The sequence below is a fragment of the Tasmannia lanceolata genome, unplaced genomic scaffold (assembly GCF_043159265.1).
Source record: "Tasmannia lanceolata isolate RefF3 unplaced genomic scaffold, GAP_Taslan_0.1 ptg000044l, whole genome shotgun sequence".
Lineage (NCBI taxonomy): Eukaryota > Viridiplantae > Streptophyta > Magnoliopsida > Canellales > Winteraceae > Tasmannia > Tasmannia lanceolata.
This window is the reverse complement of record NW_027518721.1, coordinates 15,116,880-15,230,896: the sequence shown is the minus strand read 5'-3', so window position 1 is coordinate 15,230,896 and position 114,017 is coordinate 15,116,880. Positions and strand designations below refer to the sequence as shown.

The window sequence follows — 114,017 nt, the reverse complement described above, 5'->3', positions numbered from 1 at the left end:
GAGTCCCACATCAGCGGGTTCCGCACAAGCGGGTCCCACATCAGCGGGCCCTACACAAGCGGGTCCCACATCAGCGGGTCCCACACAAACGGGTCCCACATCAGCGGGTCCCACACTAGCAGGTCCCACACTAGCAGGTCCCACACCAGCGGGTCCCACACAAACGGGTCCCACACTAGCAGGTCCCACACTAGCAGGTCCCACACCAGCGGGTACAAATTCTCCCTAGTTTAGATTTTTCTGAATAATCCTTCTCAACATTTAGCGGGAAAATGCGAAACACGACGGAAATGACCAAAAATATTTAGAAATGTAACAAACGGATGCGGGAAAGAAAGACATTGGAAAACCGACGGAAAACAAACCCTAATTTCTTTATCGATTAAGGTAGAGCAAAATGGGGTGTCTACAGATGCCCCTCTTTGGTAGAGATGACGTAGTCATCGAATACCAAAGTCAAAATGACAGAGCCATTTTGCGTAGCTTTAATCGACAAAAGACTCTACACAAAACGGAACTTAGACGCAAACATTTACTACCTAATGCAAGACCTTAAATGAAATCCTAGAATTAGAACATAATAAGAAATCCTGATGCGGTGCCGTTCACAAACGGGCAACGAGAGAATGAGATACCAGTTTCGAATGGATTCCGAAGAGAAAGAACAAAGATCGTTCTCAAGCGGTTTTTAAAAGAAAATAAGACATCTTTCACAAGCGGGCTCAAGGAGGATAAGAGACCATTCACAAATGGACTCAGAAAATGAGGTACCGTTTACAAACGGGCTCAAAGAGAACACGGGACCATTCACAAATGGACTCGAGAAACGAGGCACCGTTCACAAACGGGCTCAAGGAGAACATGAGACCATTCACAAATGGACTCAGAAAATGAGGTACCGTTCACAAACGGGCTTAAGGAGAGGACGAGACCATTCACAAATGGACTCGAGAAACGAGGCACTGTTCACAAACGTGCTCAAGGAGAACATGAGACCATTCACAAATAGACTCCGAAAATGAGGTACCGTTCACAAACGGGCTCAAAGAGAAGACGAGACCATTCACAAATGGACTCGAGAAACGAGGCACCGTTCACAAACGGGTTTAAGGAGAAGACGAGACCATTCACAAATGGACTCGAGAAACGAGGCACCGTTCACAAACGGGCTCAAGGAGAATAAGAGACCATTCACAAATGGACTCAGAAAATGAGGTACCGTTCACAAACGGGCTCAAGGAGAAGACGAGACCATTCACAAATGGACTCGAGAAACGAGGCACCGTTCACAAACGGGCTTAAGGAGAAGACGAGACCATTCACAAATGGACTCGAGAAACGAGGCACCGTTCACAAACGGGCTCAAGGAGAACATGAGACCATTCATAAATGGACTCGAGAAATGAGGCACCGTTCACAAACGGGCTCAAAGAAACAAGATAGCTTCAACAACGAAGAATTTAGAGATTTTTCATAAACTTGAATTTGATGTAGGATTGGATTTGATGAATTTTTGATTTTTCAGAAATAAGGCACCGTCCACAAACGGGCTCAAGGAGGACATGAGATCATTCACAAATGGACTCAGAAAAATGAGACACCGTTCACAAACGGGTTCAAGGAGAAGACGGGACCATTCACAAATGGACTCGAGAAACGAGGCACCGTTCACAAACGGGCTCAAAGAAACAAGATAGCTTTGATTGATGAATTCAACAATGAAGAATTTAGGGTTTTTTCATGAACTTGAATTTGACATAGGATTGGATTTGATGAATTTTTGATTTTTCAGAAATAAGGCACCGTCCACAAACGGGCTCAAGGAGGACATGAGACCATAAATGGACTCAGAAAAATGAGACACCGTTCACAAACGGGTTCAAGGAGAAGATGAGATCATTTAGAAATGGACTCGAGAAAAGAGGCACCGTTCACAAACAGGCTCAAAGAAACAAGATAGCTTTGATTGATGAATTCAACAACGAAGAATTTAGAGATTTTTCATGAACTTGAATTTGACATAGGATTGGATTTGATGAATTTTTGATTTTTTGAACTTAATGAAATCGGGGATGTTACAGATCGTGCTTGACAAAGATATCGGAAACTAGGACTTTGACGAATGATGAAACGGCAAACCGTGACGAATGATGAAACGGCAAACCGAAGAACCATTACTAACAAGAATGGATTAGAAACACTTTTATTAAACTTCAACAAGATTTTTCTCAAAGAGACTGCTGGTCTTGTCTTTGGGGATTTGGATAACTGAAACCTTGAACAAGACACTTAAAATTGGTAATCTAGAACAACGGCTCTCTTGGATATAATCATGGAAAAGTGGGACTTGCCTCTTGATAGGTGTTTAGATAAACATTTCTTGACCAGGATAGTATTTAACTAACTGGAAGGAAATTCTGAATTTTAACGGTTCATCTTTCTGAGAAATTGGCTCGACCATCATTGCATCTGAGGCTCTTCCAAGCTTAAGATGCCTTCCTGGGGTATGATCTTTTTACGGAAGCTGGGCTTTCTGATGTTTCTACTTCTGAATTCTTCTGGGTTGATCATCTTTGAAATATAGCTGTTTGACTAGATTCTCGAACTTTTTCAGGTACAATCGCAGGGAGCTGACGAGGCCGGGCCTCCTTCACCGAGACAGTTGCATCATTTGGACATATGGATGACGATTGACTCTTTTTAAATAGAAAACTTAGATAAAAGGCACTACTCAAAGGATTGAGGAGCTCTAAAGGAGTGAACATAGAATAACAACGATTGATTAACTACACTGACAGACACAGTAATGCTTCTGACTTAGTTAACGTTTTATTTGGTAAGTCTATCCTTTCAAGGAATATTTTTTTCAATTGGTAAACACTGGACTTTTTCCTTAAAACAGTAATGCCTCAATGATTTAATTACAACTCCTAGGATTGCTTAGCTCCAATGCCCCCAGTTTTGAGGATGTCACTTGAATTTGTTTGAACTTCAATTGATCTTCAGTCCTGATACCGGCTGTAACCTTCTTATAAATTTGCTTGAACTTCAGTTGATCTTCAGTCTTGATACTGGCTGTAGCCTTCTTATAATGATTCTCTTACCGTGACCAAGTCACCTCTTCAGGGTTTTTAACTTGGCGGACCGTGGTAGCCTTAACTTTTGCCTGAACCGTCTTTCTAGGTTTTCGATTCAGCAGGCTATCCCCTTAGCTTTTGCCTAAGCCGCCCGTTCGGGTTTTCAACTTAACAGGGGAATGATCTTAAATTTTGCCTAAACCGCCCTTTCAGGTTTTCAGTCTAGCAGATCTTCAAACTCCATTTTTTTTATTCATCATCATTTTTTTTTTTTTTTCGGGACCTAGATCATTAGTTCTGAACACCGGAAGGACTTTATAGGTAGGATAGGGCTTTTCAAAGAATGGCTTAAGGTTCAACAAAGATTTCGACCGAACCTGTGAATAGGTTGCCTACATATCCCAAGGTAGGAATCAGGTCGTGTATAGTTCAGGGCGAATGCCCCTAGTTTGAAGATAAATTGTTCGAAAGTTTATTGATTTTTCTTTTTTTTTCTTCTTTCTGGAATAATTGACTTCTCTTCTTTAGGAACTTGTCCCCTTTTTTTTTCTGAAAGGATTGAATTTCTTTTTTTTTTTTTGGATTGATTGAATTGCTTTTCTTTTTTGAATTGACCGAACTCAGTTTAACCGAGCTGCCTACGTACCCCAGTGTAGGGATCAGGTCTCACGTAGTTCGGGGCGAATGCCCCTAGTTTGATGGGTTTTCAAGAAAATTTCATTTAGGCTCGAAGGGTTTGCAAACCAGTATTCTTTTGACGTTGGGTTCTGATTTTGGGATTTATTCGGCCAAAGGAGGCCTTCCGATGTTCAGATTGGGAGTCGATCTAGTTTACTAGAGTCCCTCTGGTACTGATTATTTATTTTTTTATTTTCTTTTTCTTTTTTTTACGGAGTTTGACGGCATTTCCAGGTAAGAGATAATATATCTTCTTCTTTCAAGATTCTAATACGCGCCTTCGACTTTCATAGAGCAAAACTTGTTCTTCGACATCCTCCATCTATGGATTTGTAACTCTTGATATCTGATGATCACTTTTCAATGCTTGCTCTTGAACTTCTTATCTCGAATTTGATGGCTTCATGTTATGAATTTGAGAACCAAGGTCATCGATTGGAAATATGAAAGTTGTTTCCACTCCATGCCCCTTGCATAGCATATGATATTCACTTCATTCTTTCTTGAACCTTCTATCTGGGTCTTTCTCTTGGCATTAATGGTAACGCTTACCGGACCATCTTTTTATCCTCAAAATGGGTTTACCAATTCTTCACACTCTTCAGAGGGTAATGTATTTTCAATCGGCATTTACTGGATCAAGGTTTCAGTGCCAGTGTTTACCACTTTAATTTCATCTTTGAAAGGCTGAGATTGGCGCTCCTCCTCTTGTTCAAGTAATCGTTGTGACTCAAGTGGAGTTTCGTCAATTTTGTCCTCATTTGAGGAGGGAGTCTTATTTTAAGATCAGAAGCACACTTAAGAAATAGACACAAGTGAACTATTGGAACTGAAATTTTATTTAAAGAAAAAAATACTACATCTCACAACCTATCCTGAACATGTTCAGGATTCACAACTCTAAAAGAAAAGCAAAAGATAACTTGCCTGGACTAGGCATTAACCTTGAACTGTAGAACCGGACTCAACAATTGTACTGACCATGATGGCTGACTCAAAATAAAATAATAAACGACTAAAACTTTAACTGCCGCAACTGTCTAGCTTCGGAGGCTCGGCGAAAGCTGGCTCATAAATGGTACTTTCAACTTCTGATTCTTTTCATTGCAACCGGACCTGTGCCCCTTTGAACCTTCAGTTATTTAAGCATTGCGAACGGCTGGCGGCAGTATTGCATGATTTGATAATGGGTTATTGGTAGCAACGGGACTTGGCTCAAACACAAGGCTTTTATTGTCGAGCAACCTCTGGATTCTGAATTTTAGGGCAATGCAATTATCAGTGAGATGGCCAGAATTTCTATGGTATTCGCAGTGTTGATCTGTTCGCCAATTTGCTGGTAAAGGATTAGGAAGAGCCCTAATGTCGGGCAGGATTATGCGACCTGAGGCTAGACACTCCTTGAGTATCACAGATGGTGGAAGAGGGAGAGGGGTAAATTCTGTCTGGGCCTGTGGCCGAGGTGCGACAGCAGGTTGGGTATAATCCATCACCATGGGGTTCTGAGGTTTTGAAGGCTGAGGCTTGGAGCGGGAAAGGTTATTAATTTCAGCTGATGGAGGCTTCCTGAATTCTTTGGTATTCGGGTTACTTCGGTTGAACACACCTTGAGCCATAGCCTCCTCTATTTGGGTGCCTGCCACGATAAAGTGTTTGAAGTCCGGATAATACTGCAACGACATGTGATACTGGAGCTGGGGGGAAATATTTTTCATGATTATTTGGACCTGCTCTTCCTCAGAAGGGCGCTCCATCATCTGAGCTGCTATTCTCCTCCATCTTTTCACAAAGGTCAGAAAGGATTCCCTCAAGTCTTGCTTTGTCCTTTCCAAATCCTTTCTGGTGATTTCTGTCCCGTCATCATATTTGAATTGCCTGATGAACTGCTCGCCGATATCCTTCCATGTCCTGTAACGAGTCTTGTCCAAGACCATGAACCACCTCCTGGCAACCTTGGTTAGGGAAACCGGGAACAATTGAGCCATTTGCTCAGAAGATAAGCCTTGAGGCTGACACATGATGGTGAACATTTGCAAATGTGTGATTGGACAACCCACACCATCATATTTATCAAAGTCCGGCATTTGAAAATTGGCTGGGAGACGGATTTCTGGGAACAGTGTGAGGTCACTTGGATTGAAACCACCCTGGTCCTGAAACTGAATGTCCTGAACCTTCCTGGTAAGACTTTCTAATTTCTCCATAACTACTTTATCAACCATGGACTGAGAAGGCCTGCTGCGATCTTCGTTGTACTGCTCTTTTTCAAAATCTTCTTCAGTTTTGTCAGGGATAGGAATGAACACTGGCTGGGCAGGTGCGGCTGAAGTAACTGTATGGTGCATGGACCCTTTATCTTTGGACAACGATGGCCCCAACTTTTCAGAAAGCTGGGCCTTGATAACTTGGTTCTCTTCTTTGAGTTCTTGAAGCTGCCGGAGAATCAAGGTGAGAGTATCGGTAATAGCAGCGGGTGGAAGACTACTGTTCTGGTTTTCTGCCATTGGGGAGGATGAGGATGGGAAAGAAGGAGATGCTGGGGTCCTCAGAGAAGGTGGCGGGGAGACAGATTTCCTCTGCAATCGAGAAGAGATCCGAACCCAAGGAATAGTAGGGTTAGCTATGGTGTTTAGTGCCCTGTCATGGAAATAGTGAACACGAGGTATATGAGCTTGACATTCATGGAGTGTTTCTTCTCAATGACTGAAAAATATTACACATTTAAGCAAGTAATTGGGACAATAGAATGAATCCAAATGATGAGGGGAATGCCCTTAGTTCAAGGATTATGAGAGTAAACTCTGAAGGATTTAGCAGAAATATTCTTGAAAAAGGTAGCCCCTAGAGGAGGAAGAGATCAAGGGTACAGGCAAGATTGGATCATCAAGATTGCACGATCAAATGATTGAGACACAATTTCCGCCAATGAAGACACAATCGAATCCCACAAGAGACGAATGATAGACACATGATCAAAATGTGAGATTGCATAGGATTACTTTCAACGGGTAGATCAAGAATAACTAATCCTATGAGATCTTTGGAAATGATGGGATTTATATCCTAACCCCAAAGGAAAAGTTTTTAGTCTTCGCACATTTTAACAGTGTTACCTGAAGGCATCAACCCTAATTCTAATCTAGCGGAGTGGAGAGAGGATCTCGACTCATGACTTTGTTTGTGTACCTAGGACCGATCGTAGCCATTGGAAGATGGACTACGGCCTAATCTAGACACAAATGGGTAAGATATCCTAAACTAGGCTCACACATGTGGTGCACATGTGTTCGTATACTGCATGCATGTGTGGGTTAATCTAGGGGTAAGGCCAAGAGTCCCCTTAGCGCGAATCCATGTTCGATATACTGTACCAGTGTCCGGCGTATCAGTACGTGAACAAGAGATCCGTTTACGCACCATAAAGGTACTAGGCTAAGGGTGGAATGCTTCTCTAGCACAGAGGCACCAGGTGATGAAATCCCAGTCAACCATGCTAGATAACACTCCGGGTTCCTAAAATAGGACGTGTGTGCATGTGAAATGCAAAGGTTTAGATGCAAGTGATGTAAGTGTGTGCAATAAGTTCGCGCAATCTATGATGCCTTCAGGTTTTGTTAAATTAAGTTCGAGTAAAATATGATGAGAAAATAAAACGAGACAAACTAATCTAACAAGTATAGAGTTTTTATGAGCCAGTTAAATTAAATTCAAATGAATTATCTTTTGAAATTTTAATGAAGTTAGGTGGTCCCCAGCAGAGTCGCCAGACTGTGGGACATGATCCCGCGAGAGGGGCGTGGGGCGCGAGCCGCCGCGCTCTCTCTCTTGGTCTCTCGTACCCACGCGATTGGCGTGTGCATTTTAATGTTGATTTGAATTAATCTTTCCTGTGAACTTGGGATCACTAAGGCAATCCGAATTCCACACGAAAGAGACTGACAGAGTCGCCACCTAGATGTGGGATCTAGGACCCGTAATTAACCAGAAATCTAGACTCGCTACCTGGTTACGAGAATGGAAGGTATGGGGAGTTATCCACCACATGCACCATTCCTGCCCGATAATCGGTCTTCGATTCCAAAAGCTAACTCTTTTAAATTTATTTTAAATGGCTCATTCAACTCTCTGTTAATGTGCTAACTACGGGACATGCATCCTATGATCTAATTTCAATGTGAATCCTAAATGTGTATCTTGATTTCTTTATTTGTCTGGATTCAATCTAAGTGACAGTTCTCCTAAAATTCTAATTTCATGGAAAATCCTAAGTGATTTGATTAAGCATTTACAAGAAAATTAATATACAAAACACCACAATTTGTTGTGGTGCCGACTCGCGGGTGGTATGCCATCAGACATCCAAGCTGCCTACGTACCCAAGCCTCACTGGGATCAGAGTCGACGTAGTTCGGTGCACCTAAGCTAAGCTACATATGCCTAACTCAACTAAGACACCGACCTAGACGGGATTGACTGTTTCAACAGTTTTAAGAGAAGTTGTTTAATTCAAGTTGAGGATTTTATTATCTTAGGATTTCATCGAAGATGCTATATGATTCTTATCTAAATGCAAGTTGTCCCTTAGACTAATGCAGGTTAGCCTACATCCTAGTCTACTAGGCATGTCTTAGGGAAAGATGAGGTGACTAGTGTAACTAGACCTATGGTACGGTTGCTATACATAGCAAGCGTCCGTGATGAGGCTGGACTCCTAACTCTAGGACTCCCTAAAACTTAGGACACGACACAACACTAGTGTTCCTAAATTGGGTTCTAATGGTTCTTAGATTGGAAACCATAATCCAATGGTTCCGGAAGACTCGAGACAAATCAATTCAAATTCTTGAAGTTAATTAATTTCAGATTTCATGGATTTTCGATTTATGGACACTTGAGGATTACCAATGGTTCTAGGGTTCACCAATTTCGGCCCAGAATAGCATCCAAGGAAGGGAATCGTGCGTTCTTTCCTTGCGCAATTTAATACTTAGGTTATAACATCTTATTGCCTGGCATATCTCAGGATTTCCGTGGACAGTAACCTCGGAGCCAACAACATGCTATAGCTTAAGTATTCAAATTGTCAAAGATCGGTTGCAATTGGGATACGATTATGGATGCACTGACCATTTTTCCAGGGAATTCTAATGATCCTAAGATTTCTGTTTCAATGGATTAAGGAGTTAATGTGTGACAGAGATTTAAGGTTCTTTAGAAATATTCAGATGATTTTCAATTAATTTCGGATTTTCAATGAATTTTATCAATTTTAAACATATGAGTGATTTTACAAGTGAAATTGTAGCAAACGAATTCGAAATGAGTTGAAATTTCTACAGCAGCAAGATATGATGAAATGTAGCTTACGGAAAGAGTTTTACAGATTTTTACATTAAGCTCATATTTAATTTCGATTTAACAATTGATTGACCAGATTGCACAAATAACACAGAAACCACTAGAAATATGAATCTAAATTCAATGAAATTTCTACATTAATAAGATATAAGTAAAAATAACATACTGAGAAATTTTCATGAATTTTGGAAACCATTTACTATCAGTTTCAGATTTTTTAATTTTCAGACCAGATTATGAATTAACCCTACATCCCATATGAAAACAGATCCAAATCACTTGAAACTTTTACAGTAACTAGAAATGTGAGATTAAAGACTACTGTAAAAATTTTAAGAATTTTAGTTGTGATCTGATGTCAGTAACAATTCCTCCAAAAGCTGGTAAATTTCAAAGAAAGCATAAAATAATATACCAAACAAATTCTCAAAATTCTCAAAATTTCATGGTAGAATGTACTGGTATCATATTAGTTTCCCACGAAATTTCATTAATTTTGGAATTCATTTAGTATATATTTTATTTTCGAAACACTCATGGAGATCATGATTTTGAGCATACAAATTTAATTTTCAACTAAATCCAATTAAATACTAAAAATCATGCAAATATACCAAATAATTCTAGAAAAATCTAAAAATTAAGTACCTACCTGTGATCGAAATCCTCGCCGAATCCGAGAGCCGAAAAATTCGAAAATCGCACCGCCGCTTGATCCGCTTCCGCTTTCTTTCTCTTTTTCTTTGTTTTATTTTCTTTTATATTTTTTTTATATATGGAACAAGGGAGAGAGATGGGGAGAAACAAATAAGGAGAGAAAGTAGATAATGATAGTGTGAGAGTGAGAGAGTGAGAGATATTGAGGGAGAGAAAGAGAAAACTATCCAAAAACAATGTGTTCTTTTTTTTTCTTCTCCTCTCATCACCTCTCTTTATATAGTGAAAAACTTAGTGGAGAGGTGGAAATAAACAATGAGAATGGTGGGTGTGGTGGAGAATAATGGAAATAAACAATGAGAATGGTGGGTGTGGTGGAGAATAATGGAATATATAATGGTAATGGTGGGAATTGTGGTGGGGAATAATGGAATATATAATGTGAATGGTGGGTGTGGTGGAGAATAATGGAAATAAACAATGGTAATTGTGGGAATGGTGGTGGGAATAATGGAATATATAATGGTAATGGTGGGAATGGTGGTGGGAATAATGGAATATATAATGGTAATGGTGGGAATGGTGGTGGGAATAATGGAATATATAATGGTAATGGTGGGAATGGTGGTGGGGATAATGGAATATATAATGGTAATGGTGGGAATGGTGGTGGGGATAATGGAATATATAATGGTAATGGTGGGAATGGTGGTGGGGATAATGGAATATATAATGGTAATGGAGATAATGGTGTTATTTTAAAGGGAAAAATGAAGTTAGTGGAAATGGTAGAGAAAGTTAAGTCATGCTAATGGTGAGTCCCACATCAGCGGGTTCCGCACAAGCGGGTCCCACATCAGCGGGCCCTACACAAGCGGGTCCCACATCAGCGGGTCCCACACAAACGGGTCCCACATCAGCGGGTCCCACACTAGCAGGTCCCACACTAGCAGGTCCCACACCAGCGGGTCCCACACAAACGGGTCCCACACTAGCAGGTCCCACACTAGCAGGTCCCACACCAGCGGGTACAAATTCTCCCTAGTTTAGATTTTTCTGAATAATCCTTCTCAACATTTAGCGGGAAAATGCGAAACACGACGGAAATGACCAAAAATATTTAGAAATGTAACAAACGGATGCGGGAAAGAAAGACATTGGAAAACCGACGGAAAACAAACCCTAATTTCTTTATCGATTAAGGTAGAGCAAAATGGGGTGTCTACAGGTTTAAACCCCTAATTTCTGACCAATCATTGGTTTAAACCCATAAATCTTGAATAATAAATGGTTTAAATCAATAATGGTTGACAAATCATTTGTTTAGACCCCTTCTATTTCGGAAAGCAGCCCCTAAGTTTTGAACAATAATGGTTTAAACCAATATTTGATATAAAGCATTGGTTCAAACCCCTAATTTCTGACCAATCATTGGTTTAAACCCCTAAATCTTGAATAATAAATGGTTTAAATCAATAATGGTTGACAAATCATTTGTTTAGACCCCTTCTATTTCGGAAATCAGCCCCTAAGTTTTGAACAATAATGGTTTAAACCAATATTTGATATAAAACATTGGTTTAAACCCCTAATTTCTGACCAATCATTGGTTTAAACCCCTAAATCTTGAATAATAAATGGTTTAAATCAATAATGGTTGGCAAATCATTTGTTTAGACCCCTTCTATTTCGCAAAGCAGCCCCTAAGTTTTGAACAATAATGGTTTAAACCAATATTTGATATAAAGCATTAGTTTAAACCCCTAATTTCTGACCACTCGTTGGTTTAAACCCCTAAATCTTGAATAATAAATGGTTTAAATCAATAATGGTTGGCAAATCATTTGTTTAGACCCCTTCTATTTCGGAAAGCAGCCCCTAACTTTTGAACAATAATGGTTTAAACCAATATTTGATATAAAGCATTGGTTTAAACCCCTAATTCTGACCAATCATTGGTTTAAACCCATAAATCTTGAATAATAAATGGTTTAAATCAATAATGGTTGACAAATCATTTGTTTAGACCCCTTCTATTTCGGAAAGCAGCCCCTAAGTTTTGAACAATAATGGTTTAAACCAATATTTGATATAAAGCATTGGTTTAAACCCCTAATTTCTGACCAATCATTGGTTTAAACCCCTAAATCTTGAATAATAAATGGTTTAAATCAATAATGGTTGACAAATCATTTGTTTAGACCCCTTCTATTTCGGAAATCAACCCCTAAGTTTTGAACAATAATGGTTTAAACCAATATTTGATATAAATCATTGGTTTAAACCCCTAATTTCTGACCAATCATTGATTTAAACCCCTAAATCTTGAATAATAAATGGTTTAAATCAATAATGGTTGGCAAATCATTTGTTTAGACCCCTTCTATTTCGGAAAGCAGCCCCTAAGTTTTGAACAATAATGGTTTAAACCAATATTTGATATAAAGCATTGGTTTAAACCCCTAATTTCTGACCAATCATTGGTTTAAACCCCTAAATCTTGAATAATAAATGGTTTAAATCAATAATGGTTGACAGATCATTTGTTTAGACCCCTTCTGTTTCGGAAAGCAGCCCCTAAGTTTTGAACAATAATGGTTTAAACCAATATTTGATATAAAGCATTGGTTTAAACCCCTAATTTCTGACCAATCATTGGTTTAAACCCCTAAATCTTGAATAATAAATGGTTTAAATCAATAATGGTTGGCAAATCATTTGTTTAGACCCCTTCTATTTCGGAAAGCAGGCCCTAAGTTTTGAACAATAATGGTTTAAACCAATATTTGATATAAAGCATTGGTTTAAACCCCTAATTTCTGACCACTCGTTGGTTTAAACCCCTAAATCTTGAATAATAAATGGTTTAAATCAATAATGGTTGGCAAATCATTTGTTTAGACCCCTTCTATTTCGGAAAGCAGCCCCTAACTTTTGAACAATAATGGTTTAAACCAATATTTGATATAAAGCATTGGTTTAAACCCCTAATTCTGACCCATCATTGGTTTAAACCCATAAATCTTGAATAATAAATGGTTTAAATCAATAATGGTTGACAAATCATTTGTTTAAACCCCTTCTATTTCGGAAAGCAGCCCCTAAGTTTTGAACAATAATGGTTTAAACCAATATTTGATATACAGCATTGGTTTAAACCCCTAATTTCTGACCAATCATTGGTTTAAACCCCTAAATCTTGAATAATAAATGGTTTAAATCAGTAATGGTTGACAAATCATTTGTTTAGACCCCTTCTATTTCGGAAATCAACCCCCAAGTTTTGAACAATAATGGTTTAAACCAATATTTGATATAAAGCATTGGTTTAAACCCCTAATTTCTGACCAATCATTGATTTAAACCCCTAAATCTTGAATAATAAATGGTTTAAATCAATAATGGTTGGCAAATCATTTGTTTAGACCCCTTCTATTTCGGAAAGCAGCCCCTAAGTTTTGAACAATAATGGTTTAAACCAATATTTGATATAAAGCATTGGTTTAAACCCCTAATTTCTGACCAATCATTGGTTTAAACCCCTAAATCTTGAATAATAAATGGTTTAAATCAATAATGGTTGACAAATCATTTGTTTAGACCCCTTCTATTTCGGAAAGCAGCCCCTAAGTTTTGAACAATAATGGTTTAAACCAATATTTGATATAAAGCATTGGTTTAAACCCCTAATTTCTGACCAATCATTGGTTTAAACCCCTAAATCTTGAATAATAAATGGTTTAAATCAATAATGGTTGACAAATCATTTGTTTAGACCCCTTCTATTTCGGAAATCAGCCCCTAAGTTTTGAACAATAATGGTTTAAACCAATATTTGATATAAAGCATTGGTTTAAACCCCTAATTTCTGACCAATCATTGATTTAAATCCCTAAATCTTAAATAATAAATGGTTTAAATCAATAATGGTTGACAAATCATTTGTTTAGACCCCTTCTATTTCGAAAAGCAGCCCCTAACTTTTGAACAATAATGGTTTAAACCAATATTTGATATAAAGCATTGGTTTAAACCCCTAATTCTTGAAAAATCAATAGTTTAAACCAATAATTGATCAGAAATCATTATTTTAAACCCGAAATATTTGAGAAATTACTTGGTTTAAATCAGTTGTTAACTTTCTTTCAGCACATTATGTTTGAACAGGAGGAAATCTGATTTACTGGATCTGATTCCATCTTTTCCCCCTAGTGATCATCTCATCAAACCATGGTAATGCCTCCGTTATTCTTTTAAGCCTTGTATTTTTTAAAATGTTGTATATATCTAATAATGGTTTGTTTTGCAGGCGTCTTATGCTACGTCGAGATGCTACCCCTCTAAGTTTGACGAATTCTTCAGGTCCCTTGACTTGAGGGAAGCACATACCGATATGCTAGAGCGCGGCCCATTTGGGGCCTTGCTTAATTTGGAAGGTCTGAAATTGCACAAGGCAATTTTGACCGTCCTCGTGCGATCTTGGATACCCAAGTCTAGGGCATTTCAAATAGGTGGCATATTACTCCCCTTTGAGGTAAGGGATTTAGCATTGGCATTGAGCCTAAGCTTGGTAGGAGATAGAATACGAATAGACTGGGATTCGACCGAGGAGGTCGAAGGTTGGAGGTTTTCCGGTGCTTGGGCGAGATTTGGTGAGATTGCAGATGTTATAAGGGCAGAGTCCAGATCAGATGAGATTGCATCGGTCCACGCAACAGTCAGACATGTGTTGCTGCTTCTGTGCTGCTGTGTGCTTTTTGCCCGAGCTGACCCTGTGGATCACAGGACAAAATCCTGCCTCTTCCCCTACTTAGGAGCAGAGACCGTGGGAAGAATTGCTTGGGCATACCCTGTGTACGACTTCCTGGTAGAGTCATTGGATTCATATTCGAAAAACGGAAAGACAGGATATATCACCGGATGCGCTATTGTGCTACAGGTGAAGAGTACATATATTATATACATGATTACTCTTTTGTAAGTTTCGTTTTTTGTTCTCTAAAGGCTGACTGTCTGTCTTCATTCCAGGTGTGGCTCTTTGAGCATACTACCTTGTGGGCACCTTCAGCTCCAGATGCACATCCACGCCTATTAAAGTGGATCATAGGGATCGATACACGGCGGACTGACCATGCAGCCTTTATCAGACAGATCCGTGATGGGAGGCTAAAGAAGACCCAGGTTAGACCTAGAGCTTCTGTACTCCCCTAGTACTCACTTCTTCTAACCGAGATTAACTATTTGATTTCAGGTTGTGAGGTGCCTACTACCTCTTCCTCGAGAAGAGGGCCTGCTATCTTTCACGGCAGATGAGGCTGATTCTGTGATGGGAGAGGTAACGAAAATGACTCTCTTTCTTGCATAGGGTCGTTATATTCAAGTTATCTAAATTTTTTCTATTGTTGATACATTTATAAGAAAGAAGCTTCTGCGACCACCCCAACAGTTGAGGAATGCCTCCAAGACATTCGGATTTTAGAGAAAGAAACGATAGCGTCTCTGAGTGATATGTTACGTAAGGTACTGAATTTTAAGTCTATATTCAATTACTATATAATACATTCTCTGAGTGATATGTTAATAATTTTCCATTTCCACTTTTCAGAGGAGCATACCTTTTAAGAGGAGGACAGGGAGAAAAAGAGATGTTGATAGGGAAGTGAAGGAAGACCATGTGTCTATAAGCAAGGCTGATTTTGATTTGTTAGTGGAGAGGGTTAGAGACCTTGAAAGGAGGTCAGTACGACATTAAAATGAAATAGCCGAGCTTAAGAGGATCATTGCCTCGGGTGGAATGGGGGCCGAATCGCAGGATGAAGGAAAGGGGGAGATGATGGGAGGGGATGACGGAGGGGTGGCCGAATCGCAGGATGAAGGAAAGGGGGAGATGATGGGAGGGGATGACGGAGGGGTGGTAGTCATCCCCAGCCACGATTCGTTGGAGGAGGAAATAAAACGGAATGTCATTTCCATCCCCGACAGTCCACTGAAACCTGTGGCAAAAGTGATTTGGAGTATTGAGAGAGGAGTGAGGCTGCGTTTGAGGAAAAGTAAACCCTCTAAACATACTACTTCGCCGTATACGGCTTTCGGGACTAAGAAGGTCAATGATAAAGCATTGCTGGTGGCAGACCCGCAATGCCATCGGTTGCTCCCAAAGCTTCTTGCGCTTCCCCCAAGGTAAATTGGATTGAAGCCCTTTTCCAATATAGTTATCTAGCCTTTGTAAATCCTAAACTATCAGGTGTTTTGCAGCGAACGAGTTATACAGGTCAACGGCGACTTCCTGTGTGCCGAGGACTTGGTTATCCTTAACAACCCCATTGAGTGGTTAAGTTCTCCGGTAAATAATTTGGTTATTTATGCTACAGCTGAATTCTTTCACCATCGATATTTGTTTCAAATCTCTATATATTATTTTACGTAGATTATGAATGTATACGCCGAATATCTAAACGTTCGGGACGAAAATAAAAGAAAGCCTGGAGAAAGAGCCTGTGTGGCCATTACTATCTTCCTCTATGTAAGAATAGATAGTTTTTCATTCCCAATCACAAGTTATTTTTTATAGGTGGTTGTTCACAAGGTTTGAATTTGTTTTCGTCACTCCATTAACTCCTCTTGTATTATGTTTTTAGGATTGTCTAACTAGCAAAGACTACACTAGCGGAGATAGTCTTATGAAGTATGTGAAACGATTAAACGACTACCCGCTGGATACCCTAAAAAGAGTCTTGTTCCCACTGCATGTCCCTAACCATTGGATTCTCCTGGTCCTCGATATGGTGGATGAGAAGTTCTATATCTTCAACTCCTTGCGAGAGCAGATCTACTATAGAGATGTTGTACCATTGGTGAGTTCGGGTCCCACTTTCCTTGGTTATATTTCAATGTATATAAAATCCTTAGCTTGTATGGATTGTTTTATAGATACGATACCTTGAACGGCTATACATAAGTATGTGGGACTTCAATGTAAGCAAGTTTAAAGTGGTGGAAGTCGAGAAGAGGCCCTTACAACTCAACAGGTAATAAAGTTCACTTAAAATCAGTTTGGAAGTTTAAATTTATTGTGGAAGAGCGTGGTCGATGATGTGTTGTTGTTTTGCAGCAATGATTGCGGGCTGTTTGTGCTTAAGGAGATGGACTGCCTCGCACGTGACGTTCCGCCTGAGTTCAGTCAGGCAGATATAGCGCTGATGAGACAACAATTGTTTGAGAATTTCTTAGAAGGCCGGTGTGGCACGGTTCTGAACTTGTAGGAGTTCATGAACAAGCAGGCTTGGCGAGGTTGAATTCCATTTGAAATGTAGGCTTGTAAGAAAAAATATCCTTGTAATGTTTATATGTGGGTAAAGGCTCGGAAGAATTCCGAATCGTTTTTTATATCAACATTGTATTTGGTTTGTCTTTTTCTACCAACCACCAGAAAATGCTGTTGTAAATAAGATAGGCATTACACGGATATGTAAGTGGTACACATTCCAACACGAAAACATCTCTGTTGTTCTATATGTGGATCTTATCAAATACATGGATGATGGTTTTTACTCTATAAATTTGTTTTAGATTTTGAGATCCAATGTAAGCCGAAAGTTGATTACTTCAGTCGGTAATAAATTTGTGACCAATAATCAGTTTTGAACCCAGAATTCCGTGGCAAAAAATCAGATGACAAATTGTGGGCAATAATCAGTGAGAAATTTGTGGAAACATTAAACAAGGAAAAAAAAAATTTGTGGGAACCTTACTGCGGAATTCCGCGATTACTTTCGGAATTCCGTATTACCCATATCCCAAACGTCGACATTCGAATTTCGTACTGCGGAAATCCGCGAATTTTCTCGGAATTCCGTCCGCGGAATTCCGAGTTTGTTACGCGGAATTCCGCAGTAACCGAAATGAAAAAAAAAATGTCTCGGAATTCCGAATGTATTGTTCGGAATTCCGAGAGTCGGCCCAGGCGTGCATAAAGAGTGGACCGACTCGTTTTTTCTCATTTTTTCTTTCTCCCTTCTTCTCCTCCATCTCAAAAACCTCCTTTGTTTTTTATTTTTTTGCCCCAAATCCACCATCCATACTCCCTCCATCCTCGATCCTCTTCTTTCTTACGAAACCCTACATTTCTCTCCTAAACCCTACTCACACCATTTTTCTTGAAACCCTTTCCTCTTTCTCTCATTTTTCCATCTTTTAGGTGTCCCTTCCTCTTCTTTTCCCCAATCTCTCCTCTCCATCCTACATGCAACCCGTTTTTCTTCCTTCTCCCCCCTTCTTTTGTCATATTCTTCCATTTAGGGCTTCAAATCCCTCTTTTTCTCTCTTTTCTTTCCTTCTCTTCAAACCCTAATTTTCCAACCATGCCTAGAATGAAAAATCCTAACTTTGGCCGTTCCTCCGGCGGCCGAGACGATGAAGGACCATCAAGAAAGAGAGCCAAGGCTAAAGCTCCGCTTCGGGAAACTGAGTTTATTTCCGATTCATACTTCTCCTCCGCCCAAGCCAAGAAGACATGGCCAAAACTGGCTAATCGGGGCATCCTCACCGGCCGATTCATTGAGCCCGACGTTCTCCACCATTTCGACCTTCAAGCGCGATTTGATGCCGTTGGGTGGACCCAATTTCTTCATCTCAACGAGCTTGTCTACCCTCGGTTAGTTCATCTTTTCTATACCAATCTCACTATCACTCCCTCTTACTTCCGAATTGAATCTCGTGTCAAGAACACCCCCATCAAACTCAATATTCATCAACTTGCTGAGATTCTCGCAATTAGTTCCGACGGCTTTGACCATTACTTTTGGCCAAGCAATGGGATCCATTCCCTCCCAGATCTTGATCACGACACTGTGTTTGGCCGAATTACGAAGCACTATCGGCCCAACATGCTTGTGCAAACTTCTCACCTCATACCCGTGGCCAAAATGCTTCATAACTTCATGTTCAACAACTTCACCCCACGCGGTGGCATGACCGATGCCATCCGACCCCTTGAGGCATACATCATATATTGCATCCTTGAGGGTCGCCGGCTTTGTCTACCATACATCATCTTTCGCTTCATGTTCCAGACTCTTTCTCGACACCGCGCTGTGGACCCCGATCCGGGAGAGAGGTGGGGGACGAGCCCCTAGCGGCCTCTTGGATCATCCACACGTGAAGGAGAGCTCTACCAAGGAACTCTCGAAACAAAACAAAACTCAGAGTCGCCATCCATGGTATACGGCCATGGATCCTAAAAAAATATGCTCTGTATACCATGGATAACCAGAAATGAATGGGTTCGTGCCTGATTACGAATGGAGAAGGTCCGAAGAGCGCCTCCAATTCGTCCGAGTGCAAGCACTTGGTCTCTTATGCCATTTATTATTAGATCCAAAGAATTTTGGGTAAAATCATATGAAATGGGAACAATCCTCATGAGTCGTCTACCTAAGCATGCATTTCCTGAGAATAGAAATAATAAGCATACAAAAGATAAATGAAAGAAGTGTGCCACCTAAACATAGCTAGGTTATGAGTGACATGCCTAATGGGTGTCTAAGTTCTAGTGGACATACACATGCAAGCTACAGCTAAAGGTATAGTATCAGTACAAGAAAGTAAGAAGACACATCAAAACATAAAACACAAATCAATCCTATATATGACAGGACAAGAAAAAATCCTAACTCTAATGCGACTTGACTCGGACCAAGATGGCCATCCATCCCAGCTGCTCTACGTAACCCGGCCTCGGGAAGAATCAGAGTCACCGTAGTTCGATGCCTTATTCTAAACTATGATGCCTAACCATCTAGAACCGCTATCCTAGACTCGATCCACTAGACTCGACTGATTTTTAAAGTTTTTTGCATGATTGCTTAAGTTCAGGTGAATTGTAATTTTTAGGACTCTCTATATGCCCTAACTAATGCAAGTTAGTTAGCCTTAAACTAATGCAGGTGGGCCCTACATCCTATGTGTAACTAAGCTGTGCAACCTAAGGAAAACCATGGGCTAACTATATGCTTCCTAGTCTAGCCATCGGTTCGACTAAATGTCTAACCGATCGACTTGAGGCCTCCTAACTCTAGGGACACTCACACGACAGGACACACCATATCAATACAAATCAAGACAGCCTCCTAACTCTAAAACACCCCAAATATAGGACAATCTCCTAACTCTAGGGGAAGATCTTTTGAAAAGGTTTTGAAGAAGTTTTTGTGTTTTTGGAAGGTTTGACAAATTTACTTTTAAAGGTTTGGCTGGACCTGGGATGTGGATCCCAAGCTGCACTACGTACCCCGTGGAAAGGGATCAAGCCAACGTAGTTCGGAACATATTCCGAGATAAAGACACTAAACAAGCAAATAAGTGTGATTCACAAACAAGTAAACTAGCGTGCTCACAAACAGGTACACCAGCGTGGTCACAAACAAGTAAACTAGCATGATCACAAACAAATGAAACATCAATCAGATGAAACATGTCTAAAGGGAATATCTGAAAGACTTGGAAAGTCTTCTAAAATGAAGAGAAATGGATGCTACAGGACTTAAACAATTTCTCCTAAAAGAGGGGCTTGGGATGACTCCTTCATCGCCCTTGCAATGAGAAGGGTTCTAATATCTAAAAGGCGTCTAAAAGACTAGGCAAGTGTAATATACAAAGGAGACAATAGGGAAATGTTACCAGTGAGGCTAAACAAACCTTCTAATAAGGTAAACTTCTAAAATGAGGCAAAACTTATTTCGTAAGGTAAAAACTATCTAAAAAGACAGAGCATGTATCTTAAAAGGGGAGGCTCCGGCTAGCGCCATCATAGCCTTTACAATGATTTTCTAAAATTTTAGAAACTTGCTTCTACTTAAACAACAAACCCTATTTGACTCAATCAATGAAATACAATCTAAGAGAAGGAAACTAATTAATCGAAGAACACAAATAAAAAGATAAGAACACACAAAATATGAAATTCAACCATAAACCTTCAACTTTGAGAATATGAGTATCATAATTGCAATTCCGAATCACAACAAATTTAATGATTTTAAGCTCATCCCTTTTGCGCAAAGTTAATGATTTTGAAATGGACATTTTAACTTTGGTATTAACAATGATATAAAATCAAGTATGAAAGAAGAGACAAAATAAACCAGAACCGGCCCTGTGGCACTCAGATTTGATTCCTCAAACAAAGAACTACTATGTTGATTTCTTAGTTTCATTCAGGAAGCAAAATTACTTTCAGATGGATAAGATCATAATCTTTACGAAAGGTAATTAAATTTCACAAGGCATATTTTGGGCAACAAAAGACATTCTCAAGGTGTATCTCCTACAAACATGTCATTGTGCATGGTGAGAATAATAGCATTAGCACCTTTGCTCTTGTAAGAAAACTGAAGAATATATTATTTCAAACGCATGTCAACTTCTATTCTAATCGATTGGAAATGAGACCATAAAAAAAATAAGATCACCTTTCTTTTCTTTCATTGTTCCATTTAAATTGTCAACAACTGTTCTCAAAGGATAGAAGCATCGAGAAGAATAAAAAACTACAAGGAGATAACCAACATATGTGAAATCAAGATCAAAACAAAATCCAGTGAGATCCAAATGATGGAAAACAAAAGTAAAAAACAAAAAAAACAAGAGTCCTACTAGCAATTCAAACATGTAAAGGAATTGAGACAAAATTGCAGAAAAGGAAGGATAATTTTACCTCTTAGCGCGTTCGTTTAAGATTAATTTTACCGGAATTTCTCGCCGATGTCGCGCAAGGTGACTGATCCAGAAATGAACTTTGTCTTCTTATTGGTGAGCCGGATCTTTTCCTCTCTCTGATTTTTTCTTTGCATCTCAAGATTGGATGTCCGATTGGGAGCCGGATCAAGTGATTGGAATAGTCAGATTCCAGCGAAATTTGCCGGAATCAATGGAGCGGAATTTGCAGAAATTGCCGAAATTCGCGATTCTTGCCTCAGATCTAAGATTTGGAAAGGAACGGAAATTGACCGGAATCCGATCAAAACCTAGCCGGAGAAGATGATCGGCATCTTGGAGTTAGGGTTTCGAAAATGATGAAACAACAGATCTGCTGCTTTTGAAATGCTAATCCTCTAAATCAAAGATGAAAATAAGAAGATAAAATGCTTCAGAGCTAAAATTTGTGAAACTCGGCTTAGGGTTTCAAGCAAAAACTAAAGCTTGATCTAATGGTTTCAAAGGCATGGCTGATGAGAAAGAGCTTATATAGAGAAAGAGGATGTAACTACAATGCTCGGATGAATAGATCTAGCAGAAACTTGAGCGGAATCCGGCGAGATCCGCCGGAGAAGAAGAAATTAGGGTTTGGGGATTGGATCGGATTTCTCTCTCTCTCTCTCTCTCTCTCTCTCTCTCAGATTTGTTTTTAACGAAAATGAACCCCCCCCCCCCGATGCCCTGTTTGATTAGGATCTTTATAGGTGAGGGGTGTGCTGATTTCAGCACCCCCATGCTTTGGTAATTACACCCCTCCCCAAATGTCTAATCGCATGTCATCTTATGGCTAGGGTGTTTGCTGATTTCAGCACACCCCATTTCCAATATTTGCACCCTTTTGTGCCTCCTTTGCTCTTTAGCTAACTGTGTGCAGGAATTGGTATAAGCACATATGCGATGAATATTTCACTCCCCTGATTTTTCAACGAGAGATTCTCCCCTCTTTTGTAGAATGCCCTCATCAGGCCATATAAAGGGAATGACATATTTAGCCCTCCTCTTTCTTCCCTAATCAGCCCATTGTATTGCATTGCACGGTTATTCCCTTACTCCATGGAGTGGGCTGGGGTGAAAATGAGGTGTAGACCCAAAAAAAAAAATGATATATATACCACCTCTTTTCTCTCTTGGAATAGCCCCCCTCTTAGTGTATTGATGGCTACTTTTTATAATACAGGGGGTGGCTCGGTTAGAAAATGGGAAATCAAAAAGGGCAATGACAAACTTGACCCTGTTTTGCTATGGACAGCCACCTCATTCCCTGATTCACCCCTCTCCTTTGCAAACAAATCAGCCCCTAAAAACAACAAATGACATATTCACTCCCTCCCCTTTTTACTGGACACCGTCCTCTATGTATTTTATGACCCTTTCATTGCTAAGAGTAGTCTGAGTAAGTAAATGAGTGAAGAAAAAGGAAATGATGTGCTTACCCCCATTTTCTTTGGATAGCCCTTTACATTAGTTCTCATGAATTTTAGGCCTTGAGATGATGTAGATCTCATTTGCCCGATGATGGAAGAAATTGATTGTCGATGAGGGTTTGGTGGGTATTAATAGAAGATGAAAATGGGCTTTGGAGTTGCTGTTGAGATGGGAGGTTGAGAATGCAACATGGGGTTGGGTCCACTGGTGGAATAAAAGGGGAACGTGGAAAATGGGGGTTGGATCTGAGTACCTTGGTGGATTGAATGGAGTTTCGCACAAACATAGCGAACTTGGGTCCGGTCAAAATGGGGTGTCTACACGCGCCTCACTGCCGTATGGCATGCTCCTTACCTGTGTATTTCGCCACTTCGGTATCACTCTGGAGAGTGAGGCAACCGACACTCCCACCGCTCCTTTTGATGATCGGACCTTCCGGCGCATGGCACTTGCGAATCAAGTTGTTGCCGTTGACCCTGATGAAGAAGTTGCCGTAGACCCTGATGAAGAAGTTGTCGTAGACCCTGATGAAGAAGAAGACGAGGACGCTCCGGACACTGAGGCCCCTACGGCGCCCTATGCCTCTTCGGATTTGTCTCAGGGTTTCGCAGCCATGCAGGAGGCCCTTGAGCGATCTATGACCACGCAGTTTGAGCGGCTGACTACCCATGTTGACACAGAGATGTCTACGCGTTTCCAATCGCTCTCGACTCACGTTGACGCCCAGTTCTCTACCCTTTATCAGTACCTCACCAGTGGTCCGTCGAGTAAGCACCCGGGCAGTTCCTCTTCTTATCCGCCACCACCTCCTCCAGAGCAGTAGATGGATGCAGTTATTTGCTGATGGCTCAATTTTTTTGGTCCAACTCCTTTGCTATATTCTGAGTCTCTTTCTGGATGTTTTGGGCTGTATTAGCTTTATATTTCTACAGCTGCTATATGATGGTTGGATATTTTTGGAGCTTTATATTTATATAGCTTTATACTTTTTGACAGTGAGTGTGCTTGATCAAGGATACCCATTTTAGGCAGAACAAAACTTGCCTTCATAATTGCCCCCATTTGCAAATGGCATGAAAGTAGCATCTAAAATGAAACCTGTGTTGCAAACTTCATTAATCAACCATTTTCTAGGTACAAATTGAAGGCTGTACATTATAGGGTATCAAACAGTAAAATTTCTCAAAAATAGACTACACATAATTCTAGGTCATTCCCATATAACTTCATAATCTTCAGATGAATCCAAACTTCTGAATTGCGCAGTGCTTCATTGGTCCTTAGACCAGAAGTTTTCGATAAAGCACTAGATGACGACCCTCAAAGCAGTTTCTATCAACGAAATCCAAGTCCCTTCAATTCAAATGATCCGAAAAATAGAACAAAAGAATCCTACTTAAAAGAACGGAGGCGGGCGGGATAGGACGGGCCTGCAATCAAATTTAGTAGAATAGTTTCAAGCTGGGGCACGGATTGTATTGAGGATCATAATATAAGAGTAAACAGAAGTTCAAAAATTACATACCGGTTTTTCATTGCTGCGGAGGGCCCGATTGGGACCACGTTTGGCTGAGGAGTTACGATGGGCGGATTCTTGCACGATCTCTTATTATGTCCAAGTTGACCGCAAGTACCGCACTTATGGTGCACTCCTCTTTGCATCCCTCTCTCCGTTCTCACTTTTTTCGGTCGGCCTGGCTGTCGTCTTGATTTTGGCGGCAATACCAACGGCAAAGGATGGGTACACTCCGGCCATTGCGATCGGTCTAACGTGGGATAAATTGCTCCATCGTAAGTCCTCCGATACGTATCGGCATGATACCATTCCCCGCAGTAACTGTATGGGTCTCGTTGGTCCAGTCCCATGGCTGCTATTGCATGGGAGCACGACATTCCCATCGTTTGAAACAAACGACACGTACATGTTTTCTTTTCTAAGTCCACCTCATCAACGTGGTACTTGGACTTCACTTCATATACGGTCCAACCACACTGGTGCGCCATATAAGCACCTGCTAGAATACATTGTTCGGACAACCAGTCTTCCGCGTTTGGGGTCAAACGAGTCGTCCACTTCGTACCTGCCTTCTGACGGTACTGAAAGAAGTCAGATAGTTTCCATCTTGTCTGTTGGACAATTGCTGCAATAGGCAGCTCCCTTGCGCCCTTTAAAAGTGCATTGAAGCTCTCAGCCGCGTTAGTTGTCAGCACGTTATATGTAGAACCTTCAAAATAAGAGCTGGCCCAATTTTGTTTAGGAATCTTCGATATCCATTTCTCTGCGCTTTTACTCATGGTTTTAATACTCTCCATCGCATCCTTAAAAGCACCCTCCCTTAGGGAATATGCAGCATTCATAAAAAGTTTCCGCAGATCTTCACTCTTAAATTTTCCATGGAAGTTGGCATTGAGGTGGTGGATGCAATAGAAATGGTACGACCCTGGGAGAGCTTCCGCTACGGCTCTAGGCAACCCCTTCATCCGGTTAGACCCAATCGTGATGACATCTCATCCTGCCGAAATGAAATTCTGACGGAACAAATGCAAAAACCATACCCAGCTTTCATACGTCTCGGCCTCAACTACTGCAAGTGCCAGCGGGAATAACCCATTGTTGCCATCTATCGCAGTTGCGGCTAGTAGAGTCCCCCTGTACTTCCCCCGCAGATGGGTCACATCAATTAGGGCGAGGGGCCTAACTGTTCGGTTGAACGCACTAATGCTAGGGCCAAATGACCAAAAGAAACGCCCAAATGTATCATCCCCTCTTGGCCGCAGCTCTCGAGTTCGGCACAACTGCACTACTGTGCCAGGATTCCTTCTTACCAACTCATCAGCATATGCAGGCAGGATGCGATATGACGCTTCGGCATTCCCACACATAATTTCCTGTATGATCATCTTTGCCATGTGGGCTTTTCGATACGACATTGTTATACTCCAGTGGGCCTTGATGTACCGTCTTATCATAGGAGCCCTAACATCTTCTGGGCTTTCGAATAAGGCTAGAGAGCACTCAGCAGCCCACTTTGCTGTGGCCATGGGATGATCGTTCCCTTTCATTGTGCTTGAGCATGTGTGCTGAGGGATAAATGTTTTTACCTTAACATAATATGGATAAGTGGTCCCTGTGATACGCCATGGGCATGTACGATCCTTGCATCTAACGCCGTACTTTGTGGGATTTGTCTCTTGTGGGACAAACACAAACCGATGCCGGATTGCGTACTCTGTGACTTTCTTCTGAAAGACTTTAAGATTTGGGAAGATTGCCCCAACCGTGAAATCCTCAGGTCCCACGATCACATTTACTTCATCACCCCCTACAACCATTTCATCCGCTTCTATCGGCTGCCTTATATTGGTATTTTCCAAAGCATCGCCTACATAATTACTAGGTTCATCCTCCTCCTCATGACCCAATTCATCATCGTCACCGAAGTCCTCTTCATCATAACGGAAGTCCTCTTCATCATAACCGAAGTCGTCTTCATCATAACCGAAGTCCTCTTCATCGTCGTCATTACTGCCATCGTTCGGTCGAACCAAATCAATAGCATGAATATCACCTCCAAAATCCCTACAGAAGTCCCAATCGTTTATGCCTGGTTGGCTTTTCTCAAAGTCGGTCTCAATCGCGTCGGTCTCATTCAAAGTGGGATCTTCAAAATCCTGATTCAAGTCCACTTCATACCTGCAGATCGGTAGCCAATTAAAGTTAAAGTAATTGATGATCCAATGAAAGGAATGAATATTAATCGCACCCAACGTTCAATACTATAATTTACTGATGTATGGTATGAATACCGCCAAGCGTTCTTTTCTCTTTTCGACCAACGGCCGTTACAATCGGTGATGCAGGAACCACGGGGACAGTACTAATATTCAGCCTCGAAGCCTCTGCAAATGAGGAAGGAATCGTAGGCTCCGGAGAATTGTTCCCTCCGAATCTGAACTCTTTAGTTACATATAGGCTCACAGTGTTAATGACCGTACTATCAAAGAGCATCATTACTAGATGAAGGTCGTTGTCATCTCGAATATCATATAAGATGATATGAGATGGGTCGAAAACATATCGACACTTTATAAATAGAGAAACGTCACTTCTATTGGTCCAATTTTCCTATGAATTAGATTATCAAAATCTCTATATTTTGCTCTCCGACCAACAATAAGAGGCAACATCTTGCCGCCCACGTATTCAAATGATAGCACATCCTTTAGAGTGCCGTCGATGTGTAAGACAAAAGAAGCCCTTCGTTCCTCTCTCCTGTAAAGATAAAATTAAACACTTATTAGAAGTTATTTAATGCAATTTAAATGTGCTAAAAATGGAAAGAGAGGAGAATGGAAAGGGAACTACATACCTTTCCATGGAAGGGAGGTTAGTATTGGTGCAATGCAATAGAATGGTACTTTGGAGTAAACCAGTCGAATGGTGGTTTATGCCCCTACAAAGGAAGCAATGGAATGGGGTGTAAACAAATAATGTGTGAGGAATTATTGATTTAAACCATTCATATTTGAAAAATGAGGGGTTTTCTCAACTGAGTTCTAAATTATTAGGCGTGTAAACCAATGATATCCCACACATTATTGGTTTAAACAATTGATTGTTCAAACTTTAGGGTTGTAAACCAATAATCTGTGAGAAATTATTGATTTAAACCATTGATATTTAAAAATTTAGAGGTTTTCTCAACTGAGTTATAAAATATTAATGGTTTAAACGAATGATATCTCACACATTATTGGTTTAAACAATTGATTGTTCAAACTTTAGGGTTGTAAACCAACAATCTGTGAGAAATTATTGATTTAAACCATTGATATTTGAAAATTTAGAGGTTTTCTCAAATGTGTTATAAAATATTAGTGGTTTAAACCAATGATATCTCACACATTATTGGTTTAAACAATTGATTGTTCAAACTTTAGGGTTGTAAACCATTGATATTTGAAAATTTAGAGGTTTTCTCAACTGTGTTATAAAATATTAGTGGTTTAAACCAATGATATCCCACACATTATTGGTTTAAACAATTGATTGTTCAAACTTTAGGGTTGTAAACCAATAATCTGTGAGAAATTATTGATTTAAACCATTGATATTTAAAAATTTAGAGGTTTTCTCAACTGAGTTATAAAATATTAATGGTTTAAACGAATGATATCTCACACATTATTGGTTTAAACAATTGATTGTTCAAACTTTAGGGTTGTAAACCAACAATCTGTGAGAAATTATTGATTTAAACCATTGATATTTGAAAATTTAGAGGTTTTCTCAACTGTGTTATAAAATATTAGTGGTTTAAACCAATGATATCTCACACATTATTGGTTTAAACAATTGATTGTTCAAACTTTAGGGTTGTAAACCATTGATATTTGAAAATTTAGAGGTTTTCTCAACTGTGTTATAAAATATTAGTTTTTTAAACCAATGATATCCCACACATTATTGGTTTAAACAATCGATTGTTCAAACTTTAGGGTTGTAAACCAATAATCTGTGAGAAATTATTGATTTAAACCATTGATATTTGAAAATTTAGAGGTTTTCTCAACTGAGTTATAAAATATTAATGGTTTAAACGAATGATATCTCACACATTATTGGTTTAAACAATTGATTGTTCAAACTTTAGGGTTGTAAACCAACAATCTGTGAGAAATTATTGATTTAAACCATTGATATTTGAAAATTTAGAGGTTTTCTCAACTGCGTTATAAAATATTAGTGGTTTAAACCAATGATATCTCATACATTATTGGTTTAAACAATTGATTGTTCAAACTTTAGGGTTGTAAACTATTGATATTTGAAAATTTAGAGGTTTTCTCAACTGTGTTATAAAATATTAGTGGTTTAAACCAATGATATCCCACACATTATTGGTTTAAACAATTGATTGTTCAAACTTTAGGGTTGTAAACCAATAATCTGTGAGAAATTATTGATTTAAACCATTGATATTTGAAAATTTAGAGGTTTTCTCAACTGAGTTATAAAATATTAATGGTTTAAACGAATGATATCTCACACATTATTGGTTTAAATAATTGATTGTTCAAATTTTAGGGTTGTAAACCAACAATCTGTGAGAAATTATTGATTTAAACCATTGATATTTGAAAATTTAGAGGTTTTCTCAACTGTGTTATAAAATATTAGTGGTTTAAACCAATGATATCTCACACATTATTTGTTTAAACAATTGATTGTTCAAACTTTAGGGTTGTAAACCATTGCTATTTGAAAATTTAGAGGTTTTCTCAACTGTGTTATAAAATATTAGTGGTTTAAACCAATGATATCCCACACATTATTGGTTTAAACAATTGATTGTTCAAACTTTAGGGTTGTAAACCAATAATCTGTGAGAAATTATTGATTTAAACCATTGATATTTAAAAATTTAGAGGTTTTCTCAACTGAGTTATAAAATATTAATGGTTTAAATGAATGATATCTCACACATTATTGGTTTAAACAATTGATTGTTCAAACTTTAGGGTTGTAAACCAACAATCTGTGAGAAATTATTGATTTAAACCATTGATATTTAAAAATTTAGAGGTTTTCTCAACTGTGTTATAAAATATTAGTGGTTTAAACCAATGATATCTCACACATTATTGGTTTAAACAATTGATTGTTCAAACTTTAGGGTTGTAAACCATTGATATTTGAAAATTTAGAGGTTTTCTCAACTGTGTTATAAAATATTAGTGGTTTAAACTAATGATATCCCACACATTATTGGTTTAAACAATTGATTGTTCAAACTTTAGGGTTGTAAACCATTGATATTTGAAAATTTAGAGGTTTTTTCAACTGTGTTATAAAATATTAGTGGTTTAAACTAATGATATCCCACACATTATTGGTTTAAACAATCGATTGTTCAAACTTTAGGGTTGTAAACCAATAATCTGTGAGAAATTATTGATTTAAACCATTGATATTTGAAAATTTAGAGGTTTTCTCAACTGAGTTATAAAATATTAATGGTTTAAACGAATGATATCTCACACATTATTGGTTTAAACAATTGATTGTTCAAACTTTAGGGTTGTAAACCAACAATCTGTGAGAAATTATTGATTTAAACCATTGATATTTGAAAATTTAGAGGTTTTCTCAACTGCGTTATAAAATATTAGTGGTTTAAACCAATGATATCTCATACATTATTGGTTTAAACAATTGATTGTTCAAACTTTAGGGTTGTAAACTATTGATATTTGAAAATTTAGAGGTTTTCTCAACTGTGTTATAAAATATTAGTGGTTTAAACCAATGATATCTCACACATTATTGGTTTAAACAATTGATTGTTCAAACTTTAGGGTTGTAAAGCAATAATCTCTGAGAAATTATTGATTTAAACCATTGAAATTTGAAAATTTAGAGGTTTTCTCAACTGTGTTATAAAATATTAGTGGTTTAAACCAATGATATCTCACACATTATTGGTTTAAACAATTGATTGTTCAAATAATCTGTGACAAATTATTTGAAAAATTAGCTGTTTTCTCAACTGAGTTATAAAATATTAGGTGTTTAAACCAATGATATCTCAACTTCTTACAAACTGTAGGTTTAAACCATTGATTTTGCAGAAATTACGAATTTTCTAATTGATTTTCTACAAATTTGTGGTTTAAACCATGCAGATTATGGGTTTCAAAATATACTTATAACAAACTATTGTTTTAAACCATCTCTTAAACCGTTGATCTTTGAAAAATGAGAAAATATATTAAGGGTTTTAAAAAACGATTTTTCACAAATATTGATTTAAACCATTTTTTCCAAAACTCTATTGGGTTTTAACCATTGATCTTTGACAAAAGTGAAGGAGAAAGTCACGGTGAGGCCATTTCAAAAAAAAAAAAAAATCCATCTCAAAAAAATAAACTCAGAGTGAGAGGGGTACCAACCTCTTTTGTGCCGGTGGCGGGGAGAGAGAGGACCGGCGAGAGAGGTAGAGAAGACCGCCGGAGAAGACCGCCGGAGAGGGAGAGAGAGAGAGAGAGGTGGGTGGGTAAAGTGCTTTGGTTTTTTGAAATTTTTATTTCCAACAGCTGAAAGTAATCATTATAGTTCTCAGTTGATTTGATAGGAGAGAGAGAGGGAGAGAGAGAGAGGGAGAGGGAGAGAGAAAAACGTATGTAAGGAAGGGTATTCTCGTCAAAGTCACTCTACTTTGGTCATTTACAACACTCCCCCCTTCACACGACTTTATCAAATGAAAGCCCTTTTTTGTTGTCATTTTCTCTATAATAAAAGGAGTAATGGAAGATAGACCTGGCAAACGGGCGGGCCGGGCCGGATTTGACCCGGCCCGTACGGGTCCGGGTCAAACGGGCCGGGTCAAAGTGACCCGGAAAATTCTACGGGTCATTGACATTGGACCCGCACCCGGCCCGTACGGGCCGGGCGCGGGTCGACCCGGATTGTTGACGTATTTTTTAAGAGTTTTTTATTTATTTAGGGATTTGCTAGCCACCTTCTCCTGGGCTATTTTTCGGCTTGTACCCTCTCCTTTGCTGCAAAGATTGGGTGAAGTACGGTCTGCGGCAAAGGTGGCTAGCATTACAGAGAATAAAGAGAAGTAATCATTACGGATTTTTAAAAGATTCTCAGAATTTTGTAAGTTTGAAATGAAAAATTACCGCAAAAAGGTCAGAAGTAAAATAATTACATATAAAATATGACAATTACCGAGAAAACTACGGAAAACAGTAAAACAATATGACAATTATAAGAAAAAAACAGTCTTTTGCACTTTTTTTACGGGCACCCGCGGGCACCCACGGGTCCACCCGACCCGGCCCACTTTTGACGGGCCGGGTGGACCCGCGGGTCAATTTCTAACGGGTCACCAATAGGTGACCCGGACCCGGAAATTTACGGGCGGGCCGGGTGGACCCGCGGGTCCGGGTCACTTTTGCCAGGTCTAATGGAAGAGAAGCTCTTGTAAATCCAGGGCCCACATTTGACCGAGACTCGATACCAGATTGGAAATTGAGAGCTCTACCTAACATATTATATTCAGGGTTGAGATTTTATATGATGTGACGTTAAGATAGTAATTTTCAAAAAGTATTGTGGGGCCCACTTTGTAGGATGATCCAAGCTGTTCATTTGTTGGTCCATAGCGTAAATAGTCTATACCCCATAAATCATCTCAATATATGTTTCCTCTACAAATCTGAGGGCCCAAATAATGCGGGCCCCACTTTGTTTTGGCTGTACGCTCATGCACCCTATAAAATTTCCTTATTTTCCACGTGGAAGGGTTAGTATCATCCTATGGAGAAGATTTTCTTAGCAAACCCTATCTAGGTCAGGGGCTCAGGGCCCAACAAATGAATGGTTTGGATCGCCCCAAATAATGTGGACCCCACTATTATTTTTGGCCGCACGGTCGTGCAACATATAATTTCTCCTTATTGACCATGTGGCCCATCAAGTGGACGGTTTGGATCAACCAATGGTTGTGTTCCATACAGTACTATTTCAAAAAATACCGGACTACACGGGCTTACACCTTAATAAAAACTCCACCTAGAAAAATAACATCCTCTTTGTGAGGACTGTGAGATCCCGTTCTGGTATTTTTTAGTTTGAAAGTTGAAACAGGGGTTTTGGTAGCTTTTTCCCTCCACTCTTCCCAATTTTGTGAGACTTTTTGTAAAAAGGAGTCTGGATCAGGTAACCATTTTCTCTTATCTTTCTACATCTTCTTTTCGTTAATTTTTTCCCCCTTTGAATCTTAGTGGTACCATTTGTTGTTTGCTTTGTGCAAAATTGAATCATTTTGGTTTAATATCTGTAAATCATTGGCAAAGATTGTGATTTTTTTGTTTTTTCTTTTGTTGGTTATGTTTGTTTGCCCTAACCTGTTTTTTTTTTTTTTTTTTTTTCTCTTATTTCTTGATCTTTATTCACTACCATGGTAGAAACGCTGAGTTTTATTTGTTGTCAGATCTGTGGATTATTAAACTGCCAGAGCAAAATCATGGGTAAAGATCCTGGATATTGAAATCTATGGTGCTTAGGGTTTGTTTGGATTGCAGGAGTTTTTTTGAAAAGTTTGGAAAGGAAACATATTTTAAAAATTTTCTACTTATCTATCACATTAAAATGGATAACTTGAACTAACCCTATTCAATTTTTAATTAGAGGGACCTTCAATTTAGGATGTTATCCCTCTAAATTAACAATAATTATATCATTTCCCTCTAGATCTTAGAAAGAAAAAGAGTTCCCATTTTTTTTCCTTCTTAAAAATTTTCTTGCAATCCAAAAGGGGTCTTAGCTGAGATTTCAATGCCCTGAGCTTTTCTACAATAAATTGTTACCCATAGTAGTTATGAAGTTTGGATTCAGCAAGGTAAATGGTTTGAAAAATTGGAGAAATGTTTGGGAAGAGTTCGGGAATTGGGCGTAAAAAATTGAGATTTTTTTCAATATCTTTTTAATTATTCGGTGAATATTGTAATTATGTCCATATATAAACTCGGGTGACCTTGCTCCCGTCTCTCCAAGTTTTCAAAGAAATGGTATCTCGGATGCCTGTCTGAAACTGAGAATTTTGAGTTTTGTCTGAGGTATTTGTCAAGAAATTATTCTTTTATCTTTTCAAAATTTTCATTCAAAAAATAACATTAGTTCAATGATATATCGGTCCAGATAATCTGATATCTTGAAATATTGCCCATTACATTTTTAAAAACTTGGAAATTTAGAAAAAATCATGAAAATATATCTAATATAGATGTATCCAAATTTGTAAAAAAATGGGGAGAAATGAGAATAATTACTCGAAAATCCTAAAATATGGGAATATTGGAATATTCAAAGTTCAAACCAAAATGTTACAAAACATTATGAAAAAAATATTTCGAATACATATATAAAAAGTACGTAGAAGAACTGAAAGTCAATGCAAATACTGGAAGATTCTAAAGTAATGAAAATAAGGGGAATCAGAAATATAAAAATTGTTACATAATAATGTGAAAAATGATTTTTGGAATGAATATATGAAAAATGTGTTGGGATAAATATATTGTAAATACCATTCAAAATAAAAATAAAAATATTGTAAATATGTGAAAAGGGGAATTGTGAATTTGAAAAATGCTAAAACAAGGGAGTTATGGGAAAGTTAAAATATTAGAATCTCTATGGGTTTATATTAAGCTCTTTAGGGTCTTTGGCTTAATACCAATATCGGAGCATTCATCTTCAACTCTTTACCGTCTTTAGCTCTGATACCAATTGTGTCAGAGATCCTTCTTAAACTCTTGCGTATACATCTTGCTTTGATACCAATTGTCACAAACCTTTTCTTTTTGCCCAAACAAACCCTTGCGACGCCCCAACATATGCATATGCTAAGGGCAACCTTCTCCATTGCAAAGCCCTTAAGGCCCTACACGCCCAACACCTCTTGATGCTTCTCTTGCGCTCACTATCTCCAAGCCTTTCTTCACGCTACTAAGCTTACGCTTGCTGTGCACAACTTTTTAAATCCACTCTCGTAATCAACCTCCATCACGATTTCATTGAACACAAGGTCCTCAAGCCACACGCAAAGTTCATCCAGTGCGATGCATGTCGATGCCACGCAGCAGCCCGCGAAGTCTCATGACCCGGTAGCTCAAGGCACATGCCTATGCTATGAACCAATCCACAGGACCGAAATCCCGCAAGGCAGCTACAACCTTTTGGAGGCAAGGCCAGGTCCAGCATGTTTCTATTGCAATCACAGCAATATCTCAACCAGGCAAATGTTGTGACCTGTCGCTATGTCTTGATCAATTTTGTTTATGGTTATCTACTGATGATGATGTTTGGAATATGTGTACAATTTAGTTTGATGTCATAGTAGTTCTCTCATCTGTTGGTTTTATGGCATTTAATATGTTTGCTTTGTTTTGGAATAAGTGTACAATTTAGTTTGATGTTACAGTAGTTTTTTTCATTTGTTAGTTTTGTGGCATTTAATATGTTTGCTTTGTTTTTTAAGTTTTTTTAGTTTCAGGCTATTGTGATTCATTAGTCTGTATGCTTCTACTCACTCTGCTTAGGTGTTTATATATCTGAAGCTCAATTTCTGTTTGCAGAGTAATTGCGCTAAAATGAAGTGTATCGCTATAACTGAAAATGGTTAATGAACTCAGTATGATGCCTTTTTTTTTTTGAATGGTATCAGTATGATGCCTTCCAATTGACTTTTTGTATGTACTCCTTAATATAAACATCCTTGGTTATTGCGTCTTTTAGGAGAGATGGGTCAATATCTTAATATCTTCACTGTTGTCAAAAGGCGATTCTGTTGAGGCCATGCCAGCCATAAAGGTAGGTGAAAATGGCTACCATTTTCGTTTACACATCTTTATATGTTCAAGGTGCAGAAAATCTAATGCGAACTGCAGTTCTTCTTTTCTCTACTGTTGAAAAATTTATTATCATGACTTTTTACATTAAAGGGTGGTCTGGGATATTATTTTGAAATAGTGGTCTGGGACAATTTTTTGAAATACTTTGAAAGAAGTCGATATTTACAAGTGCTTTTCCCAAGAGAAAAAAATTTAAATGTAGATTTCCTGGAGATATGACTCACCGTTGGATCTAATCAAGGACCTGCCAGGAAACATGTATGACTGTCAGTTTTGGTTTTGGAAGATTTGAAGGCTATTAATATTGCAAATTATATATGATCATAATGAATTTTCATTTATGATGCTATAGAATTACTTTTGTCAGGCTCTTTTGGAATCCTAGATTGTTGTGTTTAGAAGTGAGAATATTCTTCTTACTATTATTTGCAAGTTGGAGTGGGAATTTTGGTTGTTGCCTTTAATTTGTCTTTAAGATTCTGTCTTATGAGCCAAGAACCAGTTATTAATATTTGTAAGCTCTTGGTTCTGTTAAAATACTTCTCTTTTGCTGTGTTTGACATAAATCTATTTTCCATTGCAAATGATGCACGGTGATTTTGCAGAAATGACTTCTTTCCTGCTTGAACTGTCCATATCAGCTGCTGCTTTGTCTAAGGGACTATTTACTCGCTCATTTTTTTTACTTTTACTCACTTTTAGGAGCTTCTTTCTCTAATAGATAGATTCAAGGTGATCTGCATATGTACTCAGTTATTAATAAGGAACTATTAATAACTGAAACAGCCTCGGCGCAACGGTAAGGTTTCTCCATTGTGACCTGGTGGTCACGGGTTCGAGTCACGGAAACAGCCTCTCTGCAATGTGGGGTAAGGCTGCGTACATCTAGCCCTCCTCAGACCTTGCAATGGCGGGAGCCTCGTGCACTGGTCCGCCCCCCTTTTTTTATTAATAAGGATCTATCTGCGTATGTACTTAGTTAATAATAAGGAATTATTATGTATCTGGCCTCACTAAATAGCCTTTTTGTTCGCACATGAAGTTTGTACAGGTGGGGACCACTGTTCATTGATCCAAACAGTTCACATGGTGGTTGCATTGTGGATGAGCCATGCCTCGCCAAATCTTCCCATTTTCAACCCTTATTGTTTGATTGATGGTCTTCAAATGGATGATTGAAAAAGAATCCAGTAGCCACATTCAATGGGAATGCCCATTGTTGAAGTGATAGGATCATTTGATGGGGGGATATCTTTTGTGCATGGCTCATTCATGACAGAGTCCATTGGATGAACTGTTTTAGATCATTGAACGGTGTGTTCCCCCACCTGTATAAACCTGCTGCCCACACATAAATGTTGTTTTGTGTGGCCAAACACCATGTAATTCCTCATAGCTAATTTGATAACTAACAACTTATCAGCGGAGTGCAAACTCTGTCGTTCTTAATTCCTGTTCAGTGTATCTCAGAATTTGGTCCACAGTTGCAAAAACTTCTATTACGTTTTGAGATTTGCTAGGGACCATTGCAAAAGGCATTTTGCGGATTGCATGGGAGAGCAGCCACCTCAGATGAATTAAATGAATAAGACAAAATCTGAGCAGAGGTGGCTGCTCTCTCAAGCAATAGCAGCTCCACGAAATGCCTTCTGCGATATAGTCCCTAGCAAATCCCTTACGTTTTAGTTTTTATATTCTACATCTCCTAGGAGGAAAATGCCAAACTCTTATCTTGTACTTGTTTGTGGCGATTGTACTTCATAACCTTAAGGCTCAAGAGAATGGTGTCATCTTATATAATTACTATTGTTAGTGCTTACTATTCTTGTTATTTGAATGGACCTATATGACTTTTATTGTTATTTAATCCCTTTTCTGATTGGTAGAGGTTTGCCATTTTAAGGGATTTGTTTTTAGGCCTTTATATTTTCTGTAATATCTAATGTTATCTTGGGTTGTTTTTGCATTCTAAATACATTTTCCTTTTTCTTTGGTAATTCAGAATTCTGTGTGCAACAGTGCTGGAGATATAGTCAAGAAAATGTTACAGGATCTTGAGCTTTCGCATCCAGCGACACCTGCAGAATTTCAACTTCCAGACTGGCTGAAGAATGGGAAGCCAATACCCCACACCTTTATAAAGCGCAGTATCCATCTGAAGACTACTTGTGAAGTTCTTATTGTTTGTGAGATCGCTTTTGGTTGAAATTTATCTTCAGAAGTAGAAAAGTGTCTTTTTTTCAAAAGTAACGATAAATTTTATTGAAGTATCGTGGAAAAACATACAAGAAGGGACAAGTAGTCCCAGTATCACATGTCATCCAGATGATACCCATCGAAAATCCGATAAAGATGGCTCTAATTCAACTCGTTTACATAGAAAACCACAACGGATTCTCGGTCCTCACTCGACCTGGCCAATTCATCGGCCATGGTATTCGCCGTTCTCCTCATGTGAACAAATTGCGGACGGATATCTCTCACCAAGTCGCGGATTTCGTCGATCTTACTTGCTAGATGCCAGGGGACACAACATCTGTTTTTAGCCCAAGCTATAGTATTAGGCTATTAGCTGAATCTCCTTCAACAATAAGAGCACCCAAGTTGTTACTCACATACCATTTTAGCTCAAAGAGGAGTGCTGACACCTCTGCTTCATTCGCATCACATACACCAGTAGGGCCTGAGTAGGTCATGATAGTGTTGCCGTTGTGGTCCCTTATAACTCCTCCAATCCCAGAAGTAGAAAAGTATCTTCATGAGTGTCACTACCATGTCCCCCCCCTCCCCCCCTTTTTTTTCCCCGTATAATAGCTTTTCTAAACCACCTTTCAAGTTTAAGTCCTATTTTTCCTTGAACATTGATGCATACTTGTAATACTCCTTTTTTTTCTTCATCTCTCTCTCTCTCTATATATATATATGTGTGTGTGTGTGTGTGGGTGGGGGGGGGGGGGGGGGGGGGCTGAAAATGAATGAATGTGAACCCTTGAAGCCAAAACAAAGAGGGAGAAGGAAATAGAGAATCATGATCTAGAAAGGAGATCAAGACCAAGAAAAAAAGTGAAAGATGGTGATAGAAAGGAGAGCGGTTTATAAACCCAGCCGGGAAGGGTGAGAAAAGTGATGGAAGAAAGGAGAAGGAGAAGATAGAGAAAGAGAAAAAAGATGATTTCGGGGATAGAAATCTGATCAATATGAAGCATTATACTTCAAAAGGAATTACATCTACCCGGAAGGGAGGGAGGGAGAGAAACTTTTTTCATTCCATTCCATAACATTCAAGAAAAGTGCCGTGAGGCTACATATATAAGAAAATAAAGAGAACTAGAAAGTTCTAAAACGCAAACAAAAACCTAATACTTTGTACTAAAATACCCTCTAATGATTTAAAGACTTAAAATTTTCGTAATACATATATGGCCCCTATTTAAAACAGTCATAACTCAAAAACATAGGTGATTTTGATGGGAAAAAACCATCATACCCTTCCTATAACTTAAAGCACTTAAAAACACCTAAACCACACATAAAAATTAGAATATGGGTCCAAAGATGGTCCCCATCATACTCCCCCTCTTGAAAAGATTCGACAATGTCGAATATAGTTATTGGAATGGTCGATGGGAGTTCGTTGACATTGATCCTTTGCACTTTTAGAAATTTGGATGAAAACGTGGCTTGCTCTGCTTAAAAACTCCTCGAGTCAATCCTATCCACCTGAAGCTGACTTGATTCCACTTTGGCCGATCTCTCATCTGAGTCCGAGTTTCGCCCCAAAGAGTCAATAAAAAACTCCGATGACTTTCTTGTGTTAATGAAAAATTTACATTGTAAATCATTGAATCCCATCAGTAGACTTTTTTTCCAGAGTTGATCCAAGTCTGAGTTTCTAAACACTAGTGGGTTGTGATTGAACCATTCATCTTTAAAATAAAATTTTTGCCTGCTCTTTTTTTCCCCTTTAATCTGCTTACATATTGTTGACTATATGTGAATTAATGGTTTACTATTGGCAAAACCAAGCAATTTATCTGTGTACCAAGTCCGATTGTCAACTTTTTAAGACAAATGTACAGGCGGGCAGCCTTTTTTTCCTTATGCCTAATATATATGTATAGACGCTGATAACACACACTAATATGCTTGTGTGTGTCTATATATATTGAAATTATATGGTGGCAGGCCATGCAAGCACGTGCAGCCCCAAAAAACAGTGGGACCCACAATTTTTGGGTGATCCAAACCGGTCATTTGTTGGGCTCTGATGTAGATAGGGTGTGCCCAGAAAATCTTCTCCATAGGATGATCCTAACCCTCAGATTTGTAGAGGTTTCAAATGGATGCTCAGTACAAAACTTCCACGGATCGGAGGGTTAGGATCATCCTATGGAGAAGATTTTCTGGGCACACCCTATCTATATCAGGTCCCAACAAATGATCGGTTTGGATCACCCAAAAATGTGATGTGGGCCCCACTGTTTTTTAGGGCTGCACGTAATTTCTCTCTCTCTCTCTCTCTCTCTCTCTCTCTCACACACACACACACACACACACACACACACACACACACACACACACACACACATATATAAAGTCATTGATTTATGTTCCTCACAAGGATTCCTTTATGTTAATGAATTCTCCTATGGATTTGATGTTGGTAAATTAACTTTCGTTTGGTGTCAATAACTTTATTGATCTTGGTTCTTGGTCAAAATGATAACTTGATTCCTAGCTTTTGTCTACAACACTAGGATTGCTTTTGATCAATGAGTAATTTTGTTGATCTTGAGATCTTGACTCTTTGAAGATGTGTATCTCAATAAAAAATTTAAAAGGCGTATCGAAGATGATGGGATATTCTGCTCCTGCAATCCTTCACCTGGCTCATCAAGTGTTTGTGATAGAGATTGCCATTGTTGGTAAGTAGTGTCTCGGTCAAATAGGGATGCTCTCTTTCATTTTATCTTAAAGTTTATTGAATAATTGACAACTATTATCAGGAATTTAAGTTTATGTTATCCATTTTGTATTTGGGGATGCCCTATGCAATCATGGTTTACCTTGAAGGCTTTGTATGAAGGTCTTCTTATGTTTAGATGCTAAATTTTCTTTTGAAGTTCTGCACCGAGCATAAAAATTATGTACATTCTTAGAATAGGTCTCCCTTTTCCAGGATGCTATTATCTAGCTGCTCTGTAAGTTGTAAATGTGGGGATTCATGTCTAAACAAACCATTTCAACATCGCACAGTGAAGAAGATGAAACTAGTGAAGGTATGTTTCCAAGTAAATGATTCCAATCTCATGTTCTTCCTCATATTTGGGATTGAGAAATTCATTTGTATGTTTTTTGTAGCTATTATTTTTCTTTGAATCACTTGGAAGGTATTGCCCTTGGCTACTTTTGGCATAGGATTCCAATCTCATGTTCTTCCTCATGTTTGGGATTGAGAAATTCATTTGTATGTTTTTTGTAGCTATTATTTTTCTTTGAATCACTTGGAAGGTATTGCCTTTGGCTACATTTGGCATAGGCCTCTCTAGTGAGGTAGTAAACTATCACATTATGTTGTAAGATGAGATTTAGTGGTTTTTTTTTCAAAATGATTGTACTTTATACATGGAGTGAAATCTGGAGCTTCAAAATCCGCTGTTTTACTCTTCATATCATGCATATCTTTCTTTTTTTCTCTTTCTTAAAATCATTAAAGTTTTGGTATTGATAGAGATTTATTTTTAACAGTAGAATTTAAATAATTCATTAATGAAAATGGATGCATAGAGAAAGTCCCAACCTTAGTGTGCCTGCTTGTGCTACAAATTATTAGTCAGGCATATAGTTCCAGCTCGTAAGTCTATCAATAAATGGCAAAGTTCGATAATCTGAATTTTTTGAGTAGCAGACAAGAGAGTTAAAATTCAATGTAAAAGTCACAATCTTGATCAATCTCTTGGAGTTTAGTAATAAGCCTAAAGTAGTGGATAGATCTTCAAAAAAAAAAAAAACGGAAAAAAAAAGAAAAGAGCAACCGACAATTTGAGTCATAACATTGATGAAGCATTGCGGCTAAAGAATTTGATCCCCTGAGCGAAAAGCTTGGTTTGTTCGTTGTTCTTGAGACAAGCAAGTAGAACAGTATTTTGCTCAAATCATTTCAAAAATGGCATCCTCATAAAGCACCAGTACTAGTGTCACCTTTAATATTGCACTAAAATTGTAAGGTTATTGATGTACATAAAGATCATTGTATTTGATTTTCAGTAGAAAATAATATGTGGAGTTTTCCGTTAGCTTAATTGCACCAAGGAGCATGCTTTTAAATTATTTTTTAGCAGGGCGGGCCGGGGAGTGGGGTTGGGGGTGCGTATACTCCAATCTTTATATCTGATAGTGTTCTAGTGTCATTGGGGTAGAAGACAGTTTTGCTCCTCTGAAATACACATTTTAATAAAGTCCCCCATCTAGTCCGCAATGACAAGATCCATTCGTTGTCTATGACATTGCTACCCTTAAAATCTTTTCTTGTTTAGATAAGAATAGTTTTTTCTTGTTGATGACATCAATTTTGCAGGAGGAATGAAAGGGGGTTTATAGAACCAAATCAAGTGTGTAAATCTCAACTCTTTTTTTTTTTTGTACTTTGATTTATTTTGTTGATGTGCATGAGTGATTGTATATAATGGGGTCTATCATGTTTGATGGGTATACTTGAAATTTGTAGTCTTTTTCGGTTAATATATACAATTTATTAGAAGGCAAGGACTTGAGGTTTTAAATAAGAAACTCCACGACTGCTTTTCCCCTTGCATTCTTCTGCTTCTCTGTGTGTACTTATTTTCTCTTCATTAATTCTTTCCTCCTTAATCAACCATCAACATCAACTTGGTATCAAAGCAAGGTTTTGCTTTTATGTAATGGTTGTTAGGGCTTCCCGGGCAAATACAGGGCTGAACGGATAGGATCAACAGCCGTATGGAGCATTAAGGGAAGCCGATCATCAAGGTATGTATCGATAGGGTTTTTTAAGCTCTTTTATACTTTTTTTTTTTCAAAATTTCTTGCCTAGGTTTTGAGAGCCAATAGATGTATCTTCTCCAAAATCCAGAAAAAAAAACAGATTTGATTATTTTTGTTGGTTTTTATTGTTTGTTGGTATCTTTTGGGGGGTTTATGTATGGTACTTACACATAAAAAGTTTTATTCGGTACATTTTGTAAGAGCCAAAATCAAATCTGAATTAATTTCAAGAGGATTTGAGATTTTTTGGGTGAACTGAAATCTCTTCTTGTAGTCCCCCCTGTTTTACTAGGTTATATTTGTTTGTGTGATCAACCTGGTTCTTTTTGGTTTTGGGTGAGATTTGCCCTGTATTTATTCGTTATTCTGCAAAGGAAAATCGAATAGATTTGTTTGCGGATTGAGATTGTCTAGGTCAAAACTTTGAAGCTCTGACCAAGAATATTAAGGGTTTTAGATCTAGGTCCACAATGGCCAGTCATGGTGATAGTCCAAATATACAGATTACGATCGTAAAATTGGATGGGGGAACATTCCTGGTTTGGGCACAATTTTCAAATATGTATATTGATGGACATTGGTAGCTATGTTACATTACAGGTCGGGAAAAGGCACCAAAGATGGATGATCCCTTTTATTAGAAATTGGAGCAAGAGAATCTGATGGTTATGTTGTGGCTTTTTAGTTTGGTGCGGCCCCACTTCATCCAAAATTATATGTTTTTTGAGACAACAAAGCAGATTGGGATTGTGTGCATTAGACTATCCCCAGGTACAGAATGCAACCGAGTGTATCAGCTCTAGCAAGTGGTCGTATGCCTTAGATTTTTTTTTTGAATGATGAGGTGGTATGCCTTCGTTAGGGGGAGAAATACCTATCTTTTTACTACTCTACCCTTCGGGTTTGTGAGAGGAGCTATATCATCGGCAGGTAATCATGTGGAAGGATTTGGAAAATGCATAACAATATTGAAAGTTGATAGAGCAAAATTGAGTATTTGAGTTCCCCGCAGGATTGGATTAGGAGTATGGGATTACCGCACAAGTTTAATTATGTTTTTGCTCTTGTCCCGGATGAAGAAAGTCGCATAAATGCCATGCGACACACTCTGGATCACATGGCTATGGCGGTCTTGAGTGGGAATAACGGAACAACTACAAGATGTGACGAGTCTGATGATAAGGAGCAATTAGTGTGTGATCACTTTGGCAAGATTCGGCACACTAAAGAAACATTCCCGAAACTGGTCGGTAGGTTAGCAAGGTTCAACGATGGGAAAAAAACTAAATAGTACATATAAATGTTTTGACCTCCACTATTGCATCCTCACAATTGACTGGTGCACCTATTACTACAGCGGGTTCTTCAACCTCAGAGATGTTGACTGTAGCCTGGGAAGAGATGGAGAGCCTCCCCCGCTTGTTTTCTCAATTGGAAGATGGAGAGCCTCCCTCAGAGATGTCTTTTTACTGTTTTCACAACCAAGGACTAGTGGATCTGCAAACCATGCGAGTCTCTCCTTTCCCAGTCCTACTTGGATTATTGATTTAGTTGCATTTGATTATATGACCTAGGATTATTGATTTAGTTGCGTTGGATTACATCTAATCCTTTTCCTTCCTATTAGTTTTCCTTTGGTCTATATAAGGTGACTATATTTTTTGAATGCTAATTTTTTTAATATGCAAAAACCAAAGGGAATGAAGAGACCGAGAAAGTCTTAGAGTAGAAGAAAGCTACAACAAGAAAAAAGCAAACAAAATAGTTGAAAGCAAAATAAGAAAATTACAAACAGAAGGGAATGTCCTCTGGGAGGGGGAAAGTCAAAAACTAAAATCTCTTCTGGAGTGAGCAAGCCTTAAAGTTTTCCCTTTTATTTTCTTCTCCAATTTGCACTAGTAGGGATGATTGTCGTTCAACCTTGGTAAAATTCCCTCCAATGCGTGGCCAGGCTACATCGCATTCCTTCCTTTTCATTTTCTCTTTCTTTACATGTTTTAGACCAGTTTTGTAGTTGAATTGATCCTTTTTTTTTCCTATTGAGGGCGGTGGGTTGTAGATCTAGTAGGCATAAGTGTATATCTAAGGGTTTGGGATATGAATCTAATAGGTTGGGTGTGGATCTAAGGGTTTTAGGTTTGGATCTAATAGGCTTGGGTGTAGACCTATAGTTTTTGGGGTTAGATCTAGAGGTTGGGTTTGTAGATTTTAAGTGTGATGGGCTCACAAATGGGTGCAGAGAGTCTTGTGTTTAGCCCCACAAATGGCTGAAGGTAAGGATAATGAAATCCGCCTCAAAGTAGCTAGAGGCAAGGAAAAGAAAGAGGAAGAAGGTGGATCCAAGGGTTTTAGGTGTGGATCTAATAGGCTTTGGGTAGATCTATAGTTTTTGGGGTTAGATCTAGACGTGGGGTTTGTAAGATATAAGTGTGATGGGCTCACAAATGGGTGCAGAAGTCTTGTGTTTAGCCCCACAAATGACTGAAGGCAAGGAGGATGCGCTCCGCGACAAGGTAGCTAGAGGCAAATGGTATTGCATTCAGCCACAAAAGTGGATGAAGTATAGAGGGTGTGATCCGCCACGGTGGTTGGAGGCAACTGTTATTGCGTTCAACCACAAAGGTGGCTAAAGGCAAGGATGATGAAATCCACCCCAAAGTAGCTAGAGACAAGGAGAAGATAGAGGGAAAAAAAAGGAAAAAGAAGGTTCTTGCTTGGATTTTTTGTGAGCATCCAAAATCTTTATGTACTTGATCTCCCTTGCTTGAATACCATGACAAGATGTGGTCAATCAATTAATTTAAACAGTGAGTGGAGAATGGAGAAGAGGAGGCCTAGGCCTTACACACAAAATTGGAGAATGAGAGAACCAAGTCAAATCCACAATTTGTCTTTCCTCTATTATATAATATTCCCGCAGACAATTACAAATGTACCCCTATTGTATTGTGGATGAGTTGTGGAGTAAAAAGGTATATTCTTATTTCTTATTGTTAACTTACCAACTTCTCCAATAGCTTAAGCTGTTGGAGAAAGGCGTTATTTATCTTTTATACTTTAACACTCCCCAGCACGTGTGGCCCACTTGGCAAACACGTGGCACATGTGGTCCCACTTTGGGCCGACCATCACATGTGGATTTTTGCTATCCGGGAGGTTTGAACTCGAGACCTTTGGCTTTGTTACCATGTTAACTTACCAACTTCCCCAAAAGCTTAAGCTATTGGAGAAGTTGGTAAGTTAACACTTATTATACATTTAAGATGTGCTATATATCCTTAATTGTACAAGCGTTCCTTACATGTGACTTATATATACCCTATAATGCTGCATATAACTCGCTTATATTCCACAATAATAGTGGTGTAATGCATCCAAATAAGAGAGACTACCCTTGACAAAACAAAAGCATGCAGCTTCTATTTCACTCGAGCAATTATGGCAATTGGACTATCTACATTTGCCAAAGCAGTTGTTAGTGATACATGGTTCGAAGCTATGAGAGAATAGATGTATACCTCTTATAGGAATGACATATGGGAGATTATCGCCAGACTTTTAGACAAAAATATAGTGGGATGCAAGTGGGTGTGCAGAGTCTAAACTATGAGGAGATTTTGTCCAATAGTTGGTGCAACCTCAGTAAGGCTCATTTTATCTCTAGCTATTCATTAGCTGGACGCTACATCAAATGGATATTAAGAATGATATCTTACATGAGTACCTAAAATTATGATTTCTTACATGAGTACCTAAAATTGAAGTGGAAAACAAAGATAGTTATTTGTGCAAACTCAAGAAATCCATCTATTGGCTAAAACATGGTATGATAGGATTAATCAAGATCTTATAGCCACCGGTTCAAAATCAAGATCTTATAGCAAGAGGATATAAAATAAGTATGTCAGATACTCTTCATCATATACATCTTTGGTTTGACTCTAGCTTTGGTTTATGTAGATGATATTGTTGTTATTGGAAATGACAACTTTTTTATTCAAAATCTTAAAGATGGCTAGAATTTTTTTTACGTTGTGAGATAGATCCAACCTATGTTTTGAAATTCATAATCGAATCGTAAATCGTAATAGGGGTCAAATTGTAAATTGTAAGATTCATTCTAATCTATCTATCTATCTATCTATCTATCTATAATATATACTAAGCATGTTTCTTTCCATTATAATTTGCTTTTTTCCAAGAATTTTTTTATTGGAAAAGATTTTCTTTATGCCTCATGTTTTGTTTTGATAGGGTGGTGCCCAACATTTTATACCCAAGCACAGCATGAGTGGGGGCCACCATTTACACTTGATCAGTTGAGCCCACCATCTCTACCTAAACCCATGCATATGGTGGGGCCCACTTTTTCATGCTATGATTGGGTAGGGCCCAACATTTTATAACTATGCCTAACATGGTTGAAGTCTCCACCATTTTACACCTCATGTTTTGACATGGCGGGCCCATCATCTCCACCCAAACTCATGCATAGGGTGATATCCACCATTTTACACCTCATCTTTTGATGTGGTAGGCCCATTCATCTCCACCCAAACTCATGCATAGGGCCCACCATTTTACACCATGTTTTTGATGGAGTAGGGTCACCATCTCTACCCAAACCTATTCATATGGTGGGGCCCACCATTTTACACCGATGCATAGCATGGGCCCGGAACACCAATATATATATATATATATATATATATATATATATATATATATATATATATATATATATATATATATATATATATGAGAAAACGGTTCCTACACATATGTGTAGATAAGTTATCTACACACTAGCTTAAAATACAATGGGGGCCACATTATTTGGGTGATCCAAACCATTCATTTTTAAGGCCCTCACATAGATATGGTGTCCACAAAAAATCAGATCCATAGGATCATCCTAACCATTCGAACTGTGGAGGCAAAAAAGGGACTAATTTGTGAAGGTTTAAAGACATCAATTTTACCTCCACAAATCGTAGGGTTGGGATGATCCTATGGATCTGATTTTTTGTAAACACCCTATCTATGTGAGGGCCTTTAAAATGGATGGCTTGGATCACCCAAACAATGTGGGCCCCTACTGTATTTTAAGCTAGTGTGTAGAGAACTCTCTACACATATGTGTAAGAACCGTTTTCTCTCTCTCTCTCTCTCTCTCTCTCTATATATATATATATATATATATATATATATATATATGAGGAAACTGTTGGTGCGCTTAAGCTCACCAAGCTTATGGTGCGCTGAAGCGCCCAATCACATGGGTCCCACATTTTCTGTGGTGATCCAAACCATTCATTTGCAAGGTCCTATTGTAGATGGGGGGTGTACCAAAAATCAGCTCCATAGAATCATCCTAACCCATCCATTTTTGGAGAATCATCCTAACCCATCCACAAATCTGCCCAGTTTTGTCCTCCACAAATGGAGGGGTTAGGATGATCCTATGGAGCTGATTTTTGGTACACCCCCTATCTACGATAAGACCTTGCAAATGAATGGTTTGGATCACCACAGAAAATGTGAGACCCATGTGATTGGGCCCTAGCCCTCCAATCTATAGAGGTTTCCATAATATGTTGTTCCTCTTAAGGTGCCTGGAATTCGTAAATATTTTTAAAGGTTTGTAGAATTCGTAATATCCTCAAAAAATTACTAAGGAAAAACAGTTTTTTCGTGATTGTCATATTTCGATACCTCTTCTTTGTAGTTTTTTTCTGTAATTGTCATATACAGGTACCCGTTGTCCGTAATTTCCCTCCAAAACTATACTACGTAATGATTATTATTGCTAGCTCCTTTCTGTACTTATTATCAAGGTTTAAAATTTCGGTTTCGGTACCGGTTTCAGACCGTGAAATTTCGAAATTTCGGTCGAAATCTGGTACTTGACCCGAAACTAATATTTTATTCAATATTAAATTTCGGTGAAATATTAAATTAATATTAAAAAAACATTTTTTTGGGTCAAATTTCGGAAAAACCGAAATTTCGGCCCAAATAAATGACCGTTTCAGGTTTACTCGATTTCGGTGTCGGTCTCCACCGAAATCCGAAATTTTGGATTTCGGTCGAAATTTAAAACCAAGCTTATTATTGCTAGCCACCTTTCAAGAAATAGTATTTCCGTGCAGTTTTTCACCACGTCTAATAAGACAAATCTCTGAACACATACAATTGCAAAGGATGGGCGAGACGTAGCCTTTGGAGAAGGTGGCTAGCAAATCATGATTTGCTTTTTCAAATAATTCCAAAAAGGGGTAGGATTGAAATTATGGGGCTTTAATGGGTGCCTTTGTTAAAAAGCATAAAGCAGGGGGTAGGATTGAAAATATGTGGGTTGAATGGTTGCCTTTGTTAAAAAAAGTAAAAAAAAGTGATGTCTAATTCTCATAGAATTTTGGGAGAAATTCAAACAATTCTCTCATTTTCTCTTCTGCTATATATATATATATATATATATATATATATATATATATATATAGCTACACATACGTGTAGCTAACTTAGCTACACCGACGGCTTAAAATACAGTGGGCCCACATTGTTTGGGTGATCCGAACCATTCATTTGATAGGCCCTCACATTGATAGGGTGTGCTAAAAAAATCAGCTCCATTGGATAATCCCAACCCTTCAAACTGTGGAGGAAAAAATGGACAGATTTGTGAAGGTTTTTACACGTCCATTTTTGCCTCCACAAATCGTAGGGTTGGGATGATCCTATGGAGCTGATTTTTTGGGCACACCCTATCTATGTGAGGGCCCATCAAATGAATGGTTTGCATCACCCAAACAATGTGGGGCCCACTGTATTTTAAGCCGTCGGTGTAGCTACACTTTTCTCATATATATATATATATATATATATATATATATATATATATATATATATATAGAGAGAGAGAGAGAGAGAGAGAGAGAGAGAGAGAGAGAGAGAGAGAGAACTTATATGGTGCCCGGCCGTCAAAACCTAAAGGGCGGAGAGAGAGAGAACCATCTCTCCCTTGATTTTTAATCCAAGAGAAACCCCTTTTTTGACTTTTCCTTGGTTCAGTTCTCAAGGCAGCAGGTTTTGTCTATATGTGCCCTTTATGTTTTGACGGTCGGGCATCATATAAATTCTCATATATATATATATATATATATATATATATATATCAATAAAAAAATAAAAATAGTAATGATATACATATATATATATATATAAAATAAAAATTTATAAATAAATAAGAAAATCATAAAATAGTAAATTATTAATTTTTCATCCAAATTCATTGTGTTAAATTGGAACTACCATGATTAGTTATTCAATATCATAATACGAATTGTTTGCTAACAAACTTGCCACCTACTAATCATCTATTTCCCTTCCAAACCCATGCACATTGGATAATAATCTTACAAATAATAAAAGTCCCAAGATCATATCAATTTTTAAAGTATCAAACATCAAATGACAAATATCAATTATAAAAAAATGGTAAGTCGTCGATTTATTCCCTATTTTAGACGTATCCCTCATCGATGTACGCAATGCCCCAAGCTCATGCATAGTGCTTGACTGATTCATACTAGCTTGATTTGTTTGAACTCCTCCTTCTTTGTCTTCTATCTCACAAGGAGTTTTTTGAAGGCTTCTCTAATGTAGAAGGAAAATGGAGCCTTTCGAAAGAAAGTCCTATTTTCCTTTATCTAAAACTTAATTAGGATGAATCATATTATTGTAAGATTCAATCGAAAATCGCATGATTCATGCAAATTATGATTCAATCATGAGATTCAAATCGAAATCCATAAGATTTGATTTAAATTGTAAGATTTTCAAAACAATGGAAAGAGCTAAAGTTTTAATGCAAGTGGAATATGCCGCTGATCTCCTCAACAGATTTCACAAGATAAATTGTAAACCGGTTATCACCCCATCGATTCACAACAAGAAGTTCAGTGGCAAAGAAGGAATAAAGTTAAGAATCATTCCACTATCATCATATGGTTGAAGTGCTACAATACCTCACATTTATGAGACTTGATGTTACTTGTGCAATAAATTTTGGTTTTAAATTTTGGCCGAAATACCAAAATTTCAGAATTCGGCCGGAACTGAAATTTAAAACTGAAACCAAAATTTAAAATTTCGGACGAAATTATAAGATGTTTACCGAAATTTCCTCCTAAACAGAAATTGCCACTGAAATTTCCACCGAAATTTCATTTTTGGCTGAGGCCGAAACCGAAATTTCAAACCTTGACCGCATGGAGCATCTACGAGCAGCCAGGAGGATCATGGGGTGTGTCAGAGGTATTCTTGACCATGCATTGTTTTGTGGCACTGATCAGGATAAAGAGACCAATAGGACACCCAGATGCCAACTAGGCTGGTGACCAGATACAGGGAGGCCGTTGGCAAGGTTTTGTATCATGTTGAAAAACTGTTTGATTTCACGGAACAACAAAAAGCAAAGAAAAAATGCTAGATCTAGTGCTTAAGTAGACTACATATGACTTCTACTGGTGCATAAGTTGCTTGGGTACGGCATCATTTATAGAAGATTTTCATTGATTCTGCTTGTGACACTCTTTATTACGATAATCAGTTTGAATCAAATTACCTAATAACCCAGACTTTCATGCCGAGGCTAAACATATGGACATTGACTACCATTTTATTCGAGAGAAGTGAAATGTATATGAATGTGTTCAAATGTTTCGCTTCAGTGCCCTCAGTTATGGGTATTTGAGTCTTTTATCAGGTATATATAACATATTTTGGCCCTCATTTTGAAAGTTAATGAGAATTCATCACCATCTCTCGCCACTATTTTTCTCTCTTCTTTTTCCTCTTGAATGTTTGTATGATTTGATTAGTTTTTTACAAAAAACTCTAGTCTGGCTGTGTAGTAAAACATTGTGGCTGATCCTCATCCATTGTTTTGAATAAAAAATCAAGGGATTGACTGGACGTGTTTGAGATGCCTTAAACTGAAAGCCTATCAATGGCTAAAACAAGCACTGTGCAAGTGGCTTGACTTTTGAGAGTGTTCGTAAAGCGTATGGAAAATTAAGTTCGTAAATCATAGTTTTAAATTTCGTCAGAAATCCGAAATTCAGGCCTAAATATTTCGGTTTTGGTCCAAACCGACACCGAAAGTACATTGAATTGGTTTGTTACCGTATTTCGCTGAAATTTCGCTGAAATTTCGTCGGAAAATTCCGAAATTTTGTAAATCCACCAAAAATTTAAAAAATACCGAAATTTTATACCTGATTAGACATGTTTTCGGCCGAAATTTCCACCGAAACTGAAATATTTCGACTCGGTGGTGGCCGAAACTGACACCCAAACTGAAATTTAAATCCTTGGGTGGTATTCATCACTTTTGGCAAGACTTATGGTAAACAAAAATTCATGCTTTTCAAATAAGCGAGTCTATATACTTTTGTTTTTCTTTGTTTCTTGAGGATACCGATTAAGTGGCAGTTGCCATGAATGAATTTGCAAATCAAAGAAATGTATACACTAATTTTTATATAGTAGCACCTTGAAATTAAAGTGTTTTTTTTGTTTATTTGCTTTTCAGTTGGATAGGAATGAATCAATAGTCATAGCACAACTGTTCCACTAACTTGACAAGTTCTGAATGACTATCCATTAGTCGATGTCCACCTGGAATAACTATGAAATTTGAAGATGAGGTCGAGTTATTATAAGATGTAAGTCAAGGATAGAAACATGGTGGTTGATATCAATATTTTGAACTCTATTGTGATGGCTATAGATCAAATCTATCAACGTTTAAGAAGCATGTGAACTGTAATGTTGGCGTTATAAGGGGAAAATGAGTACTTCCTGAAAGCTCATAGCATATGCTCACACCCAAGATCAGACTACGGGCAATATCCAGTAAATACCATCCCTAGAAGGTTTCCCTCTACGTAAGGGCAAAAAATATTGTTTATGAGCACTCTGATATGTATTCTTTCCATCTTATTTGTATGTTTTTCTGATCACTTTTGCATGTATGACTGCCATTACATTAACTATAGAAATAGTACTCTTTTTTTAACTTTCTTGGTCTCTGTGCACTCATCTAGTTACCTAGGCTCCAAGGTGGCAAATCACTTGTAGTTTCTATGTTGATAATCAGTAGAACTCCTAGTCTTAAATAACAAGAGAAATTTGCAACATATAGCTTAGAGTCTGATACGTGGCTACTACAACTAGTGTTTAAAAACATGGACTTAAATGAGATCTTGGCCAAGGCAAAACCATGTGGACTCCAACTATCCAATGATTGGCATGCTCAATTATTCATTTACTCGGACAAATCAAAGGAGTTTTGATTGACTCACTAGGGCCAAATTTGGACTTGAGCCGAGTGAGAACTCGGACAAAGTAAAACCGAGTCGATTTGGGCGAGTTGATGATTGACTCACGGGGTTTTTAAATTGTGATTGCTACACTTCTGGCATTTCTTGAATCTAGATATTTGAACGGCTATGAATATTGAACAGAATGTAGCAGCAACGATATCTGAAGCTTGTCTGAAGGTCTGTGGTGATTTAACTCGATTATTTTTTGAAAGAATAAGGAAAAATCATATGTTTATTTTTAAAATGACTGGAAGAAGAACCAAAATTATGACCTAGTAAGTGGACAGGTAACTTTCAATGCACTTGTGGGGTGCAAATTTCATTCTAAAAGTCCTTCATATTTATTTTCTATATGTTCCTGGACTCTGTATATAAACCATATCTACCGAGAACTCCTTAGTTGGGTTGGAAGCTCGCTTCCCAAATTTATCTGAAGTGCGCTTCCATCACACTTCCTATTTAGGTTATTATCTTTTCCTAAAATAGTGTCTTAACCTTTTAGTAACTCCAAAGGAGTGTATTTAGAATTTAATTTGAAGTTTCAAATAAAAAATGGGTGATTATTTTTCTCAAAAACTTAACAAAACGAATGAAACTTCAACCTTGTAAATACCATTTCAAAAAAAGAAGAAGAAAAGAATCTCTAAAAATTGTAATTTAATCTGTCATGAAGTGTTCTTTAACTACAGTAGCCCTTCCTTCTCAACTTATATCCCTGTATATTTCTATGTGCGTCTCGTTTGCTTCGATTAACACTTCCTACACACTTCATGTTCGCTTCCCACGATGCTTTCCACATATTTCTTCTTTACTTTCTTCATTGCTTCCTAGTTGTTATCCGCATTTTCTCTTTTTGTGGACCCCATGCTTCCCTCTTCCGCTTTCCATATTGCTTTTCGCTTTCACTCCCCACTCTGGCACCAATTATATAAGCACATGATGGAGATTAGGATCAAATATGATTTACATCAAAACTTGTATTTTGTTAATTCATTCGTAGAATTGTTATCTTAACAATATACTACTATGATTTTAATTATAGTGGGTTGAGCTTCTCGCATTCACTTCCCACTCTGGCACCTATTATATAAAATATGAACATAATGATGGAGATTAGGATCAAAACTGATTTACATCAAAACTTGTATTTTGTTAATTCATTAGTAGAATTGTTATCATCACACTATACTATTAAAAGTTTTGAGAGCTAACAATTGCAGTGGTTTGAGCTTCTATCATTCTTGAGCTTCTGAAAAATCATTCCAATTTGTGTTGACCTGGAAAAAGATAATTGCTGATTTTCCATTCCTTCTATGTGCAAGAATATGAACATAATGATGGAGATTAGGATCAAAGATGATTTACATCAAAACTTGTATTTTTTAATTCATTAGTAGAATTGTTATCATCACGCTATACTATTAAAAGTTTTGAGAGCTAACAATTGCAGTGGTTTCAAATTTTATCATTCCTGAGCTTCTGAAAAATCATTCCAATTTGTGTTGATCTGGAAAAAGATAATTGCTGATTTTCCATTCCTTCTATGTGCAAGAATATGAACATAATCTGATTTACATCAAAACTTGTATTTTGTTAATTCATTAGTAGAATTGTTATCATCACAATATACTATTAACTATTAAAAGTTTTGAGAGCTAACAATTGCAGTGGTTTGAACTTTTATCATTCCTGAGCTTCTGAAAAATCATTCCAATTTGTGTTGACCTGGAAAAAGATAATTGCTGATTTTCCATTCCTTCTATGTGCAAGCAGGCAAATGCCAGCCTTAATACTGGAAAATTTTGATGATAAGAATCTATTGAATGCTTGATAAAGCTTGTCCAGCTGGCAATTGTCTCAGTTTTTATTTAACTATTACAATGAATGATAGAAAGTTGGTATTTGATTCTTAATCTTTTTTACAAATATTTTGAAACCTTTATATCGCTGTTGAAAGACCTCAAATTTGTCACGATATAGCTATTTGTTCCTTGGATCAGTCTTGTTGAGAAATACACTTTAATTCATCTGAATAGTAACTTATCATGGATGATGCTTTTTTTTTTGTAGCATTTCTCGATAAACGTAGACGTATGGTTTTAGTGATTTATTTTATAAAGGAGAGTATAAACCCAGGACCTCTGTTTGCCTTGGTTTCTAAAATAAAAATCGCCAATGCTTACAGGCCCAATTATTGGATTCATGTTCTATATTTGTATGTTTTTCTATAGCTTCTGTTTACATTATTTTGTTGAAACAGTTATGATGTTGCTTGTAGACAGAGAAATGTGGATTGGGGCTTGTGGCAGATGAAGATATAAAGCAAGGAGAGTTTGTAATAGAGTATGTTGGAGAAGGTGATTATGGTCAATTATTTACAAGTCTCCCACTAAAATTTAAGCAGCCTTCTGTGCGTGTGTGCGTTTATTTTATTTTTTTGGGGGGTGGGGGAATATGGAGTATATTTTGTTGATGATGTTTTTCCTCTTATTTCATCGCAGTTATTGATGATAAAACTTGTGAAGAAAGGCTTTGGGGAATGAAACGCCGTGGGGAAACAAATTTCTATTTATGTGAAATTAATCGTGATATGGTGATTGATGCCACATACAAGGGAAACAAGTCTAGATTCATAAATCATAGCTGTCAGCCAAATACAGAGATGCAAAAATGGTTCTCTACTTCCCTTATTCATGTTTTGTTATTCACGATGGCTATATTTATCTTATATACATTTGATGTTTTAGGAGAATTGATGGTGAAACCAGAATCGGCATATTTGCAACTCGCAACATAAAAAGGGGCGAGGATGTGACCTATGACTATCAGTATGTGCCCTCACAACACTTCGTGATCATGCATGCTTTCTTGAATGCACCTACACATTTTCATTGCATGCCGGCTTATATTGTAAGCATGGTTTTAAATTTCGGCTTCGGTTTTGGTCCTTACCGAAACTGTCGGCCGAAATGACCAAATTTCGGCTGAAATCAAAACCGAAATCCAAAATTTAGGAATTTGGTTGACCAAAATCTGTAAATTTTGGATTTCGTCCGAAATTTAAAACCATGATTGTAAGCATGCATGCTTGCAAATTGTTTTTATTCTTGGAGCTTTTCAATCTGTTGTGTTTGTCCTTCACAATTTCATTTTCCTAGATTATTTCTCTTTAATAATTCATCAGTTCTTTGGAATCTACAGGTATGTTCAATTTGGAGCAGATCAAGAGTGCCATTGTGGTGCTTTGGGATGCAGGCAAAAGCTGGGTACTAAGCCTGGTAAGCCAAAGTTGTCATCGTCAGATGAGGCACTAAAACTTGTTGCTTGCGAGGTGGCCGCCTCATCTCCTACCGTGAAAGCACTTCTATTTGGAAAAGATGTAGAAGTAAGTGGCTACTTGATATAGTACCAAGTTCAAACAGGAGATGTGTAATCATGATATACAGTTTTTCATTGATTGTCTAACTAGATGAAACTTATGTTTTTAAAGGATTTTCCAACTGGAGGATTGGATAGAGGTATCCTTTTTGTCTCTCATTTAATTCCATGGTTGTGTATTTTTAGATGATTGTGATCCCCTGTAAGAAAGATAAGTTTTGCAGTGAAAGAGATGTCTTTGTTTGAGGGTTCTGAATTCATTGGTTCATTATTCATTACTTTGAGTTACTTGTTTCATGATACTTAGGGAGTTCGCATTGTGGCTCGCCTTATCAAAGGAAAATGTGTTTTCGGAACTGTATTGGTGAGTTTGTTCGAGTAAGGTGTCCCCGTGAAAATAGGTATACCCGACATCTTTTGCTCCACACCACTCTTCTTTTTTATGTTATAATGAAATTTTCTTGCATTAAAATTTGACTCAGGTTTTTTTTTTTTTTTTTGAATGGCCAATTTTTTTTTACATTATTCTTTTTGTATTTCCTGAAGGAGAAAATTGAGTAGACTTGAATAGATATGTGACTTCTCCATGGCTATGTATAGTAAAGCTATAGCTTAGGACCATAGCTTTGCACTGCCTACTTAATATATTTTTTGCAGTCTCTGTCTGTGACTTACAGTCTTTACCAATGCAGACAAAACATCTCTCAGCAATGTCTGAAAATATTTGTAGGAACTTTACCATGGTGTTTTAGTGAGAAAAGTTCAAACATTTAGTTTCCAATGAGATGAACATGATCTAATACACTAATTGGTTCAGGATCCTATCTTTTCTCCATGATCATAATGATGTAAACCACCATAATCATGACTTATTAATTCCCAATACAATGAACTTGATTTTATGCATTAATGACGTAACCTGCATACCATATAAATGAAGAGAGTGACTAGGAAGACGATCACTGACGGGATCATCGGCAGCATGCATTTTTTTTGGTCCCATAGTGGGGCATGTTAGTGCAATCAATATCTTTGATCTTGTATAGAACAGCATTAGGCGAGCCACATGGTCTTGGTCTCATCCCAAACGGACATCTTCACACAGCAGAATTAAAAGGAATAGGTCTGATCTATGACTCCAAAGAAAGAGCAAGAGAGAGATCAAAATACACCAAAATGGTGCTCGTGGTCATATGGACAGTTTGGGGGAGAACCTCCACTTCTTTTTTCTTGATCTCCGATAATGCATCCCTCTTACTGTGGTAACTCCCTTTTTACTCAAGCAACCCTAAAATCATTCATAACCCTTGAAATAATCTAATCTCAACTCTAAAAGCCCCCCTTTAAGTGTAAACATTGTTGCAAAAGAGATTAGAGAGAAAGTGTGTGAGTTGGGTATCTCCCCCTCACCCTTTTATTAATATAATAAAAGCTGTACAATAACTACAATGACTAAAATGCCCATAGGCATATAGGCTTATTCTAACACTCCCCCTCAAGCTGGAATGTATAAATTATACAATCCTAGCTTGTTACATATGTCACTCAGTTTTGATTTATTTAATGGTTTGGTAAACATGTCAGCCAACTGTTCTGCAGAACGAGTAAATACAACGCGTATCTCCCCTTTCTGGATTCTCTGACGAATGAAATGACAGTCAACTTCAATATGCTTTGTTCTCTCATGAAAGACTGGATTCGTCGCAATATAGATAGCTGCTTTGTTGTCACAATACAACTGTGACGGCGAAGGAAACACAATACCAATCTCAGCTAGGAGTGATCTCAACCAAATAATCTCAGTCGTAGTATGCGCCATGGCTCTGTATTCTGCCTCTGCACTTGATTTTGCAATGACATCCTGCTTCTTACTTTTCCATGAAACTAGGTTACCTCCAACAAAGGTACAATACCCGGTAGTCGATCTCCTATCCGCAGGAGATCCAGCCCAATCAGCATCTGAGAACCCCTCAATTCGTGTATGACCATGTCTTTTGAATAATAATCCCTTTCCTGGTGCACCTTTCAGATATTTGAGTATTTGAACCACTGCATTCCAATGCGAAGTATGAGGAGAGGTCATGTACTAGCTAACCACCCCAACGGCATAGGATATATCAGGGCGAGTAACTGTAAGGTATATAAGTTTGCCCACAAGTCTTCTATACCTACCAGGATCCTTCAACAACTCACCCTCTTCTGGAACCAGCTTCACATTTGGATCCATGGGTGCGGCTAACAGGTTTCACAACAAGATTTCCTGTCTCTTCTAACAAATCTAGAACGTACTTCCTTTGTGATAGAGACTAGCCACTAGAAGAATATGCAACCTCTATCCCAAGAAAATATCTGAGACGTCCCAAGTCCTTTGTTGCGAACTCTTTTTGTAGGAAGGCTTTCAGTTTCCGAATTCCCCCTGAGTCACTCCCTGTAATAATGATGTCATCGACATATACAATTAACATAATGCATCATGCTGAGGACTGATGACTGAATATTGAGTGATCCACACCACACTGCTTGAGGCCAAACCTCATAACTGCCTCGCTAAATCTACCAAACCATGCACGCGGCGATTGCTTCAACCCATAAATTGCTTTTCTAAGGCGACAGACTGATGAGGACAACTCCCCCTGAGCAACATAACCTGGTGGTTGCTCCGTATACACCTCTTCAAGGAGGTCGCCATGCAGAAAAGCGTTTTTCACATCTAACTGGTGAAGATGCCATCCATTATTGACTGCAAGGGAGAGGAGAACCCGAACAGAAGGAATCTTCGCCACTGGGGAAAACGTCTCATGATAGTCGACACTGAATGTCTGAGTGTAGCCCTTGGCCACCAGACGAGCCTTTAGTCGATCAACGGTGCCATCAGGTAGATATTTAATGGAGAACACCCAACGACATCCTACAGGACGAGCACCAGCATGTAGAGAAACTAGATCCCATGTGTGTGATTAGAATGCAGAGCTCCCATTTCAAGATCCATTGCAGCTCGCCATCTTGGGTGATGAAGAGCGTCATCCAGAGACTGGGGTGACACAGCAGAAGACACAGACAAGACAAAGCTTTTGAAAGGAAGAGTTAGACGATCATAAGAGACAAAATTAGAAATGGGGTGAGCAGTAGAATGAGAACGAGTACGTGAAGCGATATGAGAGTTAGAAACAATTACAGGAGACGAAGGTACCTGATGAGAGGGTAAAGAGATCTCTGCCTGTGAAAACGATTTGTCGGTGTGAGGAAGTTGTGCCTGTTGTTGACGACGTTGATATTGGACTTTAGTAGGAGGACGATCCACCCTAGGAGCACACGAATCAACCTGTCAAGTGGGGCAAGCAGGAGGAGGTGCTAAGGAAGTCGGTGGAAGAGGGGGAAGAACAGGAAGAGAAATGGTCACATCAGGTTCCGTTCTGACGACATGAGGAACAGAGGTAGAGCCAAAGAATGATTCTGATTCAAAAAATATCACATCAGCTGATACATACCAACGGTGCAGACGCGGACTATAGCAACGATATCCTTTCTGGGTGTGAGAGTAACCCAGAAAAACACATCGTTCTGACCGAGGGTCAAGATTGTCGCGGCCAGGTCCCAAATGATGGACAAAACAAACGCAGCCAAAGACATGGGGCGTAAGAGGGAATGAATCCTAATGTGGATAAACGATGTGAAATGGAGAATCCCCATGAAGCACCGAAGATGGAAGACGATTGGAGAGGAAACAAGCAGTGGAAATGGCGTCAGACCAATAGGTTTTAGGAACATGCATCTGGAAGAGGAGAGTGCGAGCCACCTCAAGTAGATAGCGCAGTTTTCTTTCGGCGACACCATTTTGCTGCGAGGTGTATGCATAAGAGGATTGATGGATAATGCCATGAGAGGAGAGATAATCCTCAAAGCCACCACTTCCAGAAAAAAAAACTCACGTGCATTATCAGTACGCATGCATTTAAGACTGCAACTAAACTGGTTTTTTATTTCATTATGAAAATTTTGAAATGCAGAGATGACCTGGGAGTGGTCTTTCAATAGATACAGCCAAGTAATTCGAGAGTAATCATCAATAAAAACAGCAAAATACTGAAATCCATTATTCGACGCAACCGTAGAAGGTCCCCATACATCACCATGAACGAGCTGAAATAAACTATCTACTCTAGTGACAACTCGAGAAGGGAAAGACACTCTATGATGCTTCCCGAGTTCACAAGACTGACAATGAAATGGAGAGACAGAAGAGGGAACTAAGGATGTCGCCCGGAGGCGCTGAAGTAATGGGTGACCCAGTCGACAGTGCCACTGAAAGGCATCCACTGAACTGTGTAAAGCTGACGAAGAGGAGCTACAGTCAGGACAGTACATGCCATCCACCTCACGACCCGATCCAATCGTCCTCCTAGTCGGAAGATCCTGAAAAAGACAGTAAGATAGAAAGAATGAGATAGAGCAAGAAAGATTTTTCGTAATTTGGCTAACAGATAATAAACTAAAAGGAGATTTAGGTACACACAATACTGAAGATAGCGGAAGATTAGGTGAAGGACATGTGGTATCAATACCAGTGATAGGGGTAGTGGAACCATCAGCTAAAGTAATGGACTGAAAAGCAGATGGAAAAGTGCGAAAAGAAGAGAGCTGTGATGAGTTACCGGTCATATGGTTCGAGGCTCCTGAGTCAATGATCCAAGACCCAGAGCTAGAAAGTAATGTAGTATGTGAACTACGTGGCTGGGCAAAGCCCGTAGTGGCCTGGGAAGCACTCTGTCGAAGGCGCTGGAGCTCCTCATAGTCTGCCCGCGTAAAGGAGAATGAGTCATCAGCAGGTGGCAAGGCAGGGGCAGAGACGACTGAGTCAGATGGGACAGAATTGCTAAGGTGAGCTGATCGAGGCGGCCTGAGCTCGGGTTGCAATGTGTAACAAGTCTCAATGACATGGCCATCGCGCTGGCAGTGGGTGCAATAAGGACGGCCACACCCACTCCCAACACGACCACCACCACGGCCACTGCGTCCACGAGCTCGTGAAAAAGAACCACCACCCCTAGAAGGACGAGTACCACCACCACCATCATATGCTGCAAGAGTCGAACGGTCAGAAGTAGGGCGGGAGTCTCGCTAACGCACTGCTGAGCTTGGAAGTAAGTCTCGCGCAATGAAGGAATGCTACCAGAACCAAGAATCTGATGGCTCAGATGGGTAAACTCTGGGCCTAGGCTCTCAAGATAGTGCACCACTCGAATCTGTTCCCGTTGACGCCGGAGAACATTAATATCAGAAGTGAGTGGCAGAAAGACATCAAGCTGCTGACATAAAGAGATGAACTTCTCGTAATGAGTTTCAAGAGACAGGTCGTCACGACGGAGCTGTATCCACTCAGAGTAAGTGGAACATATACGAGTGATGTTCTCAACCCCAGAATACGTCACTGCAGTATGATCCCAGATCTCCTTCGCAGTCGGAAGAAGAATCAGAGTAGAATAAATATCAGGAGTCATACTCTGCCATAGAAGACCCCGTATCAATGCATCTTCCTGCTCCAGCGAGTATACGTAGGATCCTTAGGCGAAGGAGGATCCTCACGAAGGAAATGGACTTTGCCTCGCCCAAGTAGGTAAGTCTCAATCGCAACCTTCCACGGTAAATAGTTGGTTCCATCAAACTTGGCAATATTCAACTGTGGGTAAGAATTTTCCACAGGTGTCAAGTGAGAAGAAGAAGAAGAAGAAGAAGGGGCCGAGGTTGTGGTAGAGGCACTGACATCAGTGGTCATGCCAATGGAGGGATCAACAATGACGGGAGGATCCATAACGACAACGAATATAGACGAATAAAGAAACCACTACCAACGGCAACAGCAAATAGAAAGGAGAGAAAGATAGGCAGAACCAACTAATCAATAGAAAGAGTCATATGACGATGTCAAAGGTGCAGGACATGAGTATAGAGAAACCCATAAAGAATCAGGAAGATGCTGAAAGAGAAATGGAGAAGAGGATTAAAGAAGATCAGCACATTGAGCAAAGAAAAACAATGAAACGCAAGACCAGAAAATAGATTAGGGTGTAAAAGAGGGTTTTAGAGGGTATAATAGATTAGGGTTTAAAAGAGAGGAGAAGTAGCGGTACTGGAGCGATATTGTAGCAGTACTGTAGCGGATTAGGGTTAGGTTAGGGTTAGGGTTAGGTGAGAGAGAGGGAGAAGGGGAGGGTTTAGGGTTAGGGTTGATGGAGAAGATGGAGGGTAAAGGTTTCTCTAGAGATCAGAAACCCTAGGGCTCTGATACCATGTTGCAAAAGAGATTAGAGAGAAAGTGTGTGAGTTGGGTATCTCCCCCTCACCCTTTTATTAATATAATAAAAGCTGTACAATCACTGCAATGACTAAAATGCCCATAGGCATATAGGCTTATGGGTCGACTCCCTTTTTCCATAGTTTTAAGACTCCTCTGTGTCTACATCTACTCCCTTGGGTCGACTCCCTTTTACCTTGGTCGCGTTGCGCGTTGCGCGTTTTGTCCTATAGAGTCAATAAAAACTCTTTGACTCTCCCGAATTATGAATGCGTCAACCGAGTACTCAACCGCGTCGTGCCGAGTTGTCTAGGATTTTCTTCGGTCCATGTTCCGAGCCGCATTCACGTTTTTAAACACCGTAAAAGACTACTAAGTAATTATTTAATTTAAGTCCCAACCTCTTAAGTTATTAATAGACTAACATGAGTTATGTAAGCTATGGCTTAAGTTGATGGTCCCCACCATTTTATGTTACTTAAACTCTGCAAATGAAAATAAAACAGGGTTGCTAGTGCTTCTTTCTCGCGGTGATAAAGGTGCTCTTGGATCACATCCCATGTATAATAGAAAGAACTTAAAAGATCAATTGTTTATCATTTCTTGGCAGAACCGTAAACGAGGTTTGATGGATCAAAGCCTCAAAGGCCTAGGATCATCTGATCAAAGTGTTCTCAACTGCATTTGGCCGGACTTATGATTGCCGTTTGGATCAATGGATACAATTGTAGACGAGGCACAAGTTAGGCCCAATAAGTGTATGGTAGTAAGGAGCATAACAGCCCTTTTTTTAGCATTTTCCATAAACTATTTAATGATAAGAAAGTTTAGTTGAATAATAAGCTATTCAAATGCCGAGCATGTGAAAAGATCAACTTCATTGAGTCAAAGCAAAATATCTCCAGGGGTATATGGAAAAATATTTTGAGAGGATATGTTCAAAATTATAATATGCCATTAATTTTTAATTTACGATATATTTGAATTATGAAATGTTTGATAAATGGCAATATTATTTTTTTCTTTGGTGATTAACTTGTTTTATTTTATTTTATTTTTAAATTTTCTTTGCTATTTAGGCCCATGATTGGGCTTAGCAGGCACTGTGTTTTAAACGTCATGGGATATCTCACAAATGTCGTTTCTTTTGAGAGTTTCCATTGAGGTTCTACTAAATATCTTTCTGCATGGGATATCTCCCAAATATCTTTTGGCATTGATTTTCCATTGAGGTTTTACCAAATCCTCTGTGACACTAGAAATAACATCAATGAAAAATATCAGACAACATACCATGTTTGGATTACAGGAATCAGGAATCGGTATGGGCATCAAATTACATTCTCATACCAATTCCCTTGGTAAAGGGATTGACAATTCCGATTCTGATGTTTGGATGAGTTTTAAGAATCAGGGAATAATATTCACATCTGTCTCTCCTCTCCCAAACCCCCTTCTCTCTACCGAATGATTTTCGTATCTCTCATAAACCCCCTTCTCTCTACCGAATGATTTTCGTATCTCTCATAAACCACCTTAGCTGCTTTGCTGGGAATCGTTTTGGTGAATCAAAAATCCCGACATCCAAATCCTAACCCTAAGGAAGAGAATCAAATCCTAACCCTATCTACAATATCTTGTAGTAGCGATTCAACCAAACCCTAGAAACACCAAGAGAAAGATCCTGCCAGAGCAAACCCTAATAAAAAAAATTCCTAAACGGAAAACAAATTGATAATTATAGATTCATGAAGAAAAATGAAAAAAATGGGTGTTTTGCTAAAACAGCCCTGAAAAGAAATTGGGTTTTTCATTTCTCCTTTCATCTCAGACTAAGAAACCGGATATCTTGCTGAAACAGCCCAGAAAAAAAACTGATGTTTCTTTTTTCTTTCTGTCTCAGCAGGCAACTGTATATTTTGATAAGGAGCTCTGTATTAGTGCTTTGGAGGGTGATCTTCAACAAGACTGTGATGGGTTAAAGGAAGAAGATGATGACAGAGAGAGGATAATAGATTTCCAGTGGCTGTTTTGGAAAGAGAGAGAGAAGGGGCCAGGGGGGGGGGGGGGGGAGGCATAGCTTCAGGGAAAAGGAAGAAGATGTTGAGAGGCATAGCTTTCGGGTGTCTGTTTGAGAGAGAGAGAGAGAGAGAGTACCACCTATTTGGGTGGGTATCGAAATTCCAACATTATTTCCGCCTGGTGTCCCATAGCCATTCCTAATTTCGTGCCAAACACGTGAATTAGCGTAGAAAGAATCAGACTCTGATTTTTATTCCCTAATCCGGCAATCCAAACTCGCCCTAAAGGATGTGCAGCGAATGATTGTATGCCTTTACGTAAGGCAACACACATATCATGATAACCGGAAAGCACAAGATCAATTGAAGGAACAATATTCAATGAAATACATGTAATTTGGATATGAGGTTGAGACATGATTATGTCCTTCGAGAGGTCCAATAGATTCTATATCTCTTCCTTGGTGAGTTAAACATAGACCTCCTTTATGGTTGTGTCTCCTCCTTTCTAAATTATGTAGGTAACGACTTAATAGGTGTAGGAAAAAACAATATACAAAAGGTAACACTATTCCACATCATCCTTTTCCATTCTTCCAACGTTCTCCGAAGGAGAGGGGGAAAGTTAGCGAAAAGCCAAGAGGAGAGAAATAAGGAACAAGGTTTTAAGTTTCGGTTTCGGCATGAGTTCCGGTCATTATTAGGGGTGCGACTCGGGGCGGGTTGGATCGGGTTGAGGCCAACCCTAACCCAACCCAAGATAGGATTCCCTCAACCCTAACCCCACCCTTGGGTTGAGCCATTTAACCTGAAATTCGGGTTTGGGTCGGGTTGAGTTGCCAAGGCCTCAACCCTTACCCAACCCTAAATTAAATCGGGTTGTCTTATCCATACTTGGGCCCAATCTAAGCCAAGGCCTCAACCCTTACCCAACCCGAAATTAAATGGGGTTGTCTTTTCCCTACTCGAACCCAACCTAACCCGAAGAAATGCCAACCCAACCGAGCCAAAGTCGGGTTCAGGTTGAGCCCGACCCCGGTTGCTCCCCTAGTCATGGTGGAAATGGAAACATGTAAGTTTCGGATAGAAATTTCAGTGGAAATTCTACAAAATCATGGAAACATGGAAATATATGCAAATGATGGGCGTTTAAGATGAAACTTCAGGAAATGATAGAATAAGCACAAATACATGCAAAAAAACAATTGCATAAGCAAAAAAAGTACCCATAATGGATTAACAACATCAAACACCTAGTGAACATGGGTTATCTCTTATGTCTGATAATTCAGTACATGCCACATTTCATATATAATTCATGTAGATATTTATTTATAATACATACGCCTCATTTTACATTTAATTTATATAAATTAGATTATGTAACATGTGCTAGTATAGTATATCACTAATACTCTTACGACTTTGGTTTCAATATGTGTTTCGGTTTCGATGCGTATTTTGGTGGGATGGAAACAAAAATATTTCGCTGTGTCGTGTTGGTTTCAATAGAAATTTAAAACCATGATAAGGACCATACTCAAGAAAGTTAGTGTCTGTTGAAACAAAATGATCATCAATCTTAGGATCAAACACCTTTAACCTTTTCTCAGACGTTGTTATCCAAAAAATACATATTTGCTTGCTTTCAACCTAGTCCATCGCTGTTTTTACGCAAAATATGGACAATAATAGACTATCAAAGTTTCTAGTAATAACATAGAAAGAGGGATGAGCTTTAGAATCTAAAATGGTGATTCAAAGTTGTGGGTTGAAGGCAATTCCTTCAACACTATTCGTTAGCTTTGGGGAGTCCTCGCCTCCTTGGAGATTTAGACACTTATTTTGAGAGATTTGTGTATTCATAGAGAAGGCAACACCAATTGATCAATTGGCCAAATTTTGTGTGTCATGCTCAAGATTGACTGGAGAGGCTGAAATGGGAAATGGATATATGGATTTGACATCATGATGAAATATCGTAGGAGAAGAAAAAACAAACTTGAAATAAAATAGGAGAAGAAAAGAAAAACTATGTTTTAGGATGAAACTGAGAGTAATTAGTCATACCACTAAAAAATTAATCATTTGAAAACTTATCTGTTATAGGAGCTACTCCTCAAGTTCAGGAGATCTCAAGCTGTGTTGAGGTTGATGAGGAATGTAGAGGATATGTTCTCAACATCTTTCTGAGTGTGCTCCGTATGTTCCCAAATTATGTTTTGGGAAAAAGGGACTAATTTGTCATAGCATTAAAAGATTAATCTTTCAAAGACATCTATTGTAGGAGCTTCTACCTCAAGTTTGGGAAATCTCAGTGTATGTTATTTGAAGGGGAATGTTTAGGATATGATCCCAATATCTTTCTGAGTGTGCTTGGTATGTTCATGTGTGTCTGGGTTTTATATTATTTTATTGTTTGTCTAGTCCCAAAACCGTCTTTTGTACCTAGTTATCAAAAGTTTTTTTTTTTTTTTGGGTGAATGGAAAACTAAACTTAATTAATTATCAAAAGTTTCCATCTACTCGTCGCAGCTGTATACTGCCCTAGTTAGTAAAATATTAGTCTATTTTATGCTTCAGCTACATGTTTTCATGCTCTTTACTATTTTGAAGATTTCAAAACTTAGTGTTGTTTCTGACATGCTTAGTGTTTATTTTATTGCTTTAAACCTCTGCTGAGCATATATATGAAATATTCCAGGTGGTATGCAGGATATATATCACATTTCAACAGAAGTTCCAGAAAACACACTGTATGTGGTAATTTTGTATTGGTCTTTGGGAGCTGTGAGATTTCTGTGAATAAACTCTCTGCTTGTGTTTTATGGTAGGTTATCTTTACGGATAGAAACAAAGCAATTATTGACATGTCAAAGGCAGCTTGGGAGTTTCTCTGACCTTGTGATGCTATCATAAGGTATGTCTTTATGAGCATTCTAGTTATGTTGCTTGTCTTTATCTTGTACATAATTAACTCACTTCTCTTTATTGGTTGGCGAACTGTTTGCAAATTTTTTGTAGATGTAACCATACTTCTTTGATATGTAATTTGTGGTATATTTTCATGGATTTTGGATTGATAGACATTCTAGATCTTTTCTTCTTTCTTTAATCCGTTTGGGATATTACGGTGTTTTAGCATTGTTTCAATCCACACATTTACATGGATTTTCTTCCAGTTTCTTATAATATCCAATAATTTGTATCCAGGCATGCGTTCTATGGTGCTATGGAATTCAGTAATGAAATTTTTTTATTGTTGAAGAGCGTCTTCTATAGTATCTCTTGATCCCAAGTTGTACATATATCTCAGTAATTATAAATGTTAGAACTTATAGGAGAAAAATGCTGGGAAGTTGTTCATAATTTTTTTTTTGGAATTTATCAACAAAAAGTTATTCAATATTTTAGTTATTTCAACAATTTTCAGAAAATGTTTTTAGGAAAACATTGTCACAACAAGATTTACATTAAATCTCTTCAAGATACCAAACATGTATAAATACAGGTTTAATGTAATCTTATATATATATATGAGGAAAGTTTTTCTAGTCGGCCGACTAGAGAACTTTCTCTAGTCCGCCGACCAAAAACACAGTGTGCCCATGTTGTTTGGATGATCCAAAGCATTCATTAGATGGGCCCTGGCATTGATAGGGTGTGCCCAAAAAATCAGCTCCATAGGATCATCCTTGCCCTTCGATTTGTGGAGGTTAAAATGGACGCTTATAAACTCCACAAATCTGTCCATTTAAACCTCCACAAATCAAAGGGTTAGGATGATCCTATGCAGCTGATCTTTTGGGTACACCCTATCTATGCTAGGGCCTATCAAATGAATGTTTTGGATTATCCATAGGATCATCCCAACCGTTCGAAATGTGGAGGTGGGTATATATTTGCCCCATTTTCACCTCCACAGTTCTAAGTGTTGGGATGATCCTATGGAAATTTTCACCTCCATAGTTCGAAGTGTTGGGATGATCCTATGGACCTGATTTTTTGGGCACACCCTATCTATGTCAGGGCCTATCAAATGAATGGTTTGGATCACCCAAAAAATGTGGGCCCACCGTGTTTCAAGCCGTCACCTCATATAAGCTTATATGAGGGGCCGCTCATACTCACTTTTCCTATATATATATATATATATATATATATATATGTATGAGGAAAATGATTGTGAGCTTGAAGCTCATATAGCTTATATGAGCTTGAGGGCCCAAACACATGGGTCCCACATTTTTTGTGGTGATCCAAACCATTCATTTGCAAGGCCCCATCATAGATAGAGTGTGTACCAAAAATCAGCTCCATTGGATCATCCTAACCCCTCCAAAAGCGGAGGGCAAAAAGGGGCAGATTTGTGGCAGACAGTGTCTGTCCATTTTGCCCTCAACTTTTGGATGGGTTAGGATGATCCTATGGAGCTGATTTTTTGTACACACTCTATCTATGCAAGGGCCTTTCAAATGAATGCTTTGGATCATCCTAACAATGTGGGCCCACATGTGTTTGGGCCCTCAAGCTCATATAAGCTATATGAGCTTCAAGCTCACAATCATTTTCCTCATATATATATATATATATATATATATATATATATATATATATGTGAGCTAGAGTGCAACAAACACATGGGTCCTACATTTTTTGGGGTGATCCGAAGAATTATTTGGCAGGCCTTTATATAGATAGGGTGTGTACCAAAAATCAGGTCCATAGGATCATCCTAACCACTCCAAAAGGAGAGGGCAAAAATGGGCAGATTTGTCGACAAACAGTGTCTGTCCATGATTCAATGGACCTGATTTTTGGTACACACCCTATCTATGATGGAGCCTTGCAAATGAATTGTTCGGATCACCACAAAAATTGTGAGACCCATGTGTTTGAGCACTCTCGCTCATATAAGCTTATATGAGCTCTAGCTCACGAACCGTTTTCCCACACACACACACACACACACACATATATATATATATATATATATATATATATATATATATATATATATAGAGAGAGAGAGAGAGAGAGAGAGAGAGAGAGGAAAGTGACCCTATGCGGCCGTGTGGATAGCTTCTCTACTCATCCCCGTAATATTAATGCAGGAGCAATATATATATATATATATATATATATATATATATATATATATATATATATATAGAGAGAGAGAGAGAGAGAGAGAGAGAGAGAGGAAAATGACCCAACGCGGCCGTGTAGATAGCTTCTCTACTCATCCCCGTAATATTAATGCAGGAGCAATATAGACCGTAGGATCGAGATGTTTTCCGTCGTTTGATCAGAAGGAAAGAAACTTCGAAAAAACCCATTTCTAAACCATCAACTGAAAACAAAGAGGCAAGACCCCTCTTGCGAAGAGCCCTCTCTACTCTCGACCTCTCTTCCTCACAAAAGAAGCTTCATCTTCTGGTTTTCGTACGCTTGCCAGGTAAGATTCTCGCTTCTCGTTTCATTTGCTCTTTTTTTTTTGTTGTGAAAACCAGTTGATTATGGTTCTATTCTACTGGTTCATTAGGGTTCGAACCAGTAGAATAGAACCCTAATTAAGTGGACAAAAACCTGATTTTTTTCTTCGGATTTTTTTGTTGTTGTGAAAACCAGATGATTAGGGTTCGAACCATCTTTAATTTTTTTTGGGTTGTGAAAACCAGATGGTTCGAATGCTAATAAACTGGACGAACCATCTTCTTTGTATTTAAACCCTAATAAACTGAATGAAAACCAGATTTTTTTCTTTGCATTTGTTTTTTTTTGTTGTGAAAACAAGATTATTAGGGTTCAAACCATCTCCTTCCTCTTTCATTTGTTTTTTTTGTGAAAACCAGATTATTAGGGTTCGGTTCGATTCAGTAGAATCAGATTATTAGGGTTCGAATCAGTTCATTAGGGTTATTTTTACTCTGATTTCTATGAAAAAAAAACCCTTTTCCAACTGCTTTATTAGTGTTTGATTCAAGTGGTTTATTAGGGTTCGATTATTTTACCTTGTTTCAATTGCTGTTGCTGTTGATTTCACTTTTGTTTCACTTCAGTTGCTGTTGATTTTTTTCTATTTATTGTTACCACAGTTTGCCTTTAGTATTTTTCTCTATGCATTTGAGTTAATTTATGATAGTGGTCCTGCATTTTGCCGCTTGTGAGTATGATATGATTACCTAACATCCCAATGGCCAATGTCCTTCTCAGGTGATGGATGATACTATATCAAATATTTGTGGGTTATCCATTGATGATGTTGATGCTAATAGGTTAGTCATCGATTATTATTGATGATACATTATCACAAGCTGCTGGTGGTTTAGTAAATGATGAAGTTGAGGGGAATGGATTTCTTTTGGTTGGTGAGGAGGAAAATCCTAATGAGGGTGCGTTGGTTTGTGTTGATAACGAAGAGGATTGCAGTGGTATTTTGAGGCTCCTACTAAGGATAACGGTAGGAGCAATGTAGCTCATAAACCGGTGGAAAAGCAGCAGCTTGATAGCGAGGCAGCTGCCTACGACTTTTACAATGGTCTACGACCTTTACAATGTATATGGTTTGCCTACAGGGATTGGAATAAGGAAATGCAGGACCAATAAGTAGAAGAAACAGGGAAAGTGATATTTAGGAGATTTGTTTGTGATAGAGGGGAGAGATATCCTAAAGATAAGAGACTGGAGGGTAGGGAAGGGGAAGTGAAAAAGGCGTCGCACTGTAAAAGAAGGGTGTAAAGCGAAGATGGATATTAAATTTAGAGATGGAAAGTGGAAAGTGAGCGCTTTTGTGGAAGATCATTGTCACGATCTCACCTCTCCACCTAAAAGACGCTTGCATCGCTAGCATAATAATTTCCATAAGAATGTCGCATGTAAGAATTTGGTAGACGTCCTCTGTAAAAGTGGATTGGGTCCTAGTGGAATTGCAAGGACAATATTAATACATCATGTGATGGATCAGGTAGTGTTGTCACAACTAATCAGGTAGTGACCCATTTGAGATCACAGAGGGCTAACAATATGGGATGAGAAACTGTCCAAGTAGCCTTAAAGTTTCAACAGAAACGATCAGAAGATCCAAACTTCCATTTTTCCATGGAGTTGGATATTGAGGGGAAATTAATATTCATGTTTTGGGCAGACTCAAGGGCGATGAATGCGTACCTCAAATTCAGTGATGTGATAGTGTTTGATGTCACGTATAAGACCAATCTGTATAGGATGTCATTTGCACCATTTACCGGTGTCAACCATGGCACACTGACAAGTAGCCTTTATACCTTCAGCTTCAGATTCTCCATATACCACCTTGCACCATTTCCACTTCTCTTCATTGCTCAATCCCACAAGGTGTTTAGACACGTTACCATTCTTATCCAACAACTCATCCCAACAGTCACTGCTATCCCCAAACTCTGCTTTGAATAATTTATACATAATACTCATATATATAACATTTTGCAGCTTGTGATTCCAAAGTGCTAGAAATCAATAAAGCACTTGTATTTTTAGCCTTGAAATCTGCTTGAGATTCTTTATCACGCCGATCATGAAGTGTGTTATCATATTGTTCAACAAACTCCTGTAAATTAGTGCCTTGGTTTACAAAACCATCAAAGAAAGCATTCATTCTTTCGCTCTGTGAACTTGATGTCATGCTTGCCATGAACGTGTCTGTAAAACAAGCAGGCAGCCAATGACTCCGTAGCTCCCACATTTTTCCTAACCAACTGTTTCAACAAATGGGTATTTCTCCACCAACTTCTGTCTCACTGTCTGCTATGTTTTTCCTGCAATACCAATGAGTGTAATCCTTAGCGAAATCGCTAGTGGAATCTCGCATGGTTGGAATATGCTCGGCTAGGTGCTTATTGATATGCCAAGAGAAACCGATGACGGGTGTTCGGAAAAACTGTTGTGATTGCATTTTGCATAGCACCGTCAATGTCTATTATTATACAACTAGGAGCCTTCCCTCGCATGCATTTTAGCCACTCCTTAAACAACCAAGTAAATGTCTCCTTCGTCTCGTCTGCAAGGAGGGAACAACCAAAAAGAGTAGATTGCCTGTGGTGGTTGACACCGGTAAATAGTGCAAATGGCATCCTATACCGATTGGTCTTGTACATGACATCAAATACTATCACATCACTGAATCTGAAGTACGCATTCCTCGCCCTTGAGTCTACCCAAAACATGGATCTCAAGTTCCCCTCAATATCCAACTTCATGGAAAAATGGAAGTTTGGATCTTCTGATAGTTTCTGTTGGAACTTTAGGGCTACTTGGACGGCTTATTGTACCATATTGTTAGCCTCCTGTGATCTCAAATGGGTCAATACCTGATTGGTTGTGACAACACTACCTGATCCATCACATGATTTATCGATTGTCCTTGCAATTCCACCAGGACCCAATCCACTTTTACAGAGGATGTCTATCAAATTCTTACATGCGGTATTCTTATGGAAATTATTATGCGAGCGAAGCAAGCGTCTTTTAAGTAGAGAGGTGAGATCATGACAATGATCATTCACAAAAGCACTCACGTCCCACTTTCTATCTCTCAATTTAATATCCGTCTTCGCTTTACACCCTTCTCTTACAGTGCGACGCCTTTTTCACTTCCCCTTCCCTACCCTTCAGTCTCTTATCTTTAGGATATCTCTCTCCTTCTCTATCACAAACAAATCTCCTAAATATCGTTTCCCCTGTTTTCTTCGACTTACTGGTCCTGCATTGATATTGTAAAAGTCGTAGGCAACCGCCTCGCTATCAAGCTGTTGTTTTTCCATCGGTTTATGAGCTACATAGCTCCTACCATTATCCTTAGTAGGTGTCTGTAAAATACCACTGCAATCATCTTCGTTATCAACACAAACCAACGCACCCTCATTAGGATTTTGCTCCTCACCAACCAAAAGCAATCCATTCCCCTCAATTTCATCATTTACTAAACCAACAGTAGCTTGTGATAACGTATCACCAACGATAATTAACCTATTAGCATCAACATCATCAATGGATAACCCACAAACATTTGACATACTATCTTCCATTACTTGAGAAGGACATTGGCCATTGGGATGTTATGTAATCATATACAATTAACAAGCAGCAAAATACAGGACCACTATCATAAATTAAGAACTCAAATGCATAGAAAAAATACAAATAGCAAACTGTGGTAATAATAAATAGAAAAAAATCAACAGGAATCAAAGTGAAATAAAAGTGTAATCAATAGCAACAGCAATTGAAACAAGGTAAAATAATCGAACCCTAATAAACAACTTGAATCAAACACTAATAAAGCAGTTGGAAAAGGGTTCTTTTCATAGAAATCAGAGCAAAAATAACCTTAATGAACTGGTTCGAACCCTGATAATCTGTTTCTACTTAATCGAACCCTAATAATCTGGTTTTCACAAACAAAAAAAACAAATGAAAGAGAAAGAAGATGGTCTAATAATCTGGTTTTAACAACAACAAAATTCAAATGCAAAGAAAAAAAATCTGGTTTTCGTCCAGTTTATTCAGGTTTAAATGCAAAGAAGATGGTTCATCCAGTTTATTAGGGTTCGAACCATTTGGTTTTCACAGCCCAAAGAAAAATTAAAGAAGATGGTCCGAACCCTTATCATTTGGTTTTCACAACAAAAAAAATAAAATGCAACAAGTTTTTGTCTAGTTCATTAGGGTTCTATTCTACTGGTTCGAACCCTAATGACCCAGTAGAATAGAACCCTAATCAACTGGTTTTCACAAAAAAGAAAAACCAAATGAAACGAGAAGCAAGAATCTTACCTGGTAAGCGTACGAAAACCAGAAGATGAAGCTTCTTTTGTGAGGAACAGAGGTCGAGAGTAGAGAGGGCTCTTTGCGAGAGAGAAGGTCTGCCTCTTTTTTTTCCAATCGATGGTTTAGAAATGGATTTTTTCAAAGTTTCTTTCCTTTTTGATCAAACGGCGGAAAACTCCTCCATCCTACGGTCTATTAGACTCTATTTTGCTGCTACAGTAATATTACGGGGAGGAGTTGAGAAGCTATCTACACAGCCGCGTACGGTCACTTTGCTATATATATATATATATATATATATATATATATATATATATATATATATATATATAGAGAGAGAGAGAGAGAGAGAGAGAAGGGTTTCTGCGCTCGAGCACAGAAGCAGGGGGGGGGGGTGATCCTAACCATTCATTTGGAAGGCCCCATCATGGATGGGGGCCTACCAAAAATCAACTCCATTGGATCACAATGGGTGTCCATTTGTGGGGCAAAAAATGGACAGATACTGTTTGTCCACAAATCTGTCCATTTTTTGCCCCACAAATGGACACCCTAAGGTGATCCAATGGAGCTGATTTTTGGTGGACACCCTACCCATGAAAAGGCCCTTCAAATGAATGCTTTGGATCCCACCCAAAATGTGGCCCCACCCTGTTTCTGTGCTCGAGCGCAGATAAGCTTATCTGCGCTCCAGCGTAAAAACCATTTCCTCACACACACACACACACATATATATATATATATATATATATATATATATATATATATATATATATATATATATAAAGAGAGAGAGAGAGAGAGAGAGAGAGAGAGAGAACATATTCTACACACTAGTGTTGATAAGTTATATACACACTAGCTTAAAATACAGTGGGGGCCCACATTGTTTGGTTGATCCAAACCATTCATTTGAAAGGCCCTCACATAGATAGGGTGTCCACAAAAAATCAGATCCATAGGATCATCCTAACCATTCCAACTGTGGAGGCAAAAAATGGACTAATTTGTGAAGGTTTACACACGTCCATTTTACCTCCACAAATCATAGGGTTGGGATGATCCTATGGATCTGATTTTTTGTGGACACCCTATCTATGTGAGGGTCATTCAAATGAATGCTTCGGATCACCCAAACAATGTGGGCCCCCACTGTATTTTAAGCTAGTGTGTAGATAACTTATCTACACTAGTGTGTAGGAACCGTTCTCTCATATATATATCTATATACTATATAGTAGAAGAGAAAATGAGAGAATTATTTGAATTTCTCCCAAAATTCTATGAGAATTACACATCACTTTTTTTGACTTTTTTTAACAAAGGCACCCATTCAACCCACATATTTTCAATCCTACCCCCTCCTTTATGCTTTTTAACAAAGGCACCCATTAAAGCCACATAATTTCAATCCTATCCATTTTCGGAATTATTTGAAAAAGCAAATCATTATTTGCTAGCCACCTTCTCCAAGGGCTACGTCTCGCCCATCCTTTGCAATTGTATGTGTTCAGAGATTTGTCTTATTAGACTTGGTGAAAAACTGCACGGAAATACTATTCCTTGGAAGGTGGCTAGCAATAATAAGTACTGAAAGAAGCTAGCAATAATAATCATTACGTAGTAAAGTTTTGGAGGAAAATTACGGACAACAGGTACCTGTTTATGACAATTACGGAAAAAACTACAAAGAAGAGGTATCAAAATATGACAATTACGAAAAAGCTACTTTTCTTTAGTAATTTTTTGAGGATATTACCAATTTTGCACACCTTTAAAAATATTTACGAATTCCGGGCACCTTAAGAGGAACAACGTATTATGGAAACCTCTGTAGATTGGAGGGCTAGGATCAGCGCACCAAACTCATGTGGGCCCACTTTGTTAGGATGATCCAAAGCATTCATTTGAAAGGCCCTTACATAGATGGGGTATGTACCAAATATCCGCTCCATAGGATCATCCTAACCCATCCATTTGTGGAGGTCAAAATGGACAAACTCTGTCCACAAATCTGCCCATTTTTGCCCTCCACCTTCAGGGGGGTTAGGATGATTCAATGGATCAGATTTTTGGTACACACTCTATCTGTGTGCGCGCTAGGGGTGCAACTTGGGTCGGGTTTTCCAAAATCCTACCCTACCCGAGTATTGGAAAACCCGAGATTCGTAAACCCGACTCTACGCAAGATAGTTTCTCGGGTTGGGTCTGGTTGGGTCGGGTTTTCATTTTTTAGCGTGGGATAGTGACTAATTTAAAGATTGTAGGAAAAAAAACCAAATCTTCACACCAAAAATCTCTAAATTTTTGTCATCAAGTGTTTAAATATAAGATGGACACTATATTTTCACATAACGGACATGATCACAATGAAAACAATTGTATGAATATATTGGAAAATAATTTTCTATGTTATCCAAGATTTATTTAAGAAAGTCACAGTACGCCCATATGAGTCGGGTCGGGTTTTTGTTCTTTAAACCTGGCCCTACCCAAGATTGAGTCGGGTTTTCCAATTTAAAACCAGGCCCTACCCAAGACCCATGATTTCTAAACCCAACCCATGTTATTTTCAGCTCGGGTTGATACGGGTCGGGTAAAACCCGACCCAAGTTGCACCCCTAGCGCATGCTCGCTCTAGCGTTTCCTGAAGTTCTATCTTAAATTTCCTCTGTTTGCACATCTATAAACTTCCACAAAGTTCTGCGGATACCGAAGTATGGACCGAAACCGATGTTTGAATTCTTGATGATGAGAGAAGTCTTGTGGTGGCCAATATCTCTTGCATCCATAAAACTAAACAGAAAAGCTTGTAAGTATATATGTTTTTGAGATGGCAAAATGGAAAGCCTTGCAAACTGGTATGGTCAGTACATAAAAGAAAAAAACTACAAGATAGAATAAAAGAAACTCCAAATCTCACGGGAGTAGAAAGTTAAAAGCCTCCAATTGGGGCCCATTGTCTCCTCTGCCTCTACACAATGAGCAGTGATCTATGAGATGACTTCTAAGGCAGGAAAGTTGTCCATCCTAAGGCACATACTGTAGGAGGTGCAGGATGCACCACACTATCCAAGTGCGAAGTATCTTCTACATTCAAAGTGGGTGACCGATATAATGGTGAAGCAACGATCCGACATTTTGAAGCACGTGTTCCAAAATGAGTGCTCACGGAAGAAAACAATGCCTTGAGTAGTTGGAATTCCTAAATTGTAGGCCTCTACTATCTTAGCTCAAAGGGAGACTATTCTGGGAGAAGGTATGGGAAAACTGTGGTATTATGGATGTTTATTGAAGCATTGGAGGATGGAAAGGATTTCTATCACATAAGTCTTGAGTTACATCATCTTGGGATGGAAGGTGACATGCACTCTAGAGGACTATGAAGGTGTGCCTCACTCTGATCTCAATTTCTTAATTTACATTTCTGATTTGTTATTTGAGATCAAAAATATTTGGGAGTTGGAGAGGAAGTAATAGCTGCCTTAGAAGTAGTGGAAAAAGTGGGTGGTCTTCACCCTATTCCTCAGGCGCCTTGGGTTAGAAGATGGACCTCCAAATATGATTGTACTCCTTAGATCCGAACCTTTTACCAATGTTGTTAAAGTACTATGATATACGATTTAAATCATACGATTTGAGTATACTATTCTTAAGCTAAATTCCATTTTACATATATCCTTCGACTTATTGATGAATATTACCGTTCAGGTTGTGAATCATGTGATTCCATCGAATCCTACAATTTGATTACGATAAATTTTTCAACTTACCGATGAACGTTATAATTGAGGTTTTCTTTCTTGGATCTGATTTGTTAATTTTTATTGCTCTATGGTCTTAAGTTGAGACGGTTTAACAAAGACCTTGAAATGGTTATTTAAAATTTTCTATTCCTGTTCGATGATTTTGGGGTTTCAAGTATGAATGGCTAAACAGCCAACTCCTTTAATTGCGAACACTAGTCTTATGAGTTTACATTTCTTCTCAAAGCGATCAAAGGCATAGTAGTACATTTAAAAAAATATTCAATAAATGAGGTAAGCACAATATTCAATAATAAAACAGAATGTCACAGTGGACACGGTACAACAACGTATCGACATGCTCACATTCTTGGCCTAAGGCAAGGACACTTGAAACTCGCACAAGGAAGCACACAAGAATGAAGTGCACTTGTATTCTGTCTTTTAATAAAATTTCTTCTTTATCAAAAAAAGGAAGCACACAACAATGAATGAGAAGAACTGAAGAAGGCTTGTATTACATTGTGGAAAGGTTACAGGGCTTGAAGTTCTAAGGTTTGGAGGTGATTTGCAAATGAGGAGCTTAGCTATGTATTAGTTCCTCTTCTTATACCAGTGGTCTTGATCATGCCACATGGCAATTATCCAACCATCCAATACCATCCTAGAAAATTCTAGCCTTTCAAGAATTCTGTATTCATGTCTCTTCAAAAGACCCTCAAGAATACTCAAACTCCTACACATCTCTACAAATATCTACACATTTCCATGTTTATCGGAGGTTTCTACAAAACTCTCTACTGCATGAATGTTCTCTATTTTTCAAGGGCTGGTTTGATCATCCTTTATGCCCAAATGTCACTTTGTGACATCTAACCTGTCACAGGCCATCAGCTTTAGATCCTTTCTACAATTTCATCTCCCATTAAATGTTCCCAATAGCTCTAATAATGGTAGGGGAACACCCTTAGAATATGGGGCATCATATCCAAATCATACACTACTTATGATAACCGGGTTCTCATGTTTGGGAAAAAAAAACATTTTAATTCATATTCCTAAAGATGTGAGATGTCTTCCTAGTGAAATCATGTGCTTTTCAAGCTTCTCCAATTTTTCTTGTTCACTGCAGTTTTAAGTAGGCTTGGCGCAGCGGTAAGGTTGCTCCATTGTAACCTGGTGGTCACGGGTTCGAGTCACGGAAACAGCCTCTCTTCAAAGCGGGGGTAAGGCTGCGTACATCTAGCCCTCCCCAGACCCCGCAATGGCGGGATCCTCGTGGGCCGTCCTTTTGTTCACTGCAGTTTTAAGTAGATAGTGATGTCGCCAATTCTGTGATGTTTTGAGAAGGCTAATACTTGCAATTATGACTATCACAAAGCACATAAATGAGACTTTGAATCCATCCCATAGATCTTTTCAGCACTTTTTAGAAGCTAACTTTACATCTCTTTTTTTTTGAAGGATGTAACATGATTTTCTTGTATTTTATCCATTGACATCACACTGAACGGTGGCCAAGAAGCTACTTTTAGCCTGTGTTATCTATTCATGGTATGTACATGACCCATCTGTAGATTTCCATTTCATTCTCTAAGAGGAAGAGGAAAAAAATTCACCGTTTGCTCTATTTTCTTGCAGGGACTGATATATTTTCTTCCTTTGTGGATTGTTAATTAAAGAGACAGCTAAATTTTTTTATCACATCTAGTTCTCTTCATGGGCTTCTGATTCTTAATTGTAACAAAATATTGTAACATCCGATTTTTTTTTTGCCATATTGTCATCCATAATATGGGTTTTTATCCATTTCAACCTCGACAGGCAGATTGTACTTTTATGTAACTTTAATATTTTTGACAATGTTGAAAAGTGAAATTATCCAACAGATTTGTGCATTGCAGCAATTCTATTAGGGCCCGTTTGGATACCTCATATTTTGTATTTGGATTTGGAATTGAGTTTTGAATACAAAATGAATAGATCCGCCAGCTCATGTTGAGGGAGACAGAGACGGAAGGGGGTACTTCGTACTGGAGGGGAGAGGTTGAGGAGCAAAGAGGGTTCTCGGCATCCGAACAGGCCCTTATTGAATTCACTTTGAGTATTGCCAATTGCAGACGCTAAATATCCCCAAGCCCGGGTGGGTTCCAACATGGAAATCATCGCTTGTCTAGAAATCAGTCAAAGTTTTGCGTCCCTACTTGGTGGTTTCAACGAATGAATCCACTTTGTGTGGGAGTGTTGAGTCCACTTTTAGCATTTCTATTCTGCTTCTGTCTCTTTTTTCATATGTTGAACTGTTATTATGGTGCCATGTTTTTCAGGTGACATGCAAAACACCACGCCAACATTCACTTTGGAGTATCCTTGGTATTAATGATGATTATCAATTGGTTACAATCGAATGAACTCTTGATTCTAATGGTGATTGAAATCTGAAGTTGTTAATATTAACAAGTACAAATATTATAGGAACAATCCTATAGAATGCCTTTTGGCATCGGCCTTAACTCGAACACTGGTGGCCTTTCTTCCCCTTGCATTGATATTCTTGAAGTACTCATGAGTCTCTCAGAGATGGAGAGTTTTTAGGCTAGAAGAGTGGAGAGAGGGGATGCTTATACTAAAAGTTAAGGGGTTTAATGAGAGGGGAATGGAGGGAGAGCCAGAGGAGAGAAAATTTCCGAGTGGAAAATCTGAAACTTGTGGAGCCTTAAAAAGTGGGGGACACAGATTTTTAAGTTCAAAACAAGAAAGTGTGATGTTGCACTACATGTAAGGACAAACTGAGTCATTTGGTTGAGATTTTTTTTAACCATTGGATCAATCTACCTTCTACAAAGCGTCATTGAGATCACCCTCGACTTTATTCTTGTGAAGAGGTGTAGACCTTATACCCACAAGTGATTTTCACACAAAGGAAAGTTGTTCTTTGCCTGCTTATGTGGGCACCCCATTTTCCCCTGTAGATAACTGTTGTTTTTTGGATGAGTCTCAAGTCTTAAGTTGTCATCAAGAGGGAACCTCTAAGGGTCTAAAATGAGACTGAAAGAATTGAAGTAAATTCTACAAAAATTAGTGAATCAAGGGTGAAAAAAATTGAATTTTTGTGGCATGCAAGTTAAGGAAGGTGCCGAAGCTTTGTGTTACGATCCCGAATCGGTTCGTAACATGATTGATCTTCTTAGAGGGAAGATCAGCCTCTTGATCAACTTTGAGAGAAGGATCAGTCCTCCTTTGTGCACAAGACACATTATGAAACAGGTTTCTTCATTCTTTCCCAAAAGACAGCTTACATGTTATTTATAATTAGAAAAACCTACTTACAAAACCAATCTAGAGAACCCTCTAAGATTCTTATCCATATAAACAATTAAAAAGCAAATCCTAGAAATTTCTAAAATCTAAACTAATTTTATTACATCCCAGTGAGACCCATAGAGACACGTAACACTTTGACAGGACCCATCGATTACTATCAAACACCTACTACGTAGGATTCAAAACCTCATCTCTCAGGTAGATCGATTGTAGCATGAGGAGTTGAGAACAAATTTGTGAATGGTGATCAATGGCATGGTCACATTCAAGAGTCTTTAGCCCGTGCATGAATGCTTCAAGAGCCAACGACCTAGGATCAACGTCCATACAAATTTGATTGACTATAAAGCCCATCTAACAGGGGAAGTCAAGGGAGATCAATGGTTTGATTCCAACATCCAAGTACAATCAAGGGATGAGAAACTGCGATCAAGATGAATTGAAGAATAATGAAGAGAATAGAGCTTCATCAAGGGAGAATAGACAAAGATATATCTGATCAAGGTATCTACGCACTAAATTAGCCTAAACCATTCACGGACATGAAACGTGGAAAGAAAATATTTTTTTGAGAAAAAAATTTCCATCAGAAATGTTTTTTTTTAACAATCCAAATTAGGCCTTAAGTATTAGTAAGTGAAAAACTCAAAAAGTGAAGACAATGGGTGGAATGACTACAAAAGAGGGTGGAAATATTACTACCCTATTTCAAAATTTGTTTTTCTTTGTAAATCTCTCCAAGTTTTTTCCTGAAAAAGTTTTACCTGAAATAACACTTACCTCCGAAAGTGATACATGTACCAAAAGAAGAATAGCCTGCGACGTTCTAAAAATACCCAAACATGCTCCCATTAAGATAGCCGATTATGTAATTGAAGATTATTGCGCAGCTTAAACCCTTAGGGGCCGTTTGGATATGCGTATTTTAGGATCTTGGATTTCCTCAACATTGTAGATGGGAGATGAGAGAAGGAGACCGGTCGTCATTTTCTGATTTCTTAGCCTTCTTTCCGTCAGCAAGAGAGTAGGAGATCATCCCAGGTTTCCAAGTTTTAGGAACCTTAGGATGGGGGGGGGGGGGGGGGGGAGGGAATTACTAAAAGATGGATTTCTTACTTAAAATCCAAGATTCTAAAAAAAAGCGAAACGGATGGTCTCCTTCTTCTCTTGTCTCCCATCCAAGATTTTGAGGAAATCCAAGATTCCAAAATCCGCGTATCCAAATGGCCCCTTAGGTTTAGTGTTCCGTTTTGTCTATCCTGAGTTTTTGGATCTCCCGCTCTCATGTGTTTCAAGTTAAGGATTAGGAGTGCAACTCGGGTCGGGTCGGGTTGGGTTGAGGCTTAACCAACCCGATTCGATTTTCCAACCAGATGAGGTTCTACCCGAGTTCAACCCGACCCAACATGAGTTTTTAAGCTTACAAAAAAAATTTTGATAAAAAATGCTGGGTTTCACTCGGGTTGGGTTGCCCAAACCCTCAACACGAACCTGACCTGAACTCAACTTGACCCGACTTTTTTTGGGGCTGAACCCGACCAGAGTTGCACCCCTAAACTAGGGATGTTGTCTTGGTACCCATGTTAACCAACCAAAAAAAATAAAATTAACTTTTACTTAAAAAAGAATTTTCAAACCCCGGGAAAATCTTTTCCCCAAGGAATCGTGACGTCACTTTCCTTCTATTATTCGCCTTAGGACACTCCCATTCAAATCCTAACCGTTACAAAACTCCAACTGCACGTTCATACGAAACTCAAACCCTATCTGCACTTTCGTTTCTATAAATACACGATCCAAACCCTCAGATTTCCAAAAACCCTTTTGAACCCATCTCAAAAAAATGGGAAAGAAGAAGACTGACGAGAGTGGGCCAAAGCCCACACCCTCAAAGGAATCCAAAGGAGTAGGAGAATCCAAGAAAGAGAAGATTTCTGTCTCAGCTATGCTTGCAAGCATGGATCAAAAACCTGAAAAAAAACCCAACAAAGGATCTTCTTCCTCAAAACCCAAACCAAAACCCAAATCAAAACCCTCTTCTTACACAGAAGGGATCGATCTCCCTCCCTCAGATGAAGAAGAAGACGAATTTAACGGCCCAGATGACATATCTCAAACCCGCGTAGCGTCATCCAAGCCGATGAATCTCTCTGTAACAGATAAGGAGATGAAGAAGAGAGAGAAGAAAGATCAGATTGCAACTCATGCTGCAATTTTGGCTAAAAAAGAAGCCCTAAAAGACGATCGAGACGCGTTTACAGTTGTAATTGCAAGTCGGGTTTCGGTCTTAGATGGTGAAGAAGATGCTGATGCTAATGTTAAGGACATTACTGTGGAGAATTTCTCGGTTTCGGCTCGCGGAAAGGAGCTTTTGAAGAATACATATGTTAAGATTTCTAATGGGAAGAGGTATGGGCTTGTTGGGCCTAATGGGAAGGGGAAATCTACTATTTTGAAGCTTTTGGCTTGGAGGAAACTCCCTGTGCTTAAGAATATTGATGTGCTTTTGGTTGAACAAGAGGTTGTTGGTGATGAGAAGTCTGCTTTGGAGGCTGTTGTTTGTGCGGTGAGGTGGCAATGTTGCAGAATTCTTCTTCTTTGGATGATGGGGAGAAGCTCGCGGAGCTTTATGAGGAATTACAGTTGATGGGTTCTGATGCCGCGGAGGCTCAGGCGTCGAAGATTTTAGTGGGTTTGGGTTTTACGAAAGAGATGCAGGGGAGGGAGACTAGGTCTTTTAGTGGTGGGTGGAGGATGAGGATTTCTTTGGCTAGGGCACTTTTTGTTCAGCCTACTTTGCTTTTGTTGGATGAACCCACAAACCATCTTGATCTTAGGGCGGTTTTATGGTTAGAGGAGTACTTATGTAGGTGGAAAAAGACGTTGGTGGTTGTATCGCATGATCGCGATTTTCTTAATACTGTGTGTAATGAGATCATTCATCTTCATGATGAGAAGCTTCATTTTTATAGGGGGAATTTTGATGATTTTGAGAGTGGGTATGAGCAGAAATGCAAGGAAATGAACAAGAAGTTTGAGGTTTATGAGAAACAAGTTAACGCTGCGAAGAGGACGGGGAGTCGGGTTCAGCAAGAGAAAGTTAAGGATAGAGCTAAACATGCCGCGGCCAAGGAAGCATCTAAGAATAAGGCTAAGGGTAAAGTGGATGAAGATGAGATACAGCCCGAGGCACCGAAGAGATGGCGGGATTATAGTGTTGAGTTTCACTTCCCTGAGCCAACTGAGCTCACACCGCCGCTCTTGCAGCTTATAGAAGTCAGTTTCAGTTATCCTAATAGGGAGGATTTTAGGCTATCTAATGTTGATGTGGGCATTGATATGGGGTCAAGGGTTGCAATTGTGGGGCCTAATGGAGCTGGTAAATCCACATTGCTTAATTTGCTCGCGAGTGATTTGGTTCCGTCGGAGGGTGAGGTGAGGAGGAGTCAGAAGCTTAGGATTGGTAGGTACTCCCAACATTTTGTAGACCTGTTGACAATGGAAGAGACCCCAGTTCAGTATCTTCTCAGGCTTCATCCAGACCAAGAGGGGCTTAGCAAACAGGAGGCTGTTCGTGTGAAGCTTGGGAAATTTGGGCTTTCTAGCCATAACCATCTTACTCCTATTGCCAAACTATCAGGGGGTCAGAAAGCACGAGTTGTATTTACATCAATTTCCATGTCTAAGCCCCATATATTATTATTGGATGAACCCACAAATCATTTAGACATGCAAAGCATTGATGCATTGGCGGAAGCTTTGAAAGAGTTCACTGGTGGAGTTATCTTGGTTAGTCATGATTCAAGGTTAATATCGCAAGTATGTGAGGATGAAGAGAGAAGTGAAATCTGGGTTGTGGAAAATGGGACTGTGGAGACATTCCCAGGGTCATTTGAGGAGTATAAGGAGGAGTTGCAAAGAGAGATCAAAGCGGAGGTCGATGATTAATGATGTGGTATTTGACTGAGGTATTTATTGTTTCATTATATAATAAACAGTTCCTTTTTCTTCTTGCATTTTTAGGCTTTCATCGTGGTGTTGTCAACAGTTCAAATTATGAACTCAATGTACGTCGGCGGAAACTTAATTTTTATGATTGCCAATATCTGTAAGTGATATGCATTCATGCATATTGGCTTCTATTGTTGTGATTTGTGAGGCTTGTGCTTCCATATTGTGGAATCATAGGAATTATAAACCTTATAATTTTGAGAGAGAAGTTTTGTTTTCTGAAGCTTTGTACCTATTTCTATCGGTTTAACAGTGAAATTATGGTGGAACCATTGCATTTCTTAGTGTACTGTTGTTTTTTGAAGCTTTGTACCTTTTTATATTGGTTTAACATTGAGAAAAAACAGCGAAATTATGGTGGAACCAATGCATTTCTTTCTTTCTTTCTTTTTTGAATGGCAGAACCATTGCATTTCTGTTCAATGATCTTTGATTAAGGATATTCAGCAGCTTATATAATAAAACAAAATCTGTTGGATTCATTCCAACTATCTTGTTCAATTGAAAACCATATGCTTCTCAAAATAGATGCCCTGATGCCAGAGGCATTTTGGATTACCTTTTGGGTGCATTTGGATTATGAGAATCAGGAATCGGTATGGATATCAAATTCCAATCCTAGTCCAATTCCTCTAGTAAAAGGAATGTTGATATTGATTCTAGTGTTTTTTTGGTGTGTGTGTGTGGGGGGGGGGAGGTGATTGTGGCAGTTGCCAAGAGAGGGGAGATTTTGTCCCATGGAAAGAGACGAAGAGGGACAGAGAGATAGAGTTTTTTTTTTTTTTTTGGAGGGGGGGTGAGATTTTAGAGAGAGAAATTTTAGGAATGGAGAGAGAGAGAGAGATTTTAGGGAGGGGGAAATCGAGAATCCCACATCTTTGGGAGGTGACGTTATCCCCGTTTTGTCCGCTCTTTTTCCAACATGCTTATTTAATTATGCCTAAAAAAGTGATCCAAATGGCGATATTACTGGAAAGGGTAAACCATGCCGATTCTTATTTCCGAACCGGGCTAACCAAATGTACCATTAGGGTGTGTTCTGATTACGAGAATCAGGAATCGGTATGGAAATCAAATTCCAACCCTACGACAGATGAAAAGGAGGCCATTCGAATTGACATCTACGACAGATGAAAAGGAGGTAATTGGAATTGACATCTCTGCCAATGGCTTTGTAAGGTAAAAGAAAAATCCTACGACAAACCCAAACCCACAAAAAAGGGAAATGAGATTTCTGATGTGGATGAAAAGGGAAATGAGATTTCTGATGTGGATGAAAAGGGAAATGAGATTTGGTAGAGGGATTGAGAGGGAGAAATCATAGGCAAGGAAGCACGGGTACTTAAAATCACCTGTCGTACCCGTGTCGGGTGCGTATCTGGTACGGGTACGTACCGGATACGCACCCTAGAGATTGTTTTAAAAAAAAACACTGTTTTGTGAATCGGGTGCGTTTGGGGTGCGCACCCGACACATTTAACTTGTTTTTTTTTAAAACTTAAGTTAGGGGTGTGTGGGGGGTAAAAGTCGGGGGTTAGACATACATACAATGTAATGGGGTGGGTTGTGTGGAGTAAAAGGTGTGTGTGTGTGTGTGTTGGGGGGGGGGGGGGGGGTGTTGTGTGTAAAAAAAACCCTTAAAACTTGCACGAATTAGGTTTTACTCAAACCCTAACTCATATCTCTCTTTCTCTCCCTCTCCCGACGGAATCTCCCTCCGGCTCCCTCTTCCGACGAAATCTCGCTCCGGCTCTCCCTTCCACTCTCTTAAAGGTATCTCTCTCTCTCTCTCTCTCTCTCACCTCCCTCTCTACTACTCTCTCCCTCTCTACTGCTCTCTCTCTCTATTCCTCCCTTTTTTTTTTTGCTTTTTCTTCAGATTATGGCAACTAATTGTGTTCCCCAAACCTATTTCCTCAGATTAATAGGTTTAGGGCTTACAATCAGTTGTCATAATCTCCAAACTCAAGCCCTTTTAGTTTGAGATTTTGGCAACTAATTATCAGCCTCAAACCTATTTACGGCTGACAATCAGTTGTCATAATCTCCAAATAGCTTTTGGGCTTTTGGCCTTTTGGGAGCACAATCGGTTGTCAAAATCTGAAACGAACAGGGCCTTAAATCTGAAACTGTTGTATTTGGAATTTGCTATGGAATATTGGGATTTGCTAGTATTTTGGGATTTGCTAGTATATGGGATTTGCTAATTGCTAGTATGTGGAATTTTGGGATATGCTTGTATATGGGATTTGTATATGGGATTTGCTAGAGAAGAGGCTTTACTACTGCCCCTATTTTTTTTTCAGTCCACAACTGATTATTGGAGTGAAAATGACAGTGTGCCCTATTTGTTTTTTATTTTGAGAACAAAGTGTGAGTCAAAAGCTGATTCTTGGACTAACAATCCGTTGAGATGAATTTTGAGTCCAAGAATCAGCTTCGGACTCACAATCTGTTCTCAAAATCCAAAACAAAGAGGGCTTGCTTAAATGCAAATGTTTGTGCAATAATCTGTTTGAATTCTGCATTAATTCTGCAAAACTGATTATTGGATTCAAAATTTTGTTTAATTTTGAGTCCAATAATCTGTTTGGGGGTCATTACATTTAGTGATTTTGTCCTGTTCATTTTAGGCCCTATTCACTTGTTCAATTTAGGCCCTGTTCTGTTTAATTTTGAGTCCAAAAATCTATTTGGGGCTCATTACATTTTTGGTTACAAACGTACAATAACTGACTAACTGTTGAGTGTTGAGAGTCCTCAATTGCATTGCATTACAAATTTACAATTGTTGTTGTTTGTTGCCTTGTAACCTTGTTTTGTTGGGTTGCAACGTTGCATGCTAAAATTGTTTTTATTGTTTAATAGATTTTAGAATGTCTTCATCCGGTGCTAGTAGTGCCCCCCAAGCCGTGAGCATACTTAGTAATGGATGGAGCGACTCACAGAGGAGGCCTCTCATTAACTTCATGGCGGTATCGAAAGGTAGACCTATGTTTCTTAAGGCGATAGATTGTTCGGAGAAAACAAAGGACAAGCATTTCATTGCTAACTTATTGAAGGAAGTCATTAATGAGGTTGGACATGATAAGGTTGTCCAGGTAGTTATCGATAATGCTCCAAATTGCAAGGCGGCCGGACAATCTTGTTTTGAAGAACATTTGTGCGGCAAAGAATGTGGAAGTAAATCAAATTGCCTGTGGATAATGTAGTTGGATCTCAGATATTGCGGGAGATGTCATGCTAGTGAAGAATTTCATCATAAATCATTTGATGAGATTGGCCATATTTAGGGGTGTAAACGAGCCGAGCTTGGCCAGGCTCGGCTCGGCTCGTTAAGCTCACAAGTGAGGCTCGGGCTCGGCTCAGGCTCGGGCTCAGCTCTGGTCAGGCTCGCGAGCCTTATCGAGCTCGGGTTATATTATGTTCACACCCCTCATCTTCCCCGGACAGCCCTACTAGTGTAATTTGACTACTTTTTTTACACTATGGGGGGTGGTCCTAGTAACAAATGGGGTTCCAAAAATGAAGTGACATATTTTGCCCCCCCCCCCCTTTCACTCCATGGACAACCCTTTTAATGTATATATTAATATATAATATATATATTTAAATATATTAAATTCTTAACGAGCCTTAACGAGCCGAGCCGGGCCTGGCCTGGCCTAACTCGGGCTCGGCTCGTTAAGCTTAACGAGCCGGCTTGGCTCGGCTCGTTAAGGATTCGAGCCGAGCTCGAGCGAGCTTCTGAGCCCGAGCCAAAATTGACACCCTTAGCCATATTCAACGACTTCAATAGTTTGAAGTTGCTTTCTGTTGCTGAGACTCGCTTTGCGAGTGTTTTTGTGATGCTTAAGAGATTTAAACTCTTAAAGCAAGGTCTACAATTGATGGTGATTAGTGACAAATGGAATTGCTATCGAGAGGATGATGTAGGAAAAGCAAAGTTTGTGAAAGAGAAGGTGTTGGATGACATTTGGTGGGATTCTATCGATCACATATTCTCTTTTACATCTCTTATGTATGACATGCTTAGAGAGTGTGACATGGATAAGCCTTGTCTTCATTTGGTTTATGATATGTGGGACACTATGATTGAGAAAGTGAAAGACGACAATCTATAGGAAGGAAGGAAAGAGGAAAGAAGAAGAGTCTAGCTTTTATGAAGTGGTGCAAGAAATTCTTTTTGATCGTTGGAACAAAAGCAACACTTCGCTTCATTGCTTGGCTCATTCATTGAATCCAAGGTTAAGTGACTTTAAATTATTTTATTTATATTAATAGTTATGTTCATTGTGAACTTTATTTCCTACTTTTAACATAAAACTAAATTATTTTTTCTATTCATGAAGGTATTACAGCGAAGAATGGCTTAGTGCCGGTTCAAATAGTGTTCCTCCACTTAAGGATACAGAGATTTATGCAGAGAGGGTAAAGTGCCTCCAAAGGTACTTTCTCAATTCAGCAGATTGCACGAAGGCTAATGTGGAGTTTGCCCACTTCTCTATGAAGTTTGGATTATTCAATGACCGAGCTACTTTAGAGCCTCATGATTGGTGGGTTGTCCACGGTACATGTGCTCCTATGCTTCAAAGCTTAGCTTTGAAGTTTCTTATGCAGCCTTCGTCTTCATCTTGTGCCCAGAGGAATTTGAGCACTTACTCCTTTGTGCATTCTTTGAGAAGGAACAAAATAACTCCACAACGGGCTCAGGACTTGGTTTTTGTTCATAGTAATCTTCGTCTTCTATCAAGACGATCTCCACAGTATGTACAGGGAGAGACGAAGATGTGGGACATAGGTGGAGATTCATTTGATTCTTTTGAGGATGTTGGGGTGCTTGAAGTTGCTAGCCTTTCACTCGATGAGCAGGATTTGGAGGTCGTTGTTTTTACCGATGATGTAGAGGATGATATTGGAGATGAGGCGACGGGCATTGTATCTAATGAATGATGCTATTGTAACATCTTGTACTTGAAGTTGGAACTTATGAAATATGGAGTAATATTAGATTTTGCAATTTTGGTGATGTTAATTGTAATTTGATTGTTCTTTTTTTTAATTTTTATAAATATATAATAAAATAATAAAAAATATTATTATATTCAGCGTACCCGAACGTACTCGCACCCGGGTTTTTTGGAAAATCACGTACCCATGTCGTGTCGTTCCTGCACCCCGTACCCGTATCCGTGCTTCTTAGATCGCAGGGTTGGAGATCTCTGCAACTTTGTAAGCTAGAAGAGAAACCCTACGACAAACCGAAACCCATAAAAAAAGGAAAGGAGGTATGAAAAGGGAAACGAAATATGGGAGAGGGATTGAGAGGGAGAAATTGTAGGGTTGGAGCGAGAGAGATTTGGGAGAGGGATTTTAGGGAGACAAATTGTGTGTGAGAGAGAGAGAAAGAGATCATCGGGTGAGAGAGAGATGCAGGAGAGAGGGATTTTAGGGAGAGACCGTTGAGACTTGAGAGAGGGATAGAAAGACACACATATAAGAGTGATTTTCGCGATGAGAGAGAGAAGGTGGAATCCCAAATTCCAACTCCTTGGCGGGTTACGGGTTCCACCCAAAAAACCTATTTTTTCCGGTCGAGGTTTCCCTTTCCACCCTTTAAAACATACCAAACGCCAGAATCCAGGGAAGTAGAATCAATACCGATTCCCGATTCTGGCAATCCAAATGCGCCCTTAGTTTTTCATGCTTTTAAGTTGGTTATCATCTCAAGTGGACACTTCTGATCCAATTTTGAACTTTTATTTATTTTTTGAATGGCAAGGAATTCATTAATAAAGAATGTGACCGAGAGGTTCCCAAAAATACAATGACAAACAATATATCAGAGACATGAAAAACAAAGGGTACAAAGATCACTAGTTAGGGAGGGAGAAAATCAAAGAGTTCGACGCTCTCCCTGAATACCCCTTCTCTAGCCAACATGTCCACCTCCTCGTTAGCAGACCGTCTAACATGGATAGAGGACACTGTTGCCGACCCCAATCTATCTCGAATCTCATCAAAGAAGGCAGTGAATCTCTAAGGAGCCACATGTGGACCTCTAAGCCACCTAATTATATTAAGAGAATCTCCTTCAATCACTACCTTGTTCAAATCCACATTCTGAATCAATTTGATTCCATGATGAATAGCCCTGACTTCTACCTCGTTTGAATCCACCACCCCAACCGGACCTATGAAATTTTGGGAATTTTTGAATAGCTAAACTAAAAAGCATCCATGATCATAATTTGACATTACATTCTGCAATCTTTTGTAGCCAAGAAAAAATAAATGATCTTCCCCTTTTGTTTTTCTGAAGAAATTCCCTTGTTCTTCAATGGATGCTGTTGAGAGAGAGAAATTGGAAAAGAGAAAAGTGAGTTAGGGCTGTCTCCCCCTCATTGATTTATTTATATACTGAAAGGCAATGTACAATTACTAGAATGCCCATAGGCTTATTCTAACACTCCCCCTCAAGCTGGAATGTATAAGTTATACATTCCTAACTTGCTACAAATGTTACTCAATTTTGCTTTATTCAATGGTTTTGTGAACATATACACTACATATCTCCCCTTTCTGAATTCTCTGACGAATGAAATGCCGGTCGACTTCGATATGCTTTGTTCTCTCATGGAAGACTGGATTTGTCGCAATATAGATGGCAGCCCTGTTGTCACAATACAGGGCTGTATTCTGTACTAGTATGTGAAGGCGAAGGAAACACAATACCAATCTCAGACAGGAGTGACCTCAACCAGATAATGTATGTACTAGTATGTGCCATTGCTCTGTATTCTGCCTCAGCACTTGACTTTGCATTGACGTCCTGTTTTTTGCTTTTTCATGAAACCAGATTGCCTCTCACAAAGGTACAATACCCGGTAGTCGATCTCCTATCGGCAGGAGATCCAACCCAATCAGCATCAGAGAACCCCTCAATTCGTATATGACCATGCCGTTTGAATAATAAGCCCTTTTCCTGGTGCACTCTTCAGATATTTGAGGATTTGAACTACTGCATTCCAATGTGAAGTACGAGGAGCGGTCGGTCATGTACTGACTGACCACCCAACAACATAGGATATATCAGGACGAGTAACAGTAAGGTATATGAGGTTGCCCACAAGCCTTCTATACCTACCAGGATCCTCCAACAAGTCACCCTCTTCTGGAACTAGTTTTACATTGGGATCCATGGGTGCAGACACAGGTTTAACACCAAGATTTCTTATTTCCTCCAACAAATCCAAAACATACTTTCTCTGTGATAGAGATAAGCCACTAGAGGAGTATGCCACTTCTATCCCAAGGAAATATCTGAGACGTCCCAAGTCCTTTGTAGCGAACTCTTTTTGTAAGAAAGCCTTTAGTTTTTTAATTCCCCCCGAGTTACTACCTGTAATAATGATATCATCGACATATACAATCAACATAATGCATTCTGTTGAGGAATGATGGCTGAATACTGAATGATCCACAACACACTGTTTCAGGCCAAACCTCATAACTGCCTCACTAAATCTGTCAAACCATGCACGTGGAGACTGCTTCAACCCATAAAAGGATTTCCTGAGGCGACAGACAGAAGAAGACAACTCCCCCTGAGCAACATACCCTGGAGGTTTCTTCATATGTGTCTCTTCAAGAGGGTCGCCATGTAAAAGGCATTCTTCACATCTAACTGGTGAAGATGCCAACCATGATTGACTGCAAGGGACAGCAGAACCCGAACTGAAGGTATCTTAGCAACTGGAGAAAATGTCTCATTGTAATCAACGCCAAAAGTCTGAGTGTACCTCTTAGCAACGAGACGAGCCTTCAGTCGCTCAACAGTACCATCAGACAGATATTTAATGGAGAACACCCAATGGCAACCAACAGGTCGAGCGCCAGCTAGTAGAGAAACCAGATCCCACGTCTGGTTAGAATGGAGAGCACCCATCTCAAGGTCCATGGCAGCCCGCCACCCTGGGTGATTGAGAGCCTCATCCAAAGACTGTGGTAACACAACATAAGACATAGAGAGCACAAAACTTTTGAAAGTAGGAGTGAGACGATCATAGCAAACAAACTGAGATACAGGGTGTGCAGTAGAATGAGAACGAGTACGCGAAGCGATAGGTGAGTCAGATACAACTACAGGATAGGGAGAGGAAGATACGTGAGTAGAGGGTAAGAGGATCTCTGCCGGTGAAGACGATTTGTCGGGATGAGGCTGTCGTGCTTGCTGTTGACGACCTTGATATCGAAACTTAATAGGTGGAGGATCCACTCTGGGAACACAAGAGTCGACTTGACCAGGAGGACAGTCAGAAGTGGAAGGTAAAGAAGCAGGAGCACTGTCCGGAAGGGCAGGAAGAGAAATGGACACCTAAGGCTCCAACCTGGAGGAGGTAGGGACAGATCCAAAACCGAAGAAGGGTTCGGACTCAAAAAATGTAACATCGGCCGATACAAACTATCCACGCAGACGGGGACTGTAGCAGCGATATCCTTTCTAGGTACGAGAGTAGCCCAGAAAGACACATCGTTCGGACCGAGGATCAAGTTTATCGCAACCAGGACCCAAATGATGAACAAAGCAAACGCAGCCAAAGACACGGGGCATAAGGGGAAAAGGGTCCTGTTGTGGGTATAATGTGTGATATGGAGAATCGCCATTCAGCACAGAAGACGGAAGGCGATTTGCCAGAAAACATGCAGTAAAGATGGCTTCCCCCAAAAAAGATTTAGGAACCTGCATCTGAAAGAGTAGAGTATGTGCCACCTCAAGGAGATAGCGCAATTTCCTTTCGGCTACACCATTATGTTGCAAGGTGTACGCACAGGAGGATTGATGGGTAATACCATGAGAGGAGAGGTAGTCCTAAAAACCATGAGTAGCAGAGAAAAACTCACGAGTGATATCTGTACGAAGACATTTAAGACTGCAACCAAATTGATTCTTTATTTCAGCATGGAAAGTTTTAAATGCAGAAAAGACTTCAGAGCGGTCCTTCAGTAAATACACCCATGTCATACGTGAATAATTATCAATAAAGACAATAAAATACTTGAATCCATTATTTGAAGCGACCCTAGAGGTCCCCATACATCCGAATGAACCAACTGAAACAGACTATCGACTCGGCTAATGACTCGGGAAGGGAAAGACACTCTATGATGCTTCCCGAGTTCACAAGACGGACACTGAAAAGGAGAAACAAAAGCAGGAACTAAAGATGTCTGCCGGAGGCGCTGAAGTGATGGGTGACCAAGTCGACAGTGCTACCGGAAGGCATCCACCGAACTATGTAAAGCAGTAGAAGAAGGACTGCAGTCAAGGCGGTAAAGGCCATCCACCTCACGTCCTGATCCAATCGTCCTCCCAGTCGAAAGATCCTGAAATACACAATAAGAAGGAAAAAATGAGATAGAGCTAGCAAGAAACTTCGTAAGTTAACTCACAAAAAGTAAACTGAAGGGAGACTTAGGGACACATAAGACATATGATAGTGGCAGATGAGGTGAAGGACAAGTGGTGCCAATACCAGTCATGGGAGTGGAACCATCAGCTAGAGTAATAGACTGAAAATCAGATGGAAATGAGCAAAAAGAAGAGAGATGAGACAAGTTGCCAGTCATATGATTTGAGGCTCCTGAGTCAATGATCCAGGACCCTGAGCTAGAGAGTAAGGTCGTGGGTGAACTACCTGGCTGAGCAAATCCTGCAGTGGGATGGGAGGCACTCTGTCGAAACCGCTGTAACTCCTGATAATCTGCCCTCGTAAAACTGAAGGACTCATCAACAGAGGTAGAACCAGGTGCTGAAGTCACTGTGCCAGAAGGGCCAGTTGTGGTGAGATGAGCTGATCGAGGTGGGCTAAGCTCTGGATGAAGCGTATAGCAAGTCTCGATCTGGTGGCCATCACATTGGCAGTGGGTACAATAAGGACGGCCACGTCCACTACCAACACAGCCACCACCACGGCCACGACCATGAGCTCTGGAAAAAGAACCGCATCCTCTGGGTGGCCGAGAACCACCACCACCATCATATGCCGCGAGAGCCGAACTATCAAAGGGGTGCCGTGATGGAGACTCGCCAAGGCACTGCTGTGCACGAGAATAGGCCTCACGTAACGACAGAATGTTGCCGGACCCAAGAATCTGATGATGTAGATGGGTAAACTTCGAACCCAAGAATCTGATAACGTAGATGGGTAGTGCACCACTCGAATTTGTTCTCGCCGTCGGCGTAGAACATTAACATCAGAAGTGAGGGGCATGAAGACGTCAAGCTACTGACATAAAGAAATAAACTGCCCATAGTGAGTCTCAAGAGACATGTCACCACGACGCAGACGCATCCACTCAGAATCAGTGGCACAGATATGGGTGAGGTTCTCAACTCCGGAATAGGTCAAGGCAGTGAGATCCCAGATCTCCTTGGCAGTCTGGAGGAGTATCATGGTAGAGGAAATGACAGGTGTCATACTCTGCCAGAGAAGACTCTGAATCAAAGCATCTTCCTTTTCCCAGCGAGTATAGGGTCCTTGGACGAGGGAGGATCCTGACGAAGAAATCTGACCTTACCCTATCTAAGGAGGTACGTAGGGGTGAGCATTATTCGGTTGAAACTGAATAACTGAACCGAACCGAACCGAACTGGTCGGTTCGGTTCGGTTTTTTTCTTTTCGGTTCGGTTTCGGTTTTTTTTTTTGCAAATTCGGTTATTCGGTTTCGGTTTTCTCAAACCGAATAACCGAAATTATGGATGAAAACCATTTTTTTCCAAAAAATAGTGTTATATGTGCACTCTGTAGGATGATCAAAACCGTCCATTTGATTGATCACAACTTAATTAGGTTGTGCTCAAAAAATCATTTCGATCGGATGATCCTAGCCCTCCGATCCAAACCGAGATTTTGATTTTTTCCCTCTTTTCCTCCCACAATTCGGTTATTCGGTTATAACCAAATAACCGAATTTTTATTCGGTTCGGTTTCGGATAACTTCGGTTACCAAATTTCAGTCTATTCGGTTCGGTTTAAACCGAATAACCACCCCTAGAGGTACGTCTCAATCCCAACTTTCCAGGGTAAGTAGTTGGTTCCATCAAACTTGGCAATATTCAGCTGTGGGTAAGAGTTCTCCACAGGTGCCAAGCTAGGAGAAGAAGAGGAAGAAGTGGTCGAGGGTGGGTGATGAGCACGGACCTCCGTGGTCATACCGAGAGAGGGATCCACAATAACAGGAGGATCCATAAGGACAACAAATGTCGAGGGAACTGAAATACCCACAACCAACATCTACAATGAGCAGAAAGAAGAAAGTGATGGATTAAAACCAAGTAATGTAGGCGATGGCTCATAACAAGGCCTCATGGGCCAAGGAGAAGAAGATAGATGGGGCCATAGTGAAGACGACAAGAGACCGATACGAAGAAGGAATGAAGTGATAACCGAAATAGCTCATGTCATTCAGAAAGCTAGGGTTAGGTTTCAAGAGGAGGGAAAGTGACAGATCATGGCACGGAGGTGTGAGAGGGATTGCGGAAAATCACGAGAGGGTGGGGATGGGATTTCTGGAAATACGCGGGAAGGAGGGTGGGGTCCAGATGATGGCAGGGTGGGGGGTATGAACCAGGGGGTCGCAGGGAGAGGGGGGTTCCAAGGGGGTTGCGGGGAGGGGGGTCGTGGGGAGGTGGGGTTTGTGCCGGAGGAGGGGGGATGATGGTCGTGGGGAAGGGGGTATTTTCCGAGAGAGAAGAAGAGGCGTGGGGTTGCGTAGGGTCCAAGGAAGGGGAAAGGAGGAGAAGTTTGGGGTAGGGTTGAAGCTTGGGGATGAAGAAGATGGAGGCTAAGGATTTTCCCTTGGGATCAGAAACCCTAGGGCTCTGATACCATGTTGAGAGAGAGAAATTGGAAAAGAGAAAAGTGAGTTAGGGCTTTCTCCCCCTCACTGATTTATTTATATACTAAAAGGCAAGGTACAATTACTAGAATGCCCATAGGCTTATTCTAACAGATGTCAACTCCGTCTTGCTTAGAACCACATTTTTTGACCCATCAAGCACCTTGTCTTGTTACATATAGTGGCTTTTATACATCAAAGTGGGTTTAGGACAAAGTTATTTCAATCGTATGTCCAAGGGTATTTTGGTTTGTATGTTATTAAAATATAAGTGATTTAATAGCATTTAGTTGATGGAATTAGAATTCACACTCCACATTTTGAGTATCGTTTTTATCTTTTTCCTTTTACAAATTTTACATGGCATCAAAACGAACAGGTCGGGATTACCACTTGATGGGAGTTCAATAGGTAATAATGACCTGATTAGAATTGGAGTGGTCAGAGACGATAAAGGTAATGTCATCCTTTTGTTCCCCTTCCCCATAGTTTTTATTGATTCGAACGAAGCAGAGTTAAGGCCCTCCTTGAAGGTCATACGATTAGTATTTAGAATTCGCTCAGGAAGGTGTGGCTTGAAGGTGACCTGGCAAATGTCATTGCATGTGCTAATAACAAATCTCCGCGGCCCTGGAGGTTTGCAAACATCGTATTACAAATTTGTTATATCTGTACTAGCATTGATATTTCTCTGTCCCGCATCCTTCCTTTAGCTAATGCTGTGGCTGACGACCTTGCGAAAGCTGGTTCATTCAGGGGTGATAGGCTTATAGTTTTAGACACTTATCCCATTGTGTGCATGAGAGAGAGAGAGAGAGAGAGAGAGAGAGAGAGAGATGCATACCTAGGGTTCACATATTACTTTCTAGCAATTTAGGAGCATGAATAAGGTGTTCTAATTCAATATGACAACTAATAGAAGATATTCCATAAACAAAACAACCATCTAAAGAATATATCCAACTATCTAACTATGGCTCAACACGATCTAGTATTGGCTAGGGAGTGGTAATAGGTATACGATTAGGGTAAGGTAATGATAGGTAATGCGTAAAGGAGCAGGGTATTTAAAGGGTGTAAAAATATGAGAAAGGTTGGGAACTATATGAGGAAAATAAAAGAATGGTGAAAGGAATCAAAGGGGAAGAGGAATATGGGATTTGGGTGTGGACATAGGAAGAAGGAAAAAACGTAGCTGGGAGTGGGTGTGATTCATGCCTCAATTATTGTGTTGCAGGTAATGCCCAAGAGGAGAAAAAGAGAAAGATGGCAAAAGAGGAATATGATGGGTTGATCTAAGCCAAAGAAGAGAAAGAAAGGAAGGTGCCATAAGACAAGAAAGAAAAGGAGAAAGGAAGGGTTCACAACCCAGAGCTAAATGGGTGAGAGAGAGGAGAAAAGGGTGGAAAGAAGAGAGAAGGGGTTGCAGCGGCTTACAATCCCAATCAGTCGGGGATGAGCTAGAGAACTCCACTCTATCCGTGAGGGAGAATAGGTTTTTTTTTTTTTTTTGTGGGGAGGAGTGGGTGGTGACTCAGCCGGGATAGGATTTGACCTATGATGATGTCAAATGGTAGAGTGAGGAGACCTGCAAATTTGGTTGAGGTGTTGGGGAATTCAATTCAGCGACTTATGTTGGGACCTCACTTGAATGTACTGTAGTTTAAGGAGCACAAGAGTCCTCCCAGATGGCTTACCTCGCTGCTATCCTATTCCTGGAATTGCTTCCCTTTCAGCTGAAGCCGAAGCTAGCTAGGATTGACAGCAATCAGTTCACTGGTTAACTCCAGGCTCCTCAGTCACTGTTAGTCTAATGGCATTAGAGTGTGATCCCTATCAATATTAGTTTCCAACCATTGATAATGGAAATGCCAAAAAGCCTCAGAGTCCCTATTTGTGTTCAAGTTGGCTCACGGTGAGTCTATCCTGGTGTTGAGTAGACTCCTGTAGAACTTGTGTCCAACTAGTGAATGTCGAGCATAAGTGCCTGGTAAGGTAATTAGCCTGCTTCGACATCCCATAGTGTACCAGTTCAAAGAGGCAAGTGCCCAATGCTATCTGAAATAACAAGGACGAGATTCACTACCTTACTAAATTGAGCTTTCTCATGGTTGAATTCAAGTAGGCATGCTCCGAATTCAGAGCCAGATTTAAGGCCGAATGCACTAGTGATTGAAGCTGAGTGAACCCAATTCCACAGTCCAACTACAATGCTGGAATTCTCCTCAACTGAACCAGGGATTGACCCAGGTTCAACTGGCAGTCAACAATAGACTACAATTCTTTTTGGAAGCTATGCCACAAATGTCTCCGATATTTTCAAAATATTACTTTTTTATCCTGTCATTTTGATAAAACGACAAAATCCCGAAATAATTCCGTGATTTTAAAAATATGACAATATTTTCATTTTATCATAAAATGTCGCAATAATATCCCGATATTTTTTCGATATTTTTACTTTATATTTTTTTCTTAAATTTTATATATTTATATATTTTTTAAATAATTTATTTTTTCCTTTTTTTCCCGATATAAACCCGAAAAAATAAAAATATTTAATATATCCCGAGATTTTCCCTTGCCGAGAAATTCCCGAGAACGATATTTGTGACATAATTTGGAAGTATGTAATTGATAGTCAGTTTGCCCCTAGTGTCTGGATCTGCAGCAGCTCTAGTGGCTGATTGTCCTTTGAGCCTTTTTCACAAGCACTAAACAGATCTCTTATGATGTGGCTCCTCAACCCACATATCTATACAAATTTGCATTTCAACTCACACAACCAAAACCAATGCCATTACTGCATGAGAACTATCTTCCTTTTGCAGTTTCGGTCATTAGTGCTCTCTCTCATTCCAGATCTGTTATGGGAGAATTTCTTCAAGCCCACCAGAGATCTGGGACTATTCTTATAAGCTAGACACTGTTATTGATTCAGGAAAAGAGAGTTCCATTCATAGCAAAAGAGCAGTCCATCATTAAAGGTGAATGTCACAAAGTTTAATCAAGACAGCACCGATTAGTAAAAATACATGGAGTTGAAGATGATCGGTTACTTCATTTGATTTCAGATGGTTATTGTATTGAGGAGACACTAGAAAATTCCTGAATTCATGAAGAGCTTTTCTTGCATGCAACGGGGATACAAGATAGCTGGAAAAACAGGGTTAGGTACTCACGAAGTCACGATACCAGTGTCTGATCTTCCTTGATAGGTAGTCTGCTCCTAGCAGCTGTTCTTCCGCTTAAAAAAATTTCCATTCTGTAATTCGATTACCTTCAATTCAAAATGTCTCTAACTTTTTAGTTCTCCTACAATGGAAAATACTAGATTGTCCTTCACTTAATTCTGTTGTGACATGTAAATTTTGGACAAAATGCCTACACTGCTTCCATGAATGACAAAATACCCCTTTAAGGGGACAATGACCCAAACCACGCATTGGTTAACCGAGGTATATCCTGTTTTTAAATTTTATTATCTTTCAGCTATGCGTCAAGTGTTTAGGGTTTTATAAGAGGGGGTATAGCTAAGTGGTGGGCCCATAAGGAAGCCGAGCAATAGGAAATAAGAAGGGAAAAAAGAGGGGCTCAAGGGGTTAAGTGGTGGGCCATAGGGGGTAGCCTAATATAAGAAAGGGGTTTTAAGTGGTGTGTCATGGTTGGAGGCCCAATAAGATTATAAGGTTTTTAAGTGATTTTGGGCTTGGGTTTTGCGTGGTGGGACACAAGAATATGCAAGTAAAGTGGGCCATAGGTTGATATGGACATCCCCACATTTAGGATCACAAAATGCAACTAAAAACTGTAATAAAATCCTAGTAAAATGTGAATTAACATGTCTTTCAATAAACTATTCCTAAACCGTAGACTAAATCACATCAGAGAGAGAGAGAGGGAGATATGTTTTTTCTATAAAAAAGGGCGGCCCAGTTGATGGGGACATCAACAATGGGCGTGGATTTAAGGTTTACAAGCGCAGACGTGGACGAGACTGATGGTGGAGACTCTAGCATGGGCCACAGACATGGGTGTCTTTTTTATTATTTATTTTCTATGTCATCATTTTATTTTTAGCCTACTTTTGAGGTATCAAATCTCATCTGTTTGGCGTGTTTTTGGTATTATTAGAAAGTTTTTTCAATTACCTATCTAATGAGCCTAAGATCACATGATTTAGATGTGACTTGAGCAAGTTATGAGTGTTCTTAGGAAGTGGTATACGTCTATTACATGATTACTATTTTAGGTAAGTTTTAACTTTATTTAGTTTACTTTGGATTAGATGAATGGTTGAGATTAGTTGCTTAGGTTTTAATTTATCTGCTAGGGTTTCTTTTCTTATAAATATATCTTATGAAAGCAATAGCAACAGTCCTTTTGGGGCTCCCACTTCTACTACTACTACTAGCTTCTTCTTAGACAAAAAAAGCTAAACAAAAGCTCCTTCTCTGTACGGTTTTAGGCACATGGTTGCCTGGTCAAATCGATATTTAAGCCAACACGAGTAGTTTAACAGCCAGATCCATTCGTTAAAGATCCAATGTAAATAGTGAAAAAAGCCCAAGCTAGGGGGAATTTTTTTATAGTTTATATAGAGGGTAGGGTAAGGTCCCTCAGGCCAAAGTCCATCCTGAGAGTCACCACGCCGGTCGGAAACTTCTAAGGTCGTCTAAAGTCTCCGAAGAGGGTTGCTAGGCGCCAGGTAGGGTAGGGAGTTTGGTAAGGACCGGTAAGCAGGAAGTGTAGGGGAGCGGAGCGACTGATTGATTAAGAATGTAAGGGCTTAGGGGTGTTCATTAGTCGGTTAAAACCGAAATAACCGACCGAACCGAATTCGGTCTGTTATTTCGGTTCGGTTTTTTGGCCATTTGGTTCGGTTTCGGTTTTGTATCTACTCACATTTTAGTTTTCAGTTTCGGTCTCGGTTTACGTCAAAAATAAATTCGGTTTATCCGAAAAACCGAATTGGAGTTAGTAATAAAAAAAAAAGCAAAAAGCGAAAAATCAAAGTTGGAGATTTGTGCATGGATTTAGGCGTGGGGCAGTGAACTAAATTTAATGCAGGCATTGAAAAATCAAAGTTGAAAAAAGCTACCTACCTATTGCCATTGAAAAAAGCAAACAATAATGATTCTTGTCCCTTGTGCATGGATATAGGCGTGGGGGAACTAAATTTAATGAGGCATGCAGCTGTCGCCCACTTGGTCACATGGTCCTCATTGAAAATAAAAGTAGCTAGGGAACTCTCTCTCTCTCTCTCTGAAAATAAAAGTAGCTATGGAACTCTCTCTCTCTCTCTCTCTCTCTCTCTCTCTCTCTCTCTCTCTCTCTAGCACTTCTGCATGCACTTTGACATTGGAAATGGAAGAAGATCAATGGAATTTTCATTGTTGCCTGCACTTCGCCGGATTTGGAAGAAGTTTGCTACATATAGAATAATCATCCTCTTTCAAATGGAAGCCGTGCAATTGCGGTCGCAGGAAATGGATCATTTGCATGAAATGGAAGAAGATGGCTGGATTTTTGCCTCTTTTTTCGTCTCATTTTACAGCAAGAAATAGCAGGTTTTTCGCTTGATTTTTGCTCAAATTTTTGCCTTTATTATCTACTTGAAAGATTCACTATTTTGCAAAATTTTTCCTAAAATTGTTTGCGGATCTCAGAAATCAGATTTCCGCTTTGAAAGCCCCAAATTTGTAGCACCTTCCACTAGAAATTTGAAAACCAATTATCAAAAAAATCAAACATCAAGAATTCTGTTATAACCAAACTAACCGAACAACCGAAATATTCTTCGGTTTCAGTTCAGTTCGGTTAACATATAATTCGGTTTCGGTTTCGATTGTCTTATGTAGGTAACCGAAAAATTTCGGTTCGGTTAGTTTTCATTATTTCGGTTCGGTTTTAACCGATTGAACAACCCTAAAGGGACTTTTTAAATATTGAATAGAATTGACGTTTTGCTTGAAGCCAGAAATTTGTGCTTTCTTCTTCTCTCTTCTTTTTGTTGTTTGAAACCATCTTCTCTCATCTTCATTCATATACTCTTCTATTTCTTCAATCAAATCCGCACAAACTTTATTTAGTTTACTTTGGATTAGATGAATGGTTAAGATTAGTTTCTTAGGTTTTAAGTTATCTTCTAGGGTTTCTTTCCTTATAAATACATTTTATGAAAGCTATGTAAGGGACTTTTTGAATATTGAATAAAATTGACGTTTTGCTTGAAGCCAGATATTTGGGCTTTCTTCTTCTCTCTTCTTCTTGTGGTTTGGAACCATCTTCTCTCATCTTCATTCATCTATTCTCTTCTATTTCTTCAATCAAATCAGCACAGACAAGGTTAGTAAATCAGATTTTCTATTTTATTTGTTCTTGAACCCTAAAACTAGAAAAATCCAAAATCCATAGATCTCCCTTGTTCTTCAAGATCTTGTTTTGAGATTTTGAGGGATTGTTTTAGTGATTAAACCTCACCTAAAACTCACAAGAATCTCAACTTTCAAACCTATTGCAAGTTTTTACCCTTTTCAAGCCCGGAAACCCTTTTTAAAGATCCATAGCCTAAACCTACCATCAAATCAGAACCTAAACTCTAGAATTACCTTTCTTTTACCTATCTAAACCTTCACCTAAGATCTGGATAGCAGTTTCATTCAATTTCCAAATTTGCAGAAATTACCAAAATACCCCTACGACCTAAATCTAGACCGTTTTGACCCAATTCCTGTTGCTGGACATTTTTTTTTGTTTTTTTGTTTTTCTTCATTGATTATTATTAATTTCTCATACTTTTGTTACATCTAATCGATAGGTCTTACATTATCTTTTAGTTCTTTTAATTGGTTGGTTTTGGACTAATCCTTCTATTATCAATTCATCTTACGAATCTTTATCTCTTTGATTGATTTGTATAAGGTTTAGTTTATGCTTAATTATGATCTTTACAATTATTTATGCTATTTAGGTCTCATTATTGCTGTTGTCCATAGATTAATTAGGCATTAATTCAGCCCTAGGTTAGTTGTTAAGTGTTATTTTAGTTTTCCGCGTAAGCCATAAACTGTCCTAAAGTCTTAATCCCATTAAGAGTGTAGGATTTTCCCTAAATTAGGTATTGTCCTGCATCACCAGTGCACGAGGCTCCAGCCATTGCGGGGTCTGGGGAGGGCTAGATGTACGCAGCCTTACCCCTGCTTTGGAAAGAGGCAGTTTCCGTGACTCGAACCCGTGACCACCGGGTAACAATGAAGCAACCTTGCCGTTGCGCAGAGAGAGAGAGAGAGAGAGAGAGAGAGAGAGGTTTTTTCTAACTGGCTCAAAAATATAAGAGGGTGTTTCTGAAATGTAGGAAACTGGAAACATGGGGAGTGTGTAATGTATGACAAAGAGAAATGTGGTTTTTGTTTTAATTGCTTAATGGAGGTTTTGTGGGAAATGTGGGAAAGTGTGTAGGGAGAGTGGAGAGGTAATGGTTGACGGTTTGTACTCCTAAACTCGATGCTTATTCTCACATGCAGAAGGAGGGTGAGGTGGAAGTGGTTACAGGTTGGGTGGTGGGCAAGGTAGAGGTCGAGGTGGACCATTGTATCATTCGCAGAGGTTTTTTAATCCTCACTTTGGTGCGTATTCTGGCCAAAACAAGGAGAGCCTCAGCGTGATATACCTTACACCCCTCCTACATGTTACCCTATGCAGTTTGCTAGCAGTCCTCACACTCCAGGGTCTGTAGCTTCTTAATGCCCTGGTTTGTTATGATTAATAGTATCAACAATTCCCACCGGCGACTCTCACTCATCTCCATAAGAAGCTATTATTTAGCCGACACTTCGAATTTATTGTCGACACACGTGTCCTGCCGTGTCCGACACGACACACGTGTCCTGCCGTGTCCGACACGACACGCGTGTCCACCCGTGTCGACACTCCTTTGGACACTTTTAAATGTACTGCTATAAGTGTTAGACTTAATTTGGCCGTGTGGACACATTTTTGTGCTGTGTCAAGTGTGACATTTTATTTTATTATTGCATATTGTGTTTACCTCTTTTATTATAAACTCTTTTTAGCTCTTCTCAAACTAATATTTGTTGTTGTATCATACATATATACTTTCTATTTTAGCCGTGTCCCCGTTTCTAAATTTTGGGGGTTCGCCGTGTCCGACACTCCGTGTCTGTGTCGACACGCGACACATGTGTCCGTGTCCACAAATCATAGATAAGAAGCTTCTTAGGCGGTTGATTATGGCACCGGTCACCATCTATTTTATGATTTAGGTGACATGTCATCTCTTTTTCCTTTTTTTTTTGGTTTCTGTACCATATCATTTCTGGAGATGGGTCATCTTTACGCATCCCCCATGTTGGTTATACCTTTGTCTTTTGAATCTCTTATATGTTTTTAATGTGTTTTTAGTGTCAAAGCAAACTATTGTTTGTTTTTTATTTTAATTCTCATTTTTGTGTTTTATCTTTACCTCATCAATTGTTCTTGTGAAGGATCTGGATTAGGGAAGCTCCTTGCTATCAGTATTCATTTTGTGATCTAGATCCTCTCCTTTTTGGTTTGATTGATGTTGAAGTCCTGTTTGCGCCAGAGTTGTCATCTTCATTGTCACCTTCCCTGTAGGAACAATCATGTTTTATCATCGTTAGTTTTCTAGTTTTTATTAAAGTTGCATCCAGTAAAGTTTTTGCGCATCATTTGTCTCAGTTGTAAGCTCGTGAAGCATTATTTTCTTCCTTTTATTCTTATACCAATATTCGCCCTTCTTCTTTTGAAGTTGTTCAGTCTGATGTGGGTTCCAACCCATGTTCCTTCTTTAGGTTCAATGCTATTTTTGTTTATGATTTTACTCGATACATGGATCCCAAGCTTTGGGGGAATTTTTATCATTTCTGTGCCATCTATAAGCAGTTTTTTTGCCCCTATACACTATATCAGAATGGTGTTGCAGAATGGAAGCATTGCCACATCGCCAAAAGATTTTCTATGATATTTCATTATGGTGCTTCATAGATAGACACAGTGCCACCCATGTCATCGATTCACTTTCATATACAACTGTTGGCCATCAGACTCCTTGTATGCTCTCATTGTTCAGTTTCCTAATCATGGTTTTAAATTTTGTCCGAAATTCCAAATTTCTTTTCGGAAATTTCGAAAAATTGATTTTTTTTTAAACATATTATTATTCCGAAATTTTGGTAATTTCGGCCTAAATTTGGGAATAAATAAAATAATACTTTTTTTATTACCGGATTTTGGCCAAAATTTAGGGATTTCAGTTTCGGTCGAGGGCGAAACCAAAACTGAAACCGAAACCGAAATTTAAATCCATGTTCCTAATTACTCATTTCGCCCATGGAGGGTGCATATGTATGTTCACCAACTGGCTCTTTAAGAAGCTCTCTTCCTAGGGTGTTACCCATCTCTTTGTTTGGTGTAGTGATTAGCATAGAGGTTTGGTAATATTCTCTCTGAGAAGATATTAATCTCACACCATGTCTCCTTTTATGAGGACCAATTCTATGATCCACCAGCCATTGGATGTGAGCTTATTAGAAGATATTTATCTCACACCATGTCTCCTCTGAGAAGATATTAATCTCATACCATGTCTCCTTTTATGAGGACCAATTCTATGGTCCACCAGCCATTGGATGTGAGGTTATGAGAGAGACAATTGCCACCTCTTCACATACTAGCCATGAGCCCATGACCATTGTTTTAAATTTCAACCGAAATACCAAAATTTCAATTTAAAACCGAAACTGAAATTTAATACTTTCAGCTGAAATTATAAAATTTTCACCGAAATTTCATTTTAGGCTGATGCTGAAACCGAAATTTAAAAATTTCAGCCGAAATTATAAGATTTTCACCGAAATTTCCACCGAAACCGAAATTGCCACCGAAATTTCCACGTTTTCGGCTGAGGCACGACACCCCTTCTAATCTTTGTTGATGCTCCTTCCATGTAGGCTAGGGTTTCTCTAGCCCTATGAGGAGGTTATATGTTCGTCAGCATGAACATAAGCAGACTCAGCAGCACAAGTAACGAGTATTTTTTTGAAAAGCTCCGGAATTTAACCCTAATTCTCTGTCACCCGTCACCACCATAGTATGCTACTATCCTACCATCGAGAGTTGATAGGGGAGCACAAGTAACAAGTATTAGTGAACCTTCTTTTTTCACTGAAGCTATCTGAACTCAAGTGACAGATAAGTAGACGCAATGGCAAACAAGATGAGTTACAATGATACTTTGGAGATTTTCCCAGACCTCCTCCAGGTAAGAAAATTGTTGGTTTTAAGTGGGTTTAAAAACTAAATCAAAAGGCTGGTGGTACGATAGATTGGCATAGGGCTTGTCTTGTGACAAAGGTTATAAATATAATCAACAACATGGGCTAAGCTATGATGAAATGGTCACCATTGTTTCATTGATTATACCCTTAGTTAACATTCTGGGGTGCATTACTAGATGGGTATGCGACAACAGACAAATGGAACTTTTTGTGTAGGCTAGAAAAGTCCATATATGGACTTAAGCAACCTCCTCAAGCGTGGTTTGACAAACTTCATCAAGCTCCTCAGGAGACATTTGTACCAAAGGACTTGATTAGATAACTCATTTGTGGGACAATAATGTATGTCACTCATCTTAGTTTACATTGATGATATGATAATTACAGGAAGTTGAAACGAAAATTATGAAATAGAGCATGAAGCAAGATTTCAAGATCTTGGAGAATTACACTACTACCTGGATGTTGAGATTAAGCAGACCAAGGAAGGGCTGTAATGCTGTATCACAAATCTTCTTAGTGATGAATGCCATTAAGTACTCCTGTCCTTTGAAATAAAAAGATGATTAGTGAGGGAGGAGAGAAAATAGAAGATGCTCTCATGGGTCATACCTTATGTTCACCAAACTTGATATTACTTATGCAATAAATGAGGTCTTTCAGCAAATGCATTATCCTAGAGGGTAGCATTTATAAGTGGCAAAGAGGATTATAAGATACACAAGAGGAACCATGGTTATGGCTTATTTTATGAGCAGTGTCAGGACAAATATATCACGGTAGTGGGATATCTAGTGCCAATCGGGTAGATCTAGACACCAGACAATTTGTTATATGTTTCTGTGTTTCTGTGTTATGGTGAGTGGATGTTTAGTTTCGTAGAGTAGCAAGAAGCGAAGGACAATACCCAGGTCCAGTGTAGAAGAAAAGGTACAAGGCAATGGCTTCCATAACTGTAGAGCTTACATGTGTTCAACATTTGCTACGAGAAATACATCTCAGAACCCAGGGTTCCATGCAAGGACTAAGCATTTTATATTCTTCTTACATATTTTCCATATATTACATCTTGACATGCTATGGTGCCATTTTTTTTTTCTTGAAAAATGACAATTTATTATAATATGGTTTGGACAAGGTGTCCCCACGAGATTACAAGTAGGATTATAGTCATTATCCCTGATAAGGCCTACAAAAAAAATACAATCACTATTTCTTCCCTTTGGGCTCCTGCCTTTGCTAGACTATCGGCCATTTCATTTGCCGATAAAAAATGGCTATGGTGCCATTTTTCAGCTCGAGTAAGAACTAAAGAAAATAATTCAACTCTAGTAGGAACTAGTTAAGAAAATATTTTTCGTGGGCTTGTACACCATCAATTTATCCCTTTGCTAGAGAGGTAAGCAGAAGAATGAGCACAGTTTTGACCGCTGGGGTTTTGTCAAGTGCCTAGCCAACTGTAAATTTGTTTAGGGAATGGATTAGGTTAAAGAACATCAATGGGAATGTGATGCAAAGCTCTTCTGGTGATTTCCACTCAGCCTCTGTGTTGGAAGAATTCAATCGACACACTCAATGCAGATTCCACTACTATGGCAATTGCTCATTGCAACTCCTATTTGATGATGACAGCCATCTGAGGTAGCTTATTTTATAGAAGTTGTCAGTACATTCACCCATCCATTTCTTTATGTTCCATCCAATTCTACCTGATACTGTTCTAGTTCCTTTACCTTCTCCTGCGATAGGCCCCATCGAAGGTTGGTCTGTTTCTGCTGCTAGAAAGAAAATTAATTCAGAAAAACTATCTCCGATATGTGTATTAGATTTCTGAATTTGAGAGTATGATTGTTCCTTTGAGTGAATATTGTGAGCCATTGGAGAAGGGCGATTGTTGAGTGTGGAGAGTGGTTTGAAGATGGGCATATCATTGCAACCTCGAGGATGAGAAATTGATAGTTTGATTGACCTTTCGGCTTTATTGGAGAATGTCTATTTCACGGGTGGTTCATGATTGTCAGATTTGGGGCAAAATCGTTATCTACCTTGTTAAAAGGGGATAAGCCAGAGAGGAATTTGGAGGAACTTTTGGAAAGCTCCTGCTCCCGACCGGGTTCTATTCTTTTCTTTGGTGGTTTTTGTCAACAAGGTTATGCTCAAAATGAACTTTTAGACTTGTGAATCGGTGTGCTATGTGCAAGAGGGCAGAGGAATTGGTTAATAACATCTTCATTGTTTGGGGAGATGTTAGATGGTTGGAGATGCACTCACCTTGGATTTAAATGTTGGGTGTTATGGGTCATCTGTCCTTTTTGGTTATTCGTTCTTGTCCAATTGGCATCTCTGATTCTAATTACGTGAAAGCTTGTGCTGTTCTAACCGGTCTTTGGTTTTTCATTGAAAGGTTGGACGGACCTCTTTGAATTGATTGCAATTCTTTAAAAACTATTGGTTGTGTGATGATGAAGAATGATGGTCCTTGGTGGTTGTGGCTAGTGTCATTCATAAAATTGCGGATATTAGCTTTGGTAGGGAGTTTGCTTCTTCCTTTGTTCTTGGAGGTGCTAATGTAATGTCATATTCCTTTGCAAAAGAAGGGAGATGGGCTATATGTGGGAAAGCTCTACTCTTTCTGTAATTTTCATTCTCTTCTAATAGGGTTCAGAAGAGAATGTGAGGAAATAAAAACTCTACGAAGTGGGCAGAGGAAGCCGCACCTTTCAAAAGGTCTAAGGAAGCAGGTTCGTGTGAGGGTTCTGCATGACACAATACTAAGCTACGTATTTTAAAATAAATAGAGAAATCAACTTATTTAATGATTGTTGTAGAACTTTGTCTAAACCTGAAAATAACACTGACTAGATTGAGTTTCTGTATGATACAATACTAGGCTATGCATTTTAAAAGACAGAGAGAAACCAACTTACTTAGTGATTATTGTAGAACTTTATCTAAAACTGAAAATAACACTGATTTGATTGAGTTTATTGTGGGCTTTGGTGGAGGAACCATTGTACTAGAAATTAGTGGTAGGTGCCAACAGAGGTTCCAGAAGAGCTCGAGCTGGAGGTGGTACAGCACCTTGAATTTATAGATTCCCACCACCAGGGCTTCGATAAGTAGAAGTATTGTCAAATGTAATGATTGTTTGCTGAAACTTTTACTAGGCTATATGAGTTCCAAGTTCATTGAGAACCTTCAGAAGAATGCGTACCTAAATTGTTAGGATGGATAGTGACAGTATTCAGGAGGTTAGCCATAGGGATTACAAGGTATTGACTATGAAGGAATGCGTTTTTGACATCTAATCTGACTTTTCGAGATAATGATTGTTTGAGCACTGAACTTAGCATTGCTTATGGTTTGATAATGACTTAAATGATAGATTTGGTGGGAGAGCTTCCAACTTTTGACCATGACTATGTTGTGGGTCCATCTAAATCTGTTGATGAATTAGTGTTCAATTAGGACAAAATGGTGTTTTGTTCTGGCACGCAACCATGTAGAAGTGGGCTCCATGCAATGATTCAAACTGTTTATTTGTTGGGCCCCTTTGTAGATGGGCCAAGCTTCAAACACCCACCCCCTTGATTGATTCTCACCCCTGATTGCTTGCTTGTAAAGAAAAAAGTAGAGATGGTCCCTAGGATTGTCTAATGCGGAAGATCTTTTCCCAATGTAGCCTTCCTATCTATGATTAATCCCACAAGATGAAAATCTTAAATTATTGGATGATGGGTCTCACAGATTTTATAGTGGCTGAAGCACTGTATAATTCCTCATTATTTTCTCTAATCATGCGATATGAAAGAAGCTTATTATAATTGGGGAACAATGCAGGTTGTATCACACCTGTGGTTTTGTTGAAAACGAACCTACTGAGGTCACATGAAGATGGGTCTAAAAGGTATTTCTATCAAATGATATTGAAGTATATAGTAATAAAATATGGAAATCAACTTATTCAGTGGTTGTACTCATTAAAAAATAGAATATTTGGAGTTGAAAATGGCAGGAGTGGGACCCTGAATAGATTCTTGCCTCCCTTAGGAATGTGACTTAACTATTATGAAATGTTGAATAATTCTCTACTGAATTTCTTTCAACTTGCCGGTGACTTTAGTTTGCAAAGAGCTTTGGAAATCACAAATTATCATTGTTTTTTACATTGAAATCATTTATATGAGATCATGGAGAATTGGTAAATGTGTGGGGAGTTCATAATAGTTGTAGAAATGATATAATCAATGGTTTCCAAAGAGGCCTTAATCTCCTATTTAAGAACAAGAATAAAATAAAACTCATTAGCAAATGAGGACCAATTTTAGTGGAATCCAAACAGGTCTTTAAGCAATTTTTGCATTAAGCATTGATTGATTAATATAAAAGCACTCTTGTCTAGGTCATTGGTTTGAGTGGGAGAGTTGCTGCTTGTTTTAGACCTTGTAAATGTTGTGGGCCCATTTTATCTCTGAAGAATTATAATATTCAGTTATCAAAGGCGGCACTTCTCTTTGGACATGCATCCAATTTCACACCTGAATCCCTTTCAAGAACTCAGGTAAGGCTAATGGTATAGCTATACCGGATAAAAAACTTCCTATCAATGGTTGGGCCCACAAAATTACAGTCAAGAACATTTAGTAGCCCACCCTAATTGCTTGCAGCCCAGTTGGAAATAGCATATTGTCATCTCCAAAGCACTAGTTTATCTTAATCTTGTCTCTATCTCTCTATCTATATGGGAAATGTTAATTTCAGCCCTTTTGTCTGTCTTTACTTAAAAATGATTTCATTAGTGAAGATGTTTTTCAGACAAAAGACAGACAAATTGGGGTGGGAATGCTGGAAAAAGGGAGTGGAAATATAATCTCTCAATATATAATGGATTGATCTCCCCACTACCCTTTTTAATAATGGCACTGATGTCATTCTGTTTTACACTTTTTTGAGATGCTGTTGATACCTTTTATATAATTGCATTTGCCTTTAACAGCCTGTTTAAAGGTGCACATGTGTGTGTGAGAGGAGAGAGAAAGAGAGAGTGTCTGCTTTTTTTAATGGAAAACAATATATTTGGCAAAAAACCCTGTTTGATTTTCTTCAAAGTAAAGAAATCCTTTGATACTGTCTTTTTCTTCTTTTTAATTTTTACCCAAAAAAATACCCTGCTACTAACCCAAAAGAGTAAAATCCCGTACAATTTTCAACTTTCTGTTAAAATGGCCATATGCCCTTTCTCTGCTGTGTAGCGTGTGCTGGCCAAGTGGGAATCTCTCCCCAGCTCAAAAGTAATAATAAATCTGAATAAGAAAAAGCTGGGTGAAAAGGACAGGAGAGAGAGAGAGAGAGAGAGAGACTATTTTTTTCGTTACCCATTTCAATATGTTGTTATGACTTGTGAGACTTCATCTGAGGGAAAGTGTGTGTGTAAATAACAAATTTAAGCTTCATTCATCAAATTTAAGCTTCTTCATCTCTTCTTTCTATTGTGCTTGTACTGCTCTGTACACACTGTTTTTCTTAGCAAATTACCTTTCTACCACTGATCCCATGAGTTGGCAAAGAAGAGGGGAGCTAAAATTACAATAACCTAAATGTTATTTCTAGAGAGAGAGAGAGAGATGATGATGACCCATGAACTGCCAAAATCAGTGTTCTGTCTGTATGTATGCATCTGTATATAGTATGTATTGATGATGTCTCATTTGGGTCCACCTATTATATTGATAAACTATCTGCAAACACCACAATGGAAAAATGGAATCATTGAATGAGTTGTTTGTATATGTAGAACTGTAGAAATCTCTCTTCAAAGGAGTTCTTTATATATAGAGGAAGCTAATTAAAGTACCCGAGTAAGAGGAAGACAATCTCTCTAACTTGCATTATGTCACCTACATTTCAATGGCTCCTTGACCAGATGAAAACCTGAAACAAAGAAACCCACAAATTAAAACATGTATATATTGGATATGGCAATGAATTTTCCAAAGAATGTGTCTAAATTCCTCCAAATTAATACTACCTGGGCATCTGGAAGTAGCATGATTTCAAAGAAGCCATGTCCAATGTCGAAGTTGTCGGTAACAAGGACGAGGCCATTAGGTTATTATTAGAAGACGTAGAGGAAGAACTCCATTCAGCGGCCGAATTTGCAGCCTCGGAAAAGATCGAAGAAGAGTTCCCAGGGGATTTGGTCGGGGAGGCGAAAGGACTATCAGGGAGATTGTGCTCCAAACTAATTCAAAAGAACAGAAAGAGAAAAACAACAGAGAAAAGCGGAAATTAGCCAGAATTTAAAACAGGACTAAAACAGAAATCAAAAGAAACCATCATCTCCTTCTTTTCTTTTCTTTTTGTAGTATTAATAGCTACTAATTATTACTGCATAAGAAAAAGAAATTCGATTGATATATTGAAGGAAAG

At 38.9% G+C, this 114,017-nt stretch overlaps 5 protein-coding genes and 1 pseudogene across 8 annotated transcripts in view; 4 read left to right on the top strand and 2 right to left on the bottom strand.

The window, feature by feature from the left end:
* The first annotated feature begins 15,564 nt into the window (after positions 1-15,564).
* LOC143863340 (putative ubiquitin-like-specific protease 1B) lies at positions 15,565-17,032 on the top strand. The gene is made up of 6 exons (XM_077374023.1): positions 15,565-15,950; positions 16,026-16,113; positions 16,198-16,293; positions 16,409-16,624; positions 16,701-16,798; positions 16,882-17,032. The coding sequence occupies exons 1-6, from the start codon at positions 15,565-15,567 to the stop codon at positions 17,030-17,032; spliced, it is 1,035 nt and encodes a 344-aa protein (XP_077230138.1).
* Positions 17,033-23,973: 6,941 nt separating this feature from the next.
* LOC143863339 (uncharacterized) lies at positions 23,974-25,430 on the bottom strand. The gene is made up of 2 exons (XM_077374022.1): positions 24,721-25,430; positions 23,974-24,097 (listed from the first exon to the last, which is right to left on the bottom strand). Exons 1-2 carry the CDS (start codon positions 25,428-25,430, stop codon positions 23,974-23,976), a joined length of 834 nt encoding a protein of 277 aa, XP_077230137.1.
* Positions 25,431-32,554: 7,124 nt separating this feature from the next.
* On the top strand, positions 32,555-79,921 carry LOC143863620 (histone-lysine N-methyltransferase ASHH3-like). 3 transcript variants are annotated; one of them, XM_077374345.1, is made up of 15 exons: positions 32,555-32,679; positions 35,260-35,334; positions 37,378-37,522; positions 40,189-40,300; positions 40,555-40,654; positions 55,068-55,146; positions 55,291-55,462; positions 55,537-55,617; positions 55,991-56,174; positions 56,280-56,307; positions 56,475-56,568; positions 67,196-67,236; positions 67,315-67,400; positions 79,498-79,587; positions 79,675-79,921. In XM_077374345.1, exons 2-13 carry the CDS (start codon positions 35,320-35,322, stop codon positions 67,329-67,331), a joined length of 1,068 nt encoding a protein of 355 aa, XP_077230460.1. In that variant the 5' UTR covers positions 32,555-32,679; positions 35,260-35,319; the 3' UTR covers positions 67,332-67,400; positions 79,498-79,587; positions 79,675-79,921. The 3 variants fall into 3 exon arrangements, with proteins under 3 accessions (XP_077230460.1, XP_077230458.1, XP_077230459.1); XM_077374343.1 differs by having other exon boundaries at positions 67,185-67,236; XM_077374344.1 differs by lacking the exon at positions 35,260-35,334 and having other exon boundaries at positions 67,185-67,236.
* A 3,168-nt stretch (positions 79,922-83,089) lies between these two features.
* On the top strand, positions 83,090-85,657 carry LOC143863579 (ABC transporter F family member 4-like; annotated as a pseudogene).
* A 2,680-nt stretch (positions 85,658-88,337) lies between these two features.
* Positions 88,338-90,321, top strand: LOC143863338 (uncharacterized). Its single transcript, XM_077374021.1, has 3 exons — positions 88,338-88,576; positions 89,168-89,389; positions 89,721-90,321. Exons 1-3 carry the CDS (start codon positions 88,338-88,340, stop codon positions 90,319-90,321), a joined length of 1,062 nt encoding a protein of 353 aa, XP_077230136.1.
* A 22,696-nt stretch (positions 90,322-113,017) lies between these two features.
* The window catches only part of LOC143863547 (zinc finger CCCH domain-containing protein 53-like), a 4,175-nt gene continuing 3,175 nt past the window's right edge, over positions 113,018-114,017 (bottom strand). For both annotated transcript variants that reach the window (XM_077374252.1, XM_077374253.1), the window contains exons 7-9: positions 113,617-113,829; positions 113,443-113,519; positions 113,018-113,326 (exon numbers count right to left, since the gene is read on the bottom strand). In XM_077374252.1, the coding sequence (XP_077230367.1) occupies positions 113,486-113,519; positions 113,617-113,829 (247 nt within the window). In that variant the 3' untranslated portion in view covers positions 113,018-113,326; positions 113,443-113,485. The remainder of the gene's footprint in view (positions 113,327-113,442; positions 113,520-113,616; positions 113,830-114,017) is intronic.

What these genes read in the sequence shown, in the direction of transcription:
- LOC143863340 (XM_077374023.1), top strand. Translation starts at nt 15,565, where the DNA reads ATGGGGGCCGAATCGCAGGATGAAGGAAAGGGGGAGATGATGGGAGGG. An exon ending in CCATTACTATCTTCCTCTAT is followed by an intron (nt 16,294 to 16,408) that starts GTAAGAATAGAT and finishes TTATGTTTTTAG; the next exon opens with GATTGTCTAACTAGCAAAGA. An exon ending in ATAGAGATGTTGTACCATTG is followed by an intron (nt 16,625 to 16,700) that starts GTGAGTTCGGGT and finishes ATTGTTTTATAG; the next exon opens with ATACGATACCTTGAACGGCT.
- LOC143863339 (XM_077374022.1), bottom strand. Translation starts at nt 25,430, where the DNA reads ATGAAGGGGTTGCCTAGAGCCGTAGCGGAAGCTCTCCCAGGGTCGTAC. An exon ending in GATGGAGCAATTTATCCCAC is followed by an intron (nt 24,098 to 24,720) that starts GTTAGACCGATC and finishes TATAATGTACAG; the next exon opens with CCTTCAATTTGTACCTAGAA.
- LOC143863620 (XM_077374343.1), top strand. An exon ending in CCACACCTTTATAAAGCGCA is followed by an intron (nt 37,523 to 40,188) that starts GTATCCATCTGA and finishes GACTCTTTGAAG; the next exon opens with ATGTGTATCTCAATAAAAAA. An exon ending in AATACAGAGATGCAAAAATG is followed by an intron (nt 55,463 to 55,536) that starts GTTCTCTACTTC and finishes TTGATGTTTTAG; the next exon opens with GAGAATTGATGGTGAAACCA.
- LOC143863338 (XM_077374021.1), top strand. Translation starts at nt 88,338, where the DNA reads ATGGCGGTATCGAAAGGTAGACCTATGTTTCTTAAGGCGATAGATTGT. An exon ending in TCAAATTGCCTGTGGATAAT is followed by an intron (nt 88,577 to 89,167) that starts GTAGTTGGATCT and finishes CGACTTCAATAG; the next exon opens with TTTGAAGTTGCTTTCTGTTG. An exon ending in TTCTCTTTTACATCTCTTAT is followed by an intron (nt 89,390 to 89,720) that starts GTATGACATGCT and finishes CTATTCATGAAG; the next exon opens with GTATTACAGCGAAGAATGGC.